The sequence below is a fragment of the Electrona antarctica genome (assembly GCF_951216825.1).
Source record: "Electrona antarctica genome assembly, chromosome: 7".
Lineage (NCBI taxonomy): Eukaryota > Metazoa > Chordata > Actinopteri > Myctophiformes > Myctophidae > Electrona > Electrona antarctica.
The window spans coordinates 13,191,913-13,301,117 of NC_136812.1; the positions used below are offsets into that span (position 1 = coordinate 13,191,913).

Here is a 109,205-nt window from a genome sequence, read left to right on the forward strand (position 1 = left end):
CTTTCTATCATAATGGCCTCCACTGCTAGCTGATTGATTAGCAGTATAAGATATGCTCTGTTGTGAGCGAATTAGAGTTATTCACAGGTTGAAGATATTTGACCTGGCAGTAAGGTCATTGTTCATATGGCTCTGCTAGCCTGAGGCAAGAAACTCTTTGTGTGTCTCTGTACTTTGTGTTACTGGCAAGCAAGCAGGCATTTACCTGAGTGCAGAGGCACAAGCAGTCCTGCCAGTATTGAGATGGATGTCAAGTGCACAATTTACAGCAAACTTTGGCTTGTTTTTTTCCAGAGTTGCGAGAAAAAAAAGATCGTTTTAAAAACTCGGTTCTTTGGCAAATCTAACAAGCCAACATTTATTTGATATATCATCATATCATATCATCATACTATAATCATCATACTATAATTAACCAAATGTCTGAATGTGTGTCTGAATGTCTGAATGTGTGTCAGAAACACTGCCGTAGCTCCTCACTGCCTGCACCAATCACTCCCACTTTTCACACAGACATTGACCATAATAATATGGAGGTCATAACGAAGCCCTTTTTTCAATTTAACAAATTATAGATTAATAATGAATTTATTAGTGAATTAAAACGCACCCAGGGTGCAGTACCCCCACGGCCACAAGGGGGGGGGGTGCAATATCTCACAACGGGTAAGGGCTAGTATGCTATAATTTCCCACAGGTTTGGGGAGGAGTGTGAATCTAATTGAGTGTCAGAATCAGTCTGGTTCTTTACTTATTAAGCCCTGGCTGCTGGCTCAAGTAGGCTATGTGTGTAATGTTATAATAATAATAATACAATAAGCAAAACAAATGAGTATAATTAGTATTAGTAATTCTAATGCTATATGCATGTAATGTTTTTGTATTAAGAATACATGGCCATATTATTGGGCTTGTTTTGGCTTGTTTGTTTAGGTGCGATTGGGCTTATTTCTCTTGCAAGATTTGGCTTGAGTTTGGCTCGTTTTTGGAGGTGGGTTGGCTTATTTCTCTCACGAGAGTTAACGTGGCAACAACACTGCTTCCATCCAGTGTAAAGTGTAGTGCTGCAAAGAGGGGAGGGAAGTCCCCATGGTGTGCTCGGTAGAGCCTAAGCACACCGTGGGGACCGCCCCTCTGTTGGTCTCAGGAGGAGGAGGGGCTCTAAACAGAGCTGCTGATCCCCGTCACAATGCTTAGCCCTGGTCCAGTGCGTTAGCGACTTCTCACTGACGCCCTATACCAGGAAAGCATCTGCTGCTCACTGGTGAAAATTCCACTGCCGTTTGATGGGTCCAACTTTACCAAAAAATAAACGAAACCACTTCGCTAATCACCGAAACAAAGCCTGTTTTATGTTGGTGAAAGTCTATACTTCAGGCTGGGAAGTCTGGCAGGACCCCAGCTTCTCTGTATAATATACTTTTGGGCATGAAATAAAATACAATATTTTATTTAGAGCGCCTCTACAGGTCTGGTCAAAGGGTAATGTATGCCTCTAAAGTAGATCTGTGTGAAATGAAATGCCCTTGAGCAAGGCACTAAACCCCCAGTTTATTCAGTAGAGCTGCTCAGTGGCCAACGCTGCAAGGGAACCCGCCCAAAAAGCGTGGCTCACAAGCTTTGTATTTGTGCTCGCAGGTTTGCGCGTGACTGTTCCCTCCAAACCTGGGCACAGCAGGAGGTTGGTCTGCTCAATGCATTTCAATGGGAATGCAGAAAAGCTTTTTTTTTTGTTTTTGTTTTCCCGCCCCGAGTGTAACATAAATCTGACGAGTGGGAGCGTCCATGAGCGGCCGGTGAGAACCAACGGCTGCATTCATTACCGTGGAGGGGGGGGGGGGGGGCTTATGCCTCGTGGCGTGGCGGCTGGTGGGTTCCTTACTGGACAGATCTGAGGTTTTAATAAGGGTGTGTCTGTGTTATTGGGAAGCAGGATATTGTTGCTGAAAAAGAGGAGCATTCGTGCTCATTGAACCTCGTCTGGATATGTAAAAAATAAATAATAATAATAATAATAAAGTTAAGTACCCACCATGCGTCCCGATTATTTCACATAAAACGTTTATTTTGCTGAATGCAGGTTGATGATTTATTTTGCGGTGAGAATTTGTTATAATCGTGCTCGGTGTGCATGTACTCGTGCATGTATGAGTATAACATGTGCATTGTGTAGATCTTGAGAGTGAGCATTAAAGATGGAGTGCCTTGAACTGGGAGGGATTAAGATTTTTCTGTACATGTTTGCGTTTAATACACCCTCCCAGTGAAACTCCTCACCGTCAGGTGAAAAGAAAGGTCTGGCGACTCCATGTGCATGCAAGGAGACATGTGTTTGTCTATATCCTCCCCAGACCAAACAGTGGGGGTTGGCAGTGACAGTTGGCATAACGATTAAATTGGCACTGATAGTTGGCATAGTGACTAAATTGAGGGAAGAATAAAAAATTATCAGTTGGTGGAAAGTAACTAAGTACATTTTCAGAGGCAAATATTGTACTTTTACTCCACTACAATTATTAGAAAACTTAAGGCTACTATAGCACTATACATATTTGAAAATAGCCAATGTGCAAGCAATCGATTGTCTATTTTCAAAAGATTTAATACATTTCATACATAATGATACTTTTACGTTTGGTACTTTAAGTACATTTTGATGCCAATACTTTTTGATTAGAATGTATTCGAGTACAATTTGATTACCGGATATGATAGGGCTTTCACTTCTAGTGATTTTTACTAGTTGACTAGTTTACTAGTCGACTAGTTGTTTAACTATACCTATTATGTAAAAATAATAATAATAAAACGTTTTTTTTCCTTTCTTTTATAATATTTGTACATTTAAAAAAACATGTACATTGGTGACTATAACTATAATCTAGCTGATCTTGAGGCCTACAAAAGCAGGAGAAAAATTCTCCTTTTTTGAGTGGTGCAACCACTCCAAGGAACAGCAATGTCCGTGTTAACCTATGTGACTGTGTGTTAACCTATGTGACTGTGTGTCAACCTGTGTGTGACCATGAGTACCAGTAGGGGCAAAAGTGGCGCTGTTGTGCCAGAAACAGAGAGAGAGAGATAGTGCTGCACTGTTGCCTGCTAATGAGAGAGAGAGAGAGGGGGGGGGGGGAGTTGCACCACTCAGTTCACACGGGTGTGATTCTTTTCTTATCAACTAGTCAACTAGTACCAACGAGGTCAACTAGTGGATTTAAAGTTACTAGCGTTAGTCTGGAGAGGGAAGTCTGGAGCTCTCTGGTGGAGCTGTTGCCCCCGTGACCCGGCTACGGATAAGCGGTTGAAGATGGATGAAAGGATATATATATATATAATTATATATACAATACATACATATAGGCCGGCCACATCAGACATGCACTTGGGCAGAGCCTCCCATACTGTAGCGTACCAGACGACAGTGATGAAGGACGTAGCTCGTGGCACATGAATACACCAGAGACGTGGGCGCAGTCAGTGTGAGAGTGGAGAGAGTGTATAGAGAGGCACATACAGCAGCAGCAGAGCCAGCAGAGAGCAGGGATTAGAGGCAGAGCTGTGGGTCGCTGATCTGACACTCACAACCTTTCACTGGGGCCCCATACTACTATATCAATACACACACGCACGCACTCATGTGTACGCATGCACACACACACACGCACGCACACTCCCACACACTCCCAAATGTACACAATACGCACATGTCACGCGCACTTGCACGCACACAGACAGAGAAAAATGTACTTGCACACATGCATGCACGCGCACACACACACACACACACACACACACACACACACACACACACACACACACACACACACACACACACACACACACACACACACACACACACACACACACAGATAAACATTGTCATATTCGCTTACAAGGGGTGCGTGTGTGATGGTACATGCACGTACGCAGTCGCACACATGCACACATGCACGCATGTACACATGCTCACACAAACACTTGCAGGCATACAAAGCCGGGAGGGGGAGATTCCTCGGCGCAGTGGCACTGAAGCAACAAGCACCAGGCTGGAATGCAGAACCCTACTGTGGAGAACTGATTGGAATGCTGTGTGTGTGTGTGTGTGTGTGTGTGTGTGTGCACACACGCGCAGTGTAGTGTAGTGTAGTACCGTGTAGTAGTGTGCATGTGTGTGTGTGTGTGTGTGTGTGCACACGCGCGCGCAGTGTAGTGTAGTACTGTGTAGCAGTGTGCATGTGTTTGAGAAAGTGTGTGTGTGTGTGTGTGGTGTGCGTCAGTGCGTGTGTTAACATTTGTTAATCAAAAGGGCGTGCGTGTGTGAGTGAAAGGTGCTATCACACCACTATCCTTATGTTTTTATGATAACCTTTGCTTTATGATTCAAAGCACATTTCATCACCATGTTGCTGTCGTACTGATTCTATAGCTACTAATGTGTGTGTGTGTGTGTGTGTGCATGTTTGTGTGTGTGTGTGTGTGTGTGTGTGTGTGTGTGTGTGTGTGTGTGTGTGTGTGTGCATGTGTGTGGTCTCCCATTGGCGTATATGTGTGTCTGTGGCATGAGCAGGCTATGCATGTATTAATGTCTATGTATGGTCATGTTCTCATCCATTCCATGTGTATGTATGTGTATGATACTGTGTGTACGTATGACTGAGACTGAACACATCTGTTTGTGTGTGTGTGTGTGTGTGTGTATGTGTGTGTGTGTGTGTTGTGTGTGTGTGTGTTGTGTAAAATTCAGTCAATGTCACTGATACGGAGCCAGACCAGATTGGTTGTCCCTGCTGCTTTACACCCCCCCCCCCCCCCCCCCCAAACCCCACACAACTACCTCTCTTTTTTTCCCCTCCCTCCATTTTCTAAATCTAACCCAACGCTTCCTCTGTTGGCCACGGGCATTAACGGAAGGATAGAATGCTCCTCTCTTAGGATATGGTTGGTAGGATAAAGGCAGTACTGTATCCTACAAAAACCAATGATGATGTCAGCTTGTTATTGACTCTCCCAGGTCTGAATGACTGAGCAGAGGATAGGGGGTGGGGTGGAATCTATCTATTGCAGTGTGGGTGACCGGCCAGGCAAAAGTGAGCTGTAGTGTGTGGCTGTGTGTGTATGTGTGTGGGGGGGATGGGTGGGATCCTGCAGTCTCGTTTCCGCAGACATAATCTGTCCCGGTCGCTGCGCAGCTCTTAAATACTTTACAATAATCTTTCTCAGTCTCTCTCTCCCTCTTTCTTCCTCTCCTTTGCGTAGGAAATAGATGGTGTGAATGGCAATGCTTGCATATAGCCATTTATGATTTTCAGAATTCCCTTTTTAAGAATATTATGTCTTTATTGTGCAGACTGCATTGACCTTGTATAGAGGCTCATCATAACGCCAAGTGATTTATTTATTTATCAAATGTATTTTAGGTAAAACTCAGATAGTATAAAGGCTAAAATGATGAAAAAGTTGAGCATAAATAAATCCATGTCACATTATGTATTGAAAATGAATATTTCAGTAATCACACGTCTACAGAGTCAGACACTTCATTAGGCAGAAACATGTTGACACATGCATATTAATGGCAGCCAATAATAATTTAACATTCATTTGATGTGACGGGCGTCGGTCCCACCACAGAGACCCTACATTCAGGACATCTGAGGACTTCTGGTCTGGATTCTGTATTCAAATAAAAGGTTAGATTTTAGAGTTTGAGATTACACAACATTTTGTACAGGAAACGCGCTCCCTCTCTCTGAGCCACTTTCTCTTCGTGCTGTCGTGTCTATATACCCAGCCAGTTCTAATAACGATTTACACCACTGGCAGGCAAAGAAAGAAGAAGGGGGGAGGGTTTGAAAAAAGGAACGAAGCAGACTTAAATGCTGAAGAAAAAAAAATATGTGAGAAGACCGAAGGAGGAAAAATGGGGAGCGCGAGAGAAGGCACCGCTGTGGAAGACAGAGTCAGAGGGAAAGAGGGCGGGACAGGGGGTGGGACGTACGGAGGCGGAGAAAGGGAGAAAGGGGGAGGGAGGTAAACAAATTAGCAATAGGCTTAGGCTAAACGCGCACACACACACACACACGCACTCACACACGCGCACACGTACGCACACACACACACGGACACACGCGCACACGCACGCACACGCATACGCACGCACACGCAATACTACCTCCGTGCCAAATATCAGGGCGAAAGAACTGTGGCCGCCAAAGGGTGGGAAATGTCTGTGGACTTACGACTGACCTACCGACAGGGGCGGTATAGAGCTGATGGTCGCAGCTAATAAAGAGAATGTCAAGCAAAGAGAGCAGAGAGAAGAAAATGAGAGAGGAGGGTGACGTGAAACATTGAGCCATAGAGTAAGACAGAGTTACGACAATTGATCCGTTCACTTCATGGGTTTGATTGATTGATTGAAATATTTATTAACAGTTTGCAGAATTACAGTACATTTCAAGCACAAACTCAATACAAAGACTGTTAACTGTGAGTGGACGACCCAATTATGCATTACACTTGTTTACAAGAGGGTCCACCATTTTCAATTCATCAAAAATTTAACTGGGACCGGGGCCAGTCATGGTCCCAATGGCCCCAGCCATTGGACTGGGGCCAGTCCAATGGCTTCTACATAGACTTCTATTGCCGAGGAGCATAGCGAACATTGACAAAGTCCTGGACCGGAAGTTGGCAGAATGCACTGTACTCAGGCAACAGCTAAGCTTTAATGATCTTAAAATCCCTTTGGTTTTTTGTAATAGTACAACATAAACATTACAGAGACTTCAGCCGGAACCGGCCTGGCTCGCCGGAACCGACCCGGCCCCCTGGGCGCGTTCCTGGGGGTCTGGATGTTCCGAGGACCCCCGGGGACCCCCACACGGTAACTCTGTCATTTCTCGACCGCTTCGGACGCAGAGCGTCTCGCTGGAACCGGGCCGGCACCCTTGGCGCGTTCCCGCGGGTCTGGAAGTTCCGGGGACCCCCACACGGAGTTGCACCACTTACTTCACACGGCCCGGGTGTGATTTTCTTTCTCCGGTGCCATCGCGTGTCTCTGCTGTCTCGAATGAAGAATGAGGTCGGGACATTGTGTGTGTGGTGTTTATATGTCGTGACATGAAACCGGTTCTGGGGGGATGCAGCCATGCAGGCACCTATAGCAGACATGTTTCACACTAAAGTGTGGAAAAGATCCAACACCTTCCAGACACGCAGGACACAGAGAGAATATCTATTCTCTGTGTCCTGCTGTGTCCTCTCTGTGTCTGATACACTGTCTGTCAGCCTTGAATAGGGCAAAATACATAGCACATGATTATAGTAACTGTATCGAAATATCGATTTTAATTAAAAAAAAAAAAGTATATTGAAATGTAAACAGCAAATATCGTATCGTATCGTTTGACTTTGTATCGTATCGTTTTGAAATGGAGATAATCAGTATCGAATCGTTTCGCAATAAAAAATAATCAATTTGATCAATGCAAAGTATTTGTGCATTGTATTTAGCAATTTTAAGAAGAAAAAAGAAAAAGATGGGTTTAATTACTTTCCCATTCCATATGGCTACAATTGGTCTATCGATAAATGTGTGTATTCTCTGTGTTCATGTCAAGGCGTGGGTTTGTATGTGTTCAAAATACAATGTCCATCTATTTGCCTGAGAATCACTGTGTTTACTCATTTATTGCGAATGCAGTGATTGCGAACGCAGTGATTGCGAATGCAGTGAGCATTTACTATGAGACCCAGCAGATCATGTCTGTCTGTGTGTGTGTGTCACGCTGTAACACCACCCGCCCGCCACCAGAGGGCGCAGCTGTATCACACACAGAAACACACACACACACACACATGAAATGAAAGGAAATTAAATGATTACTATATTTACCCAGGGTATCTGGGCTAAGCTCAAGAACTTGTTTCCAGCCAGGCCCTGCTCATAGAACATTTCATCGTAGTGGTTCAATGTCTTGTTCAAGGGCACTTCAGCGGTGGTAATTTTAACGTGTCGGACCGCTGATTCGAACTGGCGACCTTCCGGTATCAAGACCGCTCCGCAATCCGTTCGGCCACCGCTGCCACCGCATGCACTCACGCACGTGCATCGCACGCACATCGCACGCACGCACGCACGCACGCACGCACGCACGCACGCACGCACGCACGCACGCAAAAAAACCTTAAAAAAATAATAAATAAATAAATACAAATAAAAATAAATTAAGAGGAAAAAAAGCTCTGTGTGTGTATGTGTATGTGTGTCAGACTGCCACAACAGCTGCATTCGCTTCCCGCGTTCACACGTCTTACTTGTATCCATAATAATAAATATTTTCCTTAAAGAAACGCACTATCCACAAGTTTCACACGTATTTAATGTATTTGCTAAATAGTTACTGTATTGATTTAAAATCATTGAATCGTATCGTATCACACTAATGAACCTATATCGTCCATGTATCGTATCGTCAACCATGTATCATTCATGATACGTATCGTATTGCTGTTAAAATGTATCATTACACCCCTACAAATAATACACAAAAAGCTGCTTGACTGAGGGGAGGCAAAAACGTAAACAAGTAATATAAGCAGCTTGTGACAGCTTGTCACTGTCCAGGCTGCATGAACAGCGCTCCAGACTTCCCAAAACAAACTGGTCAGGCTACTACTTGGCCTCACTCCCCAAACCCACCTTACCCCTGCCCACTTTGACAGGCTGGAATGGCTTGGGGTTGACGACAGAGTACAGCATCTTGCAATGGGTCTGGTCCACGATCCATTGATTCAATACACCACCAAGATACCCATGTACCTAAATACTTCCTTAATGTCAATGAAGTCCACACCCACAACACCAGAGGGAGTTCAACAAACCATGAGCAACCCAGATTCGGCACAAACAAGGAACTAAATTATTTTCGCTCCTATGCCTCCAAAATGTGGAACGCCCTACCAACAGTCATTAAGACATGCAAAATCCCTTGACTCCTTCAAAACCGCTCTCAAAGGGCACCTACGGACGGCTGCAATTCGAAACTGGCCCCTGTAAAATCTGAATCCCCCACCCACCCCTTTTTCCATGGTGGACCCTATTGTAAAAAAGTGTAATGCTTTATGGTGCCGTCCACAGTTAACAGTCTTGTATTGAGTTGTGCTTGAAATGTACTGTAATTCTCCAAAACTGTTAATACAATCAATCAATCAATCAATCAATCAATCAATCAGCTCAGTTTTCTGCCCCCTCAATGTCGTAACTCTGTCTTACTCTATGGCCCTGGTATAGACTACTCACCCTCTTCAACACTGCATGTCTGCTCTCAACTCACTGCTAACACACACACACACACACACACACACACACACACACACACACACACACACACACACACACACACACACACACACACGCACATGCACACATGCACATGCACATGCACATGCACACACGCACACAATACTCGCTACATTCAGTCTCTTTTTTCTTTATCTCTCCCCTTGCTAAATAATTTAATGACTTATCTGTATCAGCCAACCATGGCATTCCAGTCTCCACCATAGAGGTTAGATTATAGCTCAGTCGGAGCGAGCGTGCAGCCATTACTGTGAGCTTTTATGAAGATGTATTATGGAGTCATGTGCTGTTAGGGCCTTGTCATTGTCAAAGTACTAAAATGAGTGAAGTATTACGTATCCTTTGTTAGTAGACATAGCTGAATATAATTCAACTGGTGAAGGGAGAGAGAGAGAGGGAGATAAAGAGAGAGAGATAGTGAGAGAGAGTGTGTGCGTGCGTGCGTGCGTGCGTGTGACAGTGTGTGTGTGTGCGTGCGTGCGTGTGTGTGTGTGTGTGTGCGTGTGTGCTCGCGCGCATGCGTGCGTTTACACAGTAAAATCCTCACTGTTAATTTAACTGAACCCAAAGGGTCAATAAGGGTCCATTTTATATACAGACCTGTAAGGGTACACTTGGGTCCATGCCATTTTAAACTCTATCTCAGTTTAAGTTTTTACTATGTACTTTGCTTTACTATGTCTTTGACTTTATGTGAGTCATTTTGTGCATGTGTCTATGCTAATGTGCTAATGTCTGGTCATTGCTGGGCAGTGACAATATAAAAAAGCAAAGACAAACCTCTCAGTTTGACAAGGAAACCGTGTCTGGTGGAGAGGGGGAGGAGTCAAGTAAAAAAAAAAAGCGGACAGACAGGATGGGAGGAGGGGTCAGAGTAGAGGGGAGAAGAATGGGGGGAGAGGATGAAAAGTGTCAGGGTGGTGTGGAGACATGCACCGTCCATGTGGGTTGAAAGATGGAGGCTCTCCACACCGACACATGATGAAAGCACATGACCGACGGAAATAGCCAAATGCGTCAGCCGGCTGCGAGCAAAGTGATAAGATCACTGCACACTGTGTGCAATATGCAGGACACTAGTATACAAACATTTCTTGTGAATATTTGGTTACTTGTGCTGGTGGTGTTGTGAAAAGAAAGATTGGATTAGAGACACGAGAGAGGGGATGGGGGAAGTGGACAGGAGGGGATGGGGGAAGTGGGCATGAGGAGGAGGGGGCTATGTGCAACTTGGGGGTGGTTGGTGTTGGTGGGGCACGGCACGGGGTCAACAAACTGAGGTCAAAGAGGCAGGGGGAGTCATGACAGGGGATGAGTAGGCTGGTAAATCAATGGCAGGCTTTGTGAATATGCAACGGCCCAAAGAAGTGACCACTGGAGGTGTGTCTAGGCCAGGGGTCTCTCCTAGTGAGCGGGGGGAGCTGTTGTTCAGACCACTATACTTCTGCTGCTCACATTTGAGCCGGGTCTGGGGAGCATTGTGGTTGGTCGGGCCACCTCGGGCTGACTGGGTGATGTGAGGTCGGGGGATGGCATAACGCTGAGTTACACTGAACACTCTCTTAAGGAAATTGGCTTTCTATGCTGCAGACATATCTGTAAACTTTCAACACTAATCGCTTATATGGTTTAACTCGGTTTATGCAGGATTTTGATTATTTTTAAAGAGAGCAGAATTTGTCTTGATCAATGGAAAAGCCACCCATTGGAGACCTGAAGAAGCCTATAGAATCAATATATCTCAAGCCCACTTAACATACGTAGTTTTCAATGAATTGTGGCCACTTTACTTAAAGGTCTCAAAGCCATAAGAATATTATTGATATAATAAACATATTGATTATAATGCGTATGACACGTTACATAATTTCTATATGTGCCTTTATAACTGACTAAGTGATGGTAGTTATAATATGCTGTTCCATTTAGCATAATAATGCATTATGACTAGCAGTTATAATACGTTATAAATGTATTATAATGCATTATAGAGGCGACCATTAAGTAAAGTGTTACCGATATTTCTTCCGATCAATCAGCACAATTAAGCTAGTACCTTTGTGTGTTGAATTGTCACCACGAGCGACCTCTCTGCAAACATGCAAATCCTGAGTTATACTTACTGCGTGCCGTTGTCGCACACTAATAGCCAATTGCGTTGTGAGCTTGTAGATCTGCTATATTTGGTGCACAACATCAAAGCAACCTGATTGCTGTGGATGATTTGGTGAAATTCACAGCTGAAAAGAAGACTCCCAAAAGAAATAAAACACAAACCTGAAAACGACAACCTCCACAGAATAATGGCTATACTGGCCATATTTTCAGTCTACTGCCTCCCCACACTCACATTTACTGGTAATTCCTTGCCAAATTCCTTGCCAAAAGTAATGTTGATAAAACAATTTAAGTGTCGAAACTAATACCTGAGTGATTTGAATCTATTTATCTAGGATTTTAAAACAAAAATGCTTTACTGTACATTGTGTCCAAATAGCCCTGGTGAAGTATGTTACTATATCCAATGTTTGCTCTGTAATTTTATGCAACAGTGGCCCTTGGAGGGTTATTTTAGTCCGTCTCTGCTTTGGTCCTCATCTTCCATGTATACCGCATCATAGCAGCAACAGCAACATGTCAATAACACATAGCAGTTCTAATAACCAATACAATTACACCTGTTTGTTTAAATTAATTCACTTTCTCTCTGTCAGCAGCTCAGTGGTATAAGCCTAATTTGTACACCGTAGTGTGATGGAGTATAAATTAAGCTGTAGTGATCTTGCTGCCGTGGAACATCATGGCTGAATGAATACAAAGGAAACCCTGCAATATCTGTATTCCCACCATGTATGGCTGAGGAGTGTGCCGTGAGGAAGTGTGCTCCATGGTCCCCTCTCTTTAAAAGCCATTACTGTGGGTCTGTGGCAGTGATCTGGGCGGCCTTTTAAGTGCTCAAGCAAGCCCACAGTTTGGTCTCTCTTCTCTCCCTGCTGCCACACTAGCTGGAGAGAGTTCACTCTAGAGATTGCTGTTTCAGCAGCGGTGGGCCACCAAAGCAAGAAAATTGCTACCGCCGCGATATAATCACATTTCCTCCCTAAACACAAACAAGAATGCAGAATATGGTGTTCAAATGAGTGCTGTTCTAAAATTACTCCCAACCATTTTGTTTTGCTAAACCAGGGACACACCTCCTACTGTATAGTCTCTGCCCTGTGTCTGAATGTACGGTACAGGCTGACCAAGCTGTATACATGTGCCTTAGGTTTTAAAGCCATTAGTCTACCTATCCACATGGTCTTTTGTTTGTGTATTTTTCCCTCAATGGTGCCTGTGTGTGTGTGTGTGTGCGCGGCTGTGCGTGCGTGTGTGTGTGCGTGCCTGTTTGTGAGAGACTGTGTGTGCGCTCGTGCATGCATGTATGTGTGTGTTTATATGGCATGTGCACTGTGCATGCCACCAGCATTGAATTATAAGTCTCATGGCATCCCCGTATGTGTACGTGCATACATCTGTGTACAGTTAAAGGATGTGCAAATGTTTTTCACGTGCTTTGTTTGTTGAAGGTGTATCGTGTATAGCTATTATAGCCTATGCTTTGTTTTGAGTACATTTTATTTCCACCTCTGCTCCTGTCTAATAGGCTACAGTACATTGTCAAATGTAGCCTCCTGTGAAATACCTCCCCTGCCCCACCACACTAACTAAAACAGTCTGCTACTGTCACTGACAATTAGCCTATGCATATTTCACTGGAGAGATGGATGGACTTGCTTCAATGAAAAACAACTGAGATTGCCAAAGCCATGAAGCTAGGGCATAATAATAAAGCTTAATGCCCTTTAGCCTACTATCTTAATAAGTAAACATGGTCTTATTTATAGTAACTGAGCAATAGTATAACTTCATTATTCTAAAATTAATTGTTGAATTATTAGGCGTTACAAGTACAACCGAGCCTGGCTCGTACTTTTTTCATACTGCGACACCCATTTTGATGTTTATGTGACCAGAGTAGAGTGTCTTTCCTTCGGCTATGAGAGCTGCAGAGAGAAATGCCCAGGCCTGCCTCATTTTCGCCTGCCGGGTCAGCTCCACTGTGTTTCAGTCTGAAGCCGTTGGCTTCTTCTGAACCGTTTGGCTCTCTTTCTCCACTAGCGAGCAACCCTACAATCTACCCCAACTGCTCTTCCAGCTCATTTTTAAGGGGATTTATCAACTCATATGCCCGCGTTTTCAAAACACAGCCGTCATTGAGGAGTTAAAGGACCGGGTTGCCAGGTCGGACGGCCGTTATAACGCTTTTCGGAGGCTAAATTGCAGTTAGAAAACAGCGGTGTGAGGAGGAGATTCCATATTAGGAGCACAGAAGAGAAGGCACCCCTTGTGTGATTTGGAACCTCCGGTAAGCTGTTTCTTGTATTTTTACTTGATAATAGCGATTATAAATCATGCCCCCGTGTGCATTAATTAAATACCATCACGTGTTGACGGCCTGGGCCGATTATTGCGACGTTTAGTGCGTTTATTTTGATGTTTTCTTCAGATGTGGGGGATGGGCAGCGTCAGCGCGTGAGTGCGCGCGCGCCAGGCATGGACGCGTGTGTGTGCGCGCGCGGCAGTGAGTATGTGTGTGTGGCGTGTGTTTGTGTGTGTACTTCACTCCTACAACTTAGTTGTCAAGTGTATTTGTACTAGTACTATCGGTACTTTTTCATGTTCTACGCGGGTCATTGCTGACTGTATGATCAGTGGATATAATTCTATACATTTAAATTATACCCAATACACTTTTTATTTGTAACTATTAATATATTTTACAGCATAGCTGTTTGTAGATAAGTGTGCAAATGAACGTCTACTTTCTCCTCTCTTCTAATTAGCATAACAACATAACATAGCCTTAAACAGGGGTATTTGTAAAGTTACGGTGAATAAACGCAATCATATTATGCTGTTTTTGTTGTTGTTGTTTTTGTTTTGTACATTATGACACTACCTGAATCAAAGCTTACCAGTGTGCCATGCAGCTGGCTGTGGGGGAGGGGCACACACACACACACACACACACACACACACACACACACACACACACACACACACACACACACACACTTGCCAACCTTGTGAAGCTCAACTCATTGACATAGTGTACCAGTCAAAGATAAGCCAATTATTTGGTTAACTATGTGAAAGCAGGCTGAAGATATGATGCATATTGGTTGTGGTTTTTTTCATTATTAGTTTAAATTAGTTTAAAGTAAAACTCAACAACTTCCATTTATAATTGATACACAATACTTTGGGTTTCCATTTCTCCTTTCATTTCCTACCTTGTGTTGTTCCTATTACACTAATTACAGTCTCATTAGAAAAGTTGGCCTGCATGGAAACAGTTTTAATTATGGTTAAATCAAACTTTATTTATATAGCATGCATGTATATATAGGCTACTACTACTGCAGAAGTGCAACACAGTGTGTGGTTCACAGAAAACAATTGACATATTTTAAAATGTACAAAGTTGGGCATAAATAGTAAATACTACATTGTGTAAGGTTATTAATGTTAGATTCTCTCAGTGATTGTTGTTGGAGAATGCCTGGCTTTGTGCTTTTCATACTGTGTGCTCTATATCCTTATCTGTTCCATATAGGAGAGCAAACCTAAGGTTAAGACTAATGCACAAAGCAACAGGACAGATTGCTTCTTTAACTCCTCTTACTCTGTGTCTTCAGATATTAGGTTGCTGTTATGTTAGGTTCATCTCACTTGGATCATATTAAACCTAATAATTACTGTGGCATTATTGGTTTTTAACCTACTACTAACTGGTCTGCTAAACAATGGTTCACAATAGTCAGAGATTTAAATATATTGTGAAATTGTCTGTCATATACTCTGGACCTGAGTTAGTCCGCCCCCACAATATGGATTCTGGGGTGGTTAACTAAAATTACATTTTAAGAGTTTTACAACTCATTTTTATTGGCTTTTCATCATGCTTTCCATATGTTGTTTGGTCGTATTCCGGTTATTCATGTTGTAAAATCGGGGCATTTCGAGAATATTTAAGTGTGTTATTTAAATGATGGTAGGGTTCAGCCGTGACATTTATCAAAGCTCCGACCATATATTCGCTAGGATCGACTGTATAGGATCACTTGATGAATGCCACGTTGACGTATTTTAAGAGTTCTAAGCATTTTTTAAATATCACGCAATAATTTTGGCCACAATAATGATGACATGACATTTTCATATTGTCCCAAACCTTAGCCTAACTAAACACAAGCATTTTGAGGCTTCAAGAAGTTGTAATGTTTGTAAACAATGGAGGAGAAGGGACCACGTCTTGGTTAAAGATGTAGTGAAATAAAAAATACGTTTTTCCACACTTTCAGAGCATATCCGTGGTCATCATAAGGGCATACCTAACAATAGATGCCAAAACAATGGGAAAAGTAAAAGTTTTATATTTTGATATCAAAAGTCCATAAAAAGCCAATTTTAATACTTCCTTTGAACGAAAACGTGCACGAAAGAACCTTGATTTCATTCACCTCTTTGATTCCCATTGCTGCACGTTCCTCCAAACACAGCTGATTTTTATTACAGAACTACTCAATTTGTAATCTCATTCAAGATGACATCCAGATCCAGACAGTGTATTACTCATTTTAAACTTATATCAGCACGCTAAAATATGTATCTGAAAACATCTTGGGTTAGAAATAAGCAGCGTAGTAGCAAACAGGCTTTACTGGTCATCTGTCTCTCATTTGTAAACAAACAAAAAAAATCCATGCGTCGCGGATGTACCGTAGTTACGTCGCATAGCCTGAAGGGACGTGATGTTCTGATTGGTTCAGAAACACACAGGCTTCCGTGTCCGACTAAAAATTTAAAATAAAATGACGGAGAAAGCCATTGCACCCCGACTTTAACGAACAAAACAAAAACCTCAAGGAGCTTGCTTTCCATCATAAGTAAAAGTCCTCACGGTCAGGTCAGTAGACGGTAGACCCTGAATGTTGATGCCATAGAGAAGTAAATGCGGAGATATTTCTGTTATGAATAAATTAATTATTTGGTCTGTTATGACACACCTACAACACCTTCATTTAGAAAACAAAACAGGATTTGTGAGTCTTGCAGCTTTACAACACACACACACACACACACACACACACACACACACACACACACGTGTGTGTCAACCGCATCGAGAGATACAGTAGATGGGTAACCCAACCAGCCCACCACACACCAGCCCCCATTAATGTTTACGCATATAATCAGTAACTCCATAAACATTTATATAATTGACAACCCCAGCCACTGCAGCCTATCTATCTTGTCATAAACGTGGTGTCAACCGTGTGATGTCACGGACCACAGTGACAGACAGGACAGGTCAGACAGGAGGAGATGCAGGAGTCAGGACTAGACTTTATTTAGCAAAACAGCAGTGTGCAGCCGTGCCAGTGCTGTGCGCGTCTAAACTTATTCCAATTATGACGATGTGATTGGTGTTATTCAACAACGTAGGTAGATGGGACAGACACCGCGTACAGCTATTTATTATTTAATTCATGGTTCAGGTTTTCGTTATACTAATATATCTTTATTTATTTAATATAAAACACACAGTTGTCAGTTGTGCAAGGTGTGTGTGTGTGTGTGTGTGTGTGTGTGTGTGTGTGTGTGTGTGTGTGTGTGTGTGTGTGTGTGTGTGTGTGTGTGTGTGTGTGTGTGTGTGTGTGTGTGTGTGTGTGTGTGTGTGTGTGTGTGTGTGGGGGGGGGGTGCCGAGCGGGGGAAACTCATTTTTTATTGGCTTTTCATCATATAACTATGCTTTGTTGCTTTCCATAAGTTGTTTGGTCGTATTCCGGTTATTCATGTCGTAAAATCGGGGCGTTTCGAGAATATTTAAGGTCGTGTTATTTAAATGACAGTAGGTTTCAGCCATGACATTTATCAGAGCTCCGACTAAATACAGTATACGCTAGGGTCGGCTGTATAGGATCAACTCATGAATGCCACGTTTGGTTTGGGCGTACGCCAAAAACCCACCCTCGAATTTCAGGCAGAATATACACGCTTGATAAATGAGGGCATATACTCGGAAACTACAATTGGGAAAAGTTGTATCTGCATTTCTGATTCTGATACAAGATCACATTGTGAATTTGTAATGTAATTGGAATATGAAGATGTCCAGTAGATGTGTTTAATTTAGTTCATTAAAAAAAAACAGCAAGGATATGAGATTAGCTCATTTGTTTCTGAATGCTGTGCATTCTTTTTTTACACTCCATTCCAGTCGTCTACATCTGGTCATCTCAGATATGTCATGTCCAGACTAGAGTAACGCTCGATGTTAACCTCTGAACACCACTGGGGGGTTTCTGGTTAGTTATGCAGTAGGAAGGCGATTCACGTTATCTACACTGCGCACGTTGATCAATCCGACATCCCAAATCAGTGAGCGGGACGGGGAGAGAGAGAAGTGTGTAGTAGTAGTACAGTTATGTAAGCAGTGCTCGTCAGCGTTGTAGGATTGGAAGTGTGGGGGAAGGGAGGGAGGGAGGGGACCAGAGCAGGAGAGACGAGGAGTGAAATGCAGATGGTGTGTTCCAGCTGTCTGATATGCAGCTCATTTATACTTTCGTTGCACGGCTGTGTCTGATGACGAAAATGACGTTTTTTTTCGAATGAAAAAGTTAATTGTTGTTTTGTATTATTAATATGGAACTCATAAAATGAGCCCCGTGTTTTCAACACATTCCAACATCCGTGTCTACAAATTGAATTTCTGTCAAATCTGTGTCAACTTTATTCAAACAAAGTGTGCCTTTGTTACTATGTCAGCACTAGGGATGCACCGAACATTAGGCCACCGAAACTATTCAGCCGATTAGTGGCAAAAAAAAGCATATTCGATATTCGGTTCGGTTGATTTTAAAGCTGAAACCGAATAGTCAAAGAACTGGGGTTAACTTTCGGAACCCGCCATTTTGTTGCGATGGCATGATCAAAATGCGGCTTCAAGCGTGGCGCACAACGCCGCACACACATTCCTGTAGGTAGCTCTCCAACAAGGTAATCATATTCAGCTATTTGGTTTTCGTGCCAACTGTTTACTGTATTTGGTTTCGGCTAAGAATTTACCATTCAGTGCATCCCTAGACAGCACATAGCAACATAGCCCCAAATGTAACACGCTCGCTCCGATGCACCACAACCCCCCACCCCCCCCACCCCTCTGACTCACTCCAGACAAGTGTAGAGTATTTTGGACGCATGGTTAACCTTTTACTTGTCTCTCTATATTCCCATGTACCAATGTCTCTGTCTATGACTGATAACAGCCACCTTTGGCACACTTTACTTAACAGACCGATAAGATAAAACCTTATTGATTCCTAGAGGGAAATTCAGGTGTCATAGTGTCATAGCAGGAGAACACGTGAGAATTAAACACACAAGTAAGAGCCGAGAATCAATCCGATCCAAGTAAGAATTAAAATAAATAATACAAATAAAACCCTAACTACTAACTACTGAGCTGCTGGCAGGGTATAGAGCAAACGGCAAACATAATAGTTTATCAATAAATAAAATCTCAATAAAGACACAGTATATGAAGGAACATGTATATTAATTAATGTGATGTGACAGGTTGGGCATGTCCAGTCCATATATGGGTTGGGTATACCTGCGTGGCCGCCACGGCTCTTTGACATACGACAGACAGAAACTGTGCTTCATGCATTCATGCATGCTGCATGATCGGCTTGACTGCTGTTGTCGGGGATATTGCGCGCCGATAAGCACGTTCAGGTCATGGTACCCAGCATTAACAATCGTGTTGGTGAAATAGGCTCTCTCTCTCTCCCTCCCTCCCTCCCCCTTTCTCTCTCTCGTTGAGGGCGCACTGGTGGTCTGACGTCAAACGCAAGTCTGTCTCTCCCTCCTTATCCTCTCCCCTCTCTAGTATCAACTACTCCCTCGAACCCACCGCCTCCCGTTCTCAACCCTCTCTCTGTTGTTGGGGATCTCTGTCTCCATATATGGGCATGTGATGTCATTGGATTTTGCGTTGCGTTATCAGCCTGCCCGTCAGGGTTATTGCACTTTACAATCTCCAGTCCATTATGGTCTCATATCTGCCCTCCACATGACAAAGAAGCGCGAGACTGTTCATTGGCACACATGCACATTTTTTAGGGGGAGTAGAATCTATTTATGTTGGCATTTTAGCAGATGCTCTTTATCCAGAGTGACATTCTTGTGAGAAATCAGAATAAGTAAGTAGGATCTCTAGTCAATAAACAACAAGGTAAATACTAGGCACCTCAATAGAGTGCAGAGAATGCAAAGTAGTGCCCTGAGGAAACTCTGACAGGAGATAAACGATAGCATCTGTCTAAAGAACATGCAATGATCCACTTCCTGTTATGTTTTAGCATTTAGTGCAATATTGTTCCTCTGGTTTGTCTGCCATATCATGCCCAAATTAAAAAGTATTAAACTTGAAATCACAGGCAGCTCAGTTGGTAGAGCTCTCGTCTTTGGACCACAAGTTCATGGGTTTGATCCCGGGCACCGCCAACTCAGCATATGAGTAGCTGCACGGCTTGTGTGTGGCAAGTCGATCAGGAAGTACTGGGAGCTGATGGTAGGTGTGGCACTCCACCTCAGCAATCCATGATCTCCCAGGGGTGTAGCACATTGTAACATGGACTGATACCGACAATAAGCCACTCCCCGACCTAGTCCGTAAGTCCGAATGCACATTTCAGAGTTCAGTGGTGTAAGAATCATATTAGGCACTGGGCGACTTGGGCGACTGTGGCTCAAGAGGTACAGCAGGTCATCCAATGATCCATGGGTCGGCGGTTCGAATCCCGGCTCCTCCTGGCTACATGTCGAAGTGTCCTTGGGCAAGACACTGAACCCCAAATTGCTCCCGACCTTGCATGGCTTCCGCCGCAATCGGTGTATGAATGTGTGTGTGAATGGGTGAATGTAATGCACAATCTATGTAAAGCGAACTTGGATAAAGGCGCTATATAAATGCACCATTTACCATTTACCATTTTAGGCACTGGTCTACAGATATATGTGAGGAAAGAAAGTGATCTAATCAGATGAGTCATCCATTATCAAATTCTCCATGGCCATTACACATGCACCAAGATAATGGTACAGGTCTGAAGGGGGTCTGACTCTGAAGGGGGTCTGACTCTGAACGGGGTCTGACTCTGAAGGGGGTCTGACTCTGAAGGGGGTCTGACTGAAGGGGGTCTGACTCTGAAGGGGGTCTGACTCTGAAGGGGGTCTGACTCTGAAGGGGGTCTGACTCAATGTAGTCGCGACCTTTTCATGATTGGCTGGCCAGCCTGTCACTCAAGGTGACACGGATGCACTTGTTTTCTTTATAGAGCGCCGCAGACTAGTCCCGCCCCCTTTCATTAAGACGAGAGCCCCAGAAGAGACGGCACGGCGTAAACGTCTTTAAATAAATACTTTTTGAAAAGTCTATGGGGAAAATGAATGGGGAATTATTTTCCAGGCCTCTCGGCGGGGGCGGGACTGCGACGTGCTCTATTGCTAGGGCACTAAGGCAGCCACCCAGGCTGTAAATGACATTTCATTTATTCTTTTCTTCATATTTGCCCAATGAAGACCTAGTAGGTTGAAACGTTGCAATTTGTTGCCTCTAAATAAAGTAAGTCTCGGAGCTCTAGAAACTAGTGTGCGGGTGTTCTTCCTCTTCCTTGATGTTTGCCTTGATGCCTGACATCCAGAACCTGGCCTAAATATAGGCATTGAGATGTGCACACAATCTTCTCTGTGATTTATTCTGTGCTGGGCATTGTCCTGTTTTTTCCTGTGTTCACATGTTAACTGCAGTTATTCTGAGTGCACTGCTCACCCTTTGTACATATGGGTCTCGTCCGGGGCGCAAGGGCGGGTCACTGAATTATGATTACTAGAGCGGTGCCCGTTGGGCACTGGCCTACTTGGAACGGTGCAAGTTGGAAATGCATTCCCCACCCCGTTATTATGTCCCTTTGTGTCCCTTTTTTGCCCATATATGGAGTTCTTTGTCAGCCATTCCCAAGAGTCTATGCAGATGTCAGAATAATGACAGGCCAGCTCCAAATATGGAGTACCGGTTCCACGCATTTATCTGTGTCCCATATATGGAGATTTCTGTATCTGTCTGAGTGTTGTGATGTCAGAACAGGCCAGCTCTATATATGGAGCATGGGCAAGGGGCCCTGTCCAGAGCGGTTCTGGACAATCGTTCCGACCGACTCGACACCGGCAGATATTTTGGAATCTTGATGTGTTGGTCGGACAGTCCTAGTGTCCACCACCATCAAAATACCAAATAATGGAATATACTTTATTTTCGATTTACAGGTCTAGATCATGTACGTATGTATGGTGGATTGAAGCTGTCCTGGTGACTCTGACCCAACACCTTACTAAGATACTTAGGACCTTTGCTGTGTTTCTTCGCTGATTTGCACTGGGTGCAATTCAGCGAAGTGCAAAAATAAGGCACTCTTATGTTTTGTTTTTCCTTTAATTTTTATCCAACAAAGAATAAGACTGGCTATGTGTATGCTCTAAGTATCATCATTGAATATGATAATGTGTATATCTGGATGAATATTCAATCTATCGTCTGAGTGATCCTTACAGCCATCTGTTTCAGTTTGGCAATGTAGTCGTACATCCTAGTAGTGTTAGTGTTTCTGCAAGTGCTCCAGAATCCAGACAAGATTCAGACAAGAACAGTTGGTAACACACAATGTAGATCTTGACGTTGTCGATCAGCTATTTTGATAAACAAAACTGAAAAACCAAAGCCCTTATAGATGGAAGGCACCAGGATAGCATCCAGCATCGTCCTTATATCCCCAACTCCGCAACCACCCCCTCCCCTCTGCAACCACCTTTACATCCAGTTCGATTCCAATCACGGAGCTCGTTGAATATTTCCAACTCGAACGCCAATAAAAAATCACACCCGTGTGAAGTGAGGGGCGTTAATATATTAAAGTCTAACTCATGTTGCTATGATTAGGTGATGTAATGATGATGTAAAACAAACGGTGTCAAAACATTCTCTTTATTGCTAATGGGATTTAATGTTTGTGTTAGGGACAAAACAAACATTAATTTCTCTTCATTGTCAATGGCGTTTTTAAAACAGACCTTGAACTAAAAACAAACATTAAACCTCAAAAATACCAGAAAAAAGCTGGCAGCGACAAGGCCGTTCTTTGAATGGCAGGTGGTCTTGAGTGTGAGTCGGACATTCGCAATCCCGACGTCTGGAAAACAAAACTTCCATGTTACTGCTTGTGTGAAAGGCACTCACCGTGCAGCCTTACAATGGAGGAGTCTTTGGGGAACTTCTGTAGGTGTCACTCGAGTTGAAGTGGAAGGCAGGTCAGGTGTAGACGCCAGTGAACAGGAAAGGTGACAGCATGGTTCCTTGGGGAGTGCTGTGGTTGCTTACCAGCACATCTGACAGGCTGCCCTGGCCTACAGTCCGGTGCACTGTTGTTGTCTGCTGGTGAGGTGATCTGTAATCCAGGTCAGGTTCCTAAACATTTTAGTTCAAGACCCAAAAGAGAGATTAGACATTTATTTGCCTTGGACCCATACTAGTGAAAATAGCAGATCTACAATCATTATGTCATTGCATTTTGTTTTACATTCATGAAAATGTTGATAATCGCTACTCTGCTCAATATTGTTTTGAAAATGCCGCAAATTGCATTGCAGTGAACGAGCGCAAATCACAACTTCCCCCGGTTGTGGGCGGAGTCACAGTTTGAGGCGCTGTTTACGCGCCGTGGTGTCAGTGTATAGAGTTATAAATAATAGAGATGGCAACGGATTTCTCCTCCCATCCACTTGCATGGAGTTTCTCATCCAGCGCATGAGGCGTTTTCACCCCTTTCACCCCCCCGTTTTCACCACTTTTTCCCGTTGGAGAAGTGGTGGGCGGAGCCCAGATGGGCCCCATCTACGTCAAAGAATTGTATTCAACGGAGCTCTCGCAAACGCGATTGGCCGACAGCATGAACGAGCACCGCGAGTCGAGCGTGCGTGCTTGTGCGTCACGTACGCACCCATACGGGGCCCAGCCGCTCGACCTGCAGTACCTACTTTCGGCCACCATGTCCATTCCGCTTCAGTGTTTCCTCTCGGTGACGTCTCTATTTATTTATAAGCCTATGGGCTGGCCAGACTGAGTAGCGAAGTGAAAAAAATAATCAGGGAACGCAGCGAATCGCCCTGGAAACCAGGCTACCAGGAGACGGGAAAATAAAACTGCCTCAAGGGCGTTGTGGAGTTTGGCAGAGGTCGGCTGTTGAACGGGGCACCAACCCTGTCGATGGGCTGTGGTGATTTCTGTTTTTACTAGCTTGAAAGGTGCTAAATAAAATAAATAAACATCATCGCTGCCAGCATCTGGCATGTATCTCTGTGTCTGTACAAACAATTTAGATATTCAAATACAAACCCTAACCCTTGATTGATATTTGTATTATTTTATTCATTTAGAAAGGGTAAATTCTTTTTCTAAAAGATCTAGATGATCTAACAGTACAATAAGGTCCTTTGTGTGTGTGTGTGTGTGTGTGTGTGTGTGTGTGTGTGTGTGTGTGTGTGTGTGTGTGTGTGTGTGTGTGTGTGTGTGTGTGTGTGTGTGTGTGTGTGTGTGTGTGTGTGTGTGTGTGTGTGTGTGTGTGTGTGTACGTTTACACACACACACACACGCACGCGCGCAGTCACACGCACATGCACACACGCGGAGAGTGAGAGAGTTGACAGCCGTCATGTGGTGTGTGGGGCTACCCCAGGGGTCAAGTTCAACATTCTAAAGAATGCTCCTGTGCTCATGCAGCGCCCCTCCCCCAGGCCCCTACTGCAGCCACTACGAGGCTTTGATGTTTACAGGCCTGTAGTCTGTGGTGGAAAGTAACTTGAGTACATTTACTTGACTTGAGTATACTGTACTTTAAATTGCTTAAAATTGCTCCAGTGATTTGAAATTGATAATTCAAAATATGCTCCATTGTACGCTGAAGTCACTCTTTTAGTACATAAACAAACACAAACAAAGTTGATTCAGACAATATAGAGCATTTGTTTTAGAAAAATGTTAACGTCCTGTTGATTTTACTATTTGAAGATCTGGATCCGGATCCACCGATCCAGGTTTTCTTCCTGATGCAAATTGACAAATCAACAGGAAGTTAACACATTTCAAAATACTTGTGGTTGGGTTTTGTTGTTGTTTACTGCCATTAGTGCGAAAACCACCACATGGATGAATTGAATTTTGTAATTGGCTTGCTTATCCCCCTGGCCACCCCTACATGCTGCGTTTCTCAGATGTGAGATTAATTGTGTTTCTCTATCACGGACTCACCTCAGGGATCTGTCCTGACCCCCCTGTCACGTTTACTCCACCAGTGACTGTCATAATGACAGCAGTTAGCCTGACAGTGTTTGAAATCTCAATTCTTGATAACATTAGGTTACTTAATTGCGTAACCCTGGTTCTCTCACACATGTGAAAAAGAACAAAATATGTCCCTTTCCTGTCATAGGTGTACTTAACATTGTTCATTATTATTAATGTCTTAATTATTTTCTTGCCATCTATGCTTATAAACGTAGCTAGGCTGTTGGGAGCTATCTATGCCAGCTATGCTTATAAGCGTAGACAGACGTTTAATCCATATATGAACGCGCCGGCCGTTTGTTTACCTTTTAGCATTGCTCCGGGTAGAATAGCCCTCCTCCTTCACCAGCAGCGATGCGATTTCTAAATCCAGCTCTGTTGAGCCTCCATTATAACCCGATTTTCAAAGCGCCGTATCTCCAAAGGTTAGAGAGCTGTCCATGGTGAGCCGGCACGCACCCGGCGATCGTAAATCATTTGTGATTTTGTATCGCATCGCTGAGAAAATGTAGCTGGTTGTTCTGCTAGCTAAAGGCTGTGTTGTGTGGTGTCGTTCCACTTCCGGAACATTCCCGTTTAACCCGGAAGGACAACAAGCTCCATAGAGTGGGCCTGGACGGGCGGCCCCTGGGGCAGTACAACCATGCTAACACTAGGGGCAGCAAAGGAGTTAATAATGTGTCCATTTAATGTGTTTAAGTTTTCTTATTGTCTTAGTTTTCTTATCTTATTCTTGATGTATATGTTTTATTGTTTGCCTGGCAGTCAACGAGTTCATTTAATGTGTTTAAGTTTTCTTATTGTCTTAAGGTGGCCTTACACTAGCCGATTTTTTTCAATCTGAAATCTGATAGCACCACACACTACAGGATAATCGGAGCGGGGCAGAGCAAATATCAAACATTCTTGATGTTGATCGGGCCGATCCCGATCGCGATTTGAGCGGTCGGGCACCCCCCGAGAGTCAAAAATGCCCGATTATCGGCTAGTGTAAGGCCACCTTAAGTTTTCTTATCTTATTCTTGATGTATATGTTTTATTGTTTGCCTGGCAGTCAACGAGTTCATTTAACGTGTTTAAGCTTTCTTATTGTCTTAGTTTTCTTATCTTATTCTTGATGTATATGTTTTATTGTTTGCCTGGCAATCAACGAGTTACTAGCCTATATATCCCAGGCAGGCAGGGAGCCCTGGGCCGTCTCTCTGAACCTCAAGCCTGTGTGTGTGCTTCATAAGAGAGTGAAAGCTCCATTTAGCTCTGGCTAAATGTCATGGGATCATTGCACTACACTGGTGGTGCAGGCGTAGCCAAAGCCCAGCACTGCTTCAAAGAGAGCCATGTGTTTGTCTGTAATACAGTGTTAAATCCGAACGACCCAAGGCTTTGGTTATAGGCTTGTTCCATATGGCCTCGTTTAGGCTTGTATTAAAAAGATGAACTTGATGTGGAAAACCTTTTTGGATTTGTGGTTTTAACATGTTATTGATACAGAAGCAATGTATGATTGGAGATTATTATGGTGGTTTTTGAGTGATAAGCGTGTGGGGTTATAAACTCCCGGTTTTTCTATGAGGGGAACTTTTGTTTTACATCTCGTAGAAGGGTGGCAGGCTGGCAGCATTTAATATGTGGCCCACTGAAGAATCTGCCTGTTGTGTGAGATTTGGTTTACGTTGGCTGTTTGTTGATGAGAATCATAACAGGCCTAATAGCTGTTCTTTTAAAATGCAGACTGGTTAAGAATTGGAAGGTGAGAGGGACATTCTTACGTCATTCCTTGTCCTGCAGGATAAGGACCCACTCTAGTCAAAATACTGTAAGACCAATTCAAGCTAAGACTAGGAAATATCAAGATTTACCGCTTTGAACATATGTTTGTACATAAAATGTAAAAATAATAATAATATATAAAGAATCTTCAAGGGAAGTATGGGAAACCCTGATTATGTTACGTGGCAGACACAGATAAAAACGTACAAATGTAGCTCTGCCTACGTACGTTGAGATGGACTCGCACTTGGCTGGATGTCAGAGTTTAAAAGGAAAACAGAAGGGGGGGGGGGGGGGGGGGGGGCTTTACAGACGGGAAGCGACACAGCGGCTGCGTTCTTGCTTGGATCAGTGGGGTTGCACTGCGCTTCTTCTGACGGGAATATACAGGCAATCGCTCTACAACTAAGTAAACGGCCCTGCTTCAGCTGTGTCAAATCATTGTCCTGTTCGTAGGGCTGTCATGATTACATGTATTTTTGGACATTGAACATTGGAACATATGAATAGCAAATTACATTTCTGTTTGCCTTTTAGGCTTCGTAATCAAGAATATACAAAAAATGAGTGACCTTTTTATAATTGCATAACCCCCCAAAAATACCGGAAATAGACGCTTTTGTAGATTCATGACGATTATGAGAAAAGTAATTGCGATTTAGAATAATTGTAACAGGCCTGACCTGCGTGTCGCATGTTGACCACAACCCAGTTGGCAGGTGTGTGCGTGAAGCGAGCTCCACAACCAACGTGACAGTTTAACGGTATAGTGCACCCGTTTGTGGCTTCGCCTGTCGGATTGCCCGTGTCTCCCTATATGCCTCGCCTCTCAATGAAAATGAATGATTATGTGCGTCAGTCGCTTCCCGTCTGAAAAGCCCTTCAATCATTTGGTGTCAATCTTTACACAGAAATGCCATTTACAGAATAATTCTTTTTGAGTTGGAACACAAAGGTTACATTAGAAGCTGTGTGTACGTCGTGTATCTGCTGGTGTAAAGGGGTTGTTTTTAGAAGGTCTTGGGAGCTACGATTTGAGATGGAGTTTGACGACGAGCTTTAGAAAAGCGGTTTAAACAACAACAAACAACATCAGTGAGATTAGACTGGACTATGTTTGTCTAGATGTTAGCTGCAGAATGGATACTGAGTTGATAGAACATTTATGTAGTTCTCAGTGTGTTGTTGTGCTCTTTTAACACATGTTTGAACTAGAAATGAATGAATGTTGAGCAACTGCATGGCCTAATTCTTGCTTTAATCTTCCCAGAAATGCGTTTTGATGGGCTGTTATTTTAAAGTGGAGACAGCCAGGACAGTTGTCATGGGTGTTGCTATCTCCAGGGGGAGGAGGTAGTAAGAGGCAGTCCAATGAGTGGAAAACCAAAGTAAAAGTAAACTGAGTAAAGAAGAGTAGAGGCGGAACTATGTATGGAAAAGTGACATAACATAACTCGTGCCAACGAGGTCCGTGATTTGTGGACCAGGTCAGTCCGTGTATAGCGAGGCGTGCACTTTGTGGTATTTTCAGGATTTTAGCTGGCGGATCTGAGGCACACCCAGATAGATGTCACACCAGCCCCCCTTTACTATGTCATGCTTGTCCATTACATTTTGACACCAATCCCTCAAGCTGAACAAAAATATTTCAGTAAATGCGTAACTATGCACATGCTAAGCCGCATTTGAAATGCTTGTTTCCAACAAACTGCTGTGTCAGTTCAGTTGAAAACCTGGAACGTAAATAAATGTTTTATTCAATGTAATTATATTTATTACAGATAAGTTCATTGTGGGCTGAATTATTGTGTGATTGAAATGCACAAAAGAATGGATAAAAGCATGTCTGCCTCCTAGTCTATACATGTTGGGGTATGCGGACTATGTTTAACGTCGTTTAACATTGTTTAATGCAATTAAATGGATGGATGGATGGGCTCATTGGGCTGTCAAGGCCAGAACGTATCATAACTTCCGGGTATGATGATGAATTGATGATGATGATGATGTCACGCGCATACCCTCTATAGATCTAGAAAAGAGATCTCTGCCAGGCTGGGTGGACTACCCAGGGTACAGCTGTCGGAACACAAGGAAGGAAGCTGGCTAATAGAGCTGGTATGACAGACTTATCATGTTTATGAAACAAACAGTGACATCTTAAGGTATTATGTTTTTGTACGACTATAGTAAACAGTTATAGACTGTAGCACATTCGAGTAATTTGGGGTGCTGGTTCTTCTTGGCTTATTGGGAGTGTGCATGACATGTTTGAACCCATTTTGGGCGGGAACGCCTTTTGGTGTTTTAAACATTGTTATAATTTAGCTATTGAAAAATAGCAGATCTACAAGCTCATAGCGCGCCACCGAGTGGCACGCTACAAGCTTGTAGGTCTGCTATTTTTGAAAAATCGTAAAAATGTGGCGCAAATCTTTGAATATATATATTCTTTCAAAGTGAATGTTTTTAACTCGGTCTAAATGGGTTAAGTACATAAATCATTTGCGCAGTGTCAGAAATAATCTACACACACACACACACACACACACACACACACACACACACACACACACACACACACACACACACACACACACACACACACACACACACACACACTCTATTTGATAAAGTGTAGGCAATAGGCCACATTGAGACGCAGTGTTTTTACTGGTTAAATAAAGGTTAAATAAAAAGCCTATGTCTGTGCCCATCCACATACTTTGCTGAACGAAAATGAAATAGCTGATTATTGTTAGACGAGTATAAGCCTAGCTCTGGAGAAATTATGCTTCAAAAAGTTAACCTGCTGGCCACCAGCCCTGAAGCTTCCATCACCAAGTTGGCAGATTGCCATGCTTCAGAATGCACTCCTTCATTAAGACCTGAAACGCGTCTGTGTCACCCTAGCCCTTAACCACCACTATTTCCATTTCCGTTTTTAACACGTATCTTTGCTTCCATATTATACTTATATTTCCATATAAGTACAGCTCTAGACATGGAAAGTATGCTTCAAAAAGTTAACCTGCTGGCCACCAGCCCTGAAGCTTCCTTCCATCATCACCAAGCTGGCAGAATGCCATGCTGCAGAATGCACTTCTAAATGGAAGAGAGAGAGAGAGAGGTTATTCGATATTTCCCAGTCCAAGCCATCTTGCAACTAGGCCATGTGTGTACTCTGTCCTTCTCGGGTCACAAAAACAAGTCGGTCGTAACGACACATGCGTCACGCCATTGACTGCGCTTTTGTGCAGGTGCATCTCTTTCACCAAAATCCTATGTCTTTCTTGTCAAAGATAGGCTACAGGATGTAGCTAAAATGTAATAATAATTTCTTGCACACCCTATATTGTTTGCCTCCCCCTAATGTTTATGATGAGTTGGTGCCTAAGATAAGCATATTATAATGGTATTATTTCTCCATTAAAATAAACTTTGACACAACACGCATTATTTTCAGGCCTTGAGAGACTGTCAAACATATTGGACAATGCAGACCAATTTGTTATGTTTAACATCAATGAATAGGCTTGGCATAGGATAATATTGCAACGTTCCACAAAACCGGTCGATGTCAGTATTTCTTCAGCGGTCAGTCACACTCACACATGAAAATACACGGTGATAATGATGCATAGGGTCCAATGCCGGCGGGGCAGCTGACATGGCAATGTTGGCTGTTACTTGTTGAGGAAAAGCGTGCAAGATCGTTAGACCAGTCTTACATAAGGTAGCCTCATTTTATTCTATCTCTATCGTTTTCTATTGGCTCTCACTTTTTACCTGTTCTGTGTTTCGCTGTGCTCATGCTACCATGCCACCTTAATTTCCCCCTTGGGAATCAATAAAGCTTATCTCTTATCTTTCTGTGGAAACCTACATGAACAGTGGAGTATTTACACACATCTATGGCTGCGCTTGATAATGTACAAGAAATATAGTTGGTAGATTATTTATTTTGTTTGATATCACAAATAATGCAAATACACATTTGGTCAATTATACAATAATGTTTAATAGATTAATTTTAACGGTCAATCAATTGCAATGAATTTTAATCAAACCAACAGTTGATTAATTGATAAGTGTGTGGTTTATGAACTCCCTGTTTTCTATGAGGGAAACCTTTTTTCTTTTACTGAGATGGTTAATGGTTACAAACTTAAAATTTGTGCTTCACTTGCAAGTAATGAAGATGACCTGGTGACATTTTCCATCTGTGATTTGCCTAGTCAGTAGGAAGAACCTACAGGCTGCCCGCTTGTGCTAGCTCCCCTGTGTGAACGTCTGTGGACAGTATATTCTCTCTGCCTTGAGATATTCCTCCAGGCTGGCCATATTTGAATAATAGTTAATGATGAGGGGAGAAAAATTACCATGATGGCAGTGGCACGCACTTTAATGTTTCAGAGTTTAGGTGCATTTCAGTTCAGGTCAATGAAACAAGCCATGGCATTAAAACAAGGCCACTATGAATCTGAATACTGAATTCAGGGTTTCTCTGTGTATTTTTGCCTTTAATCCCCCCTCATTATGTAAAGGTTCATGCAGAGTAGACGACAGGATCTTGTCTGTTTTAGGGAAACTGTAAAATTGTGATTGTGCACCTCATTACATTGTCTTAGTTGAAATTAGGCTACGTGTCACATTTTGTGAATTACGTCAGCCAAGGTCTTGCTGGAGCAACGTTTGAACGTTTTATACATCATCACATTCCGTGCACAACTCCCCCCCCCCCCCCCCTCTCTCTCTCTCTCTCATTAGCAGGCAACAGTGCAGCACTATCTCTCTCTCTGTTTCTGGCACAACAGCGCCACTTTTGCCCCTACTGGTACTCATAGTCACATAGTCACACACATAGTCACATAGGTTAACATGGACATTGTCACATAGGTTAACACGGACATTGCTGTTCCTTGGAGTGGTTGCACCACTCAATAAAAAATAATGCTTGTGTCAATTCATGATATACAGTATATAAAAAAGTTTTCCACCCAAAAAATAATGCTTCTCGATGAATCGATTAACCTACATTGGCAAGTCGATCATTTGATTAATTCTATATTTCGGCATTGATGTTTTTCTGTTAACCCATTCAGGATGGGAACCCTTTTTGGGGTTTTTATCTACACTATATATAGCAACATAACATTTTTCAGTTTCAGGATTTAGAAAGCGTTTTTAGAATCAGCCTCATGCAGTCCTAAATGGGTTGCCCAGCCCTACTCCTTTATGAAAAACATGAGTGATACATCAGGTTAATCCGTTTTTTAAAGCCCAAACCACACCAAAGGGTCGCGTTGGGACAAAAGTTTTCTTTTAGGTAGACCACACCAATGCAACTCATTGAGTTGCAATGAGTTGCATTGGTGTGGTCTACCTTAAAAAACGTTTTGTCCCAACGTGACCCTTTGGTGTGGTTTGGGCTTTAGGTGCGTGAAGGGACGCACACATTAATACCCATGCTTGCACCTTCAAAATAAGAGTGATGTATTTTAGACTCTACCATCTGCTCAATAATACAATAGTAGGCTGGTGGTTTAACTATACTGACAAGTTTAAATGTGTTTTAATGATGACATTACATGTATTTATCATGTAATGTACATACATATACAGTAATAATCATAGACCTTTGCATTGGGTCCCCCTTGGCTTGGGAGGGAGAAACACCTGTACCTATTATCTACCCCTGTTGGCGGGCCAGACAGTCAATTGCACCAATTACACTAAACCCGGTCTCATGTCATAATCCAACCGTTGCCCCCTCCTTGCTTGGATCACAATGATACTGAGCCTTTGCCTTCACTCTGCTGACAATTCTGCAGAATGTGTACTCGTGAACTCCATAAAGCAGTGATTCCCAAACCTTTTCATGTCTCTAGCAGAGATTTCTATCTCCCCAATTTAGAGAGATAGAAATGTAGATATTTCTATCTCTTGAGTCCCCAATTTATATTGTAAAATCAATGTTAATTTAACTCCATTTGCACACTCTCTGAGTTACAGACCCATAAGGGTCCATTTGGTTCCAAACTATCATTTAGCTGGGGACTCCCTGGAACTCCCTCAAGGACCCCTGAGGGTCCCCGGACCCCACTTTGGGAACCACTGCCATAAAGATCACGCGTGAACCGTTTAAGAACTCCCTGTAGCATAAAAATCACACCAGTGTGAACTGAACGATGCAGGCTGCTCAACATCACTTATTGCAGCTGTTCGTTCCAGACATACTGACATACTGGCCAGTCATTGGAGTGGTTTGGCACCGCTCAAAAACACAAAGCTACTAGGAGCTGAAGAAGTGGTGGTGGTGGCAGAGTTTCTCATTCTCATTCATGCATGATAGCTGGTTCAGCCTTTCCAATGAGGACTGTTTTGTAAATCTATCCCACTGGGAAAACGCCATATTGTTATTATAAAATTCTAATGGCTTTATGCTGTCTCCAGTTTTCCTGCGAGGAAGGTTTTTCTTCCCCTCTAATCACATCCAGTGAAGATATGCAGCCGTGTTCTCAATAAAACGGACCTAGACCTAACATAAACCTGCTCCTGGGGTCGTTTGAATACAACTGCTAATCCAGTGTGGGGTTTAAAATGACCTGAATTTAATCTGTTTAAGTGGAAATTAAACTAGGATTTAGATTTAACCAGGATTAATTGTAAACTAAATGTAAACTAGGTTTACATTTTGATTGCAATGGGATTAGTAGATAAACCTCAAGTTAATCCAGAAAGTTAAACCATATTGGAACAACCCAGCTGTAGTCTTGTTGTTTTGGTAGCGGCATGGCTGATCTATATTATGCTGAGAAGCGCCCGTTGCCACTTGCCACAGCAATTTGTGCCAAAATCAATATTTGAATGTTTCATTAAAAATGGGAGAGAGAGCAGCAAGTCAAGAGCAGAATGGGAGAAGTTTACCTTGCTTACAAGGTCAGGGATGAAGCTACAGTCAGATGGAGGGTGATTGTGGCGAAGAGGGAATGAGGGTGAGAGGGTTAATAGGGGGGATACATTATCTCGGTTGTTTCCAGTCTTGAGGACGTCTCCTAGAAGTGGTCAGCAAACGAACTAACACACCGTCAGCTGGCAGTAAGTCAAATTACAAAGGGGCTTTCCATGAAGAATAGCAGATGGTCACTCAGGGCCATGCACACTGACTGAATGTGTTGAAAAGTATGTTATGAGTGTTGTGTATGCTGCAGGCATACTGCAGTGCAGCCCATTGGACCTGCTTGATGAGTATAGCCTAATTAGATTGCCCAGGGATGTGGTTGTGCTGGCTTGACTTTTTCCAGGAATATTGGTTCCCTTTTAGACAGATACGCAACTATGACTTTGAGACTTTGTACCAATGCTCATTTCTCCCCACTTTCTGTCATTATACTTACCGTATTTATCCGAAAGATAAATTCACGTCAAAATGAATTGACCTACATTTCAATAATTAGTATTTCCAGATGATGAGCACAGTGTAAGAGGTTTGAGCATTCTACCCTTTTCGTTTCTCAACCCATTTCAATTGTCACAGATTAAACATAAATAGTAAATGGTGCATAGTACTTTTATCCAACGCTCTTTACATAGATTGTGCATTACATTCACCCATTCACACACCGATGGCAGAGGAAGCCATGCAAGGCACCAACCTGCACATTGGGAGCAATTACAAAAAAAATGACATGGGCAAGTTTAAACCATTTCCAAATAGAACATAACTACAAGTTGAAATGGACTGATTTGATCCTGAACTAAAATCACCACATTTCTTGCTGCAGTTGACGTATTTGTTGAAATGTTGTGAATGGACATTCTCTAATGACGTGTTGTTTTCTACCTCTGTCCCCATGCAGACTGAAGAGGTGGACCATTGTCAAGGCTTCTGAATGAGCGGCGGTCACATGGTAAGACCATTCAGACCCCACAGACTGGCCAGCTGAGGCTTAAGCCGCAGCTTGCTGTTCAGTTGAGACACACTCTGTTTCACTTCACGGAAAATACTATATTGGCTGTCAGGTGTCAGTTAAACTCTTTCACTGCCAAGAGTAAATGATTATTTAATTCACCTGGTGCCAGCGATTTTCCGTTTGTCCTTACATTTTAAGTAGTCACACTACGATCGGTCCCTTCCGACCGCATCCTCACTCGGCTCCACGCGTGCCTTTCGACGCCTCTTTTCGTATGTACCTCGTCGCCAGTTGCGCCTTTTCACGCCTTTTTAAATATCAATTGATTACAGTGACCAACTGCGTCCAGTATCCCCTCATAACACTTCGGTAGTGGTTAGGTGAAAAAATAAATAAAAATAAAACTGAAATTGAAATTTTGCTGGCTTATGCTGTCTATGGGGATGCAGCTTTTTGAACGCTAATATCTCTGATTCTTCTTTTTAGACCAAAAACAAGCTCGGTTTGCATCTGATTTATCTAAACGATATTATTTTGCTTACAAAAAGTATGTTTTGGGTGGATAAAATGAGAATCGCGAGAAATGTTAAATAGCAGATTTTTACTTCCTGATTTCAGCGGTTTCTGGCCAAAGCGGCTTTCAATTTAAGAGCCTCGCTCGAGCCTCGCTCATTGAGATATTGTGTGGCGGCCTGCGCCACTCTAAGCCACCACTAGATGGCGGTCAATGAGTTAAAGTGGCGTTCGCTCTGTGTTTGCGGAAGAGGCAAGTGGCCGTGCCATTCCTTTTGTTATGCTCCATTGAAAATCCCATAATGGCGGACCAAGAAGATTTTCACCCTTCTTCAGTGCTTCCAGTTATTTTACTTTTTTTACTATTCTTTTTTTATTCTTTTTTTTAATTTTATGACTTAAAAAGTGAGTGTGGAGAGCATTTCAGATGAGCTTTTGTATCTAATTAGATATAACCTGGCTTTACTTCATCATCCCTCCCAATAACTTGTTCCCCTGGCTTTGAGAACTGGGGGCTCCAATTAAGGTTTAAGATTAATGCATCCATGACCTGTTTACAAACTGTTTTCCTGTGTCATTTTGATTCTCTAAGAAGAGATTAGGTTGTCGGGTCAAAAGTAGCTTGCCCCAGCCAGTGTGATTTCTGGCCTAGAGGGGTGGATTCAAATTTCCCCGGTGGATCCTAATTGGTTCACCAGTCTGTTTTTTTTTCTTCTTTTGAAAACAAAACGCCTGTGGTTCTCGAGGCTATAGTAGACAGTCACTACCGAAACACAGTCTTGTTTGTATGTATGTACGTGTGTGCTTAACATTGTATGATCAGTAGATTGGTGGTTCACTGATATGAGCCAAGATGTTGGACAGAGCACTCCTATTTCTACATGGTATTTCCTGTTTTTTTTTCTTTCTGCCTCTACCCTCCATTATTTAAGTAATTTAATGTTTAGCTCAAACAACCCCAAAGTATAGTTGTTTAAAAGTGTTGTTCACCCCCTTTACCTTCTCTGTGGTGCAGGTGCTGAGCCTCTGGAACGCAGCCCTGACTGAACATACTACTGGTGAAAACACAAGTTACTACTGTGGTGAGTGAATGACAGATAGAGGTGTGTGTGTCGTGTGTGCGTGTGTGCGTGCGTGCGTGCGTGCGTGCGTGCGTGCGTGCGTGCGTGCGTGCACGCGCGTGTCTGCTGTCTGCCAGACGAGTCTGTAGAAAGGAAGAGAAAGATTGTGCAGATAACTGAGGACCAGTTGAGTTTCTTCTCCGTTGTTCCATCTTTGCATCCTGGGTCGAAAATCTGATTATAGATCTGTTTTTTTTTGTGTAGTATCGATACTTTTGACAACCGTTTCCCTTATTGAATCTTCCCTTTCCTGCACTGAATCCATGCCATTGGTTTCTAATTCTAAGATCTAATTATCTCCATCCAGGATGGCATTTACCCAGCCCTTGTGTTAGTGCCATTGGTCAGTTGAAATCAGCAAAAGAAACTCTTTCTATCACAGGATTTAACTGAGACTGACACATTAATTATGCATTGCTGCTAGTAGTGCATGCAAGCGAGGCAAGGTATTAAGGTCTTCCAGTGGAACCGAACAGACAATGCTGTGATAAAACATTCTATACCCTCAGGCCAACAGTTTTACTGACAGGCCGGTTCACTGGCGTTGCTTATGTGGCACTTTGGTCTACTCTAACCGTAATACTTGGAAACATTTGGATACTTGTCACAACAGATTCTGTTCTTTCTGATGTTGGCAACTGCTGCCTTTGTTTTTCTTGAGAAGCTGTGCTAATAGGGCTTGGTCACCGCTTAGAAGGTTACTCGTATTCATTGTGGAACTTTGAGGTCAAAATTCCGTATTCCCGATTTGCAGGTTGGTACCTTGCATGGTTTCCTCCGGCATTGGTGTGTGAATGTGTGTGTGAATGGGTGAATGTAATGCACAATCTCTGTAAAGCGCCTTGGATAAAGGCGCTTTATAAAATGCACCATTTACCAAGATTGAGGAACGGCACGACCATCTCAGACCAACAAAGTTGTTTAAAAGCTGGCCAAGTTAACCCAAAATCCGCCATTAGCGTTGATGCTACGCTTAACACCACTGCCGTAGATCAATGGCAATTGGGCTTTTATAGCGCTTTTGATTGATCAAGTCATAATGCTACTCGCGTTAACATCGGGTTGCTAGCTGTTGTTGTCATAACACTGTGTCACGCCATCTTGGATCGTCGTCACCATAAACACCCATTCTATCTGTTTCTATCTGCCTTCTTTATCCAACCCAGCAGCGCTGTATAATAGTCTCCTTCATAACGCTGACCAGACTGACACGTCCGACGCTTTTTAATGTCCCCCTGGCCCTAACGACAACATTGCTACTTAATGTTAGTTCCTACCTAGAACTAACATTATGTAAACGCAAGGAGACCTGAGACTTGATTGTTACTGGTATAAGAAATACCAAGAGACTACATTTTATTCTATTTACACTATTGTGATATGAAGTGATTTTAGTAATTTTATTTAAAAATGATTATAGATTTTTTTTTAATAAACCATTTTCTTTATAAAGAACCAGATTTTGTCTTTAATGTTTTTTCCACAAATGAGTCTTGAAAAATGGGGGTCGTCTTATAATCAGAGTCATCTTATATTCGGGACAATACGGCAAATGCATTTTCACTACTGTATATTTCAGTGACACTCTTGTTGGAAGGATAGGAAACCTGTGTTCCTTTCTCCCACAAGGCTGTAGTATGAAACGGCAAAAGAAAGAATGCTTTGTTTTCCACCTAATTGAACCACTAATTCTGTGCAGCAGCTTGCCTAGAAAGTCAGTTGTATGCCTCGCTTTTTCCAGAATGTGCCCCTGTTCTCAAAATACACCAGAAATATGTCAGACACTTCACATCCACCGTGTCCTCAAGGAAGCTAGAAATTCCACACCTCCTGCGAGGGATTTGTCCTTGACTAACCCTTGTGTATCTGACCTTTTTGTTTGACCGAGAAAGTAAAATTAGGATAGAAATGAACAGGCAACGATACAAAGGGGAGAGACTCGGATGCATGATGGCAGAGACAGATACAGACAGAGTGAGAGAGAGTCCATTTTACATGTATTGTTCTTTAAGTGCCTACTGCCTAAAACCAGTATGGTCTGTAAGTATATATGCTGTCATAGCTAATACTTGACCTATTTGTCACCCGTGTGAAGTGAGGGGCGCTCTTATCATCGTACAGACACATATGACGTAAATTCTCCATTCTTTGTCAATGGGAATTTAATCTTTGTGTAGGACAGAAATAGCCGATTTGCTCAGAGACACATATGACGTAAATTCTCCATTCTTTGTCAATGGGAATTTAATGTTTGTGTGAGACGAAAATCTACACTAATAGATGAATGTAGGAGGGGCTAGTGCCCCATATAGCTGTAGTGTCAATCATCACAACAAAATGTTTCAGTATGTTTCTGCATATTTAAAGCATGCATGAACTTGCTCTCTCATAGATAGAGTGCACGGTGCTCACCATAGGTGCACTGAAAGGCCAACTCATTCTCACTCACAAGGCGTCACATTTCTCAGCTCTGTCAGTAGCCCTAAAAATCACACTCGTGTGAAGTGAAGGGGCCCCAGACTGCCCACATGACGTCACTGCTTAAAAGCAAACACTACAAGTACACACATAGACTTGGCTGCCACATGACGCCACAGCTTTTGTCCCCACACGTCTCAAGATTTGCCATTGACCCCGGTAAGAGAATTCCGGTCAAATGTCAGCTGGTTCCTGCCCGTCTCAAATGTTGTGTTGGCACCGTTTTGTTTTACATCACCATTACATCACCTAACTAGAAAAAGTGCCCTTCTGGGCACAGGTCTCCACCAGGAGGATAGGAGTGTGTGTGTGATGCTTGGCCTGTTGTAGCGCCACCATGAGGCTGATTTGAAAACGGTCAAGTGGCATTTCTTCCTCGGCCTAGTGGGAATGTGCGTGCACAATTTCACGGAAATCACACGATGTGTTCATGATTTGCAGCATTTTGTTAGAAACTGAGCACTTTGGAAGCCAATCTTAGCCAATCAGGATGGAGTCTGAGAAATCTGAAAGACCCGTTTCGTTGAATGGCTCTAGAGAGACTGTGTACCAATTTGCGTGATGTTTGGACAAAATCTGTATAGGTGTACTTTCCAAAAACTTGGTTTGCACAAAGCGGCCTCCTGGTGGCGCTATAACAGGCCGTTCTGGAAATTTTGGGGCAGAGGTTCATCGTTGGCATCCAGGGAGTGTGTGTGCAAAATTTGGCATCGACCGGGTTAACGGTGCCGGAGATTAGCTGTTCACAGACGGACGGACACACGGACACACGGACGGACGGAGTGCAAAACATACTCTCTCCCCATGCCTTCGGCCTGGTGGAGACAATCAACATGAGTTAGACTTTAATATATTAGCGCCCCTCACTTCACACGGGTGTGATTTTCTTTTTCGTGGAGGCTATTAATTCATTATTCCGCCAGTGCTACGGCCTTTTCAGTGCAGGCCCTTATTTTGAAGGCCAAAGTTCCCGGGCCGTCGTGCTGCACGATCGTAATAATTTTTATTTCAATTTAAAGCTTTCGCATCCTTCAGTTAATTTCCAATATACCCCTCCCCTGCAAAACCAAAAACAGAGGGTAAAAAAATAATTGTGACACCTGTAACATTTTTATTTTTAGCACTACTACTGCGAGTGGGACTCTTGAGGATGGCAATGTCGGTCAGCTGAAAGCACTTTTCGTCTCGTTGGGAGGCACAGCCTCTACGGGCTTTTAGACTCGATAATATTATCATTTAGTGATTTCAGAACAAATGCTGTTGGGTATGTTTGCCAGTTGAAAACAGCTATTCAGGTGTTGTGCAAAAAATGCATTACAGCTGACCTTTCACAATGCCTCGCCCATTTTCATACAAAATGAAAGCCATATATTTTTATAGACTCTTAAGCCAAACACATTACACGTTCATATCATTGCAGGAAAAGAGCAAAGAGTCTTAACCCAGACTGATGAGGTTATTCTTGGTTGTTTTCATGTTCATAAGTGTTGCCATCCATGAAAATTAAATTCCTCATGTGTTATTTACTCGGGTGGTTCATGGGATTCCGACGGTGATTATGACTAACGTAGGCGTGCTCCTCTAATTGGAGCCACCACACCATCTAGCCACAGTGGGGATCACCACAGCTGATTAAGTGTCCCCTGAAGACCTGCAGCATATATTACAGACCAATGTGAATTGGCTGTAGCTAGCAGCAGGTGTAACTGCATCGCAAGCTACGAGAGCTGGCGCGACCTGCACAGATACTATCTGTAAGCGAAGTGCATGCAGTATACCATATGTGAGGCAGAATTGTGCTTGCTTTTGCATGCAGAACTGCTAAGCCTGCAGTAGTGGGGGAGGGGAGGGGAGCTCCACTGAAACAGTTTCCTACTGTACATCCAGACAGTTGGCAGGCTAGAACCCTTTTTGTATTCTTATGGAAATGTACAGCTTTAGCCTTTAGCTTTTTTTTTATTGAATATACCCTTTTTCATGTACCACATACTTTACATTGTACAAAACAAAAATAAAATAAAAAGAACAAACTTTCAAAAGGGCACATTGCTGTACAGAGGGCAAAGGGGCAGGTGCTTTAGTCTAGCACCACCTAGTGTCTATCTGTGCACGCCCCTACCCATCCCTGAGCTGAAAGTCAACTTGGGAAATCTAGTATTATAACATTGGTCAGTCAATTGACTAAGGTACTAGTAAGCCATGTAACCAGTCAGTCTCTCAGTTTACGGTTATGTTAAACAATCCACTAGTCTTCTTACACCCACAGATCACAGGCTTAATCTAGCAGATCATAACAATATGTGATACTAGACTAGTATTATGTTGAAACTGTCACAAGAACAGGCCACTGTCTGGCACTGAAATGGAATACTAGTTGGTGATGGCTTGGACAGGAGGCAGGGCTAACTGTTAGTGTATAATGGTGCTCATAGGAGGCCTTAGCTATGTTTCACCAGTTTCAAGCTCCAACTGACCGTCAGGCATCAGTCAACTCCCCGCCACTCTTGGCCCTCTCTCTCTCTCGCTCGCTGCCTTGCTCTCTCCCACGATGTTAAGTTACACCCATGTCCTGTTAATAACCTGGGTAGAGGTGTTGTTGCTGCGTAATTGTCGAGAGTAATGGCTGTGCGCGCGATATAGAACAGTCCAATCTATTTGTATCAATACGGCTGTATCAACATAATATGTGATAGATGGGGGCCTCATATTTGATCTTGAAATGGGCCTCCAGATTCCTAAGGCCACCCCTGATGGTGCTGTTGGTGTAACGGTTTCCTCCTGAAACCGTTCCTCCAGAAACCGTTACAACCAGATGGGGTGTCTCTCAGGAGTCCCCAAGACAGTGCTTCAAAAGGCACATCAGCCTAGACTAGACCTCTGAATATGAACTCTGTCTGTCTCTCTCTTTCTCTTAGGATGACCCTTTAAAGAATTCCATTATGTATGTACACTTAATATGTTGTGTGTGTGTGTCATGCGTGTGAATGAGCGAGGAGTATTTATATGGACAATCCTGATGCTGTTTCGTTCAATATGTTATTGATAAATTCCTTGTTCAGTGGTCATGTATAGACAAAGCCAGCAACAGACATGCTTGTGTATTTTGTTCTCTATGTCAACTAATAATCAGAATTGTTTAACCCATTCTGGGCGGGAACCCCTTTTGGTGTTTTACCCCCTCAGGCCGGGAACCCATTTTGGGGTTCTGTACAGTATGTACAGTATTCAAAAATGTAAAAATTTAGATTTTTCAGAAAACTAGGTCAGGATTTAGAGGCGTTTTTAGAATCGGCCTTAGGCCTAAATGGGTTAATAGAACAAGCTGATTTTTTAAATGTGATGGCATCATCTCTCGTTTAGCTCAAATGTTTGCTATATCTGGATAGGCTTTTCAGATTACAATCTGCCCATCTGCTTGGCACACTAGCGCCTTTATTTTTGACAAACTCTGGCAGCATCATAAGTGTTAAATGGTTCTTCTTCTCAACTCTTATTGTTGTGGATGCACTGTCTCAGTTTGAGAATGGTTGTTGTATACCGGTATGCTTTTCACTATTAGTAAATTGTGTATGATTACTTTTGAGATGCAAATGGGATTAATTATAGAACATTTGATGACATAAGGGATATCACATTCTGAACCACAGGACCAAGACGAAAATTGGGACAAAATTTGCCCGGAGGCCCCACTTTGGCCAAGCTCCGCCCCCACGCGATCCAGTCCTGTCAGGCCCAGAGATTATGAGCTGACCTGCCAAAAGTGAGTGTCTGCCTGGGCTTTCTTGGTGAGAAACTAAGGAGAGCCGAGAGGTAGCTTTTGTGAAGCATATGCTTGTAATAAATAGGCGGTTCCATCTTGAGTTAGAGAATATGACTGTGTGTGTTCGTGTGTGAGCTGGAGACACATTGCAGTAAATTAGATTTATAGTTGACTAGGGGAGTTTCCTGGAAAGCTTGTGCAATGTGGCTAAACAAGTATGAAAATCATGGTCTGTGTGTGTGTGCACTCTACAAATGATTGCGCAGTATGTTTACTGTGTGTGTGTGTGTGTGTGTGTGTGTGTGTGTGTGTGTGTGTGTGTGTGTGTGTGTGTGTGTGTGTGTGTGTGTGTGTGTGTGTGTGTGTGTGTGTGTGTGTGTGTGTGTGTGTGTGTGTGTGTGTGTGTTAAATGTTGCAAGATAAACCCCCTCTCTCTGTATACGTCTATATCTCTCAATCTTTGAATGACATTATCCATGGCATGATGGGAGGTTGGGAGCCTTTCTCTCTGTTTGGCTATTCGGATATTTTGCACTCCAGTTTCTTGACCATCACATAGTTTCTACATGTATGTCAGTGACATGGATCCTGAACTTCTCTATGTTACACTGTTTGGCTTTTTTTTTAATGATTCTTTTAATTTCACATCTTTGTGCACATTTACCATTGCTGACGCTGCTGTGTTAAATGTACAGTAAAAGGCATTGTCACACTTTGAGTCACTTTATGGAGGTTGCTCAGGGATGTGGTGGGCCCATAATTCAGCCCGGGAAGTGGAGTTGCGGAGGCCCTCTAGGCGTGCGGCTAAAGGCCGCGTGCCAGTGAACTGATGGCGCGCGATCAAAGGCCCTTGACGAATCAAGGGCGTGCGAGCGCATTTTAGGTCACTTTAGGTCCTACAGTGACCTAAAATCATTGTCCATGGATGTCATGTTTATACCTGCCACAGAAGACAGTGCTGCATTGTTTTACACAAAAGGGATTTTTTTTTAATTAAATATGATTTTGCTTTTTTCTTTTTTTTTATTAATACAAAAAAAACCCGGCTGGACTGGACCGGCCGTTCGGGAGTTGTCCCGAATTTCCCAATGGCCAGAACGTCTCTTTGTTACAATATGTCCTGGCTGAGAGTCACTTTATGGAGGTTGCTACAGTGTGTCCTGGCTGAGAGTCACTTTATGGAGGTTGCTACATTATGTCCTCCTGGCTGAAATGTATTCAGTATGGCTCTGAGGGGAAAGTGTCCATGAACACCACCCCGTTTACATTGAGTGTTAATACATGCATTAACACAGAGGATGTCATTGGCTGAATGGTGCCGTGTCATTGTATCCGACGGCTCATTTTTCCGACGGTGCGTTGGTCCGACTCTCGCATTGCTAACACTATCCGTAACCCTGGCCGCGCACAAAGCTACGTAGTCGGAGTAACTGGGATGTCGGAGACTCTGAGTTATGGGCAGTCCCCGCCTGAGTCCCCTGAATAGAGCATGGACGGCACAGATACTAAGCACTCTTTGGTTTCCACTGGCGCCACCCATACCTGAAAATGTATTCACTAGTACAACTGTAATGTGATGCAAGGAGCTTTGAATGAAAGCATCCACCCAACGTTATGTCATGATGTAAATACTTTATGATGCCACTCAACCTTTTGGCTATAACCCTGAGGTAGCTTATTTGCCATTCAAAAATGTAATGGAATTGCTCACACGGATAATAATTACCCAATTATATGTGATAAAATATTATGTGGTTTATATAAACACGATCTTCAGGCCACTACGGCTTGCAGCGCTGACTAGAGCAGTACGTCATGCGGAACTTGGCCAATGCCAATCAGATCCGGATGTTACATTTATGAACAGATTTGGACAGTCTGATCCGGACGTTGCGTTTGAGACGCCCAACCACCGTTCACCCATAAGCCAATTTTAATACATAAAAGAAGATAGCTAGTCATGGTGGCCGTAATAGTGGTAGTGCTGTCAGGGACAAGCCGAGCGGATGCGCTCGGCTTGTTATAAGCTCAGTTATGCCTAAATTATAATACTCGTTTGCACATTGTGTCATGGACCAAAAATAGCCAATCTACAAGCACAAAGGTTGTGAGGTGGTTGTAGATTTGTAGATATTCAGCTCTGGCTCTCATAGAGTCAATTCCTGTATGCCTTCTTTACAATTCAGTGACTTCACTGCGTATTGTGTTGTTGTGTGATCCCGTCCTTAACTCACACATCGACGCAGCCTTATAATGAATCACCTCCACCCCTCCATCGTACTGTAATATCAGCCAGCTGTTATGTGTGACACTCGCAGAGAAGAGAACAGGATGTTTCAGTTGAAGGGAAAGTGAAAAAATCATGTTTTCTACTGCTCCCCCCCCCCCCTCTCTCCCACTCTTTCTCTCTCTCTCTCTCTCTCTCTCTCTCTCTCTCTCTCTCTCTCTCTCTCTCTCTCTCTCTCCCGCTCACCCCCCCTGCTCTGTATTCTCATCTGACACCACCCCTTCTTCTTTCTGCCGTCTTCTGAAAATAGATTCAAAGCCTCGTGCCTCTGATAAGGCCATGAAATACGAATGAAGCACTATTTCCACCAGCAGCAGTACAGAACTAGCAGAGTGGTGTCAGAGGAGCAGCGGCCATCACAGCTGGGAGCTGCTTTTGGCCTCTCAGACACAACATAGCCTTCAACGGGCTGTGCTATGTGACAGCTAAATGGCGGTTCGCAGCCCTAGAAATCCGACAGAGCGCCGATAATGGCCGTGTGGACCCACAATGGTTCTTTGAAAAGCCGCCGCAAAGTTACAGGGATGTGATTTCCCCAGACAACCCGTGGTTTTTGAGTGGTGCAAGCACTCCAAGGAACAGCAATGTCCCTATGTCCTAACCTATGTCCCGATGTTTAGAGTACCAATAGGGGGTGCTGTTGCACCACTCGCTTCAGACTGGTCTGATTTTTCTCGTTGCATTCTGCATTTTATTTGCTATAGTGTAATCACATATTAGATGTTGCTAAACGTACTCTTGTTGTGAAATCGAAGACTCTTCACTACGGGACTATATATTTTAAAGATTTTAAAAGTTGTTTTAAGATTATTATTTATTTCCAATCCATGGCTTTTGAAGATTACGTCATATTTCAGCCAAGTTTGTTTAGAGCACTTGACGTAAATCGTTTTTTGCCAGTCAACTTGAGCCAAGTCTATTGATGGACCTTAACCCATTTTGGGCGGGAACCGCTTTTGGTGTTAGCATTATGTTATGCTTTAGCTATTGAAAAATAGCAGATCTACAAGCCCATAGCGCGCCACCGAGTGGCGCGCTACGAGCTTGTAGGTCTGCTATTTTTGAAGAATCGAAGAACGACTGACATAGAAACATAGTTTTTTCAGAAAACTGTCACTGTTTGTTTAGGGCACTAAAGGCCAATGTAAGACGTCATGTGGCCGTTATAAATACGGTGCGCGCCCCTCACTTCACACTAGTGTGAAGTGAACTTTAATAGATTACGGCAGAAAGAAGGAGAAAGCGTGATGTCGCATATTGGTCTGTCCCTGTGTGATTAGTTGAGCCACTAAGATGCCCCCACCCCTTAAACTTTGTATTAGTTAGTTATTTAAGGGGGTAAATGGATTACATTAGAAGTGGAAAGAATATTGTTGTCAAATGGCTCTGACTCCATGGCTAATCATGTAACGGCGTATCATTATTTGAAGAAATGGAATACTGGTGTGATTCATTGAGCACATTTGTGCATTTCCAGACAGGAATTTGATCTTCTAACACTCGCTGTCTGTCCTTTCCTGTGTGTGTGTTGTGTGTTGTGTGTTGTGTGTGTGTGTGTGTGTGAGTGTGTGCGCGTGTGTGCGTGCATGCATGTGAGAGAGAATAGGCTAGTGACTCATCAATCCATAAATCTTGTCACAAGGCTACAGGCTATGCCATTGGAACATGCATCCATCTATGCATCGTCAACCGGTCTGTCGCGGTTATGCAATGTTGTGATTGTGGAAGGGGGGGAGGATGATGCTGTAGCCTAGTTTCTGAGGGCAGAGGTCCTTTTCCCTCCAGGCCTCTTTTCCTGCTGGTTATTCAGCTTTGCTTACGTCGGTCGCTCTCTGTGAAGTAGCCCCTTGAGAATGCCTCAGGTTTTAGACGTGGACAAGCTATGGTACTTTTCAGTGGCACGTGTCCAGCGCAGATTGATTCATTCTAGACATTGCTTTTGTCTGCCGGGACATATGGAATAAGTCGCTTTGTTAAATGTTAGATTTTGGACTGTACAGTGTGTGTGTGTGTGTGTGTGTGTGTGTGTGTGTGTGTGTGTGTGTGTGTGTGTGTGTGTGTGTGTGTGTGTGTGTGTGTGTGTGTGTGTGTGTGTGTGTGTGTGTGTGTGTGTGTGTGTGTGTGTGCATGTGCGCGTGTGCGCACAACCACTGAAATTAGTAATTACGTTTGAGTTGTGATGAATAATGCATGCCTGTCTGATGATAACCAAAGACCTTGAGGGCGTATTGATTCCATATTGTCTGAGATGGCCCTTCCCTTCCCCCACTCGTCCTAAGAAGGCCTGGTTCATGGCTGAAGTGCAGTGTTGCGACGCGTGAGCAGAAATGATCATATTCCCTGACTGTGTGTGCTGACATCTGTGTTGATAATCTCCATCACCAGGAGTGAGTTCAGACTATATATTTTAAAGATTTTAAAAGTTGTTTTAAGATGATTCTTTATTTCCAATCCATGGCTTTTGAAGATTACGTCCTATTTCAGCCAAGTTTGTTTAGAGCAGGGGTTCTCAACCCGTGGGTCGCGACCCCTCGGGGGGTCGCCAAAATATTTTAGGGGGTCCCCAAATTATTTAAAAAAAAAAGAAAAAAAAAGAAAAAGATTTTTTTTTTTTAATTTTATTTTCACGATTTTTCAAAAATAGCAGACCTACAAGCTCGTAGCGCGCCACTCGGTGGCGCGCTATGAGCTTGTAGATCTGCTATTTTTCAATAGCTAAATTATAACAATGCTTAAAAAACCAAAAGGGGTTCCCGCCCAAAATGGTTTAAGGTTATTGTAGCAGTCAATTTATATTGGGGGTCGGGAGGGGGCGGGGCGGGGGTCCCGATACATTGCCAAAGCATTTCCGGGGGTCCCCGGCCAAAAACGTTGAGAACCCCTGGTTTAGAGTACTTGACATAAATCGTTTTTGCCAGTCAACTTGAGCCAAGTCTATGGATGGACCTTAACCCATTTTGGGCGGGAACCCCTTTTGGTGTAGCTATTGAAAAATAGCAGATCTACAAGCTCGTAGCGCGCCACCGAGTGGCGCGCTACGAGCTTGTAGGTCTGCTATTTTTGAAAAATCGAAGAACGACTGACATAGAAACATAGCTTCTTCAGAAAACTGTCAGGATGTAGAAGACATTTTTAGAAATGATCATATTCCCTGACTGTGTGCTGACATCTGTGTGTTGATAATCTCCATCACCAGGAGTGTCACTGTGGTGTGAGTTAAAACCGCTGGTTTTTTGTCTTTGTTTTTTCCATTACCACATTTCTCCCTTTGTTTCCATGATGGCTCATTGGCTAGAGACTTTGTGGCTTTCAGCTTCCGTGTGCTGTGCTCCCACTATCACAGTGTTGCTGATGGAGACTAGGGCATTTCACAGAATAGTCGAATTTTCGACTATTTCAAATATCAAAACCACTATTCATTGCTGTACATCAAATTCGATTATTAGCTGATATTATCTTTTTTTTATGATTCAAATTTGTATTGCTTTTTCAGTTTAGACACAAAGGAATAACTGAGAATATACATAAAATAATCATCAATTAAGACAACAAATGAAACAAAACTAGACAAGAAAAGTATAAATACAATACATTACACTACCAAACCTTTACAGAAAAGATAATACAATACAATACAATACAGTACCATACAATAAAATAAAATAAAAAGGACAGTACAGTACAGTACAGTACAGTACAGTACAGTACAGTACAGTACAGTACAGTACAGTACAGTACAGTACAGTACAGTACAGTACCATACAATAAAAAAGGAAAAATAAATTAAGCCAATGCCATTGAACCTGGGTAAACTGATATTATCTTTAAGATTATTTTGTTTATATTGCAGTGGCAATATTCTAAAGCAGACATGAAGCTGTGACCTCTGGCGTTGGTGTTAGTTCTGCTAATCTTTTTGTGTTTGATTGTTGATCTTGTTTCGTTTACTCGATCGCATAGCAACCCAGTGCTATTCATATGTCTCATACGACTACGACCTAACTTAATCTATATAAACGTTACAGGACGGATATACTCGTTCATGGCAGGGAATGTGTTTTAACTGAATTTTTAAAACCCATTTATCTCAGATTATTTTCCCAGATTACGATTCTAATCAAAACACGGCTCATAAGTAAACCGTCAATACAATACAATATTTACATATCCGAGTATATCCACAGTTTGCTAGGGCACTCTTACAGTAGCTCTTGCAGAGTACGAGTTTATCCACAGTTTGGTAGGGCACTTTACAATAGCTCTTGCTAGGTTTTAGGCGGTTTTAGATTATGTCATGTTTCATATTCATATTCTTTATCTCATGCTTATCCAACAAAGGTGCAATCGGCCGTTATTTCAAATGAACGGCTTGCGAGTTTTGCGAGTCGCGATGGAGTTGATCTTGTATTTCATAGCCTGCTGTTGGAGCATAACGCATCTTAGCCTTGTAACGACTGACTGGACATAACTGTGGTTGTTGTTGAACATAGATAGGAGGGATAGGCTTGAAATGAATAATCATTGTCTGATGAGTTTTCCCAGGCGGGTGGCTGGCGTCTCCCTTGGACATAGGTTCAGTCACGCGAGAGAGACTCCTTTCGCTTGGGAAGGACTAGGAGCCTGCCTAGGTGGTTCGGGCCTCCCGAGCGTCTCCCTAAGGGGGTCCTCGGCACTGCACGTCCCACTGGGAGGAGACCACGTGGCCGACCAAGGACCAGATGGGGGGGTATTATATATTACTAATCTCAGCTGTTACCCGTGCGATCCGATTCCGGATAAGCAGTTAAATGAAGTGAATTAATGAGATGACGATCGCTATAGTTTCACTTAAACCAACGGCTGCACTCTTGCTTGTGCGCTTATTCTCCGTCGTGGGGCAGTGTGTTGTGCATCGAAAATAGCAGATCTACAAGCTCACAGCGCGTCCATCTGGGAGGCATTGTAAATGTGTAAGTCTGCTGCACTCAGGGTTTAGACCAGCTGTTTTGTAAACAGCCTCTCGCAGCCAATCAATGAATGAAATACTTAGTTAACCCTTTACTCGCTGATTGTTTTCAAGGCTTGCAATGTGGCGTTTTAATGAGAAATTCTTGTGTGTATTAGATGAAACAATATGATATTTCACCCACGAATATAATCAAATATTTGACTACTTTTAGGTATTCAAAGTCAATTAAAAAAAAAAAAAAAATCACTATTCGTGAATTCCCTAATCAAATGGACAGACCACGTGCTCCGTCACCTAGTTTCATTGATTGCCTGTGTGTACGGGGCAAGTGTGCGACGGTCCGTGGATGATGCATGTACAGACAGAACCTGGCCTAATGCCACGTCATTGTTATCTAAATTCTCAGTATGCAGTGCCCTCATGGTGAGGTACAGGCATATGTGGAAATGTCCATTTGATGTGTCCTTTTGTTTTGGCCTTCACTGATTTACGATTTTCTTGTGGATGCGTTTACAATCATTCCTCTCTGTGCTGTGACTTGATTTAAGATGTGCTAATTTAACGCTATAGATTTTACTGTACTGCACAGCTTTCTGTGCAGTAGAGAGAGAGAGAGAGAGAGAGAGAGAGAGAGAGAGAGGGGAGAGAGAGAGAGAGAGGGGAGAGAGAGGGGAGAGAGAGAGAGAGAGAGAGAGAGAGAGAGAGAGAGAGAGAGAGAGAGAGAGAGAGAGAGAGAGAGAGAGAGAGAGAGAGAGAGAGAGAGAGAGAGAGAGAGAGAGAGAGAGAGAGAGAGAGAGAGAGAGAGAGAGAGAGAGAGAGAGAGAGAGAGAGAGAGAGAGAGAGAGAGAGAGAGAGAGAGAGAGAGAGAGAGAGAGAGAGAGACCTTCTCATTGCCCATCCCCCATTCTCCCACACTGTCAGCACACAGAGTGGCCTGGTCTTCAGCTTGCAGCGCAACAGCGCCACTGCAGTGGGATGGCAATTGTGGGAAATGCAGGTTGTTGTGTGAGAGAGAGAGAGAGGAGGGGGAGAGAGAGAGAGAGAGATTTGCCACTGTCCACACGGTCATGATGGCCTTGAGGCATTTATGGGAGTATATCGGTATAAGGAATCTTCTGGGAATGCTCACCTATCTGCCTAATAAGATTATAGGTTACAGTATCGACATGCAGATTTGGTTTAGCATATACTGTATATATACGGTCAGTAGAGAACATAAACATGTCCACAAGCCACACATACTTATTCCCCACCAGTTGAGAAGTAACCCTAGTTGAGGCCAAGATCAAGTCTAGTGTGTGTGTGTGTGTGTGTGTGTGTGTGTGTGTGTGTGTGTGTGTGTGTGTGTGTGTGTGTGTGTGTGTGTGTGTGTGTGTGTGTGTGTGTGTGTGTGTGTGTGTGTGTGTGTGTGTGTGTGTGTGTGTGTGTGTGTGCTCGTGAGTGCACACATGCATGCATGTGCGTGCGCTCGTGAGTGAGTGCACACATACATGCATGCATGTGCGTGTGTTTGTGCGTGGGTGTGCTGTTTTCTCTGCACCGGAGTAGCCTGGGAACACAATACCCTGGGAAATGTAATCTAGCCTGTCGTTACACCCTTGGAATCAGGGTTTCATACACACACACACACACACACACACACACACACACACACACACACACACACACACACACACACACACACACACACACACACACACACACACACACAGTGCTTACATGTATAGAATGTATGTTTGTGTGACAGAGGGGGTTCTGTAGACACTGGGTTGCAATAGGCTGTACTGTGTAGTAATGCTTTTCCTTTGGACGTGGCTCTGTGGCCATAAGAAGGTTTGAGAGCAGTGATTCTTAGTTGTTTGAATGAGTGTTGCTTCATTAGTAGAAACTACCCTTTGGTGCTGGAAAACCTGACTAGTTAATGATCCTTTATTTTGGTTTATTTTAGTAGTTTATAAGCTTATATAGCCTGCAAATAGTCATTTAGTCAGAAAGCGGAATTCAGGCCCGGATTGGACGGTCTGGCAATTCTGGCAAATACCAAAAGGGCTGGGCAGTCATGGGGCTGAGCCAAGACAAAAAGAAACATTAATACAAATAAATAGTCCTTGCTGGTGAAGACCACTCATGCCAGGTCCGATTTTCGGTGCCAATCCGTGCCTTGTGGAATTTATCAGCATTTTTGTATACTTTTCCAGCATTTTATATTTTTGAGATGTGCCCCATTAGACCAGTTGCGTGTGGCTTGTTGTGCGGCAACGTATGACTGGCTCTAGGTTGCTAGGAAACCGATAAAACCGGAAGTTTTTGATTGGTCCGTCTCCGTCCACCTCAGCGTAAATAGATTCACTAAAATGCATTTATCTCGGATTGCTTTTCACATATTGCATTTTTGGTCAAAACAAGCTTTATTCATGGACCATTGCAAAATGTATTTTCTGGATGAAAGAAAATACAATTACCCGTCACTTTACTCAGCGTTTATGTACTTCCGGTTCATGGTGCGGGCCCCGTTGGCCTTCTAAATAAGGGTCTCTACACGTTTAATTGTTTTAGCTTCGGATCGTTTCCTGTTGGAGTATTATTTCCCGGAAGCTGTGGTCTTTTTTTGGCCGTTGCTTTTCCATCTTCAAATCCAAACAGATTAAATGGCCTTTTGTTACTAACGCGGTAGTTCCGGGACATAAAGGAAACATGGTGCATTTCCTCTTACGGTTTACGGCAGTTCACGTGAAAGACGGATCATGTCCACTTTCGATAGAGACTATGTTCAGAAAAGGGTTGACATTCATGGAATGGGTGTTGTGAAACATTTGCCAGTCAATCAGTCAGTCAGTCTTTTGTTTTAGTTTAAAGTGTAGGAAAGTAACAAAAGTAACGTATTACTTAAGGTAATATTAATACCTTTTTTTTTTTTTCGGTAACTAGTAATATAACCAATTACTTACACATTTTGAGTAATAATATTACTAATATGTTGCTATTTTCCTAAAGTAACTACTCTATACTATTTTCATGAGTCTTGGTGGTACTGTGGGCTTGAGTGTTTATTAATGGTAGACTGGGTTGGGATGGAGTTGCTTTGGTCTAGATCTAGACTCTAGAGCGGATACGCAAACGCTATGGACATGTCTGTACGTGTGAATTATCTGATGATATTATCCGATAATTATTATCGGATGCGGAAGGGCGGGCCTTAAACCGCCAGGAACAAACTGGGTAGTGTTAGACTTTTGGGGACAAAAGATGCAATTACTGGGATGAGGGGGAAAAAACGTAAAGTAATAAGTAACTAGTTACTTTTGGCAGGGAGTAATATGTAAAGTAATAATATTACTTTTTTTAAGTAACTTGTAATAGGTTATATATATATATATATATATATATATACACACACACACACACACACACACACACACACACACACACACACACACACACACACACACACACACACACACACACACACACACACACAGTATTACGTTAAAGACTTCCTTGTCCTCATGATGCCTCTCTCTCTCTCTCTCTCTCTCTCTCTCTCTCTCTCTCTCTCTCTCTCTCTCTCTCCCCCTCCCTCCCCCACACCCAGGCCAGGTGTGTGTGTGGGCTGACCTCATGGTGTAATAGGAGTAAAGATGAGCATCAGCAGTGATGAGGTCAACTTCCTGGTCTACAGATATCTACAGGAGTCAGGTATTGCACACACACGCACACGCACACGCACGCACACGCACACAAACTCAACTGTCAGGGATCACTGCTTATCTCATAAGCATCTGGGTGCTCCCTTTCAATCCTTCCCTCTACGCCACATCTCTCGATCAAGAATAGCCTGATCTACAAGCTTACAGCACGACACGTACCGTATACTGATCAGTGGTGGACAAAAACGAAGTACAAATACTTCGTTACTTTACTTAAGTACAAGTTTGGAGAATTTGTACTTTTATTGACTACTTTTCTTTTGCTGTATTTTTACTTTTACTTCGTTACATTTACAAGGAAAAAATCGTACTTTTAATCCGCTATATTTAAAATCTGACACCTCGTTACTCGCTACAAATTAAATAATGCGCAGTTGAGAACAGAACAACAGGGCTGCGCTCCACTCTCAGATAATAGGGGGGCGGAGTTGTGATCTGCTGCCTGGCCTGCTTGAAGACGGCAAGACGCACACACATGTTGTCACACGCATTCAACATGGATGAACGCAGGGCTGCCAAGTCTCACGCTTTGAGAGTGAGAGTCACGCAATTTGACCTTTTACCACGCACCACGCCACACCTCTCATTTCTCACGCACGCACAATACGCACGCCGAGGGGGGCATAAAATGTGCCAAAAAAGCCAAGCCGGCTATCATAATAACAATTTTATCCGCGGCTCCGCCGCGTAATAACGCGCGCCCATGTGTGCGTCCTCACAAACGGCAAAATAGCCGATCTGCAGGAGATCATGCAGCGCTGTTATATGCAGTAGAAAGGGTAACCAGGCAGTGGACCACCAAATCGTCAGCAGGGTCCCTGACTGTGACGCATGGAAATGAGCCATGCAGAGTTTAACATCGCATCGAAATATTTTTCATGGAAGACAACTGATATACAAGCTTACAGCACGACACGTACCGTATACTGATATACAAGCTTACAGCGCGTCACGTGTTTGATCAATCACAATCATAATAATAATTAGGATCACATCAATCCTGATGTATATTACAGGCACAATGTTGTATTTTATTTTACGTTGTATAATTATAATTATGTAATCTGCCATGTATGAAGATTGGGTGTCGTTAGTTGGTTATTCATTTGATCATTGTAAACTGCCATGTGGGTTCAGTGTCTTTGTTTATGTAAAATGAAAGTAAGTGTGTCCTGTAAGTCCTGTGTGGGGTTGGGCTTCCTTGGAAGCATGACACTTGACAAATATCACTTATTTTTTCTTATTTTTTGGATAATCCTCCCTACTATAAAGTGTGCTGACCATATAAGGAGTTCCTCCCTGTCCCCAGTGAGCCCCTGGAGTCAAAAAACCCTAGTTTCGGTTTGGGCTTTGGGTGGCAAAGCCTTCATCCAATCAGGATGAGAGGGGCCTTCCTCCAATCATGATTGAGTGGGGCGGGCCTTGGTGCACGTGCTATTGGTCTGTTGTACTTCCCCCACTGTAGAGCGTGTATACGTGCACATCTTGTTACCGGGGTGGACCGGGGTTTTTTCCAAATCACCCAAATCACTGAATGCTCCTTTAAATAAAGAAAAATCAATCAATCATACATATCTTTCTTCAATCCACTCCACCATCCCTTCATTCCATGTTCCCTCCCGTCTGTCTCTGCAGGGTTTTCTCATTCAGCGTTTACCTTTGGCATAGAGAGCCACATCAGCCAGTCCAACATCAACGGTGCTCTGGTTCCCCCTGCTGCCCTCATCAGCATCATTCAGAAGGGCCTGCAGTATGTCGAGGCGGAAGTCAGCATCAACGAGGTGCTTAGACAACGCGCACTCACGCACGCACGCACGCACGCACGCACGCACGCACGCACGCACGCACGCACGCACGCACGCACGCACGCACGCACGCACGGCTACCACGATTACAAATTTAAGTTGCCTAATAATTGTCACACAAATAATTGCCATTAACACCTTGGAGGCCCGGAACTATTTAATCCATTTCATCCATGTGCCCATCATTTATAGCACACGGACCACTTTTACCGGCGCACCGGAAGCTGGTGTGCATGTCTGTGTAGCAGCTAACAATAGCCACACCACTCTAGAGTCGATCGACAACAACGGGAGGTAATAATAAATCTATCGCGACTAGCGACTGGACCGCGGAAGGCCGTCAAACGCAGGATATTTTTTCAGAATTAGACGGGATGATTTAGATCGGGAGTTATGATCGTTTTAAGATTTTCGTTTTCGTCAGCATAACAGGCAGGGGACATTTTCGACGTGTCACTTTTTGACACGTCATCGGATCGGGCAACAAGCGCTCCTAGGCTCTAGAGCGATGCGAACGGTTTTGTTATCATTAATCTCCGTCCTATTTATCAATCTCCGGCTTGGGAACTTGACCATGACCTTGAACTTGACGGAGAACTCCGCCCCGGGTCTCCAAGGTGTTCACAATTTAATTGTGTTTTTGGCATTGGAAATTGGAGCTTTCAGATTGCCTTTAGGTCTTCGTAATCAAAAATTGCACAGGGTAGATATGACAAGTAACTTACATATACAAAGACATGACTGACATTTAACAATTTTAAACTTTTAAAACTGATTAAAAAAAATAGCAGAGATAGCTGATCTACGTGACCCGTGAAGCTTGTAGATCTGCTATTTCTGCTTTTTAAACATTTTGACAATTATGATTATTATTGCAAAAAAATAATGGCGATTATCTGAAATGATTGTGAATAGACGATTATGTAATAATTGTGGTGTGCACACACACACACACACACACACACACACACACACACACACACACACACACACACACACACACACACACACACACACACACACACACAGACACACTGTACTCAATCATAACGTGTTATTTCCAGTTGATTCTGTCGAGAGAATGAGGTTTCCATCGAGACTCTCTTCCACACCCATTCACCAGGCGGGGGTCATGAGACATGAGATTAGGCCTCCGTTAGAGAAGGACAGACAGGACTGTGGTGCATGGGAACCTCCTAAATGAGAAGCCTGTGAGTCTAGTCTGGATCTCAGGGAAAACGTTATCGCAGAAGGAGAGAAATGATGAGATTATAAGCAGAGTGAAAGAGGAAGAGAAGGCGGGGGGCTGAATTCTCGCACGCACGCACGGCGCACGCACACGCACACACGCACACAGGAAACAGCTGAACAAGAAATATGCAGGGTGCTGCTGGGTGAAATAGAGACAATAGGTGATGATGGAAAGAATGTTTATTAACATCAGAACCACGCAGCTCCGAGAAGGCGGCTAAGGAAACGAGGATAATTAAAAGAAGCACCGTGGAAAAGGATAACGGCGCGGAGAATGAGTTTAGCTTTGACCAAAAAAGCATGTGATAAGGATGAACGTGTCTGATGGTGAATGATGTGCTCGTGAAGATGTGGAATTTTTGTATTACAAATTGTTGCTGTCGGGTGGAAATCGGTATGTTGGTATATCCACAACCGTTCCTTTTTCATTATTATAAAATAAGTCGTGAAAATAGCCGACCTATAAGCTCACAACACATTGCATCGTGACACGTTGTGAACTTGTAGGTCAAATTCTACATTACTGATTAGAAATTGGAGGGCAACCGTTTGGCAAACAGCTATTGGTGCATTACCGCCATCTCCTGGTGGTAGTAACACATTACTACCAGGTAAGGGTTAATGTATTTTCTGAAGAAGGTATAAACAATTTGACTGAATAAATAACGATTAATTCATGCATACTAAATTACCGGTAGTATAGTTTTATTGGAGGAACAAGAGTTTATGTGCATTCATACATACATGAATGAATGAATGAATGAATGAATGAATGAATGAAACATTCTAGGAATATTTTGGCTTCAGTGCTCCCACCTCTCTAGCTGTGGGGAATCCCTTTTTGATATACTGGTAATATAAAAAAGAATGCACTCAAGATTCTCTTGAAACGGCTAGTATCAGTGTCGATCGGGTCGGCAGATTGGAAATTAGAATTAATATTGTTTTTTATTTATTATTTAACACATTTTGTTTCAACATTTATTATATAATCCGTGGGAATATTTTATATCTCTGTTGGATAAGATTTATCCCAACAGAGGTATGAGAAACCATTTAACTCTTTGAGCGTTTCAAGGATTTCTATATAGTAGGTAGACTTCTCTATGGCCAGAATGGCGTTTTTGAATGATTTATTGAAAATTCTCTGTTGTGAATGTGTGACAACGAAAGACCTTCAGAGAAAGCTTGACTTGTCTGCTTCCAGGAAAAAAATGAACTGAGTTGATAAAATGTTTAGTTCTTGTGTTGGAAGCCATTTAAAAGAGCCTGCATTTACACTGTTTCTGTTTCTAGGACAACCAAAAAAAGTTATGCCCGGTTGAAGTTTTATTTTCTAAATAACTTTTTTTCTGCTGGGCATACATAGCCATGCAATATCTCATTTTAAAGGGTGAGTTGTCTAGTTCAATTAAAATAAAATAAAAAGTTTCTCACATGTACCACTGTAGATATTTTGCCATCTATAAATAGCATGGTCAGTCATGATCAATCTGACCTATCCAGCTAAAAGTCCCCATAGCTCTGAAATTGGAACATCATATAAACTCAATTCTTTTTTGGGGTAAAATTAGACATTCTAACGCACATTTTGATATATACCATGTTTACATAGTCTTACCAGTACCTTGTCTATTCATGCATGTATCTCAAAAACCTGTTATGAAGAAACACAGTTTTGATAAAAAACACATCCAAGGACATTGTTTTGATATGACTTGGTGCCCATGATATGTATCAAAATATAGACTTGAATGTATACTGTATTATAAAAAAGAAATTGAGTTATTACCATCTACCGTTACAGAGTAAATCACAGTTGAAACTTGCTTAGTCATATACAATAAACCTCACAATAGTGAACAAAATAGTCATGACAGGTCTAACTCATTGTAAAAGCGTCTTTTATTTTTTACGACTACTAACATAATAAAATGATAAATATTACAGAAAATAAATAGGCCTACATACAAAACAGTTACTCCTCCCCTAGCTCTGATCCATAGCTCTAAATGCGCATTTAGAGCTATGGATCAGAGCTACTCCTCCCAAATGTCCCCAAACCCAGTCCTTGACGGTGTGTGTGTGTGAGTTAACCTGACTCCGCCATATGGGGCAGCAGAGTGTACACTGTGTTCCCCCCTCCTGCTCCCATCTGGGAACTCTCAGGCAGACTTGATGCCCGGCCACAAAACGGCCTGGCCAATCAGCAGCAGCTTCTAGCAACTTCTAGCAGCAGCTTCTAGCTTCTACTAGCTGCTGCTGATTGGCCAGGCCGTTTTGTGAGCAACTTCGCTTCTAGCTGCTGCTGATTGGCCAGGCCGTTTTGTGGCCGGGCATCAAGTCTGCCTGAGAGTTCCCAGATGGGAGCAGGAGGGGGGAACCCAGTGTACTCTCTGCTGCCCCATCTGGCGGAGTCAGGTTATGTGTGAGTAGGCTAAATAAAAAAAACACCCAAAAACTGCCCCCCCTGAAATGAATGAATGAATGAATCCGGTTCAGTGTCGGAGAACGCCATCGCAGTCTTGACTCTTCATCCTCCTCCTCCTCCTCCTCATCTGATGCCAGTTCTAAATATATAAAAAGAAATAAACATTTTAGCTGTAGTCAGTGCACGCTACTATTACATGGCGTTTTACCCGGCTGCTGGCGATCAATGATTTTATTGTGCAGTGTCTTTGTGGGCCGAGTCGTGGCATGACAAATACAAATAGATGCTTGTATAAGTAGTATCACGATAAAATAATATGGCAACGTTAGAATGAAACACCAATGAGTGATCGGTGGTAATGTAGCTAGCTGCCCAGGGTATATCCAGCACCATTGCGTCGCAATCATCCAGCAACATTGGTACTGGCTATTGCCCGGGCTTGTGGCCCGGCCAATAGCCAGTACCATTTGTGCAGTGTTTGTTAGCAACTACTACTAGCCAACAGCCAGTGGAATGTGGTGACGTGATGGTGCTGGATATACGCTGGGCAGCTACATTACACGCGATCACTCATTGGTGGTGTCATTCTAACGTCGCCATATTATTTTATCGTGATACTAATTATACAAACATCTATTTGTATGCCACGATGCCACGATTCGGCCCACAAAGACACAGTACAATACATTCATTTGATCAGATGTTCTACTCGCTGTAAGCACTGGACCAGGGCTAGTCGATCACCTATAGTACCGACCCTTGTTATATATTCTCCGACTATGCATGTCACGATGACTAAACCAGTTAGATCTATCCATATATGGTTCTACCACATCTATCTGATATCAGCACTAGGTCGGCTCGGGCCAAATATAGGGATCGTCTTACTAGACATGTCATATTAGGGCATTTTCGAATACAATAAAATTACCTTTTAGCGAAGGCATCAGCCTTGGTGGTAACTCCGGTGGGGAGAAGAAAAAACATTGCACACGTGTAATCCGCGAGGGTGGATGTTGCAGCCCGGCCAACGGTCTGGGACTGGAGAATGCCACTGGACACGGATGGATCATTTTTCAGATTGTTTTTTTTGCGGCGACTGCAAACCTGGCTGAAAAACTCTTCCTCCAGTGCCCACCTCGGAGGAGTCAACCAACCCCCCTGTTCACTGGGGGCTGGGCGTCAGTTTCCAATAGGAAAGCATACACGTGTGTCACGTGACACGGGAATTCTGGGAAATGTAGTTGATATTTATGCTCAATACTATATACAGAGGTGCGGACCGAATTAATATATTGGTATTAATAAAAAAAGAGAACTACGGAAAATCACGTACAGGGCAGAAAAGACTAATGCAAAACTCCACGTGTTTTCCAGTAGTAATCTGTCTAAGGGTTAATGGTAAAATGTTAGGTCCTATAAAAAATATACTTGAATACATATATTTCCTGACTACAGCAGGAATAGATAATCTGGTTTAGAGCAGAGCTGATGTGCTCCTAAAGCGGATCTTTATTACAGGTCAGGGGGAAATGCATTTAGGGAACATAATGAACAGGAAACACATCAGGAAGGAGCCGGTTAGAAGTCAGGCGAGTCCACTCACACCAGCTTTAAAATAAACTTGTAATATGCTCATTAACGCTCAGAGGAGATAAACCCAGTGTTCTAGCAGTGTAATACGTTCTATACCTTACTGTAAATCACTCTGGATTAATAGTGTCTGCTAAATGCCTACATTGTACCTCTATAAGGACTGACCAAGCGCTTCTTGGAGAGGGATAAACCAAGTGTAATAGCAGTGTAATGTGCTCTATACCTCTATAAGCTCTATAAGGACTGGCCGCTTGGAGGAGATGTTCAGAGCCTTGTATTGGGCTTTCCCAGGAGACAATTCCAGTTGTATAGGCCTGTCACAAAACATTATTAATTTTGTCATCGTTTCCATGTTGAAATGTTTTCATACATAGCAGATCTACAAGCTTGTAGATCAGCTATTTATGTTTTTATGTATTTTTTAAGCATTTTTAAGTATAAAAATCACACCCGTGTGAACTGAGTGGTGTAAGGTATTATATAGCCTGATCAGCTGTGTTCTGACGTAATGTCTGACGTAATGAAATCAGCATCAACCAATCAGCATCAACCATGCTCATTGTTTTGCACAGACAGACAGACAGACAGACAGACAGACAGACAGACTAACAAAGCCAGTTGTAGGAGTGGTTTACACCACTCAAAAATTATGAATTGTTATTTGTCATATCTTCCCTGTGCATTGTTTTGATTTAGAAGGCAAACGTATACAAATGTATTCTTTATTCACATGTTCCAATGTGCAATGCCAAAAGCACGATTATAAATCGTTAATCACAATTATTCGTGTGATAATGAATCGTTAACTTACATTTGTAACCGTGACAGCCCAAGTTGCATACTGTATGTCATTAAATCTCTCAGGGGTCCTTGAGGGAGTTCCAGGGGGTCCTCAGCTAAATGATAGTTAGGAACCAAAACGTCCCCCTTATGGGTCTGTAACTCGGTGTACAAAATGGAACCAAATTCACACTTATGGGTCTGTAACTCAGAGAGTGTACAAATGGAACCAAATTCACCCTTATGGGTCTGTAACTCAGAGAGTGTAATAAATGGTTCCATTTGTACACTCTCAGAGTTAAATTAACATTCATTTTACTATATAAATTAGGGTCCCAGAGATATACATGCCATTAAATGGGGGTCCGTAGCCATGTCAAACTGAGGATCCTTGAAAAATACATCGCTGTTACGAATCACTGCTAGAGCCGTGAAAATCTTCTCTTATGGGGGTCCCTGAAATAATCTTTTCAAATGGGGGTCCGCAGACAAGTGTCAATTTGGGGGGTCCTTGACATGGAACATTTTTGAGAACCACTGATATATTGTAACCGGCCTAAACCCCCTCTTCTTCAGGACGGCACGCTGTTCGACGGGCGGCCCATCGAGTCTCTGTCGCTGATCGACGCGGTGATGCCGGACGTGGTGCAGACGCGGCAACAGGCCTACCGCGACAAGATGGCCCAGCAGCAGGCGGCCGCTTCAACGCCGTCCTCGGCCACCGGGGGCAGCATGCAGGCGGTCAACAACCCCAAGAACGGAGAGAACACCACCACCACCAACGGCGAAGAGAACGGAGCACACGCCTTAGCTAGTGAGTGGAGTAACAAGAGATGCACTCGCAGATAATTGGTACTTTCAGACGGGCATCCATTAATGCAGACGTCTGCCCATGAGGGTCACGACAGCGCAAGCGGATAAAAAAAAAGAAAAAAAGAACAATTTTGATTGTGTTGAACCTGTCGCAAGTTGATGATGTCATATGTCCATGTGTGGTCCAGCGATATGGAATATAATGGAATGCACATGCTAATAAAAAGTATTTAAAATATTGCTTTGACGCTCATATTATCCTTAGGAAGTATTAAGTTGTTTTTTTATTAGCATATGCATTCCATACATTCCATAGGGCTGGACCATATAGACATATGACATCATCAACTTGCAACAGGAGCAGTTCCTATTGAGTGAAAGATTCTTTATTTATGAAAGAAATAAAATATTGTTTTTATTTTAGTTGTAGAGGGCAAGTATAATGATTTAAGGCATATTTCTCTTATTAGCCAGGGTTCCTTTTAAGAATTCCAGTTTATTTATCTTGCACTGGTCTTTCACTTCCCTGCTAGACAACCATGATTTGAATTCCAGTTTCTTTCCCTTTCACTGGTGCTTTCAACTCCCTGCTAGACAACCATGCGGACCTGATGGAGGTAGATGGAGACGTGGAGATCCCCCAGAACAAGGCCATGGTTCTGAGAGGCCACGAGTCCGAGGTCTTCATCTGCGCATGGAACCCCGTCAGCGATTTGCTGGCATCCGGGTGAGTGAAGTCTTTCCCTCCCACTTATTTACTACGTGTGTCTCTGTTGTTCTTGTTTACTGTAAATCGCTCTGGATTAAAGGAGCATTCAGTGATTTGGGAAAAAAACCCGGTCCACCCGGTAACAAGATGTGCACATGCACGCGCTCTACAGTGGGGGAAGTACAACAGACCAACAGCACGTGCACCAAGGTCCGCCCCACTCGATCATGATTGGAGGAAGGCCCCTCTCATCCTGATTGGATGAAGGCTTTGCCACCCAAAGCCCAAACCGAAACTAGGGTTTTTTGACCCCAGGGGTTAACTGGGGACAGGGAGGAACTCCTTATATGGTCAGCGCACTTTATAGTAGGGAGGATTATCCAAAAAATAAGAAAAAATACGTGATATTTGAATTAAGTGAAATCACTGAATATACCTTTAAGAGCGCTGCCAAATGCCTAAATTGCAAATTGTCTGTTCTCAGGTCCGGGGACTCGACGGCTCGTATCTGGAATCTGAGTGAAAACAGTTCGAGCAGCTCCACACAGCTGGTCCTGAGACACTGCATACGGGAGGGAGGACAGGACGTCCCCAGCAACAAAGACGTTACCTCGCTAGATTGGAATGTAAGTACACGTGGATTAAAGTTCTCAGTCGCCGGCCACGAACGATTTCAGTCATTTGGATTCCACAATAGCATCTCACACTGTCACGTGTTGTGAGCTTATAGATTGTCTATTTTCGGTTATTTTAAGATTAGGATATTTGTTATTTTAAGATTAAAGAGTATTTCAAGTGCTCAAACTAGTAATAGAATGTTTAGAAACATCTTCCATACAGTGTTGCCAACTTAGCGTATTTGTCGCCATATTTAGCTTCTTTCCAGACCCCCCTAGCGACTGAATTAGTGAAAAGCTTCTGGCGAGAAATGTAGCAACTTTTTCTGGTGAATTGGGGATTCACAGGCGCCAGAGATAAAACCCTCCTTTTTCTTCATTTTCCCTCTCTCAGCCTCAAATCCGCGGGTGGCTCCACTGCCTGCGTTGCGTTGCGTGACTGCTTTAAAATTGCCCGGTTCGTTTTTTGACTCGCGCACGCACGCGTCCGGTGGAGCCCCGCCGTAAGTTGGCAACACTAAAGTGCTCGGCGCGTCTGGCTTCCTCGGCTCGGTTATGTGCACAGAGACAGGAAAGAGCCCTGGATGGAGTATACACCATGTGACACTAGGGGCTCCATTTTCATCACCGCTAAACCCCTTATCCCTAAACTTCTTTGCCTTTTTTTTACTATTTTACAAAACATTTTTGAATAGTTAAAATGGCCAGTCTACACGCTTACAACTATTCAAAAATGTTTTTCAAAATAGTAAAAAAAAGGCAAAGAAGTTTAGGGATAAGGGGTTTAGCGGTGACGAAAATGGAGCCCTAGGTGTCACATGGACAGACCGCATCAGAAATGTGGACCTCCTCTCTGGGGACCTACCACGAGTCACAGACAGTCAGAGAGAGAAGGATGAGGCTGGCAGGGCACTGCGCCAGGCACCCAGGCACTTGAGGCAAGTAAATGGACTCTATGGGAGCCAACCCAGGGAAAAGCCAGGAGGTGGAAAGAAGCGTAGCACCTACAGTACATAGACGTACTGCGGCAGCTTAGCTAACAGGGCAGCGATCCAGGAATCCCGAGTTGGTGTTGGCTAGACCTCACTCTCACAGTAACAAACTAAATTACTCAAATCTGTGATTTCTTCAACTGGTTGGCCGTATGGGGAACAGCAACACAGAACAATAATACCTAAATGCCATCAATAACAATACATTTTCAGCCATTAGATTTTATTTTGCTTTAATTCATGAGTACACAAGCCTCACACTTTCACACACAAAATATGTATTTTTCTAACGTCTCCTTCCTCTCTTTGACAGAGTGAGGGCACACTACTAGCAACAGGTTCCTATGATGGCTTTGCCAGGATATGGACCAAGGATGGTAAGACCATCAAACTAACACAGGCCCTGTATTTCATCAGGATATTTAAACAGGATAATGGTTTTGGCAACAGGTCTCTAGAGTTTGCTTTAAGCTGTGCAGAGACTGCCATCTAGAGGCACATTTTGTGTATGTCAATAAAGGAATTAGCTTCAGTTTGGTTGCTCAAATCTAATGCTTTGTACAGTTCAATATTACTCTGTGTTCGGCTACAAATATCTCAAAGTAGAAACAATACTCTCTTTTAATCTTCTTCTTCTCCTTCTCATCCTACATGTTTTGTTTCATAGGTAACTTGGCCAGTACACTTGGTCAACATAAAGGACCCATCTTTGCACTTAAGTGGAATAAAAAAGGCAACTTCATTCTCAGTGCAGGGGTAGACAAGGTAAGCGACCATGTCTTCCAAGCTGTTTCTGTGTCGGGTTACGTTTTCTTCACAATTGGATGGATGGAACAGATTTAAGTGTCATGCTATTTATCAGCTAAGAAACGATTGAGAATAATAACATTGAAATGTGTTAAAAGTAAGCACAATTACACTGTCTCCCCAAGGATTCCCCAAGGATTGTTGTGCTGTTTGATTTGATCACAGCACAACGCTGTGTTATGTATTTAACACTAATCCTGTTCTCTTTTTCGTGTGTGTGTGTGTGTGTGTGTGTGTGTGTGTGTGTGTGTGTGTGTGTGTGTGTGTGTGTGTGTGTGTGTGTGTGTGTGTGTGTGTGTGTGTGTGTGTGTGTGTGTGTGTGTGTGTGTGTGTGTGTGTGTGTGTGTGTGTGTGTGTGTGTGTGTGTGTGTGTGTGTGTGTGTGTGTGTGTGTGTGTGTGTGTGTGTGGGGTTGTCTCCTTCTAGACAACAATCATATGGGATGCCCATACAGGGGAAGCCAAACAGCAGTTTCCCTTCCATTCAGGTACGTGATAATGCACAGTCACACACCTGTGTTCATCTCATCATAGAGCGTCGCATTTCCGCCCCCGACTATTTCCCATAATTTTTTTCCCATAGAGTTTCAGAAAGTATTTATGTAAAGACCTGTAAGCCTTGGACAAAGCCAACTCGGCTGCTGACAAACACAATTTTTGGGCCGAACAAATAATTAGAAAGAAGAAGAAAAAGGGCAGGGTACAACACATGTTGTTTTTCATCTTTCTAATTATTTGTTCGACCCAAAAAAAGTTGTTTATTGTCATGATTAGTCACCATTTGAGTTGGCTTTGTCTGAGGCTTACAGGTCTTTAAATAAATACTTTCTGAAACGTCTATGGGAAAAACGTATTGGAAATTCTCTACCGGGCCACTCGTCGTCATGAAAGGGGGCGGGACAGCGACGCTCTATTCAGTCGTCAGGCTAGTAGGCAAGCCTTCCAAGAGAAGCATAAAATAATTTCATTATCAATTTAAGTGAATAGTTTTTGGTTTAAATGCTGTTTACGAATATGTGATGCATGCGGTTTTAGACTATGTTGGTAGTAAGGCCGAAGTCCTGACAGAGGTAAAATCTTCTCATAAGAATTGTGGTCCAAAAATAAACAAACTGTCTCTGCGATATTATCGGGGAGGTGTCTCTATCGCATTATTTATATAGTTTCTAGCGAAAATTTTACTAATTCGGCGGCAGTAACATTAGTGTTTTCTCGCAGTCAGTTGAATCTTCATATCCATATGAGTGAAACCGCTGGGATCATTTACTTATTTTTGGAACATAGTTCTTATTTGATTATTCACTATTGGTTTCAACGTACAACTTTTTGACCCACATGGTCTCTCCTCCTCCTCTCCCCTCCTCAGCGCCGGCCCTAGACGTGGACTGGCAGAACAACAACACGTTTGCCTCCTGCAGTACAGACATGTGTATCCATGTGTGTAAACTGGGCCAGGACAGACCCATCAAAACATTCCAGGGACACACGGTGAGTCGGACGTGTGACGTGATCTCTTTTTTTCTTTTTTAAAGATATTTTTGGGGCTTTTTGCCTTTTATTGATAGATGAACACTGAACAGTAAGTAGGTTGACAGGAAACTGGGAGAGATATGGGGGGGGGGTATCTGGCGGTAGTGGCGGAGTCAGGTTAGGGGGGGCAAAGGTCGTCGGGATCAGGAATCGATCCAATTTATGTGAATGTAAATGTGTGTCTGTTTTTTGTGGCACCTACGTCCTTCATTCTCCTCATGCCTGTCCTCTTAATTCTTTTCCACAGAATGAAGTGAATGCAATCAAGTGGGACCCCACAGGTAACCTGTTAGCCTCCTGTTCAGACGACATGACGCTGAAGGTGAGCGCACGGAAAAGCCAGGCTTTCCCTTTCAAACCAAATTTGGTGTTCCTCAAAATGTCTCCTTCTACTTGAAACATTGAAGCCTGTTTCTTTTTACCATTTATGATGTGACAATTCTGGTAAACCTTTACCTGGCTGTCACAGTGAAATGTCTCCCTCTTGTGGCTGCAGATCTGGAGTATGAAGCAGGACGCGTGTGTCCATGACCTGCAGGCCCACAGTAAAGAGATCTACACCATCAAATGGAGCCCCACGGGGCCTGGAACCAACAACCCCAGTGCTAACCTCATGCTAGCCAGGTGTGTAGTGTGTACAGGTACAGGTGAAGGGGTTTTCTTCTGTGTGGGTCTTAAATATTTACAAGCTATCCCACACCGGTACAACCGCTTAGTCAAAGCTCTATTCTACAAGAGCTTGTAGAATAGACTACTTTGGCTTATTCGCGAATGCTTAAATAGAAGAAATGCTGGCATCTCCAGAATCCAAATGACTGAAATCAGTCGTGGCGACTGAGAACTATAATCCATCTCATCCTCTTGTGTTTGTGCAGCGCGTCGTTTGACTCCACGGTGCGTCTCTGGGACGTGGAGCGGGGCATCTGCATCCACACGCTGACCAAGCACCAGGAGCCCGTCTACAGCGTGGCCTTCAGTCCCGACGGCAGGCACCTGGCCAGCGGCTCCTTCGACAAGTGTGTCCACATCTGGAACACGCAGGTACGCTATCATGTGCAGGAGAGTGACTTTCTGGATGTTATATTGGTGTCTTTGACTCTTAGTTTTAGTTATTTTTGCAGTACCGCCGCAATAGGCTTACTCACAGTACGCACTGTGCGTAGGGCAACACGCCAAGGGTGGCAACACAGCGCTTCGTGATGCGTTTCGAGCTGGTGATCTACTACCTTTGATGGGTTTGTGTGACACTGTAGTGTAGTGTTACATTTCGAAGCACTTAGAATAGAGGGTATGCTCGTGGCATCATCTTCATACCTGGACGACGTTATGCGGGAACGCCTACTGAGTGGCAAAAAACGACTTTCTGGCCTTGACAGACCAACTATCCAATCAGAAAAGTCCTATCTGATTGCATTAAACGACGTTAAACAACGTTAAACTCACTTTGCCACTCGATTTACCACTCACTTTATGCTTGTGCATACCCTTTATATGGAGATAAAAGGTTAGACTGGCCACATGAAGTCTGAGGTTAACTAAGCCAAGACACTAATTTTTCCCTTCTCTCTCTCCCATCAGTTTAATTACTTTATTTTGTTTTAACCTATAATCCAATTTAATCCAATTCTATTTTAGATCCAATTTTGAATTGAATAATTGGAAGGTATAATTTCAACACTCAAGTCTTAGTGAAACGGACTGTAATCAGACAGCTCCCCCCCACCCCCCGATGAAATATCATCATCAAAAATGGCCGATCTACAAGCTTGCTGTTTTTGGCCAATGTTTCCTCCAGAATAGGCATGCTGGGGTTCAAGTGGTTACCTGTTGCTTCACTCCTGTGTGTGTCTATAGAGCACAGAAGTCCTGACGTGACTCGCTCATCCCCTGGTTCCCAGAAGTATTTTCTCTATGGGTTTCTTTAAAAAGTCTCATAAAAGCATTGTGGTCCAAAAATAAACAAACGTGTCTTGGCGATATTGACGGGTGGGTGGCCGTGTATCATTTATGATAGTCAGTCACTCATATTTGATACAGTCTGTTTCCAGCTAAACTTTTACTAATTCAGCGGCAGTAACATTAGAGATTTCTCACAGTCAGTTGATTCTTCATTTCCATATGAGTGAAACCGCCGAGATCATTTGTTTATTTTTGGAACGCAGTTATTATTTGACGCAATATTTTATTCTATGGGAATTCAGAATGGGGGTAAAATACAGGGGGCATACTGTACGTTAGTCCGACGTACGTGGCAGGTTAAATCTCACCTGTGGCTCCGACATACGTGGCCGGTTAAAACACATACGTGGCCGGTTAAGACTCACCCGTGGCTTCGACATGCACACTAACAAATTTCTTTGCACAAAAACGAATTTCACTTTCATTTGTTTTTTAACTTGTAAAACTGTGTGTCAATAAAGCTGATTCTGTCTTTCCACCTGTGTGTGTTTATAGACCGGTGCACTAGTTCACAGTTACAGAGGGACAGGAGGGATCTTTGAAGTGTGCTGGAACGCAGCCGGGGATAAAGTGGGAGCCAGCGCCTCAGATGGATCAGTAAGTCCCTCCCCATCAGTTTGAGATAATTATCTCCTCTGCAACCGTGCCTTTCCAATCGTATTCAAATTGGTCATATTACCCTTTTCCATTTACTCACTTTAGGTTTAATTTTTAACATATCTGTGTCCGCGTGTAGCTCAGTCAGTAGAGCTCTTACCTTTGGAACATAAGTTCATGGGTTCGATCCTGGGCACCGCCAACTCAGCGGTCAACTCATCATCAATCTCCCATGGGTCTAGTCTAGCGCATTGTAATGGGGACAGACTCACACATGTTACCGGCTGATACCGACAATAAGCCACTCCCGACCTACTTATCTTCTTTTTTTTCTTTTTTCTTTTACAGGTATGTGTATTAGACCTTCGGAAATAGTGCTGCTGCTTGTTGGAAGCCATGGACCGACCATGAATGTGTACATAGCCAAATGACTGTCCCTGCCTGCCCCGTGTACTGCTCATGCCCACTACCATGGCCCCGCCCACTGACAGACAGGAAGCAGGAGAAACAGGAACAGGAAGGAAGCAACCCGACACAGCAGGTCCAGCCGCAAGGATGGATAGACGACAGGATGGAGGCGGAAACCCTCTTTCTCTTATCTGCAAAGACTCTGACAGAGATGTGGAAGGGACGTGTTTAAAAAAAAAAGACAAATATGAAAAAGACAAAAAAAAAAAGACAAAAAAGAGAAAAGAATAACAGATCCATATATGTACCAAAATTTGGAAGCTATTTTGCTTTTTTAAACCATGCTCATCATTGTCATCATCAGAATCATTATCAAAATGAAAAAAGATTGAAAAAAGATTGAAAAAAAGAATAAGTGTTGATCTTTGTTGGTAGTTGGATCTCAATGTGCAGACATATCAACTTCTCCACTATGTAACAGAATGGCAGACAGGTTTTTGGATTTCAAATCTCTTATTTCAGTGTTTTTATATTTTTTATCTTTAGGGGTCAGATCAGAGTTGCATAACGTGGAGAAGAACACACACACACACACACACACACACACACACACACACACACACACACACACACACACACACACACACACAAAGTACATTTACAGTACACACACCAAAACAGCTCTCAAGTGTCCTCATTGTGATTTCAAACCAATGTGGCGAACTTACTGATTAATCAGTTTTAAATTGTTTTCTATATTTTTCAATAGTTTCTACGACTGTCATGGGTTTAACATCTAAAGGCATCTAAATTCAGTAGCTGTATTTTTTTGGCTTCTTCAGTTCGGTTTTCAACAGAGGACTTTCTCTGGACTCCCCATGTAAAATCCACCTGGGCGCACATGACAGAAGATGCATTGTCCATCTGGATGCTTTAAAACCATTGTCTGAAACATGGTTCCTTTGTGCACTATTTGATCGATCTAGACATTTTTACCTACACCCCCCCTTTTGGACTGGACTGCTGCCGTATTCACCTTTTGGTATGTATGTGCCTGGGTATATCACAGAGAAGAAGATGAGCGCATTGAGAAATGGTTGTTCCCGCCTCTGTCATGGCTGATCAGGGCTGTTCTATGTTGGGAGAAGTCAGCTCTGTTATGGCTGATCAGGGCTGTTCTCTCTTGGGGGACGTCAGCTCTGTCATGGCTGCTCAGGGCTGTTCTCTCTTGGGAGATTTCAGCTCTGTTATGATTGAGCAGGGCTGTTTTCTCTTGGGGGATGACTCACCTCTGACAACCAAGTTCAATCTCAAGCCCAAACAAACACCCAAGCCGTTCTGCATTCTACATAGTGAACTATGATGAACTGGAAAGTCTCAAGTGGTCACTCACTGCCGTCTTGCTATCGTCATAGACTTGTGCACGCTAATATGTTATTTGGCAACATTACAAAACCAGACGAAACTCACTTATCGTGCAGTCTGTAGTGTATGTACTGTACTGTATGTAAGATTGAGCCATATAACTGACCAGACAAAAGAAATTTAAAACGGAATTGAATCTGATTCAGTGCCACCTTTCCATTAATCCAGGTGACCCATGTGCTGTTATCAAAGTGGCCTTTTCATCTCAGTCACAATGATACTCTCAACTCTGTTAAATGAGTACTTCACCCAAGAAATGACTTTATTTCTATTGTTTACCTTCCCGGTGGGGTCTTTGACCCACAGATCATTTTAGTTTGTAAAACGCTCCTTAACGTTGATTGAGGAATCCAAAAATTAAGAAAAACTTGTTGCATGGAATTAATAGCAAAACTACATCTGTCCATACAATCCAAAACACCACTCGTATTATAGTTTAGATTCTCTTCTGCCGAAGTCCACTGAAAAACGTCTACTAAATATCATCACACAAGACAAAAATAAACTGTCTTTCTTCTCAGTTAAAACCATGATATTCATGAGCGAAGAATGCACAGCCATGAAGCCAGGACCCCATGCCAGCAACATGTAGAAGGCGGCTAATTTGTGCCTGATGGAAAATTACGTAATATTAAGATACCACTAACGCACTCACGCCGAGATTTCGTGCTTTTTATAAGCTATAAGACTATAGATTGATGTCATTAAGTGTAAAATGTGCATTTACTTCTTCAATGGTCATATTTTGGGATGGCACTGAAAACACTTTGAAGCCCTACATGAGCTGCGTTTTGGAGTTTATGGACTTATTTTGGAGATAGTTATGCTGTTGTTAAATCAGGTCTCTGGTTAATTCCATTCATCAAGTTGTTATTTCTTTTTTATAATTGTAACTTTTTTAAATATTTCGTTAAGGAATCTTTTCCAAACTAAAATTCTCTGAGTCAATGACACCACTGGGTAGGTAAGCGGTGAAGTGGGTGAAGTACTTTAAATAGTAAAGTGTTGTCAGCTAATCATGTTAAGTGGTAATCATCAGTGAGTGGCCCCCATGTAGACACTTGAAAGTTACGGTTTTTCAAAAAGGCTGCCTTTACACCGGAAGTTATAGGAAGTGCAATAAATTGCAATCTGCGTGTTCGCTTCCTTTTTGGAGCGCGATGAAAAGATCCTATCCGCGTTCAGACTTGATCTCTCGTGTAAATGCAGCCAAAAATGATATCGGCGTGAAGGTTTTTCCATTGAAGTATAATGGATGATCTTAGCACTAGGATGCTCTTGGGTAATCAGCCCCAGGTCACATTTAGGCCTTTTAAAGTTTAGTCTGTCCCGTTTCACCAGGCACTTGTCATGGTAAAGACTTACTGCATTTGCACTTATAGCTGTCCAAAAACAAAAACAAAAAAATGTAATTTTGTAACCACATGAGCCCTACTAGTGTCCCAATTCTGGGGCAAAACATTTGGTGAAAATAGATCTACTTGTAGATCAGCTATTTTCGGCAAAGATACCACCAGCATCCTGGTCAGCCCATTTATACAAATCATGTATACTTTACATTACTGGTGATCATTTTCCAAATCATGCCGTAGTTTTAGAGTGTGTGTCCCCCTCCCCCCCTCCCCCCCAGGAAGCCATTTGACTGATCTACTTACAACCCAACATATTTCATGTCAATTGAACTATACAGTGTCACAACAAGTCAGCAAAATTATTTTTGTAATTTAATAATGTTTACATACTTTTTCATTAAAGGTACATCGCAATGTATTTGAAGACACCCGCACAACAGTATGCATTTCTCCACCATAAAATTGTCAGAATACTTGTTCTGTGATGGCTTTGTCACCCCCCCCAGCCCCCCCCCCCCCCCCCCCCCCACCCCAAATGATCCGGAAAATGATTGTCAGCAGTGCAAAGTATCCCTTATCTGTAGTAAATTGGCTAAAGAACGCCATGGTCTTTTTTAAGAAGTAATGGAGGTTCCTGTTGAAACCAGGCAAACTACATTTTGATGGCGCTGACAGGTTTAAAATATCGCTGAAGATCAAATATTGAAACTTTTTCCCATCAGACAAGTGGCTGATGAAGAAAAATAAACAAAAAAATTCAAAATGTCAAGGTATTCCATTAATGTGTTTCATTTTCCCTCCGTTAATTTTTCGTTCTCGCCCACCTGAATTCTAACACACATTTTATTATGATGTTCCCTGGACTGGACATTTTATACTCTTTTAAAAAAAAAGATTTAAAAAGTACAAACTTTTTTGTAATTTCTTTGTAGATTAAAGTCAACTGATGACGATTTATTGGCGGTGATAATGTACAGCGTGTTCTTTAAGTTGAATGATTTTTGTTACATTGACACTTATTGACTGTAATTTTAGTCAAACTCAGCTGAGATGTTTTTAGGGGTGGGAGAAACCATTAACCACTTCAACCCTGGTATCCCTACTTTGGGCAGCTGGTCAGTGAAAGATTTTGCAAATTCATTTGACAATAGCCAATCTTCAAGCTCACATGTCGACGCAACACGTGCGCTTGTAGATAGAGCATTGTGAGCATTTTTTTTTTTTTTACAGGGCTTAAGTGGTTAATGTTTGGAGGCACCTTGCATGAGATGTGTTCCTCCATTTGTGTGCTCCGGTGAAGAGAAATGTACAATGTTTGTGCTAAATTAATTCTAGGAAGCCGCCTATAGTGTGAGAGTGCACAAGGAAGCAAAACAGAAAACAAACCCTCCTACAACAAGACTTTGCTTTCAAATAAAACAAAAGTTTTGCAAGCAAGTGTGTAGGAGCCCCGCCACAAAAACAAGGATTATTATTTCCCCCCCTTGCCTTGGTCTACGGAAGAGTTGATAGCATTTTTGTACGTTTGTATGTGTTGTCCCTCATTGTTTTCTGTGTCAGAATTTTTTATTTGTTTTGTCCCATGTTTAATAACCCAAAGCACTTGACATGGGTGTCAGCAAGTCATGAGACAAGAGTTAATGAAAATGTCCCGGTGAGAGAATCCCATATCTTCTTTAATAGTATTCTATTCTCCCACAGACTGATTTAGTTTCACTCTACAGCCCAAAATAATATTGGTTTCTGTCCCCCCGAGGAAGAGCAGCTCCTGAAATCTGTTGTGCCTATGTAAATACAACCATGTCGTTTGGCTTTATAGCTGAGTCAACTTTTACAGCTGTAGCCACAATAAAAAGCGTCACAAGCCCATGCAGCAGTACCCCCCCCCCCCCCCCCCCCCCAACTTCATCTTGAGTCACATCGATCTGTTGACGATTTAATCCGATCAGTGGAAGAAGAAAAAGTCCAGAATAAAATATATTTTGATATTAACCATTTTTAGTTTTTATTTGTGTGTGGACTTTATCTACGATACGTATAGGAATACAGTATATGATGCGTTTTACGTGTTTTGCCATTGTGTACAAGTGGACAGATGCCGTAGCCAATAGTATTGCAAATATACTGTAGTTTTTACATTTACATTTTTACATTTGCCCCAATTAAAAAAAACATAAAATAGAAATACAGTTGTTTAGTTAGTGATGATGATTAGCCTAAAATGACCTATGACTATGAGGACGATAAACTCTATTTCAGACATAATAGGTCCAAATACAAAGCAAATGTACAAAACAGACAATAAAACTCAGATAACCTATAGTGTCCCATATTTTCACTCCCTAAGGCCCAGATCAAAACATAAACATTGCCTAGATTCTTGGAACCTTGGTGCAAACATTGCCTAGATTCTTGGAACCTTGGTGCAAACATTGCCTAGATTCTTGGAACCTTGGTGCAAACATTGAACCTGTGGTAATTTTTGGTTCCATTTCCGAACCAACTTTATAGGATTCTGACCATTTCCTTTTTGTTTTGTGGCTTTATTTTATTTTTATAGAGGGATAGACAGTAGGCTGACAGGAAATGGGGAGAGAGATGGGGGAGTGACATGCAGTAAAGGCCATCGGGATCGGGAGTCCAACCCGCTGCACACTGCCAGACTGGACTACCAGCTGAGCCAAGGGGCCTGGACCACTGAGCCACGGCCCAGGCCGTGTTGAATTCTTTTGAGACGGTGGCACACCATCACTATGCACAGGGACAGATTTACCCCCACGAGGGCCCCGGGGCCAGTATTTCTTGGGGGTTTCCGTTTTTGAGTGGCGCAACCACTCAAAAAGCTATCAAGGATATCAAGGAGCTATGTGTGTGGGTGGCTGGGTGGCTGGGTCTGAGCACGAAAACAGCATGGTTGTTTTTCACCACCAATCAGCAGCCAATGAAGGTCCCCAGGAGCCCTTTTCAGGGCCTCAAACCCAGTGCTTTCGATTGAAATGTACCTATTCTGCATACCAGGGCCGGTCCTGAGCAATCCCCCCCCCCCCCCCCCCCCCCCCCTCAAAAAATAAAAAAATACAATTTCTTTTTTTTATTTTGTTTTTTTTTCTTCTCTGTCCCAAAAATTGAGGAGACACTGTGGAGGCACTGGGGGGACAGTGGGGACACTGTGGAGGCACTGGGGGGCCATTGGGGAGGCACTGTGGGGACACTGGGGAGGCTCTGTGGAGGCACTGGGGAGACACTGGGGAGGCACTGGGGAGGCACTGGGGGGGCACTGGGGAGGCACTGGGGGGGCACTGGGGGGACACGGTGCAGACAGAGTTGGGACAGAGTATTTTTTATTTTTTTTGGCGCTCCTCCCCCATGGCGCTCGAAGCCGTTGCTTCGTCGGCCTGTAGGAAGAACCGGGCCTGCTGCATACTGTTAATAAATCAATCACTCAATCAATCAGTACCGCACAGTCCAGTTCCAGTTCTAGTCCAGTTCCAGTTCTCCTGATTAGCCATTGGCTAATTAATTAGCCATTGGCTAATTCATTTGGCCCTGCCTATGCACAACTGTGTGTGTGTGTGTGTGTGTGTGTGTGTGTGTGTGTGTGTGTGTGTGTGTGTGTGTGTGTGTGTGTGTGTGTGTGTGTGTGTGTGTGTGTGTGTGTGTGTGTGTGTGTGTGTGTGTGTGTGTGTGTGTTTGTGTGTGTGTGCGTGTGTGTGTGTGTGTGTGTGTGTGTGTGTGTGTGTGCGCGTGTGTGTTGTAGAGGTCGCCCCGAATGCGTGCGTATGTCAGACTAGTTGAAACATAGCAGCGATTTTTCTCCAGCGTCCACTTTATGGCACGTATTTGACCTCTGACCTCACTAGATGGCATGCCAATTTGTTTTTTACACCTCTGCTGCTTAGCTGAGTGTGGTGTTGTAGAGGAGGTCCCCGAACGCATGCGTATGTCACACTAGTTGAAACATAGCACCAATTTTGCCCAGCGTCCAATTTATAAAGGCCATGCACTCCAGTGAATATCATTTACCCATTTAGATAACTTTTTTATGTTATTTAATTATTTATTTTTACACAGAACCATAATGTGTCTTATAGCCTCGTTTAAATGCTTAATTTATAGTTTGAATGTGGGCAACAAAGTCTTATGATCACCTGTATGCTCTGAGGCGGGTGCATAGGCAGGGCTCAATGTATTCAGAAAAATGCACATAAAGTGCTCTAAGACCCGCACACCGTCTGCACTTGCAATACGAACTTTATTGGCAACGTTTCGGTCAAAGACCTTCTTCAGGCATCTGCACTTTATCTGCATTTTTCTGAATAGTGAAAATAAATAGTTTTTCAATACTCTAGAGGGTTCTCTTATTTTGAAGAGATCGTCCAACGGAAGTCTTATATGTCTAGCTTAGATTTGCCAAAAAGACACTGGCATTCTGAGCACATTTAACTCTATGGACGCGTGGACGGTGCGGGGCTAGCCTGGATCCAGCCCAAAGACCCCGCCCACTCTCTGAGTGGACTGCATCAAGAAAGCTACAGTCTGATAATCAGGCTAGTGCGGGGCTGCATGAGAGTGAGTTGTGGTATGTGGAAGAGAATATGGTCCTGGACATTTCCTTTACTGTCTGTCTGTATACGCGGCTGTCTTTGTAGCCTACTTACTACACATTATTGGACTATTAGGATGTCTTCTTCCTATCCTGTTGTGTTGTTGCTGTAGTGCAGCAGCGCAATGTGTATGTGTTTGAAGTGTGTTTTCCTTTTTTATTTTTTGGTGTGTCAGTGTGTACACACACACCTTCACTGACACGCTCTTTCTGTGGTTTAGCTGGCAAAAAATCACACCTGTGTGAAGTGAGGGGCGCTAATATATTAAAGTCTAACTCATGTTCATTAGGTGATGTAATGGTGATGTGAAACAAACGGTGCCAACACAAACATTAAATTCTCTTTATTGTTAATGGGATTTAATGTTTGTCTTAGGGACAAGATGACGTAAACTTTCCCTTCATTGTCAATGGCGTTTTTAAAACAAACATTGAACTAAAAACAAACCTGCGTCCCTCAAAAATGTAAGTAGCCTACTCTAGCACTTGTGAGACAATGGCATGGGCCCTAATTGTGTGGTGCCTTTTATTCCTTTAATATGCGTGTGTGTGCGTGCATTTTTTAATAGTGAAAATAGCCAGTCTACATCTACAGGTTTGTCTATTTTCAAAATACAAAAAATGCCTAATCATAAGGGATATAGCTGATGGGATGCTTCTGAAGTGTTTTGAAAATTCACAGCACTTTTGCACTGACCAGTGAATGTTGTGCTAGACTGCTGCAAAGCACTCCCTCTAGTGGCCATTCATTGTAAACAACCAGTGGTGTACTACTCTTCTGTGAGAGACTAGTCTAGAGGATGCAACATTTCAGAAAGATGTAAATTAGAGGTGGCAAAAAGAGACAACTTAAACTGTGAGTTTACAATTTACAATGTAGGCATTTAGGAGACGCTCTTAATCCAGAGCAATTTATAGTAAGCAAGAGCTCAAGGTAAAACATCAAATGCGTATAGCAATAGTAATCATCTAGGATCGTAGGTAACCCAATAATCATAGTTCTAACAGTAGAATATCTAATCTGTACAAGGTTTTGGATCAGCTATTTTAAAGTAGGCTATCTGACATTTCTGTTTTTTAATGTTTTTAAATGTTTGCCTTTTTTCACCCATTGTGGGGGGGGGGGGGGGGGGGTCCTGACCCACAGGAACCGCACCCAGGGTGCCGGCCCGATTCCGGTGAGCTGCCCCGGGTCCCTCTACTGTACTGTACTGTAACTGACTCACGTACTGTACTGTACTGGCACACCCAAAATCACCATAGTTAATATGTGCGTGTATGTTTGTGTGTGTGTTAGGTTGTGCACAGGTGGTGAAAAACAACCATGCTGTTTTCGTGCTCAGACGCACCCACCCACCCGCACACACATAGCTCCGTAAGGGAACCACTGGACTAAAAACCTAAACACTAAACCTAGTCTTAAAACAAACTATAGGCCAATTATAAATCGAAAAATCGAAATCAAAACACATTTGTAGAACTGTGTGTTAGAAGTTATAAGTATAAACTTAAAACTAATTCCTAAGGAGGAACACAAACAAAAATGTAATTTAACAATCAGAAAATACAACACAATTTTAAGGGATAAACTGGAGAAAATCTAAAAATAATGAATCAGACTTAAATAGATGGCGAATGCACTTATTCCTTGCACTGTATTACACAGTCAATTGATCAAATCTGTGACTGCACTACTAAAGTTTAGCCGATATGTTAACCTCTCAGTCCACCTTCGACAATGATTACAAAATAAATATTGTAATGAATTTATTTTGCAATGTTGACAAATAATGTCAATCATTTTACTTTCAATTCAAAATCTTGCCTGTATTTTTGTGTGAGGGTGCTGGGGGTGTGGCTTAAATGGGGCGTGGCCTAAAGGGCGTGGCTTTACACACCGTGACACTCCAATGTTGACAGCCCTGGTCACTGTACTGTACTGGCACACCCGAAATCACCATATATACAGTTAATATGTGTGTTTGTGTGTGTGTTAGGTTGCGTGAAAAACAACCATGCTGTTTTCGTGCTCAGACGCACCCACCCACCCAGCCACACACACACATAGCTCCAAAACCACTCAAAAAATATTACAAATAAATAAACTAGCTACTCCTGGAAGATATAGTACAGCGTTGGAATTTGACGATGACCTATGACTGTTATTGCACATGGCCATATGTAACAGTTTTAAACCTCCTGCCAAAAGCACATTGGGTAGGGCAGGCTAGGCCTACTGGCAGGGTGGATCCTGGCACCGAGCGGGGGCACCCGGCACGTCCTTTCCTTTGTCACATGCAGATGGCAGCTGTGAACCGTATCTTGGATCCTTCCAGATAACAGTGACGTGACATACCTTAAAGGGGGCCCCGGCCACCATGCAGTGCCCACCACCACAACCTATATTCGCTTATAGCTTGTGGAGTGAAGCTGCTTCGCAGGGCAGACGGAAGACCTTGGATTGGAAGCACAATGACGGAACAAATCGAGGGAATGGAGAGGTTTGACAGTCCCGCTAAAGGACGAGGTCTCCGGGTGACCAAAGCATTCAAAGTTGGAGATCTTCTCTTCTCCTGCCCGGCGTACTCTTGGATCCTCTCGGTTAAAGAGAGGGGAAACTACTGCGAGTTCTGCTTTGCTAGGTATTTATTTCAAAAGGAGCAATTATGTGGCATGTATATTCTAACTTAGTTATTTCCTTTTTTTAGTTATTTCCTTTCTGATTAATAGGCCTATATGTAGTAGGATATGCATGGGCACTTGGGCAGTGCATTCTTTACATGTGCGCAATGGACCACTAATGCAGTTCATTGTATGAGTTCATTTGAGACAGTCCAGATAGAGATAGCACACCACCATGCAGACAGACATGTCATTCGATAGTAGACCATACAGCTTCACTGTCTGTCAAGCCAGTGCATTTCCGAGTGATTCTTAATATAGACTATAACTAGTAGCAACCCCCACACCGCATTCCAAAAAACAAAACATCATGCATAAATCTATTTAGGAGTTGTGGCTCATCTTTCTAATTGTGGCCCTAGTGTGCAATGTGCATAGGTGGTTCACCGTGGTTGACTCCAACACTTGGGTAATGCACAGTGTAATGCAATTAATGGCAGGCCTACAGATGCCCTTAAATGTCATTAAGGTACAATTTATTTAGTTAAACTATGTGTTAAATAACTAACTCTATAACAGAAAATGTATTTCCAGGTTGGTATACTATACCTACCAATTGTAAACAATCAGGAGAGGCCAGGGTAAACAAATGAACTTGGAAGTGATGACACAATCATTTAAACTCTATGGGCCCGATTAAGCAAGTGGAAAAACCCATGCGGTAATACAGATTTGGGCCTCGCTCTGCGCCTTTTCGTATTATGGAAGCCGTGGTGAGCGCTCACTCATATGGAATACCACGTTCCCGCATAATTTAGCATTGGGGGAGTGTCCATATGTTAATTATTTTCGCTTTGCGCTATTTGCTATTAAGCCCCTTGACCTAAAAACAGCATACCGATTCGACCTGGGTCTGACCACGTCTTAAAAGCAAAAAGCACTGTTTGATTTTACACTTGAGCGGCTCTGGAGTGTTGCCATGTCTGTTTGCTGTTTATTATAAGCGGCTTCTTTTTCTGTAAAGTTGCTTGTAAATATTGGTAGTTGTGGTTGCTTTTCTTGTTTCTAAAGTGCTTATTTGGGCTTTTCTCCTAATGTTGTTTAAACCAGTGATCCTCACACAGCGACATTCCCATGTCAAGGACCCCCAGATGAATGCATTTACCCAACTAAGCCAGTGACCCCCATGACAGATTTGTGTTTTTAAATGTTTCAATAACATTTTTCAAAAATATTCCACAATTGTCACTTTTTTCAAAGATTACTTTTGAAAATAGCAGATCTACCAGCTCACAATGCATCACATTAATTCATTAAAATTATGAACTCTGACTGCAGGGGGATATATATTTATAATGTCTTTCATATTATTCTTATAATATTTGATATTATAAACACTCATGGTTCTCTCATTTCTCAACCGTTTTTTAAAATGTAAAAATCCCCATATTCCTTAGGAATCTTGCTTTCATTCGCTGTATGGTACATGGTTCTATTTTTATCGAATTAAACAATATCAAACGAACTTGTATGTTCGGGGGTTAGACGATTCTGGGAACATTACGCATGGATTGCCAATTTGCCAGCCAATGCTGCGTATCTACTCGCAGTTCCATTCCGATCTGAAAGGTATAGGTAGGTGCCATTTCAAAGTCTTAGTTATTCATTTATGAATCAAATCAACTAGAATAAAGATTTTTACAGCTGTTTTTCATGCTTAGAACAGAAACAAATTAAGTGATGATGTGCGTATATCTCCCTCCCTTAGCATATGGCTGCGCCGCTGTAATGACTTTCCAATGAAAACTGCAAGTTACTTAACAAAATAGAGACATAGGCCTACAAGCTATGCACATCATGGCTGTGACAGCTTGTGGATCTGTTCTTTTGAGGCATAAAGGTGACAGCATGCAGTGCAATATGAATAATTAACCCAAATGTGACAAAGTCATGTCATGTCTATGGTGCCAGTCTGCAGAAATGTAATACCACTTGCCGAAAAGGGCGCATTCCATGAGGACATCAGCTGGTGTCGTAAAGAGAATAGTACGGACATGTTCATTGGGTAAGCCTCAAAACTCCCTGAAACACTCCCATGACTAATTCAAGGCCGTTTTGCTCACACCACGGGGTGTCGAAAGCGCTTCTTACCTGGCCCATAATTGTAATATGACATTGCACACGCCCCCACGTCTTAAAAACTGTAAAATTATATGTAATTAGATTCCACTTGCTTAATCGGGCCCTATAACTCTATAACTTTATACTCTTTCCTGATTGGCTGAAATGTTCAACCCCCCTAGCTGCAAATATTCTGTTTATTATTGAACAAACACTGTCTGTAGTAATAATGGTTACTATCTGAACATACTGTCAATAAATACTGTAGTAATGGTTACTATCTCTGTGTGTGTGTGTGTGTGTGTGTGTGTGTGTGTGTGTGTGTGTGTGTGTGTGTGTGTGTGTGTGTGTGTGTGTGTGTGTGTGGTCAATATATCCATCCAATAGCATACAGTATGTTGTGACATACAGTTGCTCATTAAAACGTTTTGTTTGTTTGTGTTTTCATAGGAAACAGGGCTTGGCAAAATGTGGAAAGTGCAAGACAGCCTTCTATTGCAATGTCAGCTGCCAGGTAGGAAACGAGTGGATGAGGAGGATAAAGGGTGACGTTGCTAGCATTAGTTCTCTAACATCTAATTGTTGTTCTTAGTTACTTTTTTTTATTGATTGTTTGAATACTTTATTAGTCAAATGTAAACAGCACATGGTACAGTAAGAAAAAAGCAGACTGTGAATCATTGAGTAACAAAGCGCAACGCACGCGTGCGTGTAGCTGTTGCCAACCACTGCAGCAATGTATAAACATTGAGTGTTACCGGATTGGTTCAGTTGTGCATGCAATGTCTTTGCTAACATCCCAAATACACCTCAATGTGCACCTGATGTTGTTTTTGTTCACACCAGCCACAAGGAAGTCCTGATTTTGGAGGTGGGCTGTACGTGTCTTTGATTTGTACATGGACCAGGCATTCCAACATAAACATTCTAAGTACCAACTTGGAATCATAACAAACCTCGGGTATCGATTCGTCATACTGATATTTGGAAGCTAGCTGGGCCATCATGTACATAAACTGACCACGAGTGGTCTAACAATAGCTGGCGTGACAAAGAGCAAAGGCAACTTGCCAAATACTGTTCTGTTTCAGCTGTTATAGGCAGTTTGTCTGTGTGGAGGAGAAGGTGTATCCATGAACTCTCAACCCCGTTATATTTGTTTCCCTGTAAAATGTATTGTAATTTGCGTAATCAAATAAAGTGTGTGTGTGTGTGTGTGTGTGTGTGTGTGTGTGTGTGTGTGTGTGTGTGTGTGTGTGTGTGTGTGTGTGTGTGTGTGTGTGTGTGTGTGTGTGTGTGTGTGTGTGTGTGTGTGTGTGTGTGTGCTCGTCAGAAAGGGGATTGGGCTATGCACAAGCTGGAGTGCTCAGCAATGATTGCGTATGGTCCGAAATGGTGTCCATCAGAGTCAGTCCGCCTGGTGGCCAGGATCCTTGCCAAAAAGGTGATATTTTTGATAATCTTTTCCAACACTGTTCATAATCATGAAATACAAGTTGTTGGGTCTACTATAGTCTCATGAGACAGACTGTTGCCTCCCACAAAGTTTTCAAATATTGTAGTGGAGTAGAAGTAAAAGTACTGGAAATTGGAAATGCTCAAGTAAAGTACAAACCTTACAACTGATAACTGTATTGTACCAACTGCTGTATATAGAAGTAACCTGTGTGCATTTTTTTAATCAAGATATTAAGATGTGTAAAATCTTTGCCTATGCTTAATCGTTTGCTAATTATTCTGTCTACAGAAGGCACAGAAGGAAAGATCTGCATCTGAGAAGCTCATGCTGATTGGAGAGCTGCAATCACGTAAGGGATGACTCAACAGAAACACACAAACATGCACGCACATGCACCGTAAAATCTGTGTGTTGGATCCTATTTTTCATAAACCAGCTGCACCATTAATCTTTGAATAAATAACACATACGGTATACTTTCAGCAACTTAAAGATGGGGTACCGTGATTTTCCACCCAAAACATGATCATCAGGTATTATGATTATACTAGGAGGAATATTTTGTTTTGTTTTATCTTTTGTTTAAAACATATGTTGTTAAAATTGTGTTAAAATTGTTTTTATGTGGCCACACCCACCAGTTCATTAAGTATACCAGGTTTTCACCTTAGCACCACCCATCTGAACCAGTCGCTCCGCCTCCTCCTACAAGACCACCCACCTGTCCTAGTTCCCTCCTTATCCTCCTACAAGGACTGCCCATTGACCTTATGCACCATAGACATAAAGGTAAATGCCTCTTCCGGCTCTGCAGCGCGTGTCAAAATTGAATTTTCCCGAGATTCTTCGCGAAGCATAGCGGAAGCATCCGGAAGCATCGCGTGCATAATGGAAGTCCCGGAAAAGACGCGCTGTGATTGGCCAGTAGTCAGTTGAGTGACAGCGAGAGACATGGAGTAGTCGCATGAGTGACGTCACTTGGGCAGCGACACAGCGTGCCTTCAGCTTGACTCTAATTGAATTACTTGAAATTATTGTGCATTGAATGCACAATAATTTACTTTTACTTTTACTATTGCATATCCCCCTGATGTGTGTTATGTACCCATTGTCTCTTGTGTACACATACATATAGGCACACACACACACACACACTCACACGAACAACACACACACACAAAAAAAGAATAATAATAATAATACCATAATAATTATTTTTTTAATATCTATGTTATGCACACCGCGGTCATCTTGCCAGTAAGGTGCTAACTTTAGGTGCAACTTCCCATTGACACCCCAAACAGAAAAGTCCTATCTGATTGTATTAAACAACGTCAAACTCCCCAACATTGCAGCTGTACAAAAAGCTTGAATTATCCTCTGGGGTGTGGGGGTCCCCGGAACATCCAGACCCACTGGAATACACCCAGGGTGGCGGCCCGGTTCCCGCGAGCCACCTCGCGTCCGAAACGGTCGAGAAATGACTGTGTGTACTGTACTGTACTGTACTGTACTGTACTGTACTGTACTGTACTGTACTGTACTGTACTGTACTGTACTGTACTGTACTGTACTGTACTGTCAGTGTCACTGTACTGAGTATTGGTTGTCAGCTCTCAGCTTCCCAAACACTAAACTGTGTAGGCTAGGCCTCACTAGCTGAGGATGCCAGCTATCCCACCAGCTAAACATTTTTTAGTTTCACGTTCAGCAGCTGTAAAAAAAAATCCCCTAGGGTGGTTGAATAGAAACCAATGTGGGATAGAGGGAGGGTAGCGCAGAGGATTCCAGCTTAGGCAAATGACACCGGGTGAAAAATGGGTTAAAATAAATGAATAAATGGATGGATGGATGGATGGATGGATGGATGGATGGAAGAATAAATAAATAAATAAATAACACTGTGTATTTTACCGCCTATACAAACCAGATGTGGAGGATGTGGACAACGAGAGGAAATCGATTAACGAGACTGACATTGCCAGCCTGCATCACTTCTATTCCAAACACCTGGACTTCCCTGATCACCAAGACCTGCGTTCACTCTTCTCCCAGGTAATGTGAACACACAAAAGTAGTTGTTGTCCAGCAGAAACTATGTCCAAAACTGTTACGTTACAGGAAATGGGAAAAGGAACTTCTGTTCCAGTTGATCCAATGTAGTTTTGCTTTTAGTCACAAGGGTTCAAAGTTGATCAACCCCATGGACAGACTTTACCACTTAACCTGGCATCCCTAATTTGTGCATGCTATTACAGAAAAATCTAAAATTAAGTATGCTCAGGCTCTGTTTAGTGATTCTCATAATATCAGCTTGCCGACTTTTGCTGGTCTGCTACTTCGACCCAGAATCGCATTAGTATGCACTGGCCACTCCTGCCTGTCTAGAGGGCAATAACACACACAGGCTGCAAACGACACGCGTCAAAACAGCCGCCTCCATTCTTTTCAATGGACCTATCCCACACCGGCGGCGTCAGACGCGCGTTCACGCCTCGCCCGGCACTCAGATGCGCCACTGTTCTATTTCATGGCGTTGCGTCGCGTCCTGTTGGTGCTTATGGGTGGCACTTCACGCGTGTCGATACTGTGCTGCTACGCTGCGCAACCTGTGTGTGTGTGTGTTGCCCTTAGCACTCATGGATTCTGAAATGGTAACTGTAAAATAGCTCGAACCAGTGCTGGTTATTTAGTTAGGACCCACGACAGTGGTGTTCGATACGAACTTAACCGGGATGTGGAAACCTCCAATGAAAAGCTCTATAATTTGCTTGGCCAGATATTCCGTCCTATCCAACTGACTCAGGCCAAAGATATTAGAAGATATTCTGCCCCCTTAAGTCTCTGACTGTAATCCTTTTATACTTTTTAGTTATATGTGTGTCATAATGACAATGCTATCCAATCGCATATGACGATGACACACGTGTATATCCCTATATGGGGTTCCCCTATTAATCTGATGTCAGCATTGGATATTTCCATTATCTCCACATATGGGGCTATAAAGTATCCTCATATGTGGAGATCCAAGTGACGGCCTTTTTATCCCCATATATGGAGATCCATTTGAGAGCCTTCGTAACAGCCACCCCCAGATTTCCCATGGAAATATGTAAAATATCAAGAAGGCTTGAACAGTTCGCCCATTGCAAGCGTACCTGGCCCTTGGGCCACCCCATCGAAGGCGTACCTGGCCCTTGGGCCACCCCATCGAAGGCGTACCTGGCTCTTCGAGCCACCGCGTCAAGAGCGTACCTGGCCCTTGGGCCACCCCATCGAAGGCGTACCTGACTCTTCGAGCCACCGCATCAGGATCGTACCTGGCCCTTGGGCCACCCCATCAAAGGCGTACCTGGCTCTTCGAGCCACCGCATCAAGAGCGTACCTGGCCCTTGGGGTGCTACTACCGTACCATGCATGATGACTGTTCGTCTCCGGTTATGCTCATGGTCATTTCTGCAAGAGTGACCGTCCAGCCTCCTTGCTGGACTACTTCGATCCCTATGAACCTGGACTTCTGGTCTGTCAGCTTGCACTTTCATCTCGATATCCTATCGGTGAACAAAGCCTCTGCCGTCCTCCGACTGCTCCAACATCTATGGGAAGGTTGATATAGCTCCGATGCCCTTGCATCATCCTGCTGTTCAGACAATGCTCTCATGATATCGCCACCCCCAGGTTTCCTGTGGAAATCTGCATTACATTAAGAAGGCTTGAACAGTGTCGATGATCCTTCCGGCCACCCCACTAGAAGAGCATCTGACTCCACAGGCCACCCCGTCGGCTGCCGTGTGTTACCGGTGAAGGAGATCTTCGTCGGCTGCTGTGTCTTGCTGGTGGAGGAGATCCTCGTCGACTGCTGTGTCTTGCTGGTGGAGGAGATCCTCGTCGGCTGCTGTGTCTTGCTGGTGGAGGAGATCCTCGTCGGCTGCTGTGTCTTGCTGGTGAAGGAGATCCTCGTCGGCTGTTGTGTCTTGCTGGTGAAGGAGATCTTCGTCCGCTGTGGTGTCTTGCTGGTGACAGAGATCCTCGTCGGTTGCTGTGTCTGGCTGGTGAACGAGACCCTCGACGGATGCTTTGTCTTTCTGGTGACCGAGACCCTCGACGGATGCTGTGTCTTCCTGGTGAGCTGGACCCTCGTCGGATGCTGTGTCTTCCTGGTGAGCTGGATCCTCGTTGGATGCTGTGTCTTCCTGGTGAGCTGGACCCTCGTTGGATGCTGTGTCTTCCTGGTGAGCTGGATCCTCGTTGGATGCCGTGTCTTCCTGGTGAGCTGGACCCTCGTCGGATGCTGTGTCTTCCTGGTGAGCTGGACCCTCGTCGGATGCTGTGTCTTCCTGGTGAGCGGGACCCTCGTCGGCTGCTGTATATCTTCCTGCTCCTCGTCGGCTGCTGTATCTTCCTGCTCGGGTGCTGCTTCTTCCTGCTCCTCGTCGGCTGCTGTATCTTCCTGCTCCTCGTCGGCTGCTGCATCTTCCTGCTCCTCGTCGGCTGCTGTATCTTCCTGCTCCTCGTCGGCTGCTGCTTCTTCCTGCTCCTCGTCGGCTGTATCTTCCTGCTCCTCGTCGGCTGCTGTATCTTCCTGCTCCTCTTCGTCCTCGGTAGATTCCGCCATCGGTGGTATATCCATCGTAGTCTTGATGTCCGAGTCTGCTCTGCTGTCCCAAGAATCGATTCCCATGCCGTTTTGAAGATGAACTCTCCTGTCCTACGCCGGGTCCTTCAATCTCTGCTGGACATGGAAATCCCACAACGTCGGGTCCCTGGCATCCAACCAACTGATGCCCAGAACCTCCGGAGCCCACCTGCTCCGAAGGCGAAGTGTGTCCCACCACTTCGGATCCCTGGCATCTAACCAACTGATGTCCAGAACCTCCGGAGCCCACCTGCTCCGAAGGCGAAGTGTGTCCCACCACTTCGGGTCCCTGGCATCTAACCAACTGATGTCCAGAACCTCCGGAGCCCACCTGCTCCGAAGGCGAAGTGTGTCCCACCACTTCGGATCCAAGGCGAAGTGTGTCCCACCACTTCGGATCCCTGGCATCTAACCAACTGATGTCCAGAACCTCCGGAGCCCACCTGCTCCGAAGGCGAAGTGTGTCCCACCACTTCGGGTCCCCGGCATCTCTAAAAGATATCCAAGGTATATGGGTTGTAAGGCCAGACACCTTGGCTAGCATGCCAAAGGTAATAAAAGCTATCCAAGGTATATGGGTTGTAAGGCCAGACACCTTGGCTAGCATGCCAAAGGTAATAAAAGCTATCCAAGGTATATGGGTTGTAAGGCCAGACACCCTGGCTAGCATGCCAAAGGTAATAAAAGCTATCCAAGGTATATGGGTTGTAAGGCCAGACACCTTGGCTAGCATGCCAAAGGTAATAAAAGCTATCCAAGGTATATGGGTTGTAAGGCCAGACACCTTGGCTAGCATGCGTTGACAACGTCCAGAGCCCGTAGGCCCTGGGCCCAAATGATGATTGTTGAAGCGCACCTGCTCCACAAGCTATACCACCTGGTATTGTAGCCTCCTGGCTCCTGGGGAATCCGTCCCACCACCATCCTCTAAGGCCTCCGACATCCTGTTACTGCCGTACGCCCTAATCCGGCTCGAAGGACCATGTAAAATAGCTCGAACCAGTGCTGGTTATTTAGTTAGGACCCACGACAGTGGTGTTCGATACGAACTTAACCGGGATGTGGAAACCTCCAATGAAAAGCTCTATAATTTGCTTGGCCAGATATTCCGTCCTATCCAACTGACTCAGGCCAAAGATATTAGAAGATATTCTGCCCCCTTAAGTCTCTGACTGTAATCCTTTTATACTTTTTAGTTATATGTGTGTCATAATGACAATGCTATCCAATCGCATATGACGATGACACACGTGTATATCCCTATATGGGGTTCCCCTATTAATCTGATGTCAGCATTGGATATTTCCATTATCTCCACATATGGGGCTATAAAGTATCCTCATATGTGGAGATCCAAGTGACGGCCTTTTTATCCCCATATATGGAGATCCATTTGAGAGCCTTCGTAACAGTAACCATCTGCTGACAGTTTCTATTAAAAATCACACCCGTCTGAAGTGAGGGGCGCTCTTATCATCATTCTCCATTCATTGTCAATGGGAATTTAATCTTTAATTTGTCACGATGACTTAGCCAATAAGATCTATCCATATATGGGTTCTACCACATCGATCTGATATCAGCACTAGGTCAACCCGGACCAAATATAGGGACTGTCATACTATGTCATATGTCATATAACCCACCGTGCTAGTCGGATATGTCATATAGCCCGACGTCCTAGTCGAATATTCCCATGTATGGAGACTATATCCAATGATCAGATCCGATATGAATGGAAGTGAGAGTCTTCGTAACAGCCGCCCCATAAAATAGCTCAAAGCTCTATTGCTGGTTGCTTAGGTTAGAACCCGACGCAGTGGTGTCCAATTAGAACTTAAACCTTGGAGGGAATGTACCTTCCAATGCTGTTTTAGAGAATTCTCTAGGATCGGGCGAGGAGAGGACAGGAATCATAAGTGCCAGTCCCCGGTAAGCTTTACCAAGGCCATAATTCATATCAGCATGTCGGTGGTGATCCTCCTCAGGATAAAGGGCCTTTCAAACGTGAAGCGATTTAACGCGCCTATAGTTCGTTTTCAATGAGACCTGCGTTTTTGCGCGGAGCACTGGGGAGCAGTCGTGGTGCGTATTTACGTGAGCGCGGTCCCGTGAATTTGTTTGTGCTCGTGGCTCGTTTTGTGCACACGCCCACGACTCACCAGACCTGGATACTGTTTAGCTTTTTTTTGCGCTTGCGTTGTTGCGCCCCTCTTGAGCAGACCTGGAGGAGACCTGTCGTTGATCCAGGCAACAACGCCTGCGTTCCTCGCTTCCCGTTTGAAAAGCCCTTAAGGCAGTGACCGTTCACCTGGTGGCTATTATCAGGGAGGTGACCATGTCCTCTCTCGCCAAGGGTACATGCTATTGATGAACGAAACCTCTGTCGTCCCCCGATTGCTCCATCATCTATGGAAGGGTTGGTATACCCCCAATGCCCTTGCACGTCATGCTGTCCTGATGATGCTCTCATGATATTTACCAGAGCCTTCTGGCCCTAACGACATATGGAGCTCTAGGTGAAAGCCTTCGTTCCCTAACGACATATGGAGCTCTAGGTGAAAGCCTTCGTTCCCTAACGACATATGGAGCTCTAGGTGAAAGGACCATATTAAATAGCTCGAACTGGTGCTGGTTGTCTAGGTTAGGACCCGCCGCAGTGGTGTCCGATTAGAACTTAACCGAGATGCCGAAATCTCTGACACAACGATGTCTGCCAGACTGGGTTGTAAGGCCAAACATCCTGTCTCGTACGTAAGGCGATGAAGTCTCTCGATGAGAAGAATAACGACCAAATTCTTATCCAACTGTGAATAAATTATTAGGATTAGTAATGATTCCTCTTTCTGTGCAACAGGTTAGCTGTAATGGCTTCACAGTGGAGGATGAGGAATTGTCCACTATGGGTACTTCAGTCTACCCAGAGTAAGAACACAGAAGCGTGCGCGCACACGCGGATGCACACGCACACATGGATGCACTCACGCACACACGCACGCACGCACACACATTTTATGTCAGCCGGTCTGTGGTGGTAATAGGAAGGTTTGGAAATTGGAACCCTTGCTCTAACCACAGGGTCACTGAGTGGTGAACCTTCGAGAATAGGTAGCCTATTTCATGTCACTGTTACATAACTTACATACATTACAACTACAAGACATTGTGACTGTCTTTATGGGTTATTTTTAACACAAGGAAACATGGAAGAGCAAGGCATGAATACGTTCAGTAACACAACACGTCTCACGCACGCACGCACGCACGCACGCACGCACGCACGCACGCACGCACGCACGCACGCACACACACACACACACACACACACACACACACACACACACACACACACACACACACACACACACACACACACTTTCCTGGGGGTTTTATGTGGGAAATATGTCTTTTTAGATATTTTAGTATTTCAAAGTGTCCATGGGCTCCATGATGTCATGGACACTTACTTCCTGGACTACATGTTGTCTCAGTAAGACAGCCCTCCCCCTATCCACAAGGAGGAGCAGTGCACCGAAGCATTGTGGGAATTGTAGTCCAGGAAGGAAGTGAGCCCAGTGTCGATGACATCATGGAGCCCATGGACACCTTGAAATACTGAAATAATCTAAAAACATAAAAACCACAGGAAAGTTTTTCTTGTCTCCCAAACATCATTAAAATAAGATATGGTTGCAAAAGGGGTGAAGTGGCCCTTTAAGCTTCTCTCCGCATCACCCTCTCTCCCCTCAGTGTTGCCCTCATAAACCACAGCTGTCTACCCAGCGCCATTGTCACATACAAGGGAGTGGCAGCAGGAATCCGGGCAGTACAGGACATGAAGCCTGGTGATGAGGTGAGAGGAGAGCCGCCGCCTGCTGTGCTTTATGTGTGGATGGGGAACGAGGTAGTCTACGAGTTACAAGGGGGTAGGGAACGAGGTAGTCTACGAGTTACAAGGGGGTAGGGAACGAGGTAGTCTACGAGTTACAAGGGGGTAGGGGATGTTGTAGTCTACGAGTTATAAGGGGGTAGGGGATGATGTAGTCTACGAGTTACAAGGGGGTAGGGAACGAGGTAGTCTACGAGTTACAAGGGGGTAGGGGATGATGTAGTCTACGAGTTACAAGGGGGTAGGGGATGATGTAGTCTACGAGTTACAAGGGGGTAGGGGATGTAGTCTACGAGTTACAAGGGGGTAGGGAATGAGGTAGTCTACGAGTTACAAGGGGGTAGGGAACGAGGTAGTCTACGAGTCACAAGGGGGTAGGGAACGAGGTAGTCTACGAGTTACAAGGGGGTAGGGAATTAGGTAGTCTACGAGTTACAAGGGGGTAGGGAACGAGGTAGTCTACGAGTTACAAGGGGGTAGGGAACGAGGTAGTCTACGAGTTACAAGGGGGTAGGGAACGAGGTAGTCTACGAGTTACAAGGGGGTAGGGAATGAGGTAGTCTACGAGTTACAAGGGGGTAGGGAACGAGGTAGTCTACGAGTTACAAGGGGGTAGGGAACGAGGTAGTCTACGAGTTACAAGGGGGTAGGGAACGAGGTAGTCTACGAGTTACAAGGGGGTAGGGAATGATGTAGTCTCGCGTTGCCAGACTGTTGCCTCGCAATTTCCAAATGCTTCCATCATACAGTCTGGAGCAACGGAAGAGCTGTCATGAGTAAAATATAAAGCGGAAGTGGAGCCTCCTCCCCCAGATTTATCCTAATATAAATAGAAATCATCTAAGCATATATAGCTTGCTGCTTAGCAGAATAGGAAATACAAAAATAAAATGTAAAGATAATTTTAAATATATTTTTGTGAATGGAAATGGCAGCTTCCTTACTCGGATTGTTTTTGATTGATTCATTGATTTATTAACAGTTTGCAGAATTACAGTACATTTCAACTCAATACAAAAGCTGTTAACTGTGAGTGGACGACACCATAAAGCATTACACTTGTTTACAATAGGGCCCACCATTTTCAATTCATCAAAACATTTAGAGACGTACTATATAGTCAAAACAGGAAGTAAAAAGGGAAAAGAAACATATACAGTGAGGGGGAAAAGGGGTGGGTGGGGTATTCAGATTTTAGGGGGGCCAGTTTCGAATTGTAGCTGTCTGTAGGAGCCCTTTGAGAGCAGTTTTGAAGGAGTCAAGGGATTCTCATGTCTTAATGACTGTTGGTAGGGCGTTCCACATTTTGGTGGCATAGGAGCGAAATGAATTTAGTCCCTTGTTTGTGCTGAATCTAGGTTGCACATGGTTTGTTGAACTCCCTCTGGTCTATTGTTGTGGGTGTGGATTTCGTTGACATTAAGGAAGTATTTAGACAGGTACATGGGTATCTTGGTGGTGCGAATCTTGTGGATCAGACCCATTGCAAGCACTCTGTCGTTAACCCTAAGCCATTCCAGCCTGTCAAAGTGGGCAGGGGTGTTGTGGGTTCGGGAGTGAGATTCGGCTCAAACAAGGGATTACATTCATTTTGCTCGTATGCCACTAAAATGTGGAACGCCCTTCCAACAGCCATTAAGAAATGTGAATCCCTAGACTCCTTTAAAACCACTTGGACAGTTTTTTCAATACTGTAAATGTTTTTCCTTTTTAAAAAAAACTTTTTAAACTGTTTTTTTAACTGTACTTTTTTAAGTGTATATTTGTACGTCTTTAAAATGTTCTGATTAATTGAAAATGGAGGACCCTGATGTAAGCAAGTATTTTTTTGTATTGACCTGTACTTTCGTTTGAACTGTACCCATTCTACAAAACAGTGAATACAATTTTCAATCAATCAATCAATCAATCAATCAATCAATCAATCAATCAACACTCTTATTGCCACCTAGTGTTCATTCAGTGTTTTTTGTTGTCCATGTCTATGTTGTTTTAGCAGGAGCAGATATGGCTTAGCTTTCGCCAGAAATGGTAATATGTCGGGCGTGATGCGATCAAAAACCACTATTTACCGATCTGAACATCGGACGGATTGGACAAACACTTTGGAGTATTTTTTCTGAGAAAACAAGCAGCAAAGAAACTACAATGAGTGGATTCCAATCTTAGAGTATATATTAATAGAGACGGCACCCGGAGGAAACCCTGAGGCGAAATGGACATAGTGGCCGAATTTGGTAATGCAGGTTGGACCCAAACACATGAACGCGCTGGTCCGTTGACTATCATTGCACACGTTCATGATGACACGTGAACGCTGTTTCATACGTGAACGCACGTGAACGCGTGCAATGATAGTCAACGGCAGCGCGTTCATGTGTTTGGGTCCAATCCATCCCAGAATGCACTCTGTTCCTACCCGGAAGGAGGAGTGAAATCGCCTCATGCGCTTTTGAGCAACTTAATGCAAGTGGATGGGAGGAGAAATCCGGTGCTGTCTCTATTAATATATACTCTAAGATTCTAATGGAGTGCGCGCGCATCCATCCACATGTTGGGAGGGACGCAGGCGTTGCCTAGCAACCTGTAGCAGGCTAGAGGTTTGTTTTCAGCATTGGCCGGTTGGTTTTGATTTAAAGCTTTATCGCCGCGATATTGCTGCTTTGGCACCCAGCGGGTGAAAATCTATGGCGCTAAGCGTGTTAAGAATTAAGGAATCAGTCTTTGAGACAACTCCTTGACCACACAGAAGTAAATGTGGAAACCTGAAGCACTAGTCACAATGTCTTTTTGTGTGTTCCTGTGCCTTCCAAAGGTGCTGATCAGCTACATAGACCTCCTATACCCAACAGAAGACAGAAACGACCGGTTAAGAGACTGTTACTACTTCACCTGTGATTGCCAGGAATGTAAAACTAAGTCCAAAGTAAGTACTGAAAAACCAAGACTGAAAAAACTTGAAAAATCACACCCGTGTGAAGTGAGGGGCCCTCTTATCATCTTACAGTGATGTAATGATGATGTAAAACAAACTGTGACAAAACAAACATTAAATTCTCTTTATTGTCAATGGCGTTTTTAAAACAAACATTTAACTAAAATCAAACATTACATTCTCTTTATTGTTAATGGCATTTAATGTTTGTGTTAGGGACAAGATGACGTAAATGTTCGCTTCATTGTCAATGGCGTTTTTAAAACAAACATTGAACTAAAAACAAACATTATATAATATAATTTTAATATAATATAATTAATATTACTAATATATTATTATTAATAATATTTTATATTATAATTAATTAATATAATATAATACTAATATTATATTAAACCTGTATATAGGAGGGGCAAAATATAATCAAATTCAGTGTTTTTACTTTACAGGGATTTTACTTTAATTTGGATGTGAAGGGTTGTAAACACAGAGATAAAAGCCTAAGTAAGAACATGGAACACTGTAAACCTGGTATTCCCTAACCTTTTCAACTCTGCCCAGGACCCAAATGTACAAAAACACATTATTATTAATCACTTCAGGCATATTTTTATGAAAATTGTGAATATGTTTTGAAACATTTTTGGGAAAAAAATAAACAAACAAAATCACCTCAATATCACATGCAAGAAGGCATCAGTAGGCTACTGATGGATCAATCATCACCTCAACATCACACACGCAAGAGCGCAGCAGTATTGATAGATCATTGATAACAGAATTATCCTAGTTCACAAGCAGCTAATGTTCCTCAACTCTAACATGTCATCTTGTCTCCTTGGTCTCAGGACCAGGCCAAGCTCAAAGTGCGTAAGCGGAGTCATCCCATTGAGCCAGACGTCATCAGTAACACAGTCCGCCACGCTAAGAAGCTCATGGGACAGTTCCGAGCAGCCAAGAACGACAAATATATCCTTTACCTATGCTCTAATGATTCAGTACACAAATGCATATTATTTATTTTAACACCAATAGCTTTTCAGGCCTGTGCCATTGCATCCTTGACTCTCGTGCACCCCCTAGCGCGTTGCTGGATATGTGTGAACTGTCCCTTGACAAGATGGGAGCTGTGTTTGATGACTCCAACGCGTACATGCTCCACATGATGTACCAGGCCATGGGGGTGTGCCTCTACTTGGGCGATTGGAATGGTGCAATCAGCTATGGCGAGAAGATTGTAAAACCTTACAGGTACTGGAACTGTCTGGAACCGAAAACACATATTAATACAGATATTTACAGACCCAATAGTAGGTCGGGAGTGGCTTATTGTCAGTATCAGCCGGTAACACTCTGTCCCCGTTACAATGCGCTAGACCAGTGGTTTTCAACCCTTTTCATATCAAGATCCATTATTTATTCTGCATTTGAGCCACAGATCACCATTTGATGAGATTTAGTCTCTCGGAACCAAAACTTTGAATATTTTGTTGTCGTTGGATAAGATGGATATTTTTAACAAGGCATTTGCCTAGTTGGACTTTTAAGATACCCTGTGTGCTTTAGCTGTATACTGTAGTCAACCACGAAAAATAAAATGCATGAATTGTCCTTATTTTCGTCCTTTTTAAATACTGCATTATTTTATTTTATTTTTCTTCTTCTCTTGATCTAGCACTTTGTGATGTAAATGTAAATGTATTATCATTAATATTACAATTCCATGCTGTATTGATGTTGGTAGTTGGTACAGTACCATAGGAGAGATGACAGGACAACGTTGATCAAAATAACAAATCTTATTCTACACTCTAATTGTGAAGACTTCTTGTAAATGAAGTAATGCAGATGGTTAAGAATAACAAAACTCTTGAGAGCGTAAAATGAAACCAAATGGACCCGCTAGGGTTTGGTATAGTTAAACATCTATAAGGTGCATTTGATTACCAACTCATCATTAACTCATCATTTAGCTGCGGGGACCACCTGGAAGTATTAAAACTCTATGGCTCACAACACGTCAATCAATTTTAAAATCCTTTTAACAACGTATAAAGCACTACATGGCCTAGCCCCAGTTTATATCACCGACTTACTGGTGGCAAAACCAAATGTAAGACCTCTCAGGTCCTCTGACAAAGGCCTCCTGAATATCCCTGTGACAAAGCTGAAAACCAAGGGGGACAGGGCCTTAAGGGCCTTTGCAGTAGTTGCTCCCACACTGTGGAACGCCCTACCCTTTTTAATTAAAAATGCAGAGTCTGTCGAGGGTTTCAAAGTCTTGTTGAAAACTCACTTATTTAGGTTACATTTTATCTTGTGAACTTTTATTTTTACCATCATTGTTGTCAACTTGTGTTTCTGCTCTTATTCTTTGTTGTGTTTGCTCCTTTGTGCCTTGTTTTAACTTGATTGTTTATATTGTTGTTTTTACTGTACAGCACTCTGTAACTTTGTTTTGAAAAGTGCTTTATAAATAAAATTTACTTACTTACTTACTTACGTCGCAGAGCTTGTAGATCGGCTATTTATAGTGTAAAAAGAGTCATTACGACGGCATCAAGGTCCACCAAAACACATTTTACTCGACTAAATCAACTAGATTTAGTCGACTATTGAAGAGACTATGACTAAAACTAAAATCAAATTTTGCTGCCAAAAACAACACTGGTGCTGTGCAGTGAGCTGTATCCACCATACTGAGCCTGGGCACACCTGAACTTCCATGCGCGGCCAAAGAAAGCTGTCTGCCGGGGTCTCTTCCGGGTTTTTAGACAGCTGGTGGATGGAAATGAAGCCACTGGGGCAAGCTATTCCGGGAATCTGGCCGACGCGGCAATCTGACGCGTGGGTGGAGCTTCATTTCCATCCACCAGCTGTCTAAAAACCTGGAAGAGATCCCGGCAGACAGCTTCCTTTGGCCGCGCATGGAATCTTAGGTCTGCTTACGGCTACTCTCTGTCCTTTGTGCTGTGCAGTGAGCTGTATCCACCGTACTCTCTGAACGTGTCCTCCATCTACCTGAAGCTGGCTAGACTCTACGAGACTGTGGAGAAACCACTCACGTGCGCCAGTTCTCTCAAGAAGGTACAGTAATTAATAATTATTTACTTACAGTGGTTCCCAAACTTTTCATATAGTCTGTGACCCAAAAGGCAAATTTGATGTTTCCCCCCCCCCGGGACCCAAACTACTGGAAATAGCGGATCTACATTCTAAAAGCTCACAAGTTCACAATACCTCGCTTCGCGCTGCGTTGTAAGCTTGTAGGTCACTACTTCCTAATTTATGGAATTTCCCTATATTTTTCTTGATTTCTTTATATATATATATATATATATATATATATATGTGTATAGGTATATGTATATATATCTTTTTTTTTTTTTTTTTTTTTTTTTTTTTAAATTAATTCATGGAATAAATTGCTTTTGATTTCTGAACATTCATTCACATTCATTCATTTGGAGCGACGCCCACCCGGAACGGTTTAGTGTGGTGGTATCTGATACTTCTGTGACCGCGGAGAGCAAAGGTCCGTTTCTCAGTGGATTTATCATCTATGAAGGTTAAAAAAAAAGATTGAGCCCCCATGTACCTCGCAGAAAATGCGGGCAAAATTCATGAGATCCCCAAATCCATTACAAATACCTCAAAATTGTACTTAAGTACAGTACTTAAGTACATGTACTTAGTTACTTTCCACCAGTGGTCATTTTGAAATACAGTTGCTACATATCCCTCAACAGCGACACCCGCAGGCAAATACGTTTCTATTCATTGCAGCTGGAAAAAAGAGTGGATTCTTCTGTTAAAACCTTGTAATACACAGGGAAGGACCATGATAAAGACGTTTAATGTTTTGTAAAACCATATGTCACGAAAACTTTAAACCATGTAGCCACAAATTGTTATGAACAAATGTGAAGAATGATACATTGTGTGTGCACTGTGCACATTGCTCTGGCGCTGTTCAAGTGTGGATGTGTATTTACAGGCAATATCCATCATGGAGGTGACTCATGGGAAGGATCATCCGTACCTGGAAGAGCTACATAAAGAGATGCCAAAGCTCTGAATGAAGACAAGTGCAACTAAAACATTAAACAAACAACAAAATCACACCCGTGTGAAGTGAGGGGCGCTCTTATCATCTCTGACCTTTAGATCTCCCAATTATATGATTGTATGAATTATATGATCCACTCTATCCACTCCTGGGGTTTTTGTAGCCTGGTTGACCCCCCCACCCCCCTTGAAATCGCATTTTCATTCGTTTGTGCGGAAGAGTCTGGACCCTGCTGATGGCTGGCCCCTTCAGCCAAGCATCTCCATAATAATATTGTTGCGACTGTAGGTTGCAGTTTACTATGGAAATCTGCAAAACCGGTCAGTCACGCTAAAACCAGTCAGTCCGTCCGTGCACCATATATGGCCAATACAGCATCAGTCACGCCTCGTGACATGCTCCATATATCAAACCCTGGATAGCCATACATGGAGAAGACTGGATCATCACCTAGATCTGCATATATGAAGCCAGCCAGCAACTCTACTTCTGACCTCACAGACACCATGTTGATCTGACCTCATCGAACCCTTAGATCTCCATATATGGAGCTGACCTGATCTGACATTCCATTATGTTGAGCCTTCCCCACCCTCTTCAATGTCTCCCTTTTGACTCCTGCCCATTCAAATTCTAGCCGCGCCTGGCAGCCGCCAAAAAAGTTCTCAACAAGCCCGAAAATTAAGGCCCGGCCCTACCTGGGCCCTAACTGGTCCCTAACTGGGCTGGCCCGCCTGGCCTTACTTTTATATGGTTTGCTGATTAAAAAAAGATGAAAAACATGAAAATCGACATACTATAGTTAGTATAGTGTGTCGGTTTTTATGGTTTTCAACAATACAAAAATATGAAAATCCTCTACCTGAGGTGGCTGTTACACAATTTTGTGTCAAAAAGAGAAATCATCTGTCTCTGTCTCTTCAGGTAATCCTATCAATCAATTCCAGATTGTGACTTAAATATGTTCTATTGATCAGCTGTAGCCTACCTACTGACCATATATGGTCATGCATGGGGTGACCAGCCAACCAACCAAACAACTGACTGACTGACTGACTGACTGACTGACTGACTGACTGACTGACTGACTGACGGGAAATGCACGATTTCCTGTCATTGCGACCACAGGTCGACCTGTGGTCGCAATGACCAAAATATATTATTGTAGAAACTAAGAAATACATTTTTCATTCATTTTGGTTTATTTTCAACATGATTTAAACGTTATCACAACAGCACAACACTTTTAAAGTGTCTCTCACCGTGGAAACCGAGGGTTCAATTCCCCCACGATGCCTCCGGGACCGGGTTGACCAGGCATGCCAACAAATACAACTGCACGGATTAAATCAAAAATAAAATCTCAAGACTGAAAATTTGTGACCCAATGTGCGATTTATGTGAAAGGAGCCCTCAACACTAGTGCAAGCTGTTTCTTAAAAAAACACAATGTAAAATGATGATGTTTTAGTATTATTGATCCTACTGTTCTACATACTGCCAACCTGAACAAATCACAGATTGCGGCTTTACCATTTGCTTTTATGAAATATCCCAGACCATTAGGATTTTATGGAAGATGCTTCTCTACATATTGACAGTTTGACTATTTACGATACTCTAATATTAAAATAATAACCGTAAGTTGCCGATCTACAAGCCCTCAATGCGCCCGAGAGCTTGTAGATTGGCTACTTTTTGCAACATGCTTCCATAGAAGACACGCTTGGCTTCTATATCCACCTTTTCCCCGCCAAGGTACTGGGGCTCCTTTGTGTGTGTGCTTTGCTTCCTTCAGGCAGTGTTGCCATGTCCAGGGACGTGCACACATAGACATCAAAGGGGGCTTCAGCCCCTGCCCTTTTACCTGTCTGTAAAGAAACTGCCCTCTCCAGACCACAAATGCAGCATTTACTACAGTGAAATAAATGCAAATGCCACTCCTTTCTCCTCAAGTCTCTTGAACTTGAACGCAGCATTTTGCGTTGAACAAATTTGTTTAGAAATCCATGTCGTTACACCGCATCTCCACTATGCTAAAGAGTGCTGGGTTGCGCCCCGAAAATAGCTGATCTACAAGCTCACAACGCGTCGCAGTGCGATGCGATGTGAGCTTGTAGATGTGCTGTTTTCGCTATTTTTGTCCAAAAGTGCCCTCTTACGGGATTTCAGCCCCTGCCTCTCTAACACTCTCTGCATGTCCCTGGCCATGTCTATTATTATAAGCAACCTTTGATTTGTTTTTTCTGTAAAGTCACTTGCAAATAAATTATTGGTAGTTGCTGGTTGATGTTGTTTTGGGCTTGATTCTAAAGTGTACGTAGTTGCTTATTTGGACTTGCTTCTTAATGTTTAAACCAGTGATTCCCACATTTCTTCACGTCAAGGAACCCCAGATTAATATGTAATTGTCCACAGACATCCATCTGAAAATATTTTGTGCCTTTTTTATTAAAATGTTTTAAAAAAATGTCTCAATGTGTTTTTAAATAAAAGATGTACAACCTCACAATGTGTCGCTGTGAGCTTGTACATCAGCTATTTTCATTTGTGCTTGTTTTCATAGAAACTGGAACTTATGCACACACAAACGCAAAGACTTATGGGTTACAGGAAAAAGTTGGATATGGAATCCAAATGACTGAAATCAGTCTTAGCGACTGTCTTCTACCCAGAGCCAGTTTGGGCCGGATATAGGCATGGGCACGGGCAATGCCCCCCTAAATGCCTTCACTATGTATGTAGGACTAGTAGCTTGCCAAAGTTTGTGCTATTGCTGTTGAGAATGCATTGGGCGTTTAAGTTAAATAACTCAGAAACTACAAAACATTTCAAAGTTAAAAGTTCCAGCATGTGTGCCCACAGTAAGCTGAATTATAAAAAGTGTGAATGGAGTTTCTAGGTGAAAATGACTTTTTAACGTGCTATATAACTGGCAAAGTTACAATGTTGGGACTCAAAGACGGATGACTAGCCTACTAGACCACTGAGGACGTTAGCAGGTTAGAGATAACCGTCTGTATTGGGCACTGTTTTTTTGGAGGGTGTGGTGTTGTAGAGGAGGTCTCCCCGGACACGTGCATATGTCACACTAGTCGAAACATAGCAGGGATGTTTGTCCAGCGTGCAATTCGAAACTGGCCCCCGTAAAATCTGAATCGGATGTAACGTAGGAGGACTACAATATGACTACAAGAAACTCGCGGGAAAAAACTCGCAAGCGTGGCCTCACACCGGAAGAAAGTGACGCCCCCCTCAAATACGGCGCAGACGCGTTGGGGCGTGTTTGGTCAGTGTTTGTTTGAGAATGCCACGTCACACATCGTGTCCGTCGTCGACTGCAGGCAGCAGGTAAATAATGAAATGTTATTGAATGCTTAACGCTGTTTTTGTTCAAACATGGGAAACGATCACGGGCACTTTTGTTAACAAAGCACTAACCACTCCGCTATAGTAATATATAAATATCATCAGCATTATACAAACAAAGGATCAAAAGTAGCAATCTTCTACATTCTCTAATTGTGTAGTTTTTTGGAAATTAAGCAGCTGCTTAACAACAATTAAACTATTGAGAGTGTAAAGATCTAATACTGGGGTCCATTTGGTTACCTAATTTAAATTGCTCTGTATTGTGACAGTAATCATTGCTATAGAGTGTGTGTTCAGTAACAGTGTTAAATAGTTCTATAGTGTGACAGTAATCATTGCTATAGTGTGTGTTCAGTAACAGTGTTAAATAGCTCTATAGTGTGACAGTAATCATTGCTATAGTGTGTGTTCAGTAACAGTGTTAAATAGCTCTATAGTGTGACAGTAATCATTGCTATAGTGTGTGTTCAGTAACAGTGTGACAGTAATCATTGCTATAGTGTTTGTTCAGTAACAGAGGTCTCCCGGTCTCTCCAGCTTTTTGTTAAACAGAAAAAGCATTTTCTGAAACTGCAATTTTATCCAATTAGGAACGCAGTCAGGATACTGATTAAACAAGTGAGATTGTAATTGAACACAATTAGAACTGGAACATTAAGCTCATAAATAGCTACTTTCTCCTGATTGGCTGAAAATGTGTCACCTACCTGAAGATTATTTTTTTTAAACCCTTTTCTATTTATTAAAGAGCTGGAGAGACAGGAATATTCCTGTTACTGAACACACACTCTATAGCAATGATTACTGTCACAATATAGAACTATTTAACACTGTTACTCAACACACTATAGCAATTATTACTGTCACAATAACTTTGTAATGCTACTGATGTTTGTGTGCAACATTTGAGCTGACAGGCCTTTTTTATGTCAATAAATCAAGTCACCTTAATTCAAGTGATAGATTATATACAGGGGCATGCCATGTGGTCTACCTGCACAGCCTTTGTGATCTACTGGTAGATCACGATGTACCTTTTGGGCACCCCTGCAATACAGGATTCCTGTCCAGAATTGTTTTATTAAATATAGAGGGTTTAAGTCGTTCTGAATTTGTGTGTTTCTTTTTCTGTCTTTCTTTCTTAGGACGAAGATCAAGGTAGACACCGTTGGAAGGCTCTAGCCAGCAAGCCCGCTCAGTCAGCCAACGCAGCCAGCCAGCCCCGCCAGTCAGCCAGTGTAGAAAGTCAGGCTGCCAAGCCAGCGCACTTCAGCCATTGCAGCCAAGGGTTAGGGTTAGTCAGCTCAGCCAGGCCTCTCTCGAGGCCTGGCTCTCTGTCTGCCTGGCCCGGTCTGCCCCGCCCTGCCTTGCAGCAACAGAACCAGTCGGCCTGGCAAGGCAGCCAGCTCAGAATGCGAGCTCAGCAAGCCAGCGCAGCGAAAATCTTTACAAGCCCAGACTCAGGATGCCCAGCAGACAGCCAGGGTCTCCTACCTGACAGCCAACAGTCAGCCAGACCAGACCCGCATTTGCAGCAAGCCAGGCTCTCAGCCCTAACAGTGCAGTGCCTTTGATTAGTCATCGAAGCCAAAGGGTAGGGTTTGACTGCCCAGGCCTGTAGTGCCCTCGATTAGTCATCCAAGCCAAAGGGTAGGGTTTGACTGCCCGGGCCCAGTGCAGTGCCCTTGATTAGTCATCCAAGCCAAAGGGTAGGGTTTGACTGCCCGGGCCTCCTGCCAGCTGCCAATGCTTTCCTGTGACCCTTCCTGCTGGCCAAGGTCTGCCACAAACTGTCCTGTCCTGTCCTGGCCTGAAACTGTTTTTTTCTGAGTCTGGGCTTGTAAAATTTTTCGCTGCGCCGGCTTGCTGAGCTCGCATTCTGAGCTGGCTGGCTTGCCAGGCCGGCTGGTTCTGTTGCTGCAAGGCAGGGCGGGGCTGACCGGGTCAGGCAGACAGAGAGCCAGGCCTCGAGAGAGGCCTGGCTGAGCTGACTAACCCTATCCCTTGGCTGCCTCGGCCGGCCTACCTGCATGCCTGCCTCGGCCTGCTTGCTTGCCTGCATGCTTGCCTGTCTCGTCCTGCCTGCCTGCCTGCCTGCCTGCAACTTGAATGAGGTGTGTAAACACTTATTTTACGGGTGTGGGTGTTGACCGTGGCTTTTGTGTTCTCCAGTTGTTTCTTGAAGGAGAGTGTTCTGTCCAGTGTAACTCCAAGTTACATGGGGTGGGTATGGTTAGGTTTTTGACCATCCCAAGTGACGCTCAGTTCTTTTTTCGCATCTCGGTTCGTCAGGTGGAAGCTGCATAGTTGGGTTTTTGATGGGTGACTCAATCTTCTGGAAGTCTGCTTGTTGGGTGGTAATGCAGAGGTCGTCGGCGTAGATTAAACGCTGGCATTCTGTGGGTAGTGGCTGGTCGTTTGTGTATAGATATTGAAAAGGAGGAGGTGAGCACGCTCTTTTGGGATTTCCATTTACTCCTCTGGTCATTTAACTGGACATAGAAGCGCCTGTTGTTGAGGAGGCTTTTGATGACTTGACACAGGTCCAGGTCACCAGTCATGTCCAGTAGTTTCCTGACCATTGTGCGGTGTTGGACAGTGTTGTAGGCAGCAGAGAGATCTATGAATGCTGCTCCAGTTATTTGTTTTCCCTCAGACCCATCCTCAATGTGTTGGGTGAGGTTGAGCTCTGTCTAGCACAGGAGCGGCCGGGACGGAAACCAGCTTGGTCTTTAGTCAGCTTGGTGTCTATGAGTGGCATGAGGCGTTGGAGTAGCAGCCTCTCATAGAGCTTGTAGGTGATGCAGAGATGGGAAATGGGTCGGTAGCTCTTTGGGGATGATGGGTCTTTGCCATGTTTGGGGATTGCAACCACTTTGGCCTTTCTCCAGACAGAAGGGATGGTTTTCTGTGCCATGCATGTGTTCAGCATCCCCAGGAGCCAGGTCTTTGCGTTAGGTCCCAGCCAGGTGCTGTATCATTCTGCCATTATGTCATCAATCCCTGCTACTTTTCCAGATTTCAACTTTCCCATTGCAGTTAAAAGTTCTTCTAGGTCGAAGGGTTTGGTTTGAGGGCTGGCTGATTGTGGTTGGTCTGATACCACTGTGTGATGGTGTTCTCCTGTGGGTCGGCAGCGGTGTTTGTTACGACTTTTGGCCACCATTTGTTATGCAACAGAGTTTGCTGTGACCATTGTGATTATGGGTGGTGTGGTCTTTGCCAAGAAGGCGGATTGTGGCCCATGCCTTCCTGCTGTTTATTGTCATGTTGGTGTTCTCTATCATTTCCTTCCAGACTTAACTCTTTTTACAAGCCCAGACTCAGCATGCCCAGACAGCCTGTGCAGCCAACAGTAGGCCAGCCCAGACCAGCATTTGCAGCAAGCCAGGATCCAACCCTTGCAGTGCAGCCTTAGGCCGGATAGTCCCCCTGCCTGCACTTTGTTGCTTAACTGCGCCTTGCCTGCTTGCCTCGGTCTGCCACAAACTGTCTGTCCTGCCTGTCTGAAACTGGTTTGCCTGACTGCGTGCTTGCCTGCCTGCGTTCTTGCCTGTGGGCTTGCCTGCGTGCTTGCCTCGCCTCTGCCTGCTTGCGTGCCTGCCCCTGCCTGGCTGCCTGCCTCGGCCGGCCTACCTGCGTGCCTGCCTCGGCCTGCTTGCTTGCTTGCCTGCTTGCCTGTGTGCTTGCCTGTCTCGTCCTGCCTGCCTGCCTGCCTGCCTGCAACTTGAATGAGGTGTGTAAACATTTATTTCACGGGTGTGGGTGTTGACCTTGGCTTTTGTGTTCTCCAGGTGTTTTTTGAAGGAATGCCCTGTCCAGTGTAACTCCAAGTTACATGGGGTGGGTATGGTTGGAGAGTTTGTGACCATCCCAAGTGACGCTCAGTTCTTTTTTCGCGTCTCGGTTCCTCAGGTGGAAGCTGCATAGTTGGGTTTTTGATGGGTTGGGTTTCAGGTGGTTGTATTGTAGTAGCTTGACATTTCTTGGAGGGCACTTTCAAGGACAGACTCAATCTTCTGGAAGTCTGCTTGTTGGGTGGTGCGGGGGGGAGGTGCCTTTCACACAATGTGACTACCAGACCACAGACACATTCTGAATGTGAACTACAGTGCTTAAAGCGACCAGAGTACCGCCCTGTCCTCCTATCTTTATACCAGAGTACCGTCCTGTCCTATCTTTTCAATGCAACATTGATATTCTCTTCAGGAACACAATTCTTACCTCGCTCTTATAACATTTGTTATCGTACCAATACCATGATCGCACAGGGCGTACCTCAATGTCTCAGGACACTCACAGTGAAAACAAAAATTGCGTTTGACTTGCACGCACGCACGCACACACACACATGCACACACACAGACGGCGTGCACGCACATGCTAACCAAATGTAACTCTGAGAGTGTAAAACATGTAACCAAATGGACCCTTACAGGTCTGTAACTCAGAGTGTACAGATGAAACAAAATGGGCAGGTCCAACACTGGTTATCGAAGCGTGTACACACACACACGCGCACACGCACGCACGTGTAACCAAATGGACCCTTACAGGTCCAACACTGTTTTTTTTTATTAATCATCGAATGAAATGTGTGAGGTCAGCAAGAGAAAGTTAAAAAAAATCATAGCAAATACCGGTAATTCAAAAATGTTAGTTTTGTCCTATGTTTTTCTTCTTTATATATTACTTTACTGTTGAAATGTACATTTTACATTTCAACGAATGGACCTGTACATGACAACAACACAAAAACTAAGGCACTGGTGTCGTACTTCTGGTTTACCGGAACAGGGTTCAACTCCCTGCAGTGCCCTGCTCAATGTGTTGTATTTACATGGTTCAACTCCCTGCAGTGCCCTGCTCAATGTGTTGTATTTACATGGTTCAACTCCCTGCAGTGCCCTGCTCAATGTGTTGTATTTACATGGTTCAACTCCCTGCAGTGCCCTGCTCAATGTGTTGTATTTACATTTCTGCGCGATTCTTCATCATTGAGGATTTGAAAAAAGGTGAAAAGCGAAAGGCAATAGTCCATCGTCTCGGAGCGCATGCTATAGGGTGCCATTTTCAGGATTTCGGAGGATTAAAAAAGTCCCCCCAGGAGGGCCAGCTGAGGAGATGGGTGGACAATCTTCTCTACTATGATGTGGATGGAGGAATGTGTGGGACTGGACGATCTGTCCGGGAACACCTACATGAAAGGATTAGAAGATTAAGAGCAGCATAAAAACATAACAAGATGTTCAGTGTGTATTATGGTTGATCAAACTAAAAACTGATTCTTATTTTCCATTTATGCTTCATGCAATTTCAACTATTTATTTAACATTCTTATCATTCAATTTCTTTAGGGTGGGGTATTTATATGTGTGGTTGTATATGGTCTTCTGTCGTGCTGTATGTCAGACCTTCAGCTCCGTTGCAGCAAGCCAGTCCAGTGTGTCATCGTCTAGGACGGTCAATTAAGCCACGATCACCATTCGATGGCGGGTATTTGGGTCAGCACGTGTTCCACAGTCTGTAGTGGATCCCCACATGCGCAGTGGACAGTCTGTGAGACCCCACAGTGGACACTGTCTGTGAGACCCCACAGTGGACACTGTCTGTGAGACCCCACTGTGGACACTGTCTGTGAGACCCCACAGTGGACACTGTCTGTGAGACCCCACAGTGGACACTGTCTGTGAGACCCCACAGTGGACACTGTCTGTGAGACCCCACCTCTGCATGGCTGCACCCAAACGTCCCACACCTGTCCTCAGGCGGTTGAGGGTTGTCCGTACTCCTTACGGGGGAGGTGCTGAGGTGGAGGTGCTTTCAGCAAAGCTATACACCTTGAAAAGTACAGTCATAACTCAAGTGTACACTTAAATTGTGTTGGTTTGTTTACTGTTTTACTGTTGAGTGAGACCCACAGTTTGGGAAAACACTGCATTAGGCTGGCTATTCCAATAAAGTAGAAAACAGGAGGGGGTTAGACAAAAAAAGGAAGAGCTGAGCTGTTTGTTACAATTTGCTATTCTTTTTTTGAGTGAAAACTGTTTAATTACAGAGCTGTCTGGGTGTTATAAATATTGATATGACAATTAAAATTCCATTGCTATATCTCACAAATGATGATGTTGTATTACTGTTGTATGGTAGACAATAAAGTGGGTTTCAGGTGTGGTAATCTGAACACAGCGTCTTTACACTCTAGTGAAATAGTCCATTTCATATTTAATGTAAACTTATACAACAGGACATGGGTGAGGCAGTCAGCAGGTCACAGCGCTGTAGGGCTTCGAACCCTATATCCAGCAGAAGCTTGGATAGTACTTATTACTACCAGTGCTTTTTTTGCTTTGCAACACCATGCCTTTACTTGCATGTTAATTATTTTGTTTTGACGGTACTTGTACTACTGTTCTAAATTTGTGTCTAATAAAATAGGCTATTCGTTTAATCAATCCAGCATGTGTGCCCACAGTAAGCTGAATTTAAAAAAGTGTGAATGGAGTTTCTAGGTGAAAATGACTTTTTAACGTGCTATATAGCTGCCATTGAGCCCCATTATACATTTCTCAAATTTGAAAGCACTATATTCTAAAACTATGAAACATTTCAAAGATTCCTTTTCAGGCAAACATGTCCACAGTAAGATGAACCTAAATAGGTTTGAATGGGTTTTCTAGGTGTAAGTATGTAGGACTAGGAGCATGCCAAAGTTTGTGCTATTGCCATTGAGAATGCATTGGGCGTTTAAGTTAAATAACTCAGAAACTACAAAACATTTCAAAGTCAAAAGTTCCAGCATGTGTGCCCACACTAAGCTGAATTATAAGAAGTGTGAATGGAGTTTCTAGGTGAAAGTGACTTTTTGACGTGCCATAGAGCTGCCATTGAGCCCCATTATAAACTTCTCAAATTTGAAAGCACTATATTTCTAAAGCTATGAAACATTTCAAAGATTCCTTTTCAGGCAAACATGTCCACCGTAAAATGAACCTAAATAGGTTTGAATGGGGTTTCTAGGTGTAAGTATGTAGGACTTGTAGCATG

The 109,205-nt window shown here is 43.3% G+C and overlaps 2 protein-coding genes across 6 annotated transcripts; both read left to right on the forward strand.

Annotated features, from left to right (window-relative positions):
- Positions 1-13,514: 13,514 nt before the first annotated feature.
- Positions 13,515-73,403, forward strand: LOC306926779 (F-box-like/WD repeat-containing protein TBL1XR1). Of its 5 annotated transcripts, XM_079506212.1 has the most exons (18): positions 13,515-13,772; positions 34,509-34,559; positions 36,091-36,157; positions 42,322-42,434; positions 53,262-53,365; positions 55,012-55,157; positions 61,816-62,053; positions 62,608-62,779; positions 63,246-63,387; positions 64,684-64,747; positions 65,038-65,135; positions 65,603-65,663; positions 66,542-66,663; positions 66,953-67,027; positions 67,202-67,329; positions 67,581-67,746; positions 69,160-69,261; positions 69,610-73,403. In XM_079506212.1, the coding sequence occupies exons 5-18, from the start codon at positions 53,308-53,310 to the stop codon at positions 69,634-69,636; spliced, it is 1,599 nt and encodes a 532-aa protein (XP_079362338.1). In that variant the 5' UTR covers positions 13,515-13,772; positions 34,509-34,559; positions 36,091-36,157; positions 42,322-42,434; positions 53,262-53,307; the 3' UTR covers positions 69,637-73,403. The 5 variants fall into 5 exon arrangements, with proteins under 5 accessions (XP_079362338.1, XP_079362336.1, XP_079362339.1 ...); XM_079506210.1 differs by lacking the exon at positions 42,322-42,434; XM_079506213.1 differs by lacking the exon at positions 42,322-42,434 and having other exon boundaries at positions 62,626-62,779.
- Positions 73,404-79,462: 6,059 nt separating this feature from the next.
- LOC306926781 (N-lysine methyltransferase SMYD2-like) lies at positions 79,463-99,545 on the forward strand. The gene is made up of 12 exons (XM_079506216.1): positions 79,463-79,691; positions 82,243-82,306; positions 83,126-83,236; positions 83,540-83,600; positions 85,182-85,306; positions 90,748-90,815; positions 91,641-91,743; positions 94,595-94,705; positions 95,566-95,686; positions 95,794-95,968; positions 97,696-97,804; positions 98,715-99,545. The coding sequence occupies exons 1-12, from the start codon at positions 79,522-79,524 to the stop codon at positions 98,793-98,795; spliced, it is 1,299 nt and encodes a 432-aa protein (XP_079362342.1). The 5' UTR covers positions 79,463-79,521; the 3' UTR covers positions 98,796-99,545.
- The last annotated feature ends 9,660 nt before the right edge of the window (positions 99,546-109,205 follow it).

Bases quoted from the DNA above. Each gene is read 5' to 3' on its own strand.
- LOC306926779 (XM_079506212.1), top strand. From the start codon at position 53,308: ATGAGCATCAGCAGTGATGAGGTCAACTTCCTGGTCTACAGATATCTA. The intron at 53,366-55,011 runs GTATTGCACACA...CTGTCTCTGCAG, and splicing joins CAGATATCTACAGGAGTCAG to GGTTTTCTCATTCAGCGTTT. The intron at 67,028-67,201 runs GTGAGCGCACGG...TTGTGGCTGCAG, and splicing joins CAGACGACATGACGCTGAAG to ATCTGGAGTATGAAGCAGGA.
- LOC306926781 (XM_079506216.1), top strand. From the start codon at position 79,522: ATGACGGAACAAATCGAGGGAATGGAGAGGTTTGACAGTCCCGCTAAA. The intron at 83,237-83,539 runs GTGATATTTTTG...TTCTGTCTACAG, and splicing joins CCAGGATCCTTGCCAAAAAG to AAGGCACAGAAGGAAAGATC. The intron at 90,816-91,640 runs GTAAGAACACAG...CTCTCCCCTCAG, and splicing joins GGTACTTCAGTCTACCCAGA to TGTTGCCCTCATAAACCACA.